General features: G+C 34.3%; 1 protein-coding gene across 1 annotated transcript; it reads right to left on the bottom strand.

Annotated features, from left to right (window-relative positions):
- Positions 1-14611: 14611 nt before the first annotated feature.
- Positions 14612-124385, bottom strand: LOC136037725 (probable muscarinic acetylcholine receptor gar-1). Its single transcript, XM_065720494.1, has 4 exons — positions 124239-124385; positions 97745-97936; positions 34554-35626; positions 14612-16522 (listed from the first exon to the last, which is right to left on the bottom strand). The coding sequence occupies exons 2-4, from the start codon at positions 97837-97839 to the stop codon at positions 14796-14798; spliced, it is 2895 nt and encodes a 964-aa protein (XP_065576566.1). The 5' UTR covers positions 97840-97936; positions 124239-124385; the 3' UTR covers positions 14612-14795.
- Positions 124386-126379: the final 1994 nt, after the last annotated feature.

Raw genomic sequence — 126379 nt, 5'->3', positions numbered from 1 at the left:
AGTATAACACCAGTTGCTAACCTCATTTCCTACCTTAACCGCAGCACTTTTATTCTCGTACATAGTACAAATCACTTCAATGTATTTTTCTGGTATACCATATAAGGATAAGACCTTTGCTAACACTCCTCTATCAACAAAATCGAAAGCTTGTTCATAATCAATGAAACTTAGGACCAAAGGTGTTTGACAACGAAGGGACTTCTCAATTATTAATCTAAGAGTGAAAACTTGGTCGACACATCCTCTACCTTTTCTAAAACCGCACTGTTCTTCCCTTATAACTTTGTCTACAGCATCTCTCAGTCTGAAGATAGATATATATATATATATATATATATATATATATATATATATATATATATATATATATATATATATATATATATATATATATATATATATATATATATATATATATATATATATATATATATATATATATATATATATGTGTGTGTGTGTGTGTATGTGTGTGTGTGTGTGTATGTGAGTATGCGTTACTGCTACTGCTGCTACTACTAATAACAAACTACTACATTACAATGTCTCCTAATGGCAGGTGGCATTGAGGCCACTCCTAACACAGCTGCATACTTTCCTTCTATTCCCCAATTCATTCAAAGTTCCACTCTTAACCATTCCAATAATGTTTCGATTTCTTCTAAGCAACTTGTTCCTGTAACCTACTCTTGTGCGGTGAACTCCCAAAATTTCCAACAATTAATTCATTCTGCTAACATTTTTGTTTAAGACACTCGAATCATCCGCATAATTTACCTCTGGGGGAGTTTTACCTTTCCATTCGATACCGTGATCTCCCATAACCCTTACCGTGTTCTTTAGGACAAAGTTGGTCAATATGACGCATATAAATGGGTATAGGACGTATCCAAGCCTAGCTCCTAATAAAACCTGAGACCAAATGCTAACCTCACTTTCTACCTCAACTACAGCAACATTTTTTTGCTGTAGACACCACTTGTCATCTTAATGTACTTATTTGGTATACAACACAAGGAAAATAGATTCACTCAAGCTTTTTTTTAATCAGCTTAATCAAATGCCCTTTAAAAGCTTATAAAATTGAGAACTAAAAGGGCCTGATGGTTCAGACCCTTCTCAATAATTGATCTAAGAGTGAAGACTTGGTCGACTCAGCTTCTACCCTTCCTACAATCACGCTGTTTTTCTTTCAAAACGTTATATGCAGAACCTCTTAGTAATTTAATTTAGTAATCCAGTAATCTGGTAATTCAGTAATCCTAGTAATCCAGTAAAACATTAGTAATCCAACGCTGTTTATTGTCCTATTCTGTGTCTTGCGATTTCATTTTACAGTATATGTAAAACACTTGATTTACGTGGGGATAAAACATGGTTTCTCTTCCATAAATATTCCACAGTGGTTGTGGTTCAATTTTATTGCATTATTGCTGTAGCACATTAACAAAGGAGGGAGGAAGGAAGAGTAGAGGTCTAAATTCTGACACATAAATTTCAAAGAACAAGCTTTTTAGACATACAGTGGCTAATTTGAGAATGCGTCTCAAGTTGTAGCGCTCTAAAATGGACTCTGGTTACGCTCCTCTATTCCTTCCCTTCCTTAAAGGATGCTATATTCCAAGGCCGTATCCTGAGGGGGGATATTGGGTTTAAACCCCACCAAAATTTTCTTCTGAAATACGAAATTATTATGAAATATTATACGAAATACGAAGAAGAATATTATTCAAATTTGCACTTGTCAACCGGGAATACATAGTCTTGGCTCAAAGAAACGAGGTATTTTCATCAGACCTCTCCAAAATATCTCTGAATACGGCTTAATATACCTCTAATAACAACCCTCCTCACCTACCCCTGGAATTGCTTGCTAAGGGTGTGTTCCCTATAGTTTTTCCACGGTGGCGTGAATTTCCTTTAAATAATTTGTTCTACAGCGTAGAGTTAAGCTGGGAGATGTTAAGAGAATTTTTTTAGACAGAGAGGGACGGAACGCTAACGCTAATTCAAAGAAACGGGCCATTTTCATTAAAAGCTCTCAAAATATCTCTTAATGTGGGCTAAATTTATCTATAACGAGATTTCGTGAAATATGAAAAAGAAAAGAGGCTCAAAGAAAAGAGGTATTTTCATTAAGACCTTTCACGAATATCTCTGAATACGAATTAAATTTACCTCTAATGACAACTCTCTCCCCTTTCCATCCTGGAACTGCTTGCTAGGGGTGTGTCATCCATAGTTTTCCACGGTGGCATTAATTGCATTTGACTAACACGTTGTACAGCTTAAAGTTAAGGTGGGAGGTGTTAAGAGAATATTTTGATGGAGGGGGGAGAAATCTAGCTTTCAGTCAAATAAACGGGGTATTTTCATTAAAAGTTCTCAAAAATACCTCTTAATTTGGGGTAAATTTACCTCTTACTAGATTATGCGAAATACGAAGAAAAATATTATTCAAAAGTTTGCTTGTCAACCGGGAATGCAAAGTCTTGGCTCAAAGAAACGAGGTGTTTTCATTAAAACCTCTCAGAAATATCTCTTAGGCTCAATTTACCCCTAATAGCAACCCTTCCCCTCCCTCTCTGCTTGTTAAAGGTGTGCCACCCATAGTTTGTCACGGTGCCATGAATTTCCTTGGAATCACATGTTCCGCAGCTTAAAATTAAATTGGGAGGTTAAAAGAATTTTTTTTTTATTGAGGGGGGGCTGAAACCTAACATCTGGTCAAAAAACAAAGTTACTTTCATTAAAGGTTCTGGAAAATACATCTTAATGTGGTTTAAATTCCCCTCTAACTAGATTATGTGAAATACGGAGAAGAATATTATTCAAACTTACACTTGTCAACCAGGAATGCAAAGTCTTTGCTAAAAAAAGTAAGGCATTTTCATTTAAACCTCTTAAAATTATCTTTTAATATGGCTTGAATTTACCTCTAGTAACAACTTTTTCATGTTTTTTCCGTTTGTTGTGTTTTGGTGGTTTTTTCTATGATTTCATGATTTATAATTTTTTTTATTAATAAAACTTGAGTGTAAGATAAAATTTTTTGTGCCTTTTAGATTTCTTTTTCCAGGGTGTATTTTTAAAATATTTCATAATTGCAATTTAAGCATCGTGTAGCCTAAGTGCATAGGTATAATCGTTCAAGATTGCCTCTACCATAAGTGCAGAATTATGTGTAGAGAAGAGGAAAAGAAAGTCTTTTGATTTTATATGAAGGTGTGATGAAGTTGATTCCATGTGAAGGATATTATAGCCATAATGATACTCTTGCTCTTACTTTATATATGATACCACATTCAAGTTGCAATAGAGTAAAATACTTTATTGCTAAAAAATGCACAAAGAACAATCTCTTATACTATCTGATAAAACCCTTTAAAGAATTACTTAATAAGCAGGGGGACATCAAATATAACCAATTTCTTGTAATCGATTTTCTCTCCTGCTTGTCCACTATTGCAGACATAGGAAAAACACGCGATCCATTTAATCATTCTAGAAAGGTGGGCAGAGAATTCTCCGTTCGTGGACTTGGTTATCGCGTAGAAATTATTATCCGAACAAAAATATTAGAAAGATTGTCTTGGCCCAGCTGTCTAATGCTATTCCCTTCAGGAGAAATCTCTTTCGAATTCTATTGCGGACACAATTTTGAAAATATAAAGGCTACCTGAAAAAGAAAAGAAAAACGCATTGAAAATAAATTGAAATCTCTTAAAGTCTTATGTAGCATCTCACGTGTGCTTTATCAATGCGTAACACTCATTTGAATCCTGTCATTACGTAACATTCCTAGTTTGCGCCGCCATTACGTAATACCGACGTATACAATGCCATTCCGCAACACCCACGTATACTCCGTCATTAAGTAACACTCCATGTATGGGCTATCCTCAATTACAAGTGGGGATTTCCCACCAGGCCCTAAAGAAACAAGTCATGCGAGATTAAGTCATCTTTAAGACTAGTGAACATTTCATATTACTTAGGCTCTCTCAGCTTGACCCAAGGACTGTAATAAGCCTTATTGCATAACAGCCAAATTAAACCTGAAGTAAACAAACCCTCTTACGTAGTAAGCAAAAGTATGAAACTATTGAACTAAACAAACTATATAAAACACTAAAAGTTAAAATTTATAGTAAAACTATTACGTAGCATACAGATGTACTATACCGTTACATATGCGCTATAGTATTGTGTAAGATCCAAATTCGCGTAATAACGTCTTGAGGGATTAGTAGCTCCAGTAGTATACCCCTATGGGCCTTCTGGAATAGATTGGGCCGTCACTACTGATAGAGTATTTTATACCTCTTTCATTTAAATTTGCCTTCAATAATAGTTTGGTAGGAATCTATTGAAGTTATCTCAACATTATAATGCTTAAGTATTTTTTTTATCTCTACCGGGTTTTGTTTACTGAATAATTCCTATGGCTATGGCACTCATTAGCCTTGTATAAACTTAACTTATCAAACAGCTTGTGGTAACGAAGTGTAAGTAAGGAGCGATGCAGTTCAGTAGCAACCGAAATTCTAGGAAACAGAGTCTTAATAACAATAGATACATCAAAGAATCTAATTTTGATGCCTATCTTTAATATATAAATCTTATCTTGCTATCTTACATATCTTTAATATGTAAAACTCACCAAATTTAATGTTACCCATCAAAAGTTATGAGCTTCAGAAAATTTGCCCGATTTAAAAAAAAAGGGGAATCACACATAAGACATCAATTGTTCTTAATGAAAATCACTCCATCAGATTCAGTATACAAGAGAACACTACTATAGAGATTTCAATACCTATGTACAAAAATGTGAGATTTTGCATTCTTTGCAAGAAGAAAGATCACAGAACCGTGTTTATCTATTTTTTTTGTTCGTTTATTCCTAGGTATAATCATTTCGAAACAGTGATAGTAGAAGACTGGGAGAGGGCTCAATTGGTTGAGAATCAGAAGTTCTAGTACCCTTTTAATGTGACCAATAATATTAGATGGTATCTAGTCTTCAAATATTTTTCCCCTCCCACAATCATATTTTCCCCAAAGTCACCCGATCAAAATTTTGAGATTGCCATTTTGTTCAACATAGTCGAAAAAACTATCAACTATGCCTTTGAGGATTCCTAATGCCCCACATTCCTAGAGGGAAAGGGCTACAAGCTATGAAATTTGCCCATTATTTATACATGTTTTTGGTTATTGGAAAGTATCCAGATTTTTTTAGTGGGCATTTTTCTGGCGAGGGTTGGAGGAGAGGGGTTACGTGGGAGGATCCTTCCATGGAGGAGCTGTTCAAAGGGGAAGTTGAAACAAGTTTTTCAGCTGAAAGTAAGGAGCAAACATCAAACTCAAAACGAACAGAAATTATGATGCATGTGAGGGAGGTCGCTACCTCGTCAATACCTCGATCACTAAGGTTTTAGCTTACGCTAAAAATTTTCTTAGTTCTTTTGAAAGAGCCAATTATTCTAATTATACGGCCTTTGGGATTCAGGGGACATTCTGAAAAAAATTTGGCAAAATTCAACTCTAGCGTAAAGAGCAAGGTATTGACAAGACCCTCTAATATACATAATAATTTCTGTTTGTTTTAAGTTTTTATGTTGCTCCTTACTTTCAGTTGAAAAAGCTTCTTTTTTTATTTAATCAGTAAAGAGTTGAACCTAGAGAAATAGAAAATTTACTTTTTAAAAAAAAATATGATTCTAAAGGTTTTCATTCTTCTTAATGGTTTAATAACTCTCGCAAAAGAAAGAACCAATCAAGTTTTTAAAAGTAGGAGTTATTTGTCTCACCAAAAATGAAATTTCTTGTCAGTTTAATTTATCCCTCGAAATTAGTTAATCGGAAGCTTTAGTTCACTGGTTTATATAACTTGTCTTTATTCTAAATTGAATTACATTGCATGTCAAACATACAAGCGCATATATAACGAGAATGGGTCAAAGGGATATAATCAAACAGTTTGTGGTAACGAACTGTAGTAAGGAGCGACCCGGCTCAATAGTAACCGAAACTCCAGAAAATGGAATTTTGATACCAATAGTTACACCAAAAGAATCACATTTTAATGCTGATTTTAATCAAGTTTAGTCTTATCCTTCAAAAGTTACAAGTCTAAGAAAATTTGCCTTATTTTAGAAAATAGGAGGAAATAGCCCCTAAAAGTCATGAAATCTTAACGGAAATCACACCATCAGATTCAGCGTATCAGAGAACCCTTGTGTAGAAGTTTCAAGCTTCTATCTACAAAAATGGGGAATTTGTTTTGTTTTTTTTTTGCCAGAAGGCAGATCAGGGATGCGTGCTTATTTTTTTTTTTTGTTTTTTTGTTTTTTTTATCCCAGGGGTGATCGTACGGACCCAGTGGTCCTAGAATCCCCCCTCCCACACTCATTTTTCCCAAAGTCACCGGATCAAAATTCTGAGATAGTCATTTTATTTAGTATAATCGAAAAACCCAATAACTATGTCTTTGGGGACGACTTACTCCCCACAGTCTCCGTGTGAGGGGCTGGAAGTGATTTACCAGTGTTTACATATAGTAATGGTTATTGGGAAGTGTACAGACGTTTTCAGGGGGATTTTTTTGGTTGGGAGAAGAGGGGTTGAGGGGAGGGGTTTATATGGGGAGATCTCTCCATGGAGTAGTTTGTCATGGGGGAAGAGAATTTTCTTGAAGAAAGTGCAGGATTTTCTAGCATTTTCAAAAAACAAACAATGAAAAAATAAGTATGAACAAGTTTTTTCAACTGAAAACAAGGAGCAGCATAAAAACTTAAAACGAACAGAAATTATTACGCATCTAGGGTTCCCCTCCTCCTAATACCTCGCTCTTTCCGCTAAAGTATTTCTAGTAATTTCAACTATTTATTCTACGGCCTTTGTGATTCAGGGGTTGAAAGGGGTTGTCCCTTCCTCAAAGCCTCGCTCTTTACGCTAAAGTTTGACTCTTTCTCACACAGACTCTTTCTCTACTTTTTAAAAAATTAAAAAACTTTAGCATAAAGAGCGAGGCGTTGAGGAGGGGACATCCCCTTTCATATACGGAATAATTTCTGTTCGTTTTGAGTTTTAATGTCGCTCCTTACTTGCAGTTTAAAAAACTTGTTTTTTTTAATTTTTCATTAAGGAGCGTTTAGATAAATAATAATGAACTCGAATCTTTAACCATGTCTATTTTAATGGCTCCCTTACATCTTTGATATTTAGTCCCAAATGACTTCGAAAAATAAAGATTTTCAAAGATTCAGGCCTGACCGCGGCACCGTTCCAGAAGCAATAGACCATTCAACTTTCCGCTCTCTTATTTCGAATGATAACACGATATCCCCAAGTATCTTGGTTGGGCAGTTTTCTCACAAATTCTCGATTCATTTGCCCAAACTGTAGTGTACCCTTGCCAAATGATAAACGTGGTTTTTTATAGTAGGGGGATTCAATTCTCCGTTTTTGTGAAAACGGCACTTAATTTTAAGGAGGAAGGGATGATAAATTGAGGAAATGTCTCTATCGCTGATATTGTTTAAAATGGTTGGGTTTGGCGTTGCATTAGAATATATAGAGTAGCCAGAGTATTTTTTATTAAATGATAAATGTATTGTTACACAGCACAAGGACTTCACTCATTTTTTATTTTTTAATGAAAACGGCACCTAATTTTAAGGAGGAGAAGAAGACATAAGGAAGAAATGTTTTGATCAATGACGTTGCATGTAATTGTTTGTTGCTGTATTTTGTTATATATTGTAAGCCCTGTATTTCAGTTCAATGATAAACAGTTACCAAAAGTAAGCATGTTCAGTTCTGAATCCGCTAAGATGGAAGTTTCAGAGAATGATGAGGGGGATGATTAAATGACTGAAAAGGCAATATTTGCCCGCTACTACTACTGCTACTACTACTACTACTAATACTACTATCACTACTACAAAAACTGCTTCTGTAGTGATTATATCTATGACTGAGGATAATGAGGTGAAATTCGAGGAGACATTGAAGGGAAAGTTGAACTAAAGTAAAGATGCTAAATGTATACATATTATCAAAAGGACGTAAATGCATACAGATAAGGCCTCGTTCGATGACACGAGAAACTGTTTTCTCATCGGAACATAACAACCAAACTATAGTGTTTTCTTGATAGGACTGAAGTACACACTTACGCATCTGTCTATTAATTAATCTATGTTAGTGTGTTACTGTAAGCTAAACCTGTGTATCGTATATAGTATGGTACTTTCTTTGTATACACCTATAATAGACTATATAAACTTGATTAAAAAAAATCTCATTGCATGGTAAATGTCGTACTCGCTTGTCACGCAAACTATCGACACATTACATGAATAATCAGCTTCTTGATAACAAATGAAAACAAATTTATATTTCCAGGAAAGGTCCAGGGAAAATAGAACTAAATAAAGCGACAGCACCAAACGGGGAAAAATCCACGCCAGAATAAACAATCGTTCTCAATTGAAGTGTCAAGATAACCTTCTAAAAATCCTTCGATAATTTCTTCATGAGGTCTCTGTCATTTGATGAACTACTGTTGCTCACGCAATAAAACATAATATTGATCCTTTTTACGATATTATTAAAAAATGAACTCATATCCAAAACAAAGTCTTGTAAATGTTCAATGGATTAGTTCAAGTAACAAACCTAAATGACAGGCAGCATCAAAAGTTTTTCATAAAATTATTTCGCTATAATATAATTTAGTTCATTTGTTATTTTAAATTTTTAACCCAGTTACTTTTTGTTTTCACAATGGTAGTTGCCAATTGTATATTTGAGCAGTTGCATATTATATATCTTATTTTAGTCTATTTTAGTTTTATATATATATATATTAAATAAAAAAAATAAGTTTTTTTTAACTGAACGTAAGGAGCGATATTAAAACTTAAAACGAACAGAAATTACTCCGGACTGAAAGGGGATGTTCCCTCCTCAACACCCCGCTATTTGCGCTATAGTTTGACTCTTTCTCTCAAATCTACTTTTAAAACAGTGAAAAACTTTAGCGTTGAGGAGGGAACATCCCCTTTCATGTACGGAGTAATTTCTGTTCGTTTTAAGTTTTAATATCGCTCCTTACTTTCAGTTAAAAAAATTTGTTTTTTTATTTAATTTCTGAACGTTTTTGAATTAATGCATGTTTTGATTTTGGCTCTCCGCATATATATACTTAGAATGAAATTTGCATATTTTTTGGCTAAATGGATTTTTCTTAGTTTTGATCGGACGATTTTGAGAAAAAATGAGTGGGGGAGGAGGCTTGGCTGTCCTCCAATCTTTTGCTTACTTAAAAAGGCAACTAAAACTTTTAATTTCTTACGAACGTTTTTATTAAAAAAAATATACATAACATCCGAATTAAGTTACGTAGCGAACTTTTATATTCGTATATTTTTATTACGCATATGAGCGGCTTTGCCCCCTCTTTAATACCTTGCTATTCACACTAAAGCTAAAATTTTGTCCAAATTCTTTAGGAATGACCCATGAATCACAAAGGCCGTAGAAGAAATAATTGAAATTACTAAAATACTTTAGCGTAAAGAGCAGGTATGAACCCCTCATATGCGTAATAATTTCCGTTTGTTTTGTTTTAATGCTGTTCCTTACCTTCAGTTGAAATTTTTTTTCATATTTATCTTTTGATTATTTTTTGTTTTAAATGATATTAGAAAATCCTGCGCCCCCTTCATGCAAATTCTCTCCTCCCATGACAAATTCCTCCGTGGAAAGATCCTCCCACAAAATTCCCTTCAACTTCTTCCCCTCCCCAAACCAAAAAAATCCTCCTGAAAACGTCTGCACACTCCCCAATAACTATTACTATATGTAAACACTGGTCAAAATTTGTAACGTGTAGCCCCTCCCCCGTGGACTGTGCAGGAGTGTGTCGTCCCCAAAGACATAGTTCTTAGATTTTTCAACTATGCTGAACAAGATGGTTATCTCAGAATTTTCACCCGTTGACTTTGGGAAAAGAATGAGCGTGGGAGGGGGTCTAGGTGCCCTCCAATATTTTTGGTCACTTAAAAAGGGCACCAGAACTTTTAATTTCTGTTAAATTGAGCCCTCTCGCAACATTCTAGGACCACTGGGTCTATACGGTCACCCCTGGGGAAAAGAAAAAAAAAAACAAACAAATAAACACACACCCGGTATCGGTCCTCTGGCAAATTTTTTTTTACAAAATTCCATATTTTCGTAAATAGGAGCTTGAAAATACTACAGTAGGGTTTTCTTATACGTTAAATGCAATTTTATGACTTTTAGGAGGTGTGTCCCCCTATTTTCTAAAATAAGGCAAATTTTCTCAGGCTCGTAACTTTTGATAAGTAACACGAAATTTGATGAAACTTATATATTTTAAATCAGTATAAAAATGCAATTCTTTTGATGTTCTTTTTATCAAAATCCCATTTTTTAAAGTTTCGTTTACTATTGAGCTGGCTCGTTCCTTACTACAGTTCGTTACCAAGAACTGTTTGAAAATACACGTAACTTAAGATTTAACTTACGTAACAAACTTCTATATTCTTATATTTTTGTTATGCATATGAGGGGATTTGTCCCCTTGTTAATACCTTGCTCTTTACACTAAATCTTAAGTTTTGTCCCAGTTCTTTAAGAATGACCCCTGAATCAGAAAGGCCGTAGAATAAATAGTTGAATTTACTAAAAGTACTTTAGCATAAAGAGCGATGTATTTAGGAGGAGAAGAACCCCTCTTCTGCGTAATAATCTCTGTTCGTTTAAATTTTTAATGCTACTCCTTACTTTCAATTGAAAAAACTTTTTCATGTTTTTTTTCATTGTTTTTTTTTTTATAGGAATGCTAGAATCCTGCGCCCTTTTCATTGAATTTCTTTTCCCCCCTCACAAAATCCTCCAAGGAAAGATCCTCCCACATAGCCCCTCCCCTCACCCCCCCTCCAACCAAAAAAATCACCCTGAAAACGTCTGTACGCTTCCCAATAACCATTACTGTATGTAAACACTGGTCATAGTTTGTAACTTGCAGCCCCCCCAGGGACTGTGGGGGAGTAAGTCATCCCCAAAGACATAGTTATCATGGTTTTCGACGATGTGGAAAAAAATGGATATCTCAAAATTTTGATCCGTTGACTTTGGGAAAAAATGAGCGTGGAAGGGGGCCTAGGTGCCCTCCAGTTTTTTGGTCACTTTAAAAGGGCACTAGAACTTTTCATTTCCGTTATAATGGGCCCTCTTGCAGCACTCTAGGACCACTTGGTCAATACGATGACCCCTGGGGATAAAAAACCAGACAAACAAACAAATAAACACGCACCCGTGATTTGTCTTCTGGCAAAAAATATGAAATCCCACATTTTTGTAGATTGGACCTTGAAATTTTTTCTAAAGGGTTGTCTGATACGCTGAATGCGATGGTGTGATTTTCGTTAATATTCTATGACTTTCAGGGGGTGTTTCCTCCTATTTTCAAAACAAGACAAATTTTCTCTGGCTCGTAACTTTTGATGAATGACTAAATTTGATGAAACTTATATATTTAAAATCTGCATAAAAATCTGATTCTTTTGGTGTATCTTTTAGTATCAAAATTTTAGTATCGAAATCGGTTTCTTAGAGTTTCGTTTACTATTGAGCCGGATCGCTCCTTACTACAGTTTGTTACCACGAACTGTTTGAAAATGGATTGGCATTTTTTCCCTAAGTTTTAGAGATTCTTTTTGTGTGTAAATTCTTCTTTTTCCTGGTCCTTACCACTTTTCAACGAAGCAGAAGAAAAAAAAATAAACAAAGTTTTCAGTCTTAGGAACATTATTTTCAACGGGGAGGGAGGAGAGTTAAGGGGATGATTTTCTAGGGGTGATTTTCTGGGAGGATTTTCCACGGAGGGAAATTTACCGTGGGGAAATTTTCCACGGAGGAGTACTTTCCGTTGGGAGGGTATTTTCGGGGGGTTGTGGTATTTCCCGTGGTGGTATTTTCCGGGGGGTAAACGCCTAGAACCGTAAACCCTAATCAGGTTAATTCCTGCTCGTTTTTAGTTTGACTCTGCTATTTATTGTAATTTCTGTTTATTTGGGTTTCATTTATTTATTGATGCTGCTTTGTGGTAGTTTTACGCTTGATATATTATTTTAGTCAAATTTAGCTCTTTTTGGTGTAATGGAATTCTTTATTTTTCCTTGAGAAACTTATTTTGTAGAAGACGTTTTTTTAATTAATTTTAAAAGTAAAGATCACAATCTGCCAGCGTTCAGGGTTAATTTAAAGCTGAAATGTTGGAAGGGTATCTACCTTTCGGGAATTTATGATAAGGCTTGATCAGGATAAAAATTCGGGTAAAGCTTTCCAGGAACAGTTGAATACTAAACTGGAGATTTTAGATTTGAACAATGTAGAAGATAGATGGAATAATTTTATGAAAAGAGTTTGTAAGGTCACTGATGGTGTCTTGGGCAAGAAAGTTAGAAACGTAACTAGGAGTATTAGTGAAAATGCTATATGTTTAATAGAGAAGTGGAGGGGTCTCTACAAGAATTGTTTGAGTGACAGATCATATGAAAATAAGGGGAATGTAAAGAAAGTAAAGACAGTATTAAAATGTGAATCAAGGAGGTGTGAAGTGGAGGCCAAGGAAAAAACTTCCGAAAATCTGGAAGATGCAGCTATACAGCAGTAACAGTAAAGTATTGTCCCTCATGTTGACAAAACGAGAGGAGATACTATCTGTACGTGTCACAGTTAAATATAGGAAAGAGAAAAGATATAGAAAAGAGTGAAAAGGTTTGTGACGCTTTGGAAGTGAAGGAGAATTTATTATGTGAGGAAGAATTTGTGACAGTATTGAAAAGATTAAAAAATAATAAAGCCCCAGGTGTTGATAGTGCGGTAAATAAGTTTTTTTTAAAATATGGTTGTTGTGAGGATAGAGATCAGTTACTGAAGATTATCAATATGATTTCCGAAAAAGTGGAAGTACTTAGCGAATTTTAGAAAAATTCTAATTAAGCCCCTCCACAAGATTGGGGATTAGAGTGAGTGTGTTAATTAACTATAGAGGCATTGGCCTGGTCTCTCTAGGAAATAACTTACTTAGTATGATGATAATTTTAGACTTAGAGATGGGTCGACATAAATTTCACCATTAGATTTATAATTCAGAGTTGCCTGTGTCTCTCAACACCTCTAGTCTTCAGTTTTATAGATCATGAGCAAGCCTTTGATTCAGCTGATAGAGGAACTTTAGACAAGGTCACATCCTTGGTCCTAACCTCTATCCTCCTGTGGTTCTATAAAAAAAACATATTAAAATGATTGCTGCTATGTACGAGAGAAACATTGCTCTGGAAAAGGTAGGAAGTGAGGGTAGTGGCTGGTTTCATATTAAATCAGGAGTTAAGCAGGGTTTTATTATATCCCTATTGACATCGATCATTTTGATCGTCTTCGCTCTAAAGAGCACAATAAAGGCAATAGGAGAACTCTGGATCAAATGGGGAAGTAAACATCTCCTTGACTTAGGCTATGAAGATTATTGAGGCATCCTAGATGAGAATGTTAACAAAAGGAAGGAACTTTTAAAGGTTTTGCAACTTCAGGGTTCTAAGATTGGGTTGAAAATATTGTCAAGAAGGCAAAGTCACTAAAACTAGGAATAAGTGAAGGTGAAGAGGTAATATCATGCAACGAGAAGATCTATAAACTGAGGAGCTTCACTTACCTAGCTAGTCTTATTAGTAAAGACGGTTGGTGTAGTTAAGATGTTAAAAATAGAATAGCCAAGGCCCATGATGCTCTTTTTATACTTGAAAAAAGTTCGGAAGGTAGGAAGATAAGTCTGCGAACCAAGGCTAGAACATTGGGAGCTACAGTTATATCAGTTGTCAAGTATTCTTCTGAAACGCTGGTGTTTCGAAAAACAGAAGAGAAATTTCTAGATATTTTCCACAGACTTTGCTTAAGAACTGTTTTGGGTATCTTACTGACTCACTGTATCTCAAATAGTAAGCTGTAGGAAAAATGTGGTTCATTACCGCTTTCTAGGGCTAAAATAAGAGAAAGAATGAAATGACAAGGACATTTTCTGTGGATGCAACATGACAAATTTCCAAAGACTGTTCTTATCGGCCAACCGTCTTAAGCCAAATGAAAAGTGCCCCCCAACGAAGTTCCAACTCCCGAACGAAGTTGGAAGATGTCGTGGGGAGAAATAAGAGAAGTTGAAACTTCTTGGGAGAGTGTAGAGAGGAAGGCTTTGAATAGATTGAGATGGAGGAGAAATATGTGTGGCTGTGTTGGCCTCAGATGAATTGGTACTGCAATGAGTTATTAGCAGTCTTAGTGTCATCTGAAACTTACAAGTCCTGTTCTTTAAGTTTGTTTTCAAGCCTTTTTCATTTAAATTTAAATTAAGCTATCAATTAAACTTCAGTTTTGCATTACAAATTTCAAATGTACTGGAAAATCGTTTCGGTTTACATTAAGTTTGACTTGAGCAAAGTTTCAGGCAAATTTGGGAACCTATGCAATGTCATCAACTAATCCTGCGTGCATGTAGAAAAATACTAGTTTTAATACATAATTTTTATTTATTAAAATTACGCCTTTTAAAATTGAAACTCATACATAAAACAAAAATAAAAACAATAAGAAATATGATCACAATGATTAGAACGTATATTAAAATACTATTTTTCATATAATATTTTCAGAATATAAAGGGCATAAATGGAGAATTGTCAACGAAAAAATAAATATCAGGTTACATGTAGGTCCCCTTTTAATATTCTAGTAAACGTTTTCTTAAATTGTGGATTAGCTGATGCGTAGCAAAATGGATTCATCGGGCTATTTGCATAACATAAGAAATAACTAAACATATATAAATGCGGATTTATGCAAGAATCTGATGTGCAAAAACCTTCCACTAACGCAAAAATATGATATGGTGTCCAACACGCAACAAAAGCACCTAGGATTAGAGAGATCGTTCGTAATGCTTTTCGTGCACGATTTTCAGATTTCGATTTTTGTCTTTCCTCTCCACTCACTTTTTTCCTGCGAACTTTAATTTTCTTTCCTAATGATTTAACAAGATCCTTTTTGGGCTTCAAACTTTTATTCTTATCATTTGAGGTAGGCTGAAGAGGAGCGGGGGCAATACTTTGTGCCTCAGAGGTGGCAACTACGCTACTGGATGGTGTTGATGGTCCACCTTTAGAAGCTTTTGTAACTTCAGCAGGAGTAGGAGCAAATTTTACAGTTGGCTGCGAAGGCTTTTCAGGTGGAGATGGTTCTTCACTTTTATCTTGCTTTTCTGATAAGTCAAGTAGGTTTGGTTTACCATCTACCTCATACTTATTCTCATCACTAAAATTTTCTTTAGCATCACCATTTGTGTTTTGTTGAACTACGGTACCCTGAGAGGCAAAGCTTCCGTTTGTATTTTCAGTTTGAATTATTTCTGGGACTATGGTAGTATTAGAAATATCAGATTTTTCTGGTATTATGGTAGAACCTGATTCATTTGCCTTAGAAACATGTGCAGGAGTTTTAAAAGGAGACGGATAACTTGGTAATGATGGCGTACTCACTGGAGAAATTGAGGAGGGTATAGTTGGATTCCAAACAGATGACGGAGGTGTTCCCACGACTGGGGTTAACACATTAACAGAGCTTTCGTCCATATATCGAATTTCTGAATTATCAATTCCAACTAGGTCACAACTTCCCTTTGATCGCTTAGAAATGTTTCCAACAGACCCTTGCCGAGAACATCCAAAATCGACCGACACATTGTCACTAACAGGACTAGTTAAACCCATTGGGGTGGAGCAGGCTACAAAGCCATCTGTCGTAAAATTTATAACCCCAGTACTATTAACAGATACCCAGTCTAAATCTGTTGGAGGAGGAGGGAAATCAGGGTGAATTCCTATAATGATTGGGCTTTCATAAATTAAATCCATTCCTCTAATACCTCCATTAGGAACGGAAACATTTTTTGCTGATATATTAGATCCAGTACTTTTTAAACTATCGTGTCTTTCTATTTTGTTAGAAACCTGACTTACTTGGGCACTGTCAGGCTGCAGAAGACTTAAAGCAGTAGGCCTTTCTATGCTAATGACCTTGTTTTCTGGTATTAACATGTTTTCACAAGCAGACTCAGTCTGTTTTTGCATCACAGCTGCCACTGAAGTTGCCGGTTCGGGTTTCAATTCCACTTTTTTTGGCACAGGAACATCTGTGTCTAGTAAACTACACTCTGGTATTCTCGGTAACGTTTCGACTGTTGGAGTTTTCTTTTGTGGAGGAGGTGGGTCTATTTTAGGGACGTGAACCTTTTTAGTTTTTATTTGAGACTCTTCGTCTGATTCAAACGCTGTAGACGATGAATGCTCCAATTCTTTTCTATCCGAAAAACTGGTAGTCTCTGTTGTTGTTTTAGACATTTTTTGACTTCCGGATGATTCTCTTCCACCTAAAAAGAAAAAAAAAATAATGAGGATTTTATTAAATATCATTTTCGTTCGGTGATTTATTCTAAATTTTTATTCGATACAATTTAAATTTTTATCCTTATGATCCTCAAGATGTAGATTTACCTAGTTTGAAAGTGCACATCAGAGATAATGTGTTGCTAAAAGGAGGGAAGAGAACATTCTAAGAATCGTATTGAAAGGAGGGGACGATGGTGAAAACTCAGATATCAAATGGAGGGGTACAATATCAGATTCAATACGTGCAGAAAGATTGGAACAGAGCCAAATACTTATGGAATACTTTTAGGGATAGAAAAGGGAGAAGTGAAAATTTTGGAGAGGGCCTTAGCATTAGCAAATATAGGGTAGATAGGCTAATTATAGCTAATAAGTTGAATATAGTGAAGTTCAAAAATATTGTGTAATACAGGAAAAACGGGACAAGGCTTTGATGGCAGAATCTTCCTTCTGAATATTGCCTGAATAAAGTTTACTACTTTCGATCTGAAAAATTCACATTTTTCCGAGAGCATTGGTCGTGGACTGGTTTGTTTTTGTCCACAGAGCCAACCAAATCTAATCAAAACTCTTGTGAAGGTAAAAATTAACATTTTTCCGAGAGCAATGGTCGTGGACTGGTTTGTTTTTGTCCTCAGAGCCGACCAAATCTAATCAAAACTCTTGTGAAGGTGAGTGGGTACTCAATTGAGCGAACATTCTAAGTTCTAGACCATTTTTAAGCAGCACGCGACATTCCAACCCGTCATAGTGCCATTTCTAATGATCCTGTACCACAAAAGGCTAATTTTGGCCTCAAACAGACACTGTAGGATAATTTAGAAATAACTAATGAGTCCGCTGTAGATGATTTTGAATTAAAATCAAGTTGTTGCGGACATGCATTAAGTCCGTTTATTTTGCAACATTTCAAGAGCTTACATACGTCATTTTTGCGTAAGGATAGTTGTATTGTTTTTAGTGAAACCCATAACGAACAGAAATTAAATAAACAATCATAGCATACAAACATACAACAGCCATTAGTATAAATAAATAAATAAATCTCAAAACGAGCGAAACTTATTTTTAATGTGCAAATCAAGCTTAAAGTATTAAAAAATCACTAAAAACTACTAAAAAATCACTAAAAACCACTAAAAATAACTAAAAAAAGGTTTAGCTAGTGATATTAGCTGCTGAAAGCTCATCAGTTCAAGATTTCATTTCACTGCAATTTTATTTTTATGTTCAAGCACAAAAGAAAATATTTGTGACATCATTCGTCTTCAGTGAAGTGCAAATGACGTAAAGTGCCTTTTCCTCTTCACTTCCTGCTTAAAGTTTTTGCTTTGTTTGGGCAGTATATCTTTTTCTTAATTTCTTTTTAGGTAAGTAACAGCTGGTTACATACTTACTTACTTGTCCCTGTTGCACGTTCAAGCCAAATCCCGGCTCATCGTGTGACCCAGCAGACGACGACAAGTCTCCTTCCGAAGGTTTCGATCGAGAATGGCAGGTTTTACGATCTCCAGCCATTGACGATCCAACAACAGCCGTATTTTCGAAGCCCTGCGATTGGCACCAGATCAAACTGCCATGAGCCACGTTTTCTTTTGGCCTTCTGTTCTCTTCTTTCATACCCGTAGCGGTAGATTTTTGAGGCATCTTTTGATTTAATGGTGATCTGGTCTACACTTTGTGCGGCCAAACCATCTCAGTCTTCTCTGCTTGACAATATCAGAGACGATTCGGCAATCCTCACATCATCTCTTGACTTCGTCGTTTGGGATTCTATCTGTGACGTGGATGCCTTCGGCTGCTTTCAGTGACCACGTCTCACATCCATAGAGGAGAACAGAGAGAATCATAGCTTAATACACTCGGAGCTTCGTCCATGTCAAAATTTTTCTCCGTTTCCAGAGAGCCTTCCGTAGTTGAAGGAATACGTTCCAGGCTGACGATATGTGGCTCCGGTTCTCCTCTGAAGACTCGTCAGCGAGTTTACCATTGAGTCGAGGTATTTGAACGATTGGATGTCTGCAATCTGACTACCACTTAGGGTCCCAAGAGTTTCATCCATCCCAGCCGTTCGAGTGGTTTTTATTTTCGCTAGTCTTATTTGGAGGCCAGTCGAGAGTGCCGTTATCTGCCATGTCATTGGCAGACATTGGCATTATTATCACGTAACTAATCGATTGCCCAATATTCAAATAAATTATGTGTAAAAAAGAATGAGGTTCGACAAAAGAATGGTAGGGAACTACACTTCTTTAGTTATCCTGGAATTTTGGCCGAAACTTATTTGTATGAAAGAGAATTGCACTAGTATATTGTCTTTACAAAAAGAATGGAAAATATCTAAGCTTTTCATTATTTTATAGAGTAATTAAAAAAAAATCCAAAAAATTAGTATTTCAAAGAAAAGCAAAGATCTCTATTAAACTAATACTTTTCACTAAAACTTTTCACTTTTCACTATACTACAAATTATTTTCTGTCCTTGGAAAGGCATAGGGGTTTTGAGCCCTTCTCATGTTAATTTCTGCTCCTTCTGAGTTTGACTCGTTTATTTATTGTAATTTTTGTTTGTTTAGTGTTTCAAATATTTATTGATGGTGATTTGTGGTTGTTTTATGCTTGGCAGATTATTTGATTCTATTTTGCTTATTTTTAGTTTAATGGAGTTCTTTACTTTTCTTTAAAGAATTTTGTTTTGTTGAAAAAGTGTTTTTAATTGATTTTTGCTCTTTTTATATTGACATTAAACAAAAAAACAAGTTTTTTTTTAACGGAAAGTAAGGATCGACATTAAAACTTAAAACGAACAAAAATTAATTCGTATATGAAAGGGACTGCTTCCTCATCAACACCCCGCTCTTTACGCTAAAGTTTGACTCTATCTCTTAACTCTACTTTTTAAAACAGTAAAAAACTTTAGCGTAAAGAGCGGGGTGTTGATGAGGAAGCAGCCCCTTTCATATACGTAGTAATTTTTGTTCGTTTTAAGTTTTTATATCGCTCCTTACTTTCCGTTAAAAAAACTTGTTTTTTTTTATTTAATTTTTGAACGTTTTTGAATCAGTGCATGTTTTGATTTTGGCTCTCCGCATATCAATAATTAAAACGAAATTTGCATATTTATTTTTTTGGCTAATTGGCTTTCTCATAGTTTTGATCGAATGATTTTAAGAAAAAACGAGCGGGGGAGGAGGCCTAGTTGCCCTCCGATTTTTTGGTTACGTAAAAATGCAACTTCTTAAGAATGACCCATGAATCACAAAAGTCGTAGAATAAATAGTTGAAATTACTAAAAATGCTTTAGCGTTAAGAGCGAGGTAATAGGAGGAGGTGAGCCCATCATATGCGTAATAATTTCTCTTTGTTTTAAGTTTTAATGCTTTTCCTTACTTTCAGTTGAAAAAACTTTTTCATATTTGTTTTTCGTTGTTTTTCTTAATAATGCTAGAAAATCCTGCGCTCCCTTCATGAAACTTTTCTTCCCCCATGACAAATTGCTCCAAGGAATGTTCTCCCAACATATCCCCCTCTTCTCACCCCCCCCAAACCTAAAAATCCCCCAGAAAACGTCTGTACACTTCCCAATAACCATTACTATATGTAAGCACTGGTCAAAGTTTGTAACTTGTGAACCCCTCCCACGGGGACTGTGCGGGAGCAAGTCGTCCCCAAAGACATAGTTATAAGGTTTTTAGACTACGTTGAATAAAATAGCCATCTCAGAATTTTGATCGGGTGACTTTGGGAAAATAATTAGCGTGGGAGGGGGCCTAGGTGCCTTCGATTTTTGGTCACTTAAAAAGGGCACTTGAACTTTTCATCTCCGTTATAATGAGCCCTCTCGTAAGATTCTAGGACCACTGGGTCGATACGATCACCCCTGGGAAAAAAACAAAAACAAACAAATAAACACGCATCCGTGATCTGCCTTCTGGCAAAAAATACAAGATTCCAAATTTTTTCAGATAGGAGCTTGAAACTTCTACAATAGGGTCCTCTGATACACTGAATCTGATGGTGTGATTTTCGTTAAGATTCTATGACTTTTAGGGGTTGTATTCCCCTATTTTCTAAAATAAGCCAAATTTTCTCAGGCTCGTAACTTTTGATGGGTAAGAATAAACTTGACGAAACTTATATATTTAAAATCAGCATTAAAATGAAATTCTTTTGATGTAACTATTGGTATAAGAATTCCATTTTTTAAGAGTTTTGGTTACTATTGAGCCGGGTTGCTCCTTACTACAGTTCGTTACCATGAACTGTTTGATAGTCTTTTTCAGGCAAAAAGAAAATTATAATTGAAATCTTTTCTGCTTTTTAGAGAATTCATAGTTTGGCCTGCTATTTGTGTACTGGAGAAACTTTTTCCGCAATTTTTAACAATGTACACCCTTTTTAAAATCTTGACACAAATAGTAATGCTAAATTTAGTTTTAATACCTCCTCTAGTTGACCTGAAAAATAAAATTTACTGCCATTTGCAAAAAATTCTATCCATGCTCTTTAACAGCTTGGATACGCTTACACTCTTTTGATTTAGTTAAATTTTAAGAGGAGAAGTAGTAATAGCAGTAGGCCAGAAAGTTTGAGCTTAATATTCTCAGACTTCTAAGGATATTGCTTACATGTCTCATTTGCAATGAGCATACGCACGGTTCGTTTAAATTCAATCTTAACATCGTAATATCTAGTTTTTAAGCGTAATGGGCAAATTGCATATCTGAGAGGGTTTAACCTACGCAGTAGTCCTAAGGATGTAGTTACAAGAGAAGTCAGCAATGGTTAACATAATGGCTGTCTTAAAATGTTGATTGGATGTGTTTGGAGAGTTATGAGCTAAAGAGGTGGGCTGATAGCCCTCCAATAAGTTCTGAATCTCAAAAAGGGTACTAGAACTTCTGATTTCCCATCAAATTAGATTCTTTAAAATACCAGTGATATTACTAGCTATGATAAAGCAGTGCTACTTATGATTAAATAAAAAAAAACTATTTTTTTTAGCTGAAAGTAAGGAGCGACATTAAAACTTATAACAAACAGAAATTACTCCGAATATGAAATGGGTTGTCCCCTCCGCAATCCCTCACTCTTTACGCTAAAGCTTTTAATTGTTTTAAAAAGTAGAATTGTGGCAAAGAGTCAAACTTTAGCGTAAAGAGCAAGGGATTGCGGAGGGGACAACCCATTTCATATACGGAGTAATTTCTGTTCGTTTTAAGTTTTAATGTCGCTCCTTACTCTCAGCTAAAAAAATTAGTTTTTTTTTAATTTAATTTCTGAACGTTTTTGAATGAATGCATGTTTGGTTTTGGCTCTCCGCGCATAAATTATTAAAATGAAATTCGTATATTAATTCTTTTTTTGGCTAAATGGCTTTCTCTTAGTTTTGATCAGACGATTTTGAGAAATAAGGGATAGAGAAGGAGGCCTAGTTGCCCTCCAATTTTTCGGTTACTTAAAAAGGCAACTAGAACTTTTAATTTTTAACGAACGTTTTTATTAGTAAAAAATATACGCAACTTAAGAATTAACTTACGTAACAAACTTTCATAACCTTATATTTTTATTATGTATACGAGGGGGTTGTACCCTCGTTAATACCTCGCTCTTTACACTAAATCGTAAGTTTTGTCCTAATTCCTTAAAAATGACCCCTGAATCAGAAAGGCCGTAGAATAAATAGTTGAAATTACTAAAAATACTTTAGCATAAAGATCAAGGTGTTTATCTCCTCCTAAATCCTCGCTCTTTATGCTAAAGTATTTTTAGAACCCCTCAAATGCGTAATAATCTCTGTTCGTTTTAAGTTTCAATGCTACTTCTTCCTTTCATTTGAAAAAACGTTTTCATGTTTATTTTTCATTGTTTTCTTATAGTAATGCTAGAGAATCCTGCGCCCTTTTCATTAAATTTGTCTCCCCCCATGACAGATTCCTCCAAGGAAACATCTTCCAACATAGCCCCCTCTCCTCAGCCCCACCCCCTAACAAAATAAAATCCCCCTGAAAACGTCTGTACACTTCCAAATAACCATTACTATATGTAAACACTGGTCAAAGTTTGTAACTTGCAGCCCCTCCCCCAGGGCTTGTGGGGGAATAAGTCATCCCCAAAGACATAATTATTAGGGTTTTCGACTATGCTAAACAAAATGGCTATCTCAAAATTTTGATCCATTGACTTTGGAAAAAAATGAGCGTGGGAGGGGGCCTAGATGCCCTCCAATTTTTTGGTCACTTAAAAAGGGCACTAGAACTTTTCATTTCCGTTAGAATGAGCCCTCTTGCGACATTCTAGGACCACTTGGTCGATACGATGACCCCTGGGGAAAAAAAAACAAACAAATAAACACGCACCCGTGATTTGTCTTCTGGCAAAAAATACAAAATTCCACATTTTTGTAGATAGGAGCTTAAAACTTCTCCAGTAGGGTTTTCTGATACGCTGAATCTGATGGTGTCATTTTCGTTAAGATCTTACGACTTTTAGGGGGTGTTTCCCCCTATTTTCATAAATAAGGCAAATATTCTCAGGCTCGTATCCCAAATATTTGTTTTAATATCCCAAAATATTTGTTTTAATATCGTTAGTTTTAATAGAAGCAGTATTAGTAGTAGCAATAGAAGTAATTGTAGTAGCCTTAGATTTAGTGGCACTAGTAGTGGTAGAAGTAGTAATAATAGTAGCAGTAGTAGTAGAATGAGTAGGAGCAGTAGCACTAGGATGCAAATATTTTCTCCCACAGCCTTTTCCCCCACAAGTCCTGTTTTTTTCAACTTCACACAGCAAACTGTTCCCAAGATATTGCTGTTACATCCTATTCACCGCCTGCATAGAGACGGCATGTTGTGATTCAGTTCATCTTCACCCCTCAAAATTCCTTGGAAATTTCACCTTCATACCCTTAGGCATGGTTTTAATAGTAGTCACATTAGTAGTATTCATGCTGTTAGTAATAGTATTGATAGTAGTAGGGGTAGTAGTAGTACCAGCGGTAGTATTAATATATCACCTTCTGGTCAGTAGAACACCCTTTTCATCAGGTCCTGGAAGTTTCAACTTAATACAATTAACCATTGCTACGAAATTGCTGATATGTCCTTTTGATAACCTGTATGCTCATATACCTCTTGAAGTTTTCATCTCAATGCTTCTAACCTTACAAGTAGCTGCGATAGAAATAGTTGTAGTAGTAAGTGTAGTTGTAGTAGTAGTTGTAGTAGTAAATGTAGCAGTGACAGTAGTATTAGCAGTAGCGTCCGCGTATTGCGTTTTGGTCAGATGATCTACCCCTTTAACCATTCTCTGAAAGTTCCAAGTTAATACCCAAATCGATTCTTGAGGTACGCTCTTTCGACAATCTGCATGAATATAGCGTCTTTTTGATTTAGTTCAAATTTTCCCTCAATATTGTAAATGGAGTAGTGTGGTAATAGTAGTGGCAGCAGTTGTAGTAGTATTAGTAGCATACAAATATTGCCTTTTGGTCAATTGATCATCTCCAAGTTACGTCCTTTTGGCAACTCATATATGCATAGCATGTTTTGATTTAGTTCAATCACTCCCCTCAACATTCCCTGAAAGACTCATCTTAGTGTCCTTCGTATTTTGGGAAAGTAGAAGTCAAACATGTATACCTTTTCTCAATAACATATACTATATGTAAATAATGGACAAGTTGCCTAACTTATAGTCCTTGCCTAGGCCTCGGGGGGGGGGGGGTGACATACAAAAAGATGTAATTACTGTATAAATTTGGTCAGTATTAAAATTTCCAGTATCTCTATTTATTGAAATATTAGCAAGCATATACTTTTATTTCAATAGCCTCCCTCGCCCACTGAGTAAAACCTTTATCATTAGAAATGATCAAGACATCATCGAAATATGCATGATGGTCAGGGTAGTGCCAAAGCTGAAACAAAGGTTTTAGGAGGTTTGCTCAATTGTACAGCTTTTTTGCAATGAGTTACGATGCTCAATATTTTTTTCGACAAATTGTCGGTGAATAAGGCCAATGTAAAACTTCCCATATAAACAAGGAATACTATAAACCCCTCTAACCAAATTACCCTGAGTTAAATCCTTCCCAGGATTTAAGAAACTACTTAATGGTCTTATTGAAGGGAAATATTATATTCAAATTTTATATTTCATATTATCAATATTCTATCAATATTAAGTTATTACTTTATTTAATTATTATTTTATTATATTAATTATTATCATTTATTATTATTTTATTAAATTATTTTATTATTATTTTATTATTTTATTATTAATAAAATTATTATTTTATTTAAATATTAATTCATTATATTAATTATTCTCATTTATAAATATTATCAATTAGTTTATAATATCAATTTTATATTATCAATATTATATTCCAGTAAAATCCGTTTAAGTTTTTCCCCTAGACACGGCACATATGGTAAAGAGATACTCCACTGTTTTTCGTTAAATTCAATTCTAAAGACTATGAAACTGTAATTATTTTAATGTTATGTTTAATACATCTATTTTCTAATATTTCGTTTCTGAATTTAATTGCGTAGCCATTACAAAATAAAATGTCCTTTAAACACAAAAACTCTGAATCCCGGAATTCCTGGGAACGAATTTTGAAAGCCTTATCCACTAATTAAATTATAACATTATAACACCTCTTTTCATCGGAACTATAAATTATAAAAAATTATAAATTATATTATATAATAAATTATAAATTATAATTATTAAACTATAACACCTCTTATATTATAACCGAATTATAAATTATATATTAATTATATATTATTTATTATATTATTTTATTTATTATATATTATTTATTATATTTAATTATATAATTATATATTATATTATATATATATATATATATATATATATATATATATATATATATATATATATATATATATATATATATATATATATATATATATATATATACCGAAATTATAAATTATAACACCTCTTTTCATCGAAACAGGGTGACACGAGTGAAAAATCAGAAACATATCGCTGTGCGAAGGCTTTCTGTAGATTGAGAAAAGCAAATAGAAATCTCTTTTAATTAATAAGATGTCGAGAAAACGTGGCTTTTTGTTTTCTTCAAAAGTCCACTGTAAATTTTATATTTTTTTATCAAAACTCGTTCTTAAATGTTTATGGAAGAGGTCTAGGGATTCAAAACCGTGTTTCCAAATACAATCTACATCAACGAAGAATCTGCTTCAGAAACGAGAGGAAAGTCTAAAACTATGTATAGCGGAGGTTTAAAAAAAAAATTCATGAAAGGTTTGCCAACAGAGGACTAAGTGCAGCTCTCATCGGTAAACCAAACACCCGCTCGTAAAGCTCTCCTCTGAAAACAAAATAAAAAGAATATTCATTTTAGAAGTAACTAATTTCATAATAAGCGCAACATGCAAGCTTGTCAAGGTTATATCAAACAGTTCGTGGTAACGAACTGTAGTAAGGAGCGACCCGGCTCAATAGTAACCAAAACTCTAAAAAATCTAAAACTCTAAAAAAAATTTTGCTACCAATAGCTACATCAAAAGAATTGCATTTTAATGCTGACTTTAAATATATAAGTTTCACCAAGTTTAGTCTTACCCATCATTAGTTACGAGCCTTAGAAAATTTGCTTTATTTAAGAAACACCCCGTAAAAGTCATAGAATCTTAACGAAAATCACACCATCACATTCAACGTATTAGAGAACCCTATTGTAGAAGTTTCAAGCTCCTATCAACAAAAATGTGGAATTTTGTATTTTTTGCCAGAAGGCAGATCACGGATGCGTGTTTATTTGTTTGTTTGTTTGTTTGTTGTTGTTTTTTTCCCCAGGGGTGATCGTATCAACCCAGTGGTCCTAGAATGTTGCGAGAGGGCTCATTCTAACGGAAATGAAAAGTTCTAGTGCCCTTTTTAAGTGACCAAAAAACATTGGAGGGCACCTAGGCCCCCTCCCACGCTAATTATTTTCCCAAAGTCAACGAATCAAAATTCTGAGATAGCCATTTTATTCAGCGTAGTCAACAAACTTTTGGTACCAATAGTAACATCAAAAGAATTGCATTTTAATACTGATTTTAAATATATAAGTTTCATCAAGTTTAGTCTTAACCATCAAAAGTTACGAGCCTGAGAAAATTTGCCTTATTTCAGAAAATAGGGGGGAAACACCCATTAAAAGTCATAAAATCTTAACGAAAATCATGCCGTCAGATTCAGCGTATGACAAAACCCGAATGTAGAAATTTCAAGCTCCTATCTAGAAAAATGTGGAATTTCGCATTTTGTGCCAGAAGACAGATCATGGATGCGTGTTTATTTGTTTTTTGTTTTGTTTTTGTTGTTTTTTCCCTGGGGTGATCGTATCAACTCAGTGGTCCTAGAATGTCGCAAGAGGGCTCATTCTAACGGAAACTAAAAGCTCTAGTGCCATTTTTAAGTGACCAAAAAAATTGGAGGTCACCTAGGCCCCCTCCCACGCTTATTTTTCCCCAAAGTCACCGGATCAAAATTCTGAGATAGCCATTTTATTCACCATAGTCGAAAAACTTAAAACTATGCCTTTGGGGACGATTTAATCCCCCACAGTTCCCGTGGGAGGGGTTGCAAAATACAAACTTTGACCAGTGTTAACATATAGTAATGGTTATTTGGAAGTGTACAGACGTTTTCAGTGGGATATTTTTGGTTTGAAGGAGGGGGGGTTATTTGCGAGGATCTTTCCATGGAGGAATTTGTGACGGGGGAAGAGAATTTCAATGAAGGGGGTGCAGTTTTCTAGCATTATTAAAAAAACAATGAAAAAATAAATTCGAAAAGTTTTTTCAACTGAAAGTAAGGAGCAGCACTAAAACTTAAAACGAACAGAAATTATTACGCATATGAGGGGTTCACCTCCTCGTAATACCTCACTCTTTACGCTAAAGTATTTCTAGTATTTTCAACTATTTACTCTACGGCCTTTGTGATTCAGGGGTCATTCTTAAGAAATTGGGAAAAAATTTAAGCTTTAGTGTAAAGATCGAGGTATTGACGAGAGGGTGAACCCTTACTTATACGTAATAAAAATATACGAATGTAGAAGTTCGTTACGTAAGTTAATTCGTAAGCTACGTATATTTTTTACTAATGCAAACGTTCGTAAAAAATTAAAAGTTCTAGTTGCCTTTTTTAAGTAATCAAAAAATTGGAGGGCAACTAGGCCTCCTCCCCCGCTTCTTTTCTTCTCAAAATCTTCGAATTAAAACTATGAGAAAGCCATTTAGCCAAAAAAATTAATATGCAAATTTCGTTTTAATTATTTGTGTTCGGAGAGCCAAAATCAAAACATGCATTAATTCAAAAACATTCAGAAATTAGATAAAAAAAACAAGTTTTTTTTAACTGAAAATAAGGAGCAACATTAAAACTTAAAACGAACAAAAATTACACTGAATATGAAAGGGACTTTTCCTCTTCAACGCCCTGCTCTTTACGCAAAAGTTTCTTACTGTTTTAAAAAGTAGAATTAAGAGAAAGAGTCAAACTTTAGCGTAAAGAGCGGGGCATTGAGGAGGAAAAGCCCCTTTCGTATACGGAGTAATTTTTGTTTGTTTTAAGTTCTAATGTCGTTCCTAACTTTCAGTTTAAAAAATGTATGTTTTTATTTAATCCTGTAACAAAATGAAATGTTTTTGTAGTTTATTGTTTAATGTATCTTCTCTTTTGTTTGTTGTTTGTTTTTGGCAAATAGTGGGGGTGAGGGGTGGTTGTTCTCAAATAACTTTGACTCTTAGAAAGGGTACTATAGCTTCCATTTTAAAACAAAATGAGACCCATCTGAAGTTTATACGACCACAAATTTCATACAGAACTCGTAGGCCCCCAGAGCTCTGGGGGTTGTGTCAACCTTTGAGGCATAATTATATGCTCTTTAGACTATTTTGAATAAAATGGCCATCTCACAGTTTCAAACAGATGTGTGTGGGGAAAAAGGGGCCATTGGGGGGCTGTTTGACCTCCATCAACTAGAATCTTAAAAAGGATCTAAAACTCCTATTTTCAACCAAATGAGTTACCTCTACAGTTTATACAATCCTCCCTTCCATAACAACCTTAAATACCCCATGGGTATAACTTACAAACCTCGCCCCCCGGCTCTGGGGGTTTGTATCAACCCCAAAAGCCATGTAATATTATCTTTAGACTATCTTGAGTAAAATGACTGCCCATAAACTTTGGATTCATTTAGAGAAAATACAACGTGTGAGGGAGAGGGGTAACTGCCATCTGATCACTTTGACTCTTAAAAAGGGAGCTAGAAATTCTTATTACCAATCCAATGAGTCTCCTCCGAAATATATACGACCATAGTTTCTATAATAGCCTTATATACCCCTAGGGCAGACCTTACAGACCTTGCCCTGGGGATGTTCTCAAAGACATAATTTCCAGACCCTTCAATACGATGAACCAAATTACTATCTCAAAATTTTTATTAAATATATTTCGGGAAATTATGGGCGTGGTGAGATAAGAGGGGCTAGCTGCTATCAAATCCCTCTTGACTCTTAAAAAAGGCACTATAACTTCCAAGTTCAATCAAATGAGCCCCATCTGAAGTTTAGACGACCACCTGTTCCATAAAAACTTATATGCTTCAAGGGCATACATTTCTACGGCACTGGGGGGTCGTGTCAACCCTAGAGGCATTGTCATATATTCTTTGGACTATTTTGAACAAAATTACTATCTCACAATTTTAATCAGATGTGTTTGGTGAAAAGAGAGGTAGTTGGGGGGACTAGTTGCCCCTCATCAATTTGGACTCTTAAAAGGTAACTAGTACTTCCAAATTTATAATCAAATGAACCTCCTCTAAAGTTAACCCTTGCCCCCAGGTTCTGGGTATTTATTTCAACCTAAAAAGCCTTTTTGTATGATATTTGGACTACTTTGAATAAAATGGCTATCTCAAAATTTTTATTAGATGCATTTCGGGAAAATACGACGTGTATGGGGGCATCTGCCCTCCGATCACTTTGACTCTTAAAAAGAGCACTAGAACTTCTGATTACCAATCCAATGAGCCTCCTCCAAAGTTTATGCGAACATGCTTTCTATAAATACCTTACATCCCCATAGAGTATAATTTGAAATGATGGGTGTGGGGGGCCTATTCGCCCTCAAATAATTTTCAACTATTGAAATGGATACTAGTCCTCTCAGTTTCCAATCGAATCAGCTCTTCCTGAAGTTTCTACGACAACTCCTTCTATACGAAGTGCCCTGGTCTACCTTTCCCCCCCCCCCCAGAAAAATGATAATAATATATTGTGCCAAATCGTTCTTTACTTAGTCAGCGCCATTCCGCTGCTTATGATAAGAAAACTACAAGGTGTATTTGCAAGAGAAGGTGTTTTTTGTATAAGTCTTCAGTGAATTAAAAATCTCTAAGTATTTAGATCATGTAAATGAATGTAAGGCTTCGACTTGGTACGTTGCGCAAAAGTTTGGTAGTCTTTCAGTAAAATGCACCGAGAATATTCTTCCTGCTTGTACTCCTTACCCACGAAGCATACACACGTCTCAAAGTGCAATCACTTCAACTACGACAATTCAGAAAATGACGTCTAACATGTGTTGCCAAAACGATATTTGTAATTCACCCTATTAAACTAGAATACATCCAGTCAAAATTTTGAGATAATCATTTTGTTGTGAATAGTAGAAAGATTTCGTCATTATATCTTTGTGGATGACAACCCCCCCCCATTTGCCCTCAGAGAAAGGGCTATAAATTATACTAGTTGCCCATTATTAACATGTAAATTTATTTTGGAAGGGGACGTCGTAGAATTTTCGGAGGGGACTCAATTGATAGGAAACAAGAAGTTTTAGTTCCCTTTTAAGAGTCAAAAGTGATACGAGAGTAACTACTCCCCCCCACCTTGACGTCCTCTTTTCCTCAAATGTATCTGATCGGAATTGTAAGATAGCCATTTTGTCAAAAATTGTTTAAAGAACAAATAAAAATGCAGAAATAAATTTAGCAGAAATAAATTTCTGTAGCAACTAAAAATCAAAACAACCAGAAATCATAGGCAGTGAAATAGCACTGACAAATTAAAAAGCGTTATGGGCAAAATATATACATATTTTTTTTCTTGATTTTTTTTTTCCTGGCCAAGGCTCTTCATGTAGGTGGAGTTGTCATAGAAAATTCGAAAGGAAGTCATTCAATTGGATATTTGAAGTTCTAGAATCCTTTTTAAGTGACCAAAAATATTGGAGGGAAACCAGCCCCCCTCACGCCCATTATTTACCCAAACACATCCTATAAAAAAATTGAGTTAGTCACATTGTTCAGCATAGCTGAAAGGTCCAGTAATTATCAAATGAAAGATCTTAAGCCGAACTGGCCCACCATGACAAAAAACAAAAAAGAGAGAAATCTCAACAAAAAACTAACAAACGGGACTACGGCCAGTAGAAAGAAAACATAAGACCTAAAACGACGCAGATATTTCGCCCGTATGAAAACAAAGGGTCATCGACACTGATGAAACGATTTATTGAGAATCGTAACTCAAGTAAGCCTCCTGAGACCTTTGTTTCGGCTTTGGCTGAACACATTTTTTATCACCCTGATCATTACGTAGAGTTCGACGATGTAGTAGCAATTTCTAATGATAGAGGGCCTTACACAGTGGGTTAGGGAGGCTATTGAAATAGAATAAAAAACATATTCCTGCTAATTTATTAATAAATAGAGATACAGGTAATTTGAATATTGACCCAATTTATACATTCGTCTTATAAATGGACCAGTATTTAATGGGAATAATAAGATATTTCAAAACCAGCAGGAGATGAGATTAAATACAAGTCTTGAGGAATTGCAGCAATTGTAGCAAACAAACTTCTTGTTGATTTTATTTTATTTTATCTCGTTGCTTTGAATAAAAGTGGGGTTCTTTGATACGTTGAATCCGATGGTGTGATTTTCATTAAAATTTTATAGCTCTGAGGGGGTTTTTCCCCCTTTTTCAAGAATCAGACAAATTTTTCTCAGGCTCGTAGCTTTTGATGGGTAAGACTAAACTTACTGAAACTTATATGAATCAGCGTAATAAGCCAATTCTTTTGTAATATCTATTGGCATCAAAATTCCGTTTTTTAAAGTATCAATTACTATTGATCCAGGTCTCTCCTGACAGTTCATTACCACGAACTGTTTAACCACCAAAATCCAAATAGAGATCAGTGAAATATTGATTGTTTTTTCTGCGTTACCAAAAGTGTTGTATTCATAAAACTTTACAGTTTCATGAAATGTAATTAAAAAATAGAAACAGTTTTTCAACTAAGGTAAGGAGTAAGTTTAAAATTTAATACAAATATAAATTACCCTGTAGGGGGACTGTCCCCTTCTCAATACCTTGCTCATTAAACAGAAATTTTTTTGTGCTTCGAAAAATCTTATCTTTCCAATTGCAAATTTTCTTTAAAAATTTGAAAAGAGTCAAACTTCACAGTAAAGAGTAAGGAGCTAAGGAGGAGACAGTCCTCTTCATATAAAGGATAATCTGCTCAAATAGCTTTCAAATCTGTCCTCTTCATATAAAGGATAATCTGCTCAAATAGCTTTCAAATCTGTTCCTTGCTTCTATTTAAAAAACTCTGTTTTTTATTTAATTTCTGATTGTTTTCCAAGTCATACCCGGGCCTAACTAAGATATAATTTGAGGTACCGGTCCCTTAAATTCCTGGTTAATTGCTTTTCAAATGTGTAAATAATAATTGTACGTTGATTAGTACCGTACTACGTTTAAATTTGCAGTATCTAAAATATGTAAAATTGTAAATGCAATACATAAAATTTGCAATTTTGGATAAGATTTGAATATACTTAGAAAATTAGAGGTGAATAGTAACTTTGGCAAAAAGTCTTTGTTAATATTACTACTAAAGAAATTTGGTTGGATGAAAAGGAGTATTACTGTTTATATGGATGGAAATTCTGTGAGACTTTTGATCTTCTATATAACTGAAGCCATCACAACCTCTGCAATAGGATTTTCTTATCGATAAATACATTACATGTATTTCTTTAAATACATTAAAGTACTTATAAATAAATAGAAAAATAATAGAAATTATAGAATATAAATAGAAAAAGAAAATATCTCTACCCTATTATCCTAACAATGACTCGCCCCCCTCTGAGTATAGCTGATACGGAATTACAGATTACCAAAAGTAGCCTAATTTCATTACAAATAAAGCGAATCAACTTGGTTGAAACCAGTACTGTCACCGTGTGGCATTATTTCTTTTGCAACTGGGAGGCCTAAAATATAGTTATTGATACTTTTAAATCAATTACCTCATCAGAATTCTAAATTGATTGCAAATTTGTCCTCTTCGGGGTGGATTCGTAGCTTGGTGCCCTAAAATAGCAAGAAAACCAGACTTGCCCCTGACGCAATCTGTATGGTTACTTAAAAAAGAGCTTTAAATTTACGATTGAATGAGCTCCCTCCCAATTATCCTGGACCTTCGAGAAACAATCACCCCTGGGAAAAACAAAACAAATAAACATGCATCAACGATGTTTCTTCTGAAAAAAAAAACGAAATTCCACAATTTGAAGACCGGAGCTTGAAACCTCTATGGCAGGGTTCTCTGATATGATGAACCTAATAAATGGATTTTTCATAAGATTGTTTTTTTTTTTTTGGGGGGGGGTCCCTTCTTTTTGAAAATCAGGCAAATTTTCTCAGATTTTATGTTATGGGTGGGTAACAAAAAATTGAAAGAGTTTTATATGTTTAGAACCGAAATAAACAACAATTACTTTCAGTATAGCAATTAGTTTTGGTAAATATTGGTCCAAGTCACTTTTTACTTCCAGTTTTTCAATCATAAACCATTTGACAAGATTCTTTTGTGACGAAGAATTTTTGAGCCTGTTCATTTTATTTTGTTGAATAGGACAATAATTATTCATGTCTGAATATATAAGGGATTTCAGTTCGAGGAGGAGAATTGCCCTGTTATGAAAAAGGTACATTTTACATGGCCGTTATAAAGTCAAAACGTAGTATCTATGCAGTCAGGGTGATTTTTGAGCATCTCTATCCTTCTATAAACAATTATAAGCTGTAGAAAATTGCATTAAGACAAGTCTACATGCGTTATAATCCACGGGAGCAATAAATCTTTCGGTAATTTTGGTTCGAATTTTATTGTCTTTTAAAATTAAATGCATAATAATTAAATATAGTATTGATTAAATTATTTGATCCCTTTACTAGAAATCCTTGTTGTTTAAAATTCATTGTATTTTGTTTTATTTTTCACACAATTTAATTGCTCTTTTATTTGAGAGTTTTTCCTAAAAGTATTTAAAATAAACTTTTTCCTAAGAAAAAAAATCCCTGGAATATGTTCCCTGTCACACAATCACCACTGATATTTTGGCGTTTGGCCCCCTGGGAAATTTTCTGTCGGCGCCTTTGGAAACATCCCTTCAACAATAACTATTCGTTAGCAAAAATAAAAAAACCGAATGTATTTTTTAGTCTTTCCATTCATTTCTAAAATTAATATAGTTTAAACAAAAACGCCTTTGAAAATATTATTAAATCTAATTAAAACAAAACGCCTTTGACTTCCATAGCTGATTAGATAAAACGAATACGGAAGTCTTTCTCGCTTCGTAATACATGTTCTATAAAAGTATGATATTTGCCCTTTAGTTTTGAAACTACGGCTCTTGCAACCTAAAGGTGAACATTTCTTTGTTTTATTTTATTCTAAACTTTAAAACTTTGATTAATTAAATTAAAGTTAAACCTTTATCAAAATTAATATCTAGATTATCGATAAAGTAATTGTTTTATAACCGATAATCATTTTGAAAAATATAAAGTTAATACAATTAAAATCTTGATCTAATGATTAAATCTAAAATCTAATTCTAAAATGAAAATTTCTTACCTCCATTTGAATTTCCTCTATTGTCTGTGCCAGGCATAGATGCATTTGCAGGTTTTTCTTGTGTCAGTAAAGTACTTTGAGTTTTAGAGAGCGATATATTCGCCATTTTCCCAGCAACAGACGCCATTCCACCTGCACTAAGTGCCACCATAGACTGCATTTTCTTGTGTTTTGCATCCGACTTCTTCTGCAGTTCATATGCAGTACGGTATATCCCACCATATAATACAAATAGAACAACCAATGTAGTCCAATAATACCCAATTATAAGTGATGTGTTAAATACAGGGTCTTTCAGAAACTGGACAGTGCATTCATGTTCACCCAAATCCCTGTATCCAATAAAGTGTTCCCATCCAAATATTGATATGAAAAATAATAGAAACGGGACTATCCAGGTTATAGCAACCATCCATAACAATTTATTTTTTGTTCTCCAGCCTCTATACTGTGCTGCCATCCTTACTGAACAAAAACGATCAATAGTTATTAGCAGAACTGTATATTGGGACACTAAACACACTGTGTAATCAACTGATAACCATAGGTCACACAATATTGGCCCTAGATCCCAACGGCCTTTCACTACATACACGGTAAAAAAAGGCATCGACACACTACCAATTACCACATCTGTTGCTGCAAGTGAGGCTATGAAGTAATTACTTGGTTGCCTAATTGCTCGTTCCACTATAAAAGCAAGTAACACTAAAATATTCCCTCCCACTGTCAAAAGTATACAAATTCCGAGACAAATTATAATTATAGTACTTAGCCAGATCTCAAAAGGGGCTTTATATTCGTCGTCAAATGCGCAAGTATTATTTGTAGCATTGATTGAAGAGTTTAATGATTGACAGGTGTTAGATGGTAATGTTGTTTCAAATAAAGTTTCATTAATAATTTCAAAAATCGTAGTATTGAAATCAGAAAGTGTTATATTTTCGAACAAGAAGGTTTCGTTACCAAAGGGGTAGTCACTATCGGAAGTGTTTCCGCCAAGGACGTCAGAACAATCAGCAAAGGTTGTTGGGTCTTCCCGGCAAATTCTTTCCTTTTGCTTCTGCCGCTTCCTGGAATCAAAAATTTTGTTTTTCAGTGCAATTAGTTTTGATTCCCACCCATTCGTTCCCCACCCATCAGCAGAATAAGTACTGCCCTCCAGGGGGGTATGGATGAGTAAAAGTGGATGACATTTGATTGCAAGTAATGTATTTCAAATTTAGTAGAAATATTGAGTTATGGTGATTTAAGACTACTGCAGATAAATATAAGGCCAAGGATCACTAAGTGGGTGATTCAAAGATTATTTCAATCGTTTGAACTTTTGTATTACCCTTCTATTTTGAGTTCAATAAAAAGTCTCAGGATTTCTGATGTCAATGTTTTTAATGCAGACCTTTCCTGGTGATAGTCGACGAGAAATTTAGAGATTTTACTGTATTTACCTTTTTGTTTGATTGCTATTAAAACTTGAAAAGAGTTAATTTCCACAAGGCGATGAGTGATTTTTTTTGGAAAAGGACAATAGACTAAATGAGTTCGAGATCCAGGGGTTTGGACCAAAAAGATTTATTAAACGAGCACAAAGGATCCCCCACTCAAAATAAAAAGGTATTAAACACACATATATATACATAATACAATATATACTTATATATATATACATGCAATATATATACTTATACATACATACATATATATATATATATATATATATATATATATATATATATATATATATATATATATATATATATATATATATATATATATATATATATATATATATATATATATATATATATATATATATATATATATATATATATGTATATATATATATATTTATATATATATGTATATATATATATATATATATATATATATATATATATATATATGTATATATATATATATATATATGTATATGTATATATATATATATATATATATATGTATATATATATATATATATATATATATATATATATATTCACCAAGGCACTTAGTATAGAAGAAGGTATCCAAGAGACTTCGAAAGGAGCACACTCAAAATTGAAAGTTCTAGCGGCCTTTTTGAGAGTCAAAAGTGATTGAAGGCCAAACAGACCCTCACATTGGAGATGTCAACTCCCCCACTGCCCTCAGGACAATGCCTGTAAGTTGGGCAATTCGTCCGTTGTTTACACATAGTATATGTTATTGAGAAAGGCGGGTATATTTAACCTTTACTTTCCGAAATGACGCAGGGTATTCAGGTGAATCTTTTAGAGAAAGTTGAGGGAGGGGCTGAACTAAATAAAAACATGTGTGTGTATACGGGCAGTCAAAAGGGTGTAATTCATGAATGACTAAGTATATTAAATTGGAACTTCCAGGAAATGGTAAGGTAACGATCAGTTGCCGAAAAAGGCAGTATTTGCACGCTAATACTACTACTACTACTACTACTACTACTACTACTACAACTGCTACTACTGCTACCACTGCTGATACTTCTACTGCCACTAAAGCTACTACTTCTGTAAGGAGTACTACCAAGGCTGAGCGTTGAAATGAACATTTGAGAAAATGTTTAGGGAAGACCTTAGACCTTAGATCCTCCTGAGCCATCGGTGGCGCATAGGGCGTCGACAAAGTCTCTCCATTCACCACGAAGCTGTAATTTAGATGAACTAAATTAAGACATACACTGTGCATACAGATTTTCTAAAGGCCGTATCAGCAATATTTTTGGAACGGCTCCCCGTATCGGGGTGAAACTTCCAGGGCATCATGAGGGACATGTTCAATTGACCAAAAGGCAACATGTCTAAGCTACCACTGCGATTGATACTGCTGCTACTGCTGTTAGTAGTACTGCGAATAAAACGCTATTACTGCTCCTACTTCCACACCTACAAGTAAGATACTAGTACTATTAAGGCTAAGCGTATGAAGGTGAAAATTCGAGAGAATATTGAGGGGAAATTTGAACTAAATCATAACAGGCTATTACATACAGATTGTCAAGAGGGCATATCTCAAGAATGGAATTGGGTATTAAGTTGAAACTTTCAGAGAATGCTTAACAAATAAACGTTCTAATGGGGATGAATTCATTTATTTAGACAGAGAAATTAGGTACAAAGTATATACTTTTGTACCTTTTTCTCATCTAAATAAATGGATTTATCCCCATTTGAATGTTTATTTGTTCGTCATAGACATGCAGTGTGGTCTGAGCAGAGGATACCTGAGAATGATTAAAGGGGGTAATCAATTGACCAAAAGACAATATGTGCATGCTACTACTAACACTACTACAGCTACTACTTTTGCTGCTATTACTACTGCTACTACTATACTACATTGTAAACTACATTGTTGCAACTACTTGTAAGGCTAAAAGTATTAAGATAAAAAGGGCGCGAAAAAGGGTTTTAAATGGCGTATCAGCGATATTTTTGGAATGGCCAATCGTATCAAGATGAAACTCCCGGGGTATCATGAGGGGGATGTTCAACTGACCAAAAGGCAACCAGTACATGCTACTACTGTTATTAATGCTGCTGCTACTATTGTTTCTACTACTACTAATAATACAACACTACTACAGCTAACACATCTCCTGCTACTACCAATACTACATTGATGCTAGTACTATTAAGGCTAAGTGTATGAAGGTGAAAATTTGTGAGAATGTTGAGGGGAAATTTGAAATAAATCAAAACACACTATGTATATGCAGATTGTCAAAAGGGTATACCTCAAGACTTGATTTGGATATTAAATTGGAACTGTCAAATGCCTAAAAGGGAAGTACAGTTAACCAAAAGGCAATATTTGAACGCTACAAGAAATATCAGTACCACTGCTACTTTTACTACAGCTACAACTACTACTACTACTACAACCACTACTACTACTATTCCTACTAGTTTTGCTACTGCAACTACTTAAGATGAAACCTCAAGAAGTGCTAAGGGGAAGGTTGAATTAAAAGTATATATATTAAAGTGTTTGAAAACTTTGCAAAGGTTGTTTTCTAAACAAACTTAAAAAACCCACTGTTTCTCCATTAGAAAACTTTCCAGAGGTTGCTTTCCAAACAACCTTAAGAACCCACTGTTTCTCCATCCCTAGTAAATAATATCAAATATAAATTATCAATAGAGTTTTATTTTAAGGAATGTGTGTCAAAAACTTCCGGGCATAGAGATTGGGTTTAAACTGCCATGAACAGGTCTCATTTGTTCAAGATTCCAAGTTAAATGTACCACATGTTAACTGCAGTAATTCAAAAGGCACCATACAAGGCCGCATCCAGGGGGGACTAGGTTTGTCCCCTCCCAAATTTTCTTACGACAGGTAAAAACATAACAGAAATGCATATAAAAAGTTTTGGCGGGTTTTTTCATAATCCCTTCCTCGAAAAAAATCCTGGATACACGCTTGGCATCATGTGACATTCCTGTAAAACTTTGATTTACCATAAATCATCTCAAATCAAATAAGCTCTATTGATTGGTTTGATCAATTTATTCCTATATTATTTAATTCTCAAGATATTAATAAATTCTTGTTTTTTAGAATCTACGATATACTTCTTTTTCTAGGCACAGTAATTTTTGGGGGAACGCTTTTGATGCCAAATAAAAAAAAAACAAGTTTTCCTGGTGGAAGAATTGAGCAAAGTTGAAACTTAAAACGAAAACATTAATGTTTCGTACCCTATCTAACAAATTTGTTCGTATAGAAACAATGACAAATTGTGTAATTGTCTATTGGTTACAATCTTACACATAGTATTTGTTATTGGGAAGCATATGGAAATTTTTCAAGAAGAACTTTCCATGAGGGAGAAATTATTCGTATGGTGGATTTTTCCTGGAGGGGAGAGGCGGAATTCCTGGTATTATTTGAAAAACGATCAGAAATTACATAAAAACTGCCTGTTTCAACTGGAATAGGAAGCTTATTTAAAGCACTAGAAAACTTAAGCGTAACCCACAGATTAACGAAGGGTCAATCCTTCAAATACGGGACGATTTGTGTTCGTTTTAATTTTTAATGTTGCTCCTTGCTTTCATATGAAAAACCATTTATTTAATTAGCATTAAGGGTGAATTAACCGGATGAGATATGATTTGTTTGTTTCCTTGTCCTAAAAAATCTAGAAACGACTAAAATAGGTAAAATGAGAACATCTAAAAATATTTTTTAGGTACTTCTATCTTCGTATCTACTAAAAGCAAAAAAAAATATGGTCTATTTACTTATAAGAAAAAAAATGAGCCAAATATTTTAAAAATATTTAAGGACGATTTTCAATGTCAAGAGTACCCCTCCCTTTTATTTTTACTTTTTAAAAAAGAAAATTTATCATGGTAGCAAAAAACAAGATGCTTTTTAATCTTTTAGTCCATATTCAGCGAAACGTGTCCATTTCAAGAGGTATTTTTAATATTTTTATTTCATTTATAAAATCTGGTCCCAAAAACTGCTTTCCACGAACGGAAGTTCCGAGTCAAAATTTGTTTATGAATTGAAAACAAATTACTTGGCTTGAAATTTGCCAAATAAATCCATACACTTTGAATTTTTTACTAGACGTCGAGTGAGCCAAGAAAGGACCGAAAATCCTTAATAACCCAGGACAAAATTAGAACAATGACTTAAAATCATTAAGGAATCACCACCAGTAGTGAGGGGTACTGGAGTTTTAAGTAGATTAAAGCACCATTTAAGTATTATTGATAAAAAACAGACTTGTATCTCCTATAATGGACCAGCTAACTGGAGCATCTCCGCAATGGAAAATTTTCAGAGGTCAACATGTTGCCAAATTCTTGGGTAATTATATATTCAATTTTTTAAATCAATTATGTTCCATACTGTATTTTCTAGCTAAAATGTCAATCAGTGCATTTTATTATTATCGTAAGCTTTTTTTTCTAAAACGTTCTGTTGCCTAAAAAACTGCATTTTTTCTTTTTTGCTTTTTGTTCGCAGTGTAAAATTTTTTCTTGACTTGAGTTTAGAGCATTTACTACCTCTGCTACTACTAAAAACTACCAATAGCCGCAATCCAGATAGCCGCAATACCAAGCCGCCCGAGGCCAGCACAGCTACACTTGCTCCTCCTCCATCCCAATCTATTTAAAGACTCCCTCTTTACACCCTCCCATTAAGTTCCCATTTCCATTAAATCTTTCCTTACGACATCCTCCCACCCCGATTGAGGCTAATATGCTTTTCGTTTGGCCCTAGACAGTTGTCCGGAAAGGGAATTATTTGGCAGTCTGTCATCCTTTATCCAGAGAATGTGCCTTAGCCATCTCAACCTTTTTCTCATTACAACCCTAGAAAGCAGGATTGAAACAAACTTTTTGTATAGCCTGCTATTTGAGATACGATCAGTCATTCGGTGACCCAAAACAATTCGTAGGTGATTTCTCTGGAAAACATCTAGCAAAGCTTCCTCCATTTATTATATTATACTGAAGAACCACACTTGACCACTGTCACTGTAAGTTCTAATATTCTAATCTTGGTTCGCAGACTCAGAGCTTAGAACATTTGGTTTCCAGTTAAATCACAGTATCACAAATCATAGTAACACAGTATCCTGTGTTTTTTCAAGTCACTACGCTTTTTTGTTTTGCCATTTTATTCGTAATACTGTAAATATATTATTATAAATGATATATATAAAATAATAAATAATATGTATAATATTATAAAATATTATTATAAATACTGTAAATACTATATATTTTAACGAAGTAACTAAGCCAAAATAAATATCTAATATTTCACCCAAAAAGGAATTTTGTGTTTAAAATATTTATTATTTTTGGCATTGACGGATTAATTTCCATTTGACAACACTAAGGCTGTTACCAACAGCATTTGTTTTTTATTTCTTGGTTTGCAGAATAAAATTATTTCTTGATGTGACTTTGAAACATGTAGTTTCTGATTCTATCATAGTTCCACTGTCCTTTCTTTTTCAAGTCTTTTTACCAGTTTTTTACTAATGCTGTTCCTGCTTAAATGTAAACGCTATATAATTGAAGAAAATAATTAAACCAAAACAAGTGTTTTCATATTTCAAAAAATTGTTATATTCTGCAAAAAAAAGAATCCAGTAAATCATGTGTATATTTGTTGATAACTTCGAAGACCACACTGCCTTTCCATGACGAAAGTAGAACAGTTCAAAATAGGGATGAAACCTTTTAATTGACAGTGAATATATATAAAACCATTTTTCTGGATATTTCGAACACATATACAGTGTTCATCATCAGCAGTAAAACTCAGGAGTTTTACTGCCGATAATGAACACTGTATATGTGTTCGAAATATCCAGTTAAATAATTTTTATATATATTAAATGGTTTCATCCCTATTTTGAACTGTTTTACGTTCGTGTATATTTGTTCCTAAAATATTTAATGTTTTTTGTATGGACTGCATAATTTGAATTTGACTACACTTTGGCTGCTACCTTCAACATTTCAACCAAGCGCTCTTTTGAAGTTCTAGTATAATTTTTGAAAATCAAAAGTGACACGCCACATCCCTATATTCTATTTTTCTATTTTGGCAACCTAACGCTGCCTTTTTTTTTTTTTTTTTTTCTTTTTTTTTTTTTTTTTTTTTTTTTTTTTTTTTTAGCCAATGTGGCTAATGCATCAAAACGTATCAATCAAAATCTCTGAGATTACTTATTGGCGTTGAATTATTGAAAAATATTTATAAAGCCTCATATACTCATTTGATACACTGGCACGGGGGGGGGGCATTAGTTATGTAAAAATGGCCTTTTATTTTTATCCGTATTAACTGACGGTAGTTTATGGATTTAAAAGCTTTTTGTTTTCTTGTAGAGCGTCTACCTAATAAAACTAACGATTAATTACAAACCAGAGATTAGGCTGGAGCATAGTGGAGCTTTAAGGTAGAGGGGTACTCAAGTCTTCAGAAAGTTTAATTTTAATGCAAATAAAACGCTTGATATTACAAAATTGTTTTACCTGCTAAATTTAAAAAAAAATATGCTAAGCATGGTGGGATTCTAGGATCCCCCTCATTTACAGGACTTTTATGTTTGTTTGGATTCACTCTCAAGTATTATGACACTCTTTATTTTGAAAAAAAGTAGTTCTTTCATTTATGTAAAGAGAGCTTAACCGTACTAATTGTTTAACTCTTTGGAATGTTCCCGAAGAATAAATGAATAAAGCCTAACATGCCAGCCTTATTTGGAAGAAAATAGTATTTGTAGGTCTGACAGATTTATTGTTATTCTTGGACGCTCCAAAGGTGAAGAGGCCTTTAAACCAGAAGCGTGACATGAATAACTTCTAGAATGGACAAACTATAGATGATAGTAGTTATTTAGAGGGTGCAGATTATTTATTTCAAAATCAAGTTATTTATAAGTTTATTCCTAGGGTTTTTGATGTTGTGGTTTTTTCGAGCCGTCCTAGTGGAGTGATCACCGCACTGAAATTAAAATCTGGAGGTCAGGGGTTCGAGCACTGGTGTCGCTGGCTCTTTGGTTTGGAACAGGGGTCAATGGTGCGATTCTGTAAGCTCAGCCAGAGTTGACCCAGCTCTAAATGGACACCTGGAGCAATCAGGGGGGGGGGGGCATGGAAAGAGTCGGATGGTTCGCCCCTAAACCCACATTGCAGTTCCGGCTGAAGGCAGTGAACTAGGAAAGCGGTACCTGCGCAACGCAAAACATTTGGCCAGCATGCAAAATTTTTTTAGTTGAAGTTAAGTTAAGGTTTTTCTGTGCAGAACAGCTCACTTATAACAGATACAGCATATTGAAAAATTTGTGCATTAATTCTGACCGACCCATCCGTTCACAAACAAACGAAGGCAAAATTTTGGATTAAGTAGAATGAAATTAGAAAGATAGAATTTTTGGCTACTGCAGCTAGTAACCCATCGTAAGGAGAGGCTACTCTAGGCCAGCATATAAAAGCTGATGCTCTTCCTCCATTTCAGTCTGCTACTGCAGTGACCCATCGTAACGAGAGGCTACTCGGGGTCAGCATATATAAGCGGATGCTCTACCTCCATTTCAGTCTGGGATGAGTGTTCTTGTTAGCTACCTTTCGTAAAATCGAACTTCCTTTAAATACTTTTAAAGTTCTTCCCAGTTCATGTCCATTAAGTTCATGTCATGTTTTTGGTTGGAACTATCTGGCTCTCAGAAGGACCATGTCTTTGGTAGTTTTAGGAATGCCATTCTTCATCTTGAAAACTTAAGCTAGCCATTTTAATTTCTTTTAGATCTTGGCTTTAGAATCCAAATCCATTTTTCGCACATATTGTTTTGTATTTCAGTGACTCAGTTGGAATATTTCAAAGCATACGGTTAAATTGCCATGACGCATAAGCTTGCGGCAAAATATTGGGAAAACGTAAAACGTAAACTCAAAACGTAAAGACGCATAGTTGTAAAAAAACAACAACACAGAATTATACAAAAATACAATCCAATTTAACAGCAATTTGAGGACTGACGGTCCTGTAGAAAGACGGTCAGTCATAGATAATCATCTATCTTGTAGGCCCATTATGTTTGCAGGTGAAGATATTATTCAGGCTTGTGATAGATTATTAATAGATAATTATCTATTAGTCCGATTATTTTGAATTAGTCTAATAATGCAACGCCTAATTAATGCAATAGGTACACGCATAGCATAAGAGTTAGCCTTGGAAAGTCTTTACTTCATGTTACTGTTTAGTTGAAATTTTTTTGAAGAGGTCCCCTTTTTAGGAACAAAAGAAACAAGTTTATGTAGGAACGGATTCTATCTCCAAAAGCCCCTTCTAGAGAATTCCTCGTTGGTGGTAGGCCTACCGCTTGCCTTTCCTCATTTTTTTAGTTTCTTTTTTAATGAAGTAAAGCCTATTTATTGAATTGACTCTAATTATAGTACCATTTTGCTCTGATATTAAGATAAATTTACTTTCAGTGAGTAATGATTGTTTAATGAATCTCTTATATAAGGCGAAATACCAATTCGTTACTAAGGTCCATAAACAAATCAATCAATATGACTGGAAATATTTCATCAATTATGTTCATATTCGGCTGATTTATGAACATAGCAAACGGAGAAAAAAATGATTCTTTTATATTCAAATTTCCTGCTGCAAAAGGTTTATCCTTATGGATAAGGGAAAGGGCTAAGCAAAAGGGCTAATGCGGACGTAACTTGTAACGTACATAATAGCAGCTTATCATAAGCAGCGCAATAGCGCTGCCTATTTAAAGAACGATGTGGAAGCAATGTATTTGTTTTGGTCTTAGACCAGGGCACTTCGTATCAAAGAAGTTGTCGCAGAGACTTCTAAAAGAATCATTCAATTAGAAATTGAAACAGCTGGTGCCCTTTTTAAGTCAAAAGTGACTGGAGGACAACTAACCCCCTTCACCAACTCATCCCTTCCCCAAAAACATCCAATCAAAATTTTGAGATAGCCACCACTTCGTTCATCGTAGTTGAAAGATCCAGAAAGTATGTCTTTGAGGAGGACAACCCCATCACAACCCTCAGTGTGAAGGTTACAAATTATGCCCTGGGGGCATTTGCAACCTTTTATAGAAAGCATTGTCGTAGACATTCAAAAATGGATCATTTGATTGCAAATCGAGAGGGCTAGTGCCCTGTTTGATAGTCGAAAGTATTCAGAGGGTGAATGCCCCCCCCACGACCATTATTTCTCGAAACACTTCCGATAAAAATTTTGATGTAGCCATTTTGTTCAACGTAGTTGAAAAGTCTGGAAATTATGTACTTAAATATGACAACCCCTCAAAGCCCTCAGGGCATGGGTTGTAATGGGCTATAAGTATATGCCTTGAGGCATATAAGGTTTTTTATAGAAACCGTTGTCATAAAAACTTTAAAAAGGGATCATTCGATTGGAAATTGAAAGGAATAGCCCCCTTTTTTATAGTCAAAAGTGATTGGAGGCTGAAAGCCCTCCCCCCACGCCCATCGTTCCCTAAAACGTTTCCATTCAAAACTTTGAGATAGCCATTTTGTGCAACGTAGTTGAAAGGTTCGGAAATTATGTCTCTGAGGATGACAAATCCCCGCCTAGTCCTCGAGGTAGGGGTTGTAAGTTATTCCCTAGGGGCAGATAAGGTTTTTATAGAAGTGCGATCATATAAACTTCGGAGAGGGAACATGGGATTGGTAATCAGAAGTTCTAGTGCCCTTTTTAAGAGTCAAAGTGATCAGAGGGCTGCTACCCCCCCCCCTCCGCACACACGTCGTATTGTCCCGAATGCAGCCAACAGAAATTTGAGATAGTCATTTTATTCAAAATACTCTAAATATTATATAACAAGGCTTTTGTTATACCTCGGGGGCATTTAAGGTTTTTGTGGAAGAGATGGTTGCATAAACTTTAGAGGAGGCTGATTTGGTTGAAAATTGGAAGTTTTCATTCCCTTTTAAGAGTCAAAAGTGATTGAGGGTGTTTAGCCCCACCCCCGACAATCCTTCTTTTCACAAAACGCATCTGATTTAATTTAATTTAAGTTATACCATGAGGCTTTTAAAGTTTTTATGGAATAGTCGATCGTATAAACTTCAGATGGGGCTCATTTGATTTGAAATTGGAAGTTATAGTTCCCTTTTTAAGAGTCAAAGTAATTTGTGAACATCCCCCTCCAAGCTCATCATTTCCCTTGACACCTTCAATCAAAATTTGAAGGTAACAGTTTTGTTCATCGTAGTTGAAAAGTCCGGAAATTATGTCTGTGAGGAAGAAACCCCCCCCCATACAGCTTTCAGGGCAAGGGTTGTAAGTTATGCCCTGGGGGCATAAGGTTCTTAGAGAAAGAGTGGTCGTATGTGCTTTGGAGGGAACTCATTGGATTGGTAACCAGAAGCTCTGGTGCCCTTTTTTAGTGTCAAAGTGATCAGAGCGAGGCTACTCTCCCCCCGCCCCACACACACACAAACACATCATGTTTTACCGATACATCCAATGGATTTTTTTAGACACGCTTTTTATTTAAAATAGTCCAAAGATCATATAGCAATGCTTCTTTGGTTGATACAAACCACCAGAGCCTAAGGACGAGGGTTGCAAGTTATGCCCCTGGGGCATTTAAAGTTCTTTTGGAAGGGATGGTTTTGTAAACCTTAGAGTTGACTCATTTGGTTGAAATTGGAAGTTCTAGCTCCCTTTTAAGAGTCAATAGTGATGGAGGTCAGCTAGTCCCCGCCCCAACTACCCTCTCTTTTCACCAAATGTATCTGATTGAAATTGTGCGATGGCAATTTTATTTAAAATAGTCCATAGAACATATAACAATGCCTCCAAGGTTGGCAAAACAACCCAGAGCCCCGGGGCAAGGCCTTTAAGTTATGCCCTGAGTGCATATATTGCTCTTATAGAGTGGGTGGTCGTATTAAATTCAGATGGATCTCATTTGATTTTAAAATGGACGTTATAGTAACTTTTTAAGAGTTAACGTGATCTGAGAGGACCCCCCCCCACACACCACACCCATCTTTTTCCATAGCAATCATCCAAACAAAGTTTTGAGACATCATTTTTCAGCATTGTTGAAAAGATCAGTAATTATGTGTTTGGAGATGTCACAACCCCCCCCCCCCCCCCCAAGGCCTCAGGGCAAGGGCTGCAAGTTATGCAATTTGTTCATAGTTTAAATATAGCATATGTTATTGAGAAAAGGTAAGAATGTTTGACTTCTACTTTCCCAAAATATGAAGGGCATTAAGATGATTCTTTCAGGAAATGTTGAGGGGAGTGTTAAACCAAGTCATAACTTGTTATGTGTATATGGGTTGTCAAAAGAGTGTAACTCAGGAACGACTGAGTAAACTAAATTGGAATTTTTAGGAAACTATAAGGGAGATGATCAATTGACCAAAAAGGCAGTATTGACACGCTACTACTACAGCTACTGCTGCTTCTACTGCTACTACAAATACTATTACCACTACTATTACTAAAAGTAATACTTCTGTAGCGAGTACTACTAAGGTTGAAGATATTAAGAAATATATATGAGGAAACGTTGAGGGGAAATTTGAAGTAAATCAAAACATGCTATGCGTATACAGATTGCTGATATAGGTGCATCACGAATGTTTTTGGAACGGCTTATCATACCAAGCGGAAACTTCAGGGGTATCATGGGTGGGATATTCAGTTGACCAAAAGGCAAAATTTACCTGTTACTACAGCCATTAATACCGCTGCTACTACTGTTACTACTAATAATTATACACTATTACTGCAACTTCCGTTCCTACTACTACCACTAGTATGATGCTATGACTACTATGATACTAGTACAGTCAAGACTACACATATAAATGTGAAAATTTGACAGAATATTTAGGGGGAATTCAATTGACAAAAAGATAATACATACTTGTCACTACTAACACTAATACCACTGCTAGTTTTCCTTGTACTACTTATGCTACTACATTGCTCCAGCTACTGCTCCAATTGCAACAACTTGTAAAGCTTAGAGGGCTAGGGTGAAAAGGGCGTCAAAAGGGTGTCTAAAGTGCAAATCAAAAATATTTTTGGAACGGCTTAACGTGTCAAGGTGAAACTTCCCTGGCATCATGAAAGCGACGTTCAACTGACCAAAGACAATATTAACATGCTGTTACCGCTAATAATACTGCTGCTACTAATGCTGCTACTCCAGCTGATACAACATTTATACTGTAACTACTTTTACTCCCACCGAAACTACTGTGATAATAGTACTATTAAGGCTAAGTCTATGAAGGTAAACTTTGAGAGGATGTTGATGGCAAATTTGAGCTAACACAAGAGACTATGTGCATTTAGATTATCAAAATAGCGTATCTTAAGAATTGGTTTGTGTATTAAGTTGGAACTCTCAGAGAATACTTAAAGGGGAAGATAAATTGACCAAAAGGCAATATGTGCACATTGCTACTATTACTACTGGTACTGCAACATAAAGGTATACGATTGTATTATTGTATATAGTTGTATTAAGTTGAGTAGCTATACGATTGCTGTGACTACTATTACAACTATGCCTAAGGGTATAAAGGTGAAATTTTCAGAGAATATTTCTGAAAATTCCTGTTGTACGGATGACAACCTGCCATCCGTATGAAGGTTGTCAAAAGAGCATATCAGCAATATCTTGGGAACACTTATAACGCTTGTTGTCGGAATGTTGAACTAACCAAAAGACAGTATTTGCATCATAATATTACTACTTCTACTCCTACAACTACTACTACTGCTACTCTTATTATTATTGCTACTACTGCTACTGCTACTAAAACTAAGACTACTTCTACTAACTCTACACCTACTGCTACATCTGTAACTACTGGTGCAACTAATAGAGGTAATAAATCTAAAGGCGTTGAGGCAATATTGTAACTGTATTGAAATAAATCGAAACACACTATGCCCACATAGGTTGTCAAGAAGATGTATCAGCAATACTTCAGGACCGACTGATGGTGTTAAGTATAAAATTTCATCGTGTATTGAAGGGGATGTTGAAAAAAAGATGTTCAGTGCATACTGCTACCATTGCTGCTACTGTTACTAGAACTATTGCTACTACACAAGCTAAGGGCATTAAGTTGAAGCTTTCAAGGAATATTGAGGTGGATTCTGAACTAAATCAAAATGAACTATGATCATGCAGATTGTCAATAGTGTGATAAAGCAATATCACAATAACAGCTTACAATATTAAATTAGATCTTTCAGGGTAAGTTGTGTCAGATTTTGAACTAGCCAAAAGACACTTTTGAAGCCAGAAGTACACTTTTGATAATATTTCCACAGTTACTGTGACCGACGAAGCTTAAGGGCATTAAGTTGAAACGTTTAGGGGGAGTTTCAATTAAACGAAAAAACCATATGCATAAAAATATTAAAAAGGCATATAAGCAATATCATAGGCAGCGCTGCTCCATCATAGCAAGTAAAATCATTGATATTTTAGGATTAAATTTGGTTGGAAATTTAAAGCTCTAGTACCCATTTTCAGAGCCAAAAGTGACTTTAGTGCAATCAGCCCTCCTCTTTAACTCATAATTTTCCAAACACTTCCAATCAAACTTTAAGGTAGCTATTTTGTTTAGCATAGCTGAACGGTTTTGTAACTGTATCTTTATGGCTATTGCTTATGTCAACCCCCCACAGTTATGCAATTTGGCCATTATACAAAGAATAAAAACAAAAAATACAAATGAATGTATAATTTATATACAATTTATAATTTATGCAGCCAGAGAATAGATCCTACTGCCCAAAGAAGGACAGAGTAGTCCTTTTGCTGTCAACTTGTTAGGAAAGATACGCTCTATCAAAATCTTACTAAAAACCCGCATCAATTGAGTATAATCAAACCGCAGAGAGGGGTCGACTCCTTTGATCAATTAAGTTTGGACACGAGTGCAAGTCGAAAGACGAGGCGGTGGCCAATTTGCGTGCTATATGGCATGGTGAATGCAAATTTTATTGACTTGTTCATCATTTACGCACACAATGCTCACCACCTGTGACAAAAAACTAACCAGCGACGTTGCTATATTATGACTTTGTTTGAGATGCTGGAATTCAACAATAGTTATGAAACACCAGGTTTGTCACTTAGACTCTGAGAAACCATAAGAGACATCCTAAAACTGAATCTTGTTTGTCAAACAACAGGGTCGGGGGATTTGCAATCGATTAAGCCAAGGTTAAAAACAACTCAAGATTTGCAATCTTATATTTTTTTTAAACGCGTAAGAGGAGAAAAATGCCCATTCTGTCCACTCACTAAGCACTGGAGAAATACTCATCACTGTATTTCGTGCTGGAAACCAAATTTCTAGCAAACACCGATCATTATTCTGCCTAGAGCGCGAACCAGATTAGCTCAAAGGTGTAGGATAGCCAGTGATTCAGAAGAGAATTATCGGCTTTTTTGTCTTTTTTATCCCAATTATTTTGAATGAATATTAGCCGAAATCAATGATGTCAAAGAAAAAGGGGTATAATTTACCCACCTTTAGTAGTAGTGCTCCTCAGTACCCCCTTTAGTATTTTAGAGTTAAGTCACAACCCAGTCTCTAAAAATAAGGCAGAGGCTAGCTTCGAAAAAATTGGCTGGGTAGTGGACCAGTGATTCAGTACCAAGGACACAAAAGATGAAACTAATTCTTTAAATTGGTTAGGTGAAACCTTACACAGCTACATACGTCTAATAAAATTAGGAAATACCTGAAACTTAATTTTTAATGATGAATTTTCTTCAATTTCTATTTTTTATGTTTTTTTTTTGGTAAGCGCCCGCCAGTTTTAAAAATAAAAATGTGTGTTAGCAATCAGCAAGAAATAAGTGAAAAAATGAAAATTTCCCGATTTCTTTAGCCAGTGGCATCGTTGAGGAGGAAAAAGGGGGACATTTGCCCCCCCCCCACAGGTAATTTAGAAAAAATTGTTATTTATTAAGTAGCGTTAAAACTGTTGCTCTTTTTAAGTGTCAGATATGCTCTTTATTTTGAGTTAAATAAAAAAAAGCTTTTTTTAACTGAAAGTAAGGAGCGATATTAAAACGGAAAACGAACAAATTACTAAGTGCATGAAAGGGGATGTTCCCTTCTCAACGCCCCGCTCTTTACGCTAAAGTTTGACTCTTTCCCTCAATTCTGCTTTATTAGACAGTAAAAAACTAGCGTAAAGAGCGGGGCGTTGAGAAGGGAACAGCCCTGATATTTAAGGTGCTTTTACTTCCTAAAATCTATCAGTTCAAGATTGGATTCTCTTGTTTTAAACTTCCAAAAGTGGAAATAAATACACCCTCTACATCTGTAAGTAGGACAGAAGTAGAAACCATTGAAGAATAAGACTCTCTTACCCTGATTTACACAAGAAAATAATTTGTGTAATTTTTAAGAATTCGTTTTTTTTAACAAAGATACAAAGACGAAGGTAAATTTCAAACTCTAGCAGTCAATTGTCCCTTCCAATTAGCATCCTTGACAATTTTTGATTAATTTAAGGTTTCTGCCGCAATGATGCCAATAATTGTTCAGATTGTCTGGATATTCTTTATCAAACAATGCCCAACAGATAAGTTAGTAATTCTAACTTATTTTTCGAATACTTTCAAATCCGAAGCATGGTCACTATTTAATTGTGGGAAATATATCACAATATAATGTTACACAATCTGTGGTAATACTTTGACTTATCTTTACTTAGACAGCGCTTTTGCGCTGCCTATTAATTTTGTTACGGCTTTGGCCCGCTGATATAAATGCTATTTATTAGTGAAACCAGTGAAACCACAAAAAAATCAATTTAATAAACAGTCATAAATAATATTTCAATAAGTCATGTATATTATAAATTTAGTACAACAATTAAATCGTACAGAGTCAAAATCCATTCAAACTTACGAGCAAATTAATAGCGCAATACGCGGCTATTTGAATAGAGCTTGGTTCAATTATAAGACTAAGTATCCCTTGCTGGAGGTAGGGGCCGGGGGAAGTAGAGGGGGGATATATACTGCAACATTAGTGGTGAATCTGGCTGAAAAAAGCAGAGAGTATACGACATTTACCCTCGCCCACCCGAAAGCTTGTTTACGGCTGCAACAGCTCATTGCTGACAATTTTAGTAAAAGCCTTGCACTAGGACTTATATTTATGATTGTTTAATATGTGTTTATTGTTTATAATTATTGCGTAATGTTTTTATTTTCATCAAGTATCATGTTTGCTAGTAGTTAATTTTCTTCATTACCGCTTGAATGGTACCAACTACAATAGCACCCCCCTCTTCCCACCTAATAAAAATACTGGGTAGAATTCTAGTTTAGCTACTTTTGCTATCTTTGAAAGGGGTTAGGTTAGGAAAATGAAACTTTCGTAAAGGAATCCAGGGCCAAAACATACTTTGGGAAGGTATTGCCAAGCTTCCATGTTAACCCTTTTCGGATTTCTAAGTCTCAAAAATTTGCCTACTAGACAGGTCTATACCTATTAAAATTTTGAAAAAAACATTTTGCCTTAATTTTCAGTTATTAGTCTCCCTTTCTCTGGTTTTGGTTCTGAAAAATGCAATTCCTGTTACTTGAGTAGAATTTTAAGCCATATCAATGGTTTTTTTTTTAATTTAGGAAATGTATTTGCAGATCTTTGAAACTTCATAAATTGGGATTGAGCAAATCTCAAAGTGGGGCTGAAAACAACTTTTTTGTATTTCAAAGCAGGAGAGCTGTTTTGAAAGGTTTCACTTTCATAACATAAAGTTTGCAGATCTTTGCAGATCTGATGTATTTGCAGATCTCTGAAACTTCATAAATTGGGATTGAGCGAATCTCAAAGTGGGGCTGAAAACAACTTTTTTGTATTTCAAAGCAGGAGAGCTGTTTTGAAAGGTTCCACTTTCATAACATAAAGATTGCAGATAATTGAAGATCTGTTGCATTTGCAGATCTTTGAAACTTCATAAATTGGGATTGAGCAAATCTCAAAGTGGGGCTGAAAACAACTTTTTTGTATTTCAAAGCAGGAGAGCTGTTTTGAAAGGTTTCACTTTCATAACATAAAGTTTGCAGATCTTTGCAGATCTGATGTATTTGCAGATCTCTGAAACTTCATAAATTGGGATTGAGCAAAGCTGTAAAGCTGAAAACAATTTTCTTGTATTTCATTTAAGCAGAAGAGCTGTTTTGAAAGGTTTCACTTTCATAACATAAAGATTGCAGATAATGGCAGATCTGTTGTATTTGCAGATCTCTGAAACTTCATAAATCGGGATTGAGCAAAGCTGTAAAGCTGAAAACAATTTTCTTGTATTTCATTTAAGCAGAAGAGCTGTTTTGAAAGGTTTCACTTTCATAACATAAAGATTGCAGATCTTTGCAGATCTGATGTATTTGCAGATCTTTGAAATTCATAAATTGGGATTGAGCAAAGCTGTGTAGCTTTCATAACATACAGATTTTTAAAATTCTTCAAGGTTCAGTAAAAAACTTTAGCATAAAGAGCGGGGCCTTGAGGAGGGAACAGCCCCTTTCATATGCGGAGTAATTTCTGTTCGTTTTAAGTTTTAGTATCGCTCTTTACTCTCAGTTTAAAAAACTTTTTTTTAATTTAATTTCTGAACGTTTTTGATAAATACACGTTTTGATTTTGGCTCTCCGCATATGAATAATTAAAACAAAATTTGCATACTAACTTATTTTTTTGGCTAAATGTCTTTCTCATAGTTTTGATCGGACGATTTTGAGAAAAAAGAGCGGGGGAGAAGGCCTAATTACCCTCCAATTATTTGGTTACTTAAAAAGGCAGCTAGATCTATTAATTTTTTATGAATGTTTTTATTAGTAAAAATATACGTAACTTACAAATTAACTTGCGTAACGAACTTATTTATTCGTAGGTTTTTACTACGTATATGAGGGGTTTCTCCCCTCGTCATTATCTCGCTCTTTACAGTAAAGCTTAAATTTTGTCCCAATTCCTTAAGAATAACCCTTTAATCACAAAGGCCGTAGAAGAAGTAGTTGAAATTACTAAAAATACTTAGCGTAAAGAGCGAGGTATTAGAAGGAGGTGAAACCCTCCTATGCGTAATTATTTATGTTCGTTTTAAGTTTTAAGGCTGCTGCTTACTTTCAGTTGAAAAAACCTTTTTCATATTATTTTTTTCATTTTTTTAAATGCAAGAAAATCCTGCACTCCCTTCATGGAAATTCTCTTCCCCCATGACAAATTCCTCTATGAAAAGTTCCCTCCACATAGCCCCCTCCCCTCAATACCTCAACCCCATCCAAAAAACCCCCTGAAAACGCCTGTACACTTCCGAATAGCCATTACTATATGTAAAAATTAGTCAAAGTTTGTAACTTGCAGCCCCTCCCACAGGGACTGTTTGGGATTTCATCGTTCCCAAACACATAGTTATTAGGTTTATCGAGAATGCTGAATAAAATGGCTATCTCAGAATTTGATCCGGTGACTTTGGAAAAAATGAGCGGGGGAGGGGCATGGGTGCCCTCCAGTTTTTTTGGTCACTTAAAAAGAGCAATATAACTTTTAATTTCCGTCAGAATGAGCCCTCTTGCAACATTCTAAGACCAAAGGGTCGATTTGATAGCCCCTGTAAAAAAATGAAGAATAAAAAAATAAATAAACACGCATCCGTGATCTGTCTTGTGGCAAAAAATGCAAAATTCCACATTTTTGTAGATAAGAACTTTAAACTTCTGCTGTAGGGTTTTCTGATACGCAGAATCTGATGTTGTGATTTTCGTTAAGATTTTATCACTTTTAAGGCGTGTTTTCCCCTATTTTCTAAAATAAGGTAAATTTTCTCAGGCTCGTAACTTTTGATGGGTAAAACTACACTTGATGAAACTTATTTATCCTCACTCCATTTTTGGATCATTTGATTCTCTAGTACTATCTTAATCTCATTCTCCCAATTGCATTTATGTCCATTAGTCCTCTATCTTCATTCCAAACAAAAGAAAACCCTGTTTTGTCTAAAATGTCTTTTATTTTTAGGGGTCACGATCTTTTATTATCCCCTGTGAGAGTAAATCTTCATAAGCTACCTTAACCGACCCGTCACTCAGTAATTGGACGACTCTTAACCAAAATTTAACCATTGAGACTAGTCTGTAATTTTTTAGTGGCCATATGCCTAGATCGCCATTTAAAAACTGGGAATGAGTTGTTCTATGCAGCCCAAACAATCTCTTGAAGTACCCTAATTGAATACTTTCTAGCTGAGCCGCTTTCTCATGCCCCCAGGTCTCTGCTCCGTAATGTAGAATGGGCATTATTCTCGATAATAAGACCCTTTTATGTAACGGCAAATATTTTATTACCATTACATTATTCCGGAAAATTGTAAACATTGCTGCTCTTCCCCATATTGTTTTTCACCGCTCGGTTTGGAAATAAACAGCTCTCTGCGATGTTGCACTGCCAAACTATCTGAGGAAAAGAAAAACAAGATGCTGTTTATGCAGAATATCGTGGTAGCTGCCACTTTTCTTGATTTTTAAGCCAATATGTATCCCTTGTTGTTCAAGCCAAGGGACGGTAAGTTTCCTATATAGGGTATTTGACAAGGCGGTTCTAATAGTGCACTTTCTGTTTAGATCTGACTCTATTTTTCGGAGTTATTGGCTATTATATTTCTTAGCATTGGACGTGACCGTCTCTTACTAAGCTGCTAGCTAGAGCAACCAAAAAAAATAAAAAATAGAAAATTATAAAAAATCCTGGTTTTCAGGTATAGATAGACCTAAGATTTAGGCAGGTAATTTTTTTTATTATTTTTCTATCCTCGATAATTTAGGGTAGTAGGCCTACTTACGACTGAAGCAAGATTTCTTTGCCCTCACCTTGATTTTAAATCATCTTAGAGACAAGCATCCTGCAGTCTGGGGTCAAACCAAGCCGCCGAACAGTAGATGGTGTTGGCATTTACTAGCGCCAGTTTCCACTCTTGTGAACTTTCCATACACTTTAGTATTTTTGTGTGATTCATTGCATTTCAGTAAGTAGTGTGATATGCACTTGACTAAGGTAATATAGGGCCAATAAATAACGTCCTGTTATTACAAGGAATTTTCCACGATTGTTGGTCAAAACTTCTTAAAACTAGATATGACAGATATTTCAAAGAAACAAAATTCGGTGCTGATGCTAGAAAAGTCTAAAAATAGTTTTTAATCTTCCAGTAAATTTTATTTTCCTTTTTATCGTTTAGCCTCAGTGACGACATTGAATGGACTTTTCCCGGTTCAAAGAGGACGTTGAATAATTTCCTTTAGCTGTTTCCTTGCCAGAATTCAAGATCAATCTGCAGGAGGTCTTATTTTTGTTACTTCCGATTGTGATGAATTCTAAAGTTACCAACTCCTTATGATCTTGAGAAAAACGGAATCCATCACCACAAGTCTCCAGCGGAAACGCTCCTCATTGTGTCCAAGTTTCCTTGTGTGGAGAGAACTTCTAGGCCATTAAATCTGGATAATCAGTCTTCATCGTTTACACAATCTGCGTCGATAAATGTGGACTCTAATATCATTTCAAATCATTCAAACTGAAATCAATACTCGGACTGAATGGTACTCAATATAGAATTTGTTTTTAAGGGGTAAGAGCCTTGAGTCTTAAGCGGCTTTCATACTACGTGCGTAAATTTCTCTGATAAGTGGTTATGTTACGTAAGTAATTTTCTCTGATGTTATGTTAAGCATAACCTTTGACTTCATTCAAATCATTCAAACTGAAATAAATAGTCGGACTGAATGGTACTCAATATGCAATTTGTTTTTAAGGGGTAAGAGCCTTGAGTCTTAAGCGGCTTTCATACTACATGCGTAAATTTCACTGATAAGCGGTTTTGTTACGTACGTAATTTTCTCTGACGTTCTGTTAAGCATAACCTTTGAAATTAATCTAGGCTAGTGCAGAAATCCATATAAGCATCATAATCATCATCTAAAACATCACATTCATCATTTGACCACAATTCATAAATAAAAAGCGTGAAATGGAGATGGGGATTCAAGCTATGATCAATTATGTGAGTATTTCAAGGGATAGTTTATCTCTAAATTTACTATTGATCATCCAGAAATTGCATTTTGTTGCTGCTGCAGTAACATTCCCATTAGATAACATAACGTTAGGTAATGTAGAGGTAGGAATTGAGTTATGTGGCAGGATTTTTCTGTAAGGTTACATAAAGTAACGTAAAGCCTTAAATTATGCTTATGCTACAGGACCTGCGATGTAGTTTGAAAGAGCCATTACCACTTAGGCTCCTGGATTTTGTTTAAAAAATTTTCAGGTGTAATCAGTGCTTTCATTTCCCTTTTTCGAAAATAGGGTAAAGCTCTTAAAATAGACAACTTGCGGTAGATTCGAATGAAATGTCGCTATATTTTTCTTGGGTATGCTTTGAGCGTAAAATAAAGCAGTTTGAGAGCCAAAATTGGCACGTAATATTCTTAGCGAAGCAAATTAAAAGGTATTAAATCTTTAATATAATCACGGCGCTCCATCATCCGTAACTCATGCATGTAGATGCAGCATGGATTAGATCAGAAATTTTTGTTCTGCCTGTATTGCTTGTGTCCCATAGAGTACACCTGACCCCCTATTGGAATCAACATAAGCTGAAATGAGATGTAATCAACCATTGCTGACATGCGAAGGTAAGACTAAAGTAAAACTCTAATATTGATACTTAAGGTCATTTGATAAACCTATTCTTTTATTTAACTAAAAAAATCTTGTTGCAAAAAAAGAAGTTTTTCAAAGAAAAGTAAAGAGCTACATTAAACCAAAGATGAGCAGAAATAGAGCCTAATTTTTCCAGAGTAAAACTACTATAAACCATTTATTATTCAATAAATGTAATCTAAAACGAAAAAAAAATACAAAAAAAAACTGAGTAAAACGAACGAAATTACCACAAAGAGGAGTAGAGGGTGATGCCCCCTCTGTACCTACGAAAGACCGTAAAATTATTCGCACCTGATCAAAATTAATCTTCGTTTCGGAGCCACGTGTTTTTATTTCTCAGAAGACGAAAAAGAAAAAAAAATCATCATCATAACCAAGATTGCTGAAAACAAGAAAATGAATGTAGATTGACAGTTTAATGTACATTCTGATATTCATTCCTGAAGGTCTTAATAACTTAGGATTTACTTAAGTTAAAAAGAGAGGAAACGTTTCAAACGTATTTTGTTTTCAGTAAAGTCTGAATTATTTTCTGGTATTTAGAAGGCACAATTTGACTTCGGCTTTTTATTGCAACTCCTGTTTGTTTCAGGTTTCATTTTTATATATGTTGAAAAAATGAATGAAAAATGAACACTATTCAATTCGTTTTTCTTCTTTTTTTATTATTTTAATTAATGCTAATAGTCGATCTTCAAGTTTTATTTGGAGTCGTGTTCATTGATTTTAATTTATGCTAAGATAGTTGTAATTCGTTTAAAAGATTTTCTGGCTTATAAATTCCTTCGTAGTTCACCTGACTGAATCGGAACTGAGGGGTAAGAAGCTGGAAAATATTCGTAAAAGACTAATTTGAATGATGCTCATTGTTTTCCTTCCTTTTTCATTCAGTGCGCTGAATTTAATTTCATCATTTTCATTCTTAAATTATTCGTCACATTCATTAGGAGAGTTTCTCCTCACCTAGCATTTAAAATTTTTAATTATCTAAAGACTTTTATTTTATTCATCAAACAGGAAAATTTTAATAAAGTCGAATTAGAAAATATAAAAACAGGAATTACAACCATAATTAATTATATACAGATGAACTTGAAGATGAATAATCGGTTGTGTTGCCAAGGGCAAATATCCTTCTTAAAAAAAATGTAACAAAATCGAAGTTAGTGTAAGAAGCGAGGTATTGAGGAGGGGTAGCCCCTTTATGTAGAGATTAATTTCGATTTGTTTTAAGTTTTCATGTTACTCTTTACCTTCAGTTGAAAAAACTCTTTTTTAATATTCAATTTTTGATCTGTTTTGAATCGTGCCGGAAAATCTCCTATCGTCTCAGTGAAAAATTATTTTTGGAAACTTTACTCCCCACAGAAAATTTCCACGTGGAAAATTATCCCAACAAAATCCCCCCCCCCCAGAAAAAAGACAAAAATGTTTCTATATATTTTCAATAGCAAATACTCTATATAAACACTGGTGACCCAAGGGGCACTGAGGAGTCATTTTATCCTCACAAGCACAGCAATTGAATCTTTCAAATATGCTTTAAAAAATGGATATCTCCAAATTTTGAAGGTATGTCTCTGCGGAAAAAAAGGTGTTGGGGCTAGTTGACCTCCAATATTCTTGATCATTCAAAAAGGACTCTAGAAATTTTCATTTCCGATTGGATGAGCTCTCTTTTGATATTCTAGGGCCACTGGTTTGGCATTATCACCCCCCAAGAAAAAAACAAATAAACAACCATCTGTGATCTTGCTTCTGGCAAAAAATACAAAATTCTTTATTTTAAAGTTAGTAACTTGAAACCTCTATAGTCGGGTTATCTGATAAACTGAGCTTAATATTAATTTCATTGAGATTGATGAGTCACCCCTCCCTTTTTCACAAGCAGTTATGCATAAGTATGGCACATAACACTTTCGAGTGGTTAAAATAAAATTTTGTAGAACATTAATGGTCACAACACCGTTCCATTACATAAATAGCCTTATTTCCAAATAAACAAACTTGTAGAAAGTGCAAAAAAAATATTTCTTCATAATATTGTTACGAAATAGTTAGTTTTAATTGTGATTATTGATTCCACTAAATTTTGGGATACATCTAGTTCCAAATTAATCTGCAACTTTATTTCTATTTGACTCATGTATTTGTTTATTTCCATGGAGATTAATTTAACAATAAAATTGCTCGAGTCGTTCCATCTTCAAGATATATCTTTCCTCATATTTTGTATATTTGTATGCAGAACATTATTCCCACAAAGAATTGCTCGCATCATTTGCCTGATAGCTACAACCACATTCCCTTCAATAATAACTATCTTAGCCAACAGAGCATGGAAAACATATGACAACGATTAGAGAAATGAGGGTGGGGATTATTTATTCCCGAGGAATAAGATGGCCACTCTATTATTTCCAGATGTAAAAACTGACAAATGGTAAGCTAAAAAGTAGCAGAGCTGATATTGGGCAAACTGACCACCAAATTCTTGGTTAAAGAGACCACCAAACCCATTATTTTGGAAAAACGGGAAACTGTGTCTTGGGGATGAGGGTAGCTAGGAAATGGGTTTTTACTCATATGGACGAACCATTTATAACAAAAACTAAGTCTATTTTGATAATTGTGAAGGTTCTGTCCCTGTTGACAATCTTAGCCAACATATTACGGGAAATACATGACAACGACTGGGGAAATGCGGGTGTGGGTTACTTATTCCCAAGGAACAAGATGACGCTTTAATTTTTGAAAGTGTAAAATAAAGGTCAGGCTAAAAATCAGCAGATAAGATAGTGGGCATAGCCACCATCAAACTTTAGATTAAAAAGGGGCCAGATAGAAAGATTATTTCAGACAGGGGGGCAGCGGCTAGGAAAACAAGTTGTCTTACTATATGGAGGAATCATTTTTAACACAAACAAAGCCTATCTGGTAATTGTGAAAGTTCTAGTGCTCAAGCGTAGTCGTCTTTTCTTAGCATTTTATGATCTAAAACTGTGAGCTTTTAGCAGTTGGTCTATTACTGAAATACAATCTTATTCCCTTTCCAAAGTAAAAAAAAACGAACGAAATTCACTTGCCTTTGCTTTGATTTACTTCTGTCAAATATTGCCATTAATTTATTACCAGGGGCATAATTTACTATAGGTTAGGGGTGCAACTGTCCCCTAGACCCCAATCTGTCCCCCTAAGCTGAAATATAGCGTCTCCGAAAATCTTGTCAAAACTAGAATAGGCGTAAATAATTCAAGTATCCACAATAACGGATCAGTTGTCTTTAGTATACCTTTTGCTTTATGGTACTATATGACTAAATTTTTATTTTTCAGTTGTTTTTTTCAGTTGACTTTGGAATTTTCGCTTCAACTCCCCCTACCCTTCCTTACAATTTTGACAAATTTACGCCCCTATTTATTACGTCTCTTATGCTAAATTGGTCTCAAAGTTATTTTTGATAAAATTGTTAATCAGAGGTACCCAATCCAATATTATTAATTTAGCCTCACTGTTAATATTTATATATACATTCTATAAATTGTCACTTATTTGAAAATAAATGTTTACCTTAGACTTTAGATTCACGTGTGCCTCCAGAGGCAACCAGGGCATCAAAAAGGAGCTCCCAATCTTTCTGATAGTTTGCTGCCGCCCATATGTCCTCCCATAGAGATTGGATTGACGTGTGCAGATTTTTACCAAATTTATCAAATTTTTCCAAATTTATAAAATTAACCCCGAAAAATTCCCATCCTGACCAATGGTCTGCGTTGCACAAGTACTGCTCTCCTGATTCGATGCCTTCGGCCGTAAGTGCAATGCGTGGTTGGGGGTAATTCATTCGACGCTTCCCATGTTTTTCCCCAAGATTTTTCCAGGTACCCATTTGGAGTTGGTCAACTCTGGCTGAGCTCACAGAGTGACATCGTTCACCCCCCCCCCCATCCCAAACCAGAGAACTAGTGACACTAGGGCTTGAACCCTTGGCCTCAGGATTTCAAGTCAGGATATCTGACCCCTTGACAGAAGAAATTGACAAAAGCTGAAAATTATAAATTATGGCAAAACTCGCACAGACGAACACGCCTAATTGAATTTAAAAGATTGCTAGTAATCACTAGTTTTCCTTGATCTTAGCCTAAAAAGAAGCTTCTGAACAAAACTTTCGAACAAAATCGTCTAAAAATCGAAACGCCATAATAAAGCATCGTTTTTTTTACCATTTTGTGCTACAGAACAAAACTATTGCCTGGAGAGCACCAAAACACGTGAATTTAGCTTGAAAACTCGAAAACTCTTAACAGAAGGTTTACAGTTCACCATCTCGAAAATCAAGTAAAAATGCTTTTTATAACTATCGAGCCACCATTTTTATCCTCCAGAGGTGATCACACTGAACCAAGTACCGTAAATAATCACGAGGGGGATCATTTGAATATACATTAGAAAGCCCTTTCACCTTTATTAATTCATAAAACAGTCATCTCAGAAACAGTAATTTTGGTCAAATGCCAGTGAGAGGAAACTATGAGACAGTCGGCTGACCGAACATTATCCAAGAGCCTTACTCCCTCTATAAAATCCAACCGTCCCCTAACTCCTTCCTCCCCCGGAATCCCAAGTCTCTTTTTGGCCATCCCTGCTCATGCATTCAAACTTATCAAACAGTTCGTGGTAATGAACTGTAGTAAGGAGCGACCTGGCTTAATAGTAACAGAAACTCTAAAAAACGGAATTTTGATACTAATAGTCACATCAAAAGAATCGTATTTTAATATTGATTTTAGATATATAAGTTTCATCAAGTTTTAGTCTTACCCACTTATTGTTATTTTTTATTGTTATTAACTTATTTTTATTGTTTTAAAAAGTAGAGGTGTGACAAAGAGTCAAACTTTAGCGTAAAGAGCGAGGCGTTGAGGAGGGGACAACCCCTTTCATATACGGAACAATTTCTGTTCGTTTTAAATTTTAATGTCGCTCCTTATTTGCAGTATAAAAAACTTGTATTTTTTTATTTAGTTATATCACAGCCTAACGCAGGTCTGGGGAAAATAAAAAGAAAAGTTATGGTTTAGCTCCAGTTTAGCTGTAGTGTGTTGCCACTCATTCAGGGTGGCGACGTTCGTTTCCTATGCAGAAAAGTACTTAATGTTTAGGCCTGTTTTGCTTGTTGGTAAGCTGGAATAACAATATGAAGATCAGGAATACTTTAATTTATCGAATTAAGGCTGAAAAGACATGACGAAAAATCTTGATAATTCTAAATAACATGAGAAAATGAAACACATTTTCTTTTCCCATAAGAAATCTGAATAAAACATGGGATTCCATGGGAAAACATGAAAACTGGAAACCATGCATCAGAGATTCACATAAAAAAATGTGCTTTTCCTTGCTGTCAAAGGTGGGAATTGTAGACGTCCATGAATGGTAACTGATATTTTTTTTAATGATATATCAATTCTGAAGGATTTCAGATTCTTTTTCGAAATCCTTAAAAATTTCTCCTCGTATTAAAAATTGATCAGTTCAATCTCAATGGAACTCATTATTTCAGCTATTATGGCCAAGGCCCAATCCAAGAATGTTAGGGGTTTTGACCCCCCCCCAAAAAAAAAAATGTTTGTCTGAATCGTAAAACGTAAAAAATGCATATAAATACATTTTTGATGCGTTTTTTGAAAGATTTTTAACCCCCCCCCCCCGAGAAAAAACAACGTTTATTTAAAGAAAAATACACATTCCACCGCTGCCCATGCAAAAATGTGATTTCCTTTGTTGTTTCAGCTGGGGAATTGTAAACCTCCATTTAAGGGTCTTCAACAATGACAATTAAAATAGTTGACTCAATATTTAAATTTAAATTTCTTTTTTAGGGGTTTTAGGTCTTTTTTATAACCAAAAAATTATTTCTCCTAATTATAAATCACTGTCCAGCTGGGTAATATTTAAAGGTTACTATTTTCAAAACAGTACTACATGGGAAACATTTATTATTGGGTAGTTTCTATAAATTCAATTTTCAAGTTGTGGCTACAGTGGGGTGTGGTTTGTTACTACATAACAGGTACTGCTGCAACCATAATTAGGATATAACTTACAAATAAATGCCTCTAGTAACTATTAAAACCACAGGGCCTTTCAACCCTGTGTGGCCGGAATGCTGGTCAGCCTATCGGCTGGCGGGCTTTTCGACCCGCCAGTTTTCTGGAGGAACACAGATTTGTCTCTGGTACTTACGTGTTATGGCGACCACACCCAAGAAGAGAAGTTGGATTAACCCTAATGAAATATACCAAAATATAATAAAAATATAATACTTTATTAACAAAATTATGGAAACTACAACAGAGAAATATGCAAAGCAAGCCGCCCAGAAAGCATTATATTAAATACCTAACCAACTCTGTATATTAAATATTAAATTGAAATATACCTGCATAGTAGTTTAGCTTACTGAGATTAAGCTAATCATCTCAGACAGAGAAACCGGTTTTACTCAAGTCAAGAACAACAGTGTGGTCGCTATAACACGTAAGTACCATGTTCCTTTTTGCTCAGACAAAAAAAAGTCACATGGAGCGAGGAATTTTTCTAAGGACGAGTCCTTATTTTCGTAAGGACAAATTTTTCTAAGGACAATAAAAACGAAACGAATTTTTATTCGTTTATTTTTAGTCTAAGGACAATAAAAACGAATTTTTCTATGGACAATAAAAACAAGCAAATTGTTTGGATAAATGACAAAAGCGATTTTATTTAAGTGGAATAGAGGAATAATAATCGAATAATACCAATAAAAAAAACTACAGTCAAAACGCCGCTCAACAAAAATTAAAAATAAACTTAAAATCAAGATAAAAAGAGTATTAGCTTCATCATTTCACAAAATATATGCTAAGTCACATTCCACACAACTTCGGGGTTTAACTTATTTCGGAAAATATCGTTAGTTCAGGCATTTTTTTCACGCTTAGTAAGGGAAATTCATTTCCAAATTTTTTCTTACATCCACTCCAATCTTCCGATTCAATTACTTTCCATTCGGCTTTTAGAAAGCATGCATTTGAGAGCGTTACCCCTCGAAACTTTCTTTTCCTGTTCACCTTAACTTTGGTCAAACACACAGTGTTCTATCCCTACGGGCGTGGTAAATCCTAATCTATCACAAGATATCCCCAGAGCCTATTGACATATCCCTTCTGTTGTAGGCAGTACCTTGGATACCCTCCAAGACTGAGGTTAATATGAATTTATTGCAATTGATCGAAACTAAAAGGTAAAGCCAGCTTTTCTGAAGGGTTATCTACTAAAAGGCTATCGTAAATACTGACTTAATAGAGAAGGTCTTTGTACTGAACAGACAAGAAAAGAAAATGATTTAAATAGAATATCATTTGATTTAAGTTTGTAAGGAAAATGATCTGTTATTCGTAGTGGGTGGAATGCAATATGAAAGGTTCGGTCGAAAATAAACACAGAGTTTACGAATAAGAATAATAGGATTTAAAATCTTTCCGTTGCGTTTATTGCCTTAGCGTTTTTCGTAAAAGAACCAATCTGGTTAAAGAAAATGTGGATTATTTATCTCTCCAAAAATTTCATATCCCTGTCAATTTAGGTTTGTCTCTCAGTATTAGTTAATCCAAAGCCCTAGCTAACTTGGGTTTAAAAAGGCGGTGCTATTTTTCTTGACACACCAGAAATAATATGATTGGCTTGCAAAAAAAAAATTAAGTCACAAGAATATATCAACGAAATTAATGTATACTCTTAACACGGAAGTAAGAGGCATTAATCTCTCTTTTTCTTTTTGGATCATCAGAGGGGTGCCAAATTGGGACTATATAGGGGGCCACAGCTTGCCCACAGACTTTCATAAAAAAAATTTAAACAAAACCAATATGCCCCCTCCCCCAATATTTTGAAGTATACCTTATCTATATTTTTATTATGAATTTGAGATACCCTTGCCTTCTCCCTCAAACCTATATATGGCTACTTAAAAGCAGAATCAAAAGAAACATTTAAGTTTCTTAAAGAAACATGATTCTGCTTTAAGTAGCCATGTTTTCGAAAATCCTAGCCACAAAATACTTTTTGAAGAATCCGCCATTATTAGCAATGATCTAGGCATAAAGCAAGTAGTTCGAGAAGCAATTGAAATCAGACTTAAGATTAATAATAATATTTCCTGAAATAGGGATTTAGGAGAATATTCACTGAATGCTTTATACACAAATTTAATTAAAAATGACCTTACCAAATATTTTAAAAAACCAATAGATATTAACACAGAACCTGTCACAAATAGACCTATAAGATCAGCAGCGAAAAAAAAGCAAAGCTGGCATTAAAAACCTGTTTTTAAATCATTTTCTTTCATTTCATTGAATTGCCTCGTTTCATAACAATTTATTTTTCAGTCCTGGTTGAACTTCGCTGAGGTAAGGATGCTGGGACTGTTTTGAAGAATTATTCAATTTAGTTTTATTGATTTTATCCTCTCGTAAGTTGTTTTTTCTTATTTGTATTGCTGAGGACGGCCCTTGGACATAGGGCCGAAATATTCATTCGAATTTCTTTCCCACTGTCTTAAAAAATTCCCTATTGTTCTTCTTGTTTTTGTGATGGAAAGGCAGTGTGATCTTCGTCGTTATTTACTGATAAGCTTTATATTAGTATTCACAAGTCACCGGTAACCCAAGATAGCTAAACTCGATGCAGTCGAGTCCGTTGATTGGCACACTTCCAACTTGTGTCCGAATTGAAAAGTAATTGCTAGAACGTTAGCGAGACACCTTTCATCCGTATTGTAATATGATTGGCTCTTTAAAAAATGGGTCTCAAAAATACACTAACGGAATTAATATAACGCTATTAATCCTAACGCGGAAGTAAGAGGCATCCATATCTCTTTTCCTTTTTGGGTCATCAGATGGATATTTCAAGCTTCTATTTAATAATGTGGAAATGTATTTTTAATTGACTCTACACACATACGATTGTTTGTTCACGAATTCTGTCCACTTCTTCACTGCATTCCTTATTTTACAACTAAAGGTACTTCACCAGAAAGAAGCATATAAAGAAATAATTCTTCCAGAGGGAGTTCAACAGTATGATTATTTCTAGAGATTATTCTATTCTTAGAAAGATCTTCAAAGAATGGAGTTCATTAAAAGACCAGTGACATGTCAGGTATTTTTGGTGCAACTGGTGTCTGAAAAACAAATTGAAAACAAATTTTGAAGAGGAATATGCACATGCTAAGGTTTCACGTAGTGGATGGAGTGGAAGATCGGGCAAAAAAGACAAAAATTTGAAATTTTTACTAAACTAGAGATAGTCTGCATGCTATCAATTACTATTATGATAAGATGTATTATGTAGTTTCTAAACATATTTTCAGTTTTTGAAAGAAAACATGAAAATCTGAAATAGTGCATAAATGATAAGGTAAGTAAAACTAAAACAACAAAAAATAGAAAAGAGAAATACTTGTGAAAAATATAAGAAAATTGTGTACTTATTTTAAAGTATCAACACGAGTTCCATTGCTGCAAGTCAGATGTATTTTTTGAACTGTGTAAGATCTACTTATATTGTATAAAACTGAGATTTATGCGTTAATCTTGTACATAAGAAAGGTAGGCAAAATGGGAAAAGGCTCAAAAAGCAAAAAAAGCGGCATATATTTTCATTATTTAAGTGATATATATTGCTAATTTTAAAAACTATATCTAATTGTTGCCACTATTTTGTTTAATATTTAGATACTATAGATATTAAACTACGTATTTAATATAAGGCACGGTGAACCGAATAGTTTTGAATCAAGAGGAACAGTATTGTTTTCTTCAATTTTATCCCCAATACAGCACTATAAATTATCCCTGAAAATGGGCATTCCACCATTTTCAGGTATGGAAAAACGATCTGGATAGCCCACGAATTCGGAAAAATTCGTTTTCCCTCTCAAACAATTGATCAATTTCGCTTACATTTTCATCTAAGATTCTTAAATCCTCAGCATAATTTAAGTCTTGGAGAGTTTTACTTCCCCCAGTGATTCCATGTTCTCCCATTGCCTTTGCTCTGCTCCTTAGGACAAATAAATAAATAATAATGTTTTCGCATATTAACCAATAGTCTGCATAGCGCAGGTGGTTATCTCCTAAGCTTCTGCCTTCTGTTGGGAGTGTTATGTGTGGTGGGTGACAATCGTCCGATGCTTTCCGTGCTTTTCCCTCAGATTTCTTACATACTTAAAATATGAAAAAGCTACAAGGATGGAAATTCCTCAAAACTACCAACAGGAATTCCTCAAAACTAAAAACGTCAGAACTTAGTAAAAAAAGATGAGTAAGAAAATTACTCAAAACTATGACTATGAAATAATACTACGACTGTGAAAAATGCTGTGAAAGCATTTTCCGTAAAAATAATTTACTAGAGCTTTCAATTTCCAAACAAATGAACCCCCATCGAAGTTTCTGCAATCAATATTCCGTTTGAAGAAACTGGTGTAGAAAAAAACATTCACTAAAATATGTTGCTCTTTATAATTACACAAAACATAGTTCAAAATTTTTTAATTTACTTAGTTTAATTTTTAATTTTCATAAGATCCTTCTCCCTGACCTAACACTGTTCACCTTCCTGACTGTCATTTTTATTTTAAAAAATTTCATCCTCAAAAGTTTTATCTTAAAAAAATTTTATAAAAAGTTTTTCAAAAATTCTTTTTTTTTATTTTTTAATTTTTAATTTCCAGAAGATCCTTCTCCGTGACCTAACCCTGTTCACCTTCATGACTGTTATTTTTTTATTAAAAAGAATTTAATCCCCAAAAAATTTATTTTAGAGTCCTATGTTAAAACAACAAAAACCGAGTCATCAAAAAGATAAATATGGGAGCAGCGAAGTTGTTCTCCGAGTGAGCCAAAATCTTCAGATACACATATAGAGTAACTAAGATAAAATAAATGCGAGGAGCAAGTTCCAATTTTCTTCTTCTATTTTTTGGTTAACAGGATCCACTAACTGGCAGATCCAGGGAGCGGGGGGGGTCCCCTCCCCATCCTAAGATTCTTCTGGGGTCCTTATTCCGTATTTTTTTTTTTGGTTTTTCATTCTGTTTTTAATAAACTTGTCAGTTTGGTAAAGAATGGGCACCCTTGTCACATTGCCCCCTCCCAAGATTTTGTTCTAGATCTGGTTTTGGATCAACTTATCTTAAGGAATCCTATCACGTTAACACTTTATCCAAGGGAAGGTTGCTGTTTATGGTAACTTTTTCCATATAATCCCAAAAACGGGAATGGAACGCCAGACTGAACATAGGTACCCTTGTTGTCAAGTGTTACTGCTGGACATGTCAAAATTGTGGCTAAAGATGGAATTTTTGTGTCCAGCCCAACAAGCTCTGATAAAGTTTCATGAAAGTCTTTGACATTTAACTTTTCATTTTCGGGAAAGACAGCTTTCTTTTGGGAAATTATAGAGTTTCGGGCAAAAACCCCTAAATGGCTTTCCCAAATGAAGCCATTCTTCTAATGATTTACTTCAATATGGGTTTTCACTGAAGTCACTCGTAATTGGTTATCGAAATATTCTGTGGTGTTCAGTCACAGTAATATTAACTTAATATATATGTATATATATATATATATATATATATATATATATATATATATATATATATATATATATATATATATATATATATATATATATATATATATATATATATATATATATATATATATATATCTATATATATAAAAATAAGTTGTCTGTCTGTGGATGTGTGGATGGATGTGTGGATGGATGTGTCAGGTGACGTCACCTGAAAAAACTGGATCAGGTGACGTCAAAACTGAAAAAACTAAAAAAAGGCAAAAACTACAAAAAAAACTAAAAACTAATAAAAAAAATAAAAAAGCTAAAAAACTAAAAAAACTATAAAGGTAAAAACCAATAAAAAACTAAAAAAAAACTGAAAAAACTAAAAAAAGGCAAAAACTACAAAAAAAAACTAAAAACTAATAAAAAAAGTAAAAAAGCTAAAAAACTAAAAAAACTAAAAAAACTAAAAAAGGTAAAAAACTAAAAAAAATAAAAAATAAAAAAAAAACTAAAAAAAAGGAAAAAACTGAAAAATAAGCTAAAATAAAGGTAAAAACCAATAAAAAACTAAAAAGAAAAAAAGGAAAAAACTAATAAATGACGACACTCAAAGAGAAAGCGACCAGGACAAAAGGAATGTTCGATTAGCAATCAACAAAGCACCGGGACACAGGGAGTATAAATGACGACCAGGACATAAGTAAAAAAAAAACTATCTATATATATAAAAATAAGTTGTCAAACTAAAAAAAGGCAAAAACTACAAAAAAAACTAAAAACTAATAAAAAAGCTAAAAAACTAAAAAAACTAAAAAAAGGCAAAAACTACAAAAAAAACTAAAAACTAATAAAAAAAATAAAAAAGCTAAAAAACTAAAAAAACTAAAAAAACTAAAAAAAGGTAAAAAACTAAAAAAACTAAAAACTAAAAAAAAACTAAAAAAAAGGAAAAAACTGAAAAATAAGCTAAAATAAAGGTAAAAACCAATAAAAAACTAAAAAAAAAAAACTGAAAAAACTAAAAAAAGGCAAAAACTACAAAAAAACTAAAAACTAATAAAAAAAGTAAAAAAGCTAAAAAACTAAAAAAACTAAAAAAACTAAAAAAACTAAAAAAGGTAAAAAACTAAAAAAAATAAAAAATAAAAAAAACTAAAAAAAAGGAAAAAACTGAAAAATAAGCTAACATAAAGGTAAAAACCAATAAAAACTAAAAAGAAAAAAAGGGAAAAACTAAAAAAAAATTTCATCTAAAAAACTAAAAAAAACTAAAAAAGGTAAAAACTAAAAGAACTAAAAAAGAAAAAAATAAATGACGACACTCAAAGAGAAAGCGACCAGGACAAAAGGAATGTTCGATTAGCAATCAACAAAGCACCGGGACATAGGGAGTATAAATGACGACCAGGACATAAGTAAAAAAAAAATTAACAAAACTAAAAAGAAGGTAAAAACTACAAAAAAACTAAAAAGAAAAAAAAACTAAAAACTAATAAAAAAACTAAAAAATCTAAAAATCTAAATAAACTAAAAAAGAAAAAAAAGGAAAAAAATAAAGGAGAAAAACAAAACTAAAAAACGAATGTATATACAGACCGGTACACCGGGATACAAATGACGACCGGGACACAGGGAATATAAATGACGACCGGGACACAGGGACACAACTACAACGGGGACACCGGGGGAAACAGGGGGATATAAATGACGACCGGGACAAAAAAACTAAAAAGAAAAAAAAACTAAAAACTAATAAAAAAACTAAAAAATCTAAAAATCTAAATAAGCTAAAAAAGAAAAAAAAAGGAAAAAAATAAAGGAGAAAAACAAAACTAAAAAACGAATGTATATACAGACCGGGACACCGGGATACAAATGACGACCGGGACACAGGGAATATAAATGACGACCGGGACACAGGGACACAACTACAACGGGGACACCGGAGGAAACAGGGGGATGTAAATGACGACCGGGACACCGGGACAGGGAATGGTCGATTAGCAATCACCATCAACAAAGCTCAAGGGCAATCATTAGAATCATAAGGTATAGATCTGAATACAGATTGTTTTCCCGTGGACCATTATATGTTGCATGTTCAAGAGTCGGTAAACCTGACAATCTATTTATATGCAAAGACAATGGGACAGCAAAGAATGTTGTATATTCGCAAGTTTTACGTAGTTAAAACCATATATATATATATCTATCTATATTCACAGGTGGGACATAGGGACACAACTACAATGGCGCGTAACTATTATGGCGCGTAACGACTTACGCGCGCGGGGGGGCTTGGGGGGGGGCGCGAAGCGCCCCCACCAACTAGGTGTTGGGGTGGCGCGAAGCGCCACCCCAACAGCTAGTATATATATATATCTATATATATAAAAATAAGTTGTCTGTCCGTTACGCCAGATTATATCTTCTATATATATAAAAGAAAACAAACTAGAATGTAAAAACTGGAAATTGCATAAATATTTCGAAATATTTTGACAATAGATTAAAGTAATTCGAAAAAAGAAAAATGGTAAAAAACTAAAAAAAAACTGAAAATAAAAAACTAAAAAAAAATTAAAAATTAAAAAAATTAAAAAAAGAAAAAAACCTAAAAAGAAAAAACGTAAAAAAATAAAAAAGATAAAAAACTAAAAAAAAAACTAAAAAAAGCTAAAGAACTAAAAAAAAAAAAAATAAACTGGGAATTGCACAAATATTTCAATATATTTTGACAATAGATTAAAGTAATTCGAAAACCTTAAAACAGATACCCAAAATTATTATAAATTGTTGGAGCTTTAGCATGCTTGGCACGTAAAGATTTTTCCAAGTGTCAATGTTAGAATGAACATTGACAAACTGAAGAAAACAAATCAATAAACAGAAGAAACTAAAAAAAAGAAAACTAAAAAAGAAAAAAACTAAGAAAAGAAAAAGCTAAAAAACCAAAAAAAAACAAAAAGGAAACTGTATCTATATATATAAAAATAAGTTGTATATATGCATGTTTGTTTGTTTGTGGGTTTGCATTTGACGTCATTATAAGTATATAAGGCTTTGTATATGACGTCATTATAAGATGACACTACAGACCGTGACACCGGGACACAAACGACGACCGGGACACCGGGACAGAGAGAATATAATGACGACCGGGACGCTCAAAGAGAAATTACAGACTGGGATACCTGGACACAGGGACACAACTACAACGGGGACGCCGGGGGCACAGGGGGATATATAAATGACGACGGGGACACAGGGAATGTTCGATTAGCAATCACCATCAACAAAGCTCAAGGGCAATCGTTAGAAAAATGCGGTATAGATATGAATACGGATTGTTTTCCCATGGCCAATTATTATGTTGCATGTTCAAGAGTTGGTAAACCTGACAATCTATTTATATGGACAGACAATAGGACAGCAAAGAATGTTGTATATTCGCAAGTCTTACGTAGTTAAATCTATATATATATATATATATATATATATATATATATATATATATATATATATATCTATATATATAAAAATAAGTTGTCTGTGTGTGGATCTGTGGATCAGGTGACGTCACCTGAAAAAACTGGATCAGGTGACGTCAAAACTGAAAAAACTAAAAAAAGGCAAAAACTACAAAAAAAAACTAAAAACTAATAAAAAAAATAAAAAAGCTAAAAAACTAAAAAAACTGTAAATTTTACACGAGGGTTATTTGCTAGAATTTCTCTATAGAATTATTTTGCTTCGTCTTACTTTCTCATCGGTAGCTCAATGTTACTTGTGCAGATGTTCCGGGGACTTGCCCGAGGAAAATTTCCGACAGGTTTAGAATGTTCTGGGGGATTTTTCCCCCAGATTTTTCATGGGAGAGATTTTCAATGGGAGAATCTTCTGCAGGAGAAGTTTACCTTGGGGAAAAACTTTCCTTTACGGGGGGTTGGAATTTTCAAGGAAAGTTTTCCATGGAGGTGACGAATTTCAGGATGATTTGGAATACAATCAGAAATTAGATAAGAAAACAGTATTTTCTTCCAATGAAAGTAGGCTAACAAGACTTTTCCAGGTGGATTTGTCCACAGGAAGCTTCTTATTTACTAAAATGAGCAGCTTTTTTAGAGTGCTTTAAAATTTTATCGTGAAGAACGAAGTTATTAAGGAGGAGGTAGTTCCCCTCAAATGCGGAATCATTTCTGTTGGTTTTAAGTTTTAATGTTGCTCCCTACTTTCAAACAGTTCGTGGTAACGAACTGTAGTAAGGAGCGACCAAAAGAATACATCAAAAGCTACATCAAAAGAATCGCATTTTAATGCTGATTTTAGATATATAAGTTTCATCGAGTTTAGTCTTACACATCAGAAGTTACGAGCTTGAGAAAATTTGCCTTATTTTAGAAAATAGGGGAAAACAACCCCTAAAAAACATATAATCTTAACGAAAATCACACCGCCGATGTGTGTTTATTTGTTTGTTGTTGTTTTTTCCCTAGGGGTGATCGTATCGACCAAGCGGTCCTAGAATGTTGCGAAAGGTCTCATTCTAACGGAAATCAAAATTTCTATCGCCCTTTTTAAGTGACCAAAAAAATCGGAGGGCACCTAGGCCCCCTCCCACGCTAATTATTTTCCCAAAAACAACGGATCAAAATTCTGAGATAGCCATTTTATTCAGCGTAGTCGAAAAACCTTATAACTATGTCTTTGGGGACGACTTACTCCCCCACAGTCCCCGTGGGAGGGGCTACAAGTTATAAACTTTGACCAGTGCTTACATATAGTAATGGTTATTGGGAAGTGTACAGACGTTTTCAGGGGGATTTTTCGGTTGGGGGAAGGGGTTGAGAAGAGTGGAATATGTTGGGGGAACTTACCATCGAGGAATTTGTCATGGGGGAAGAAAAGTTTCATGAAGGGAGCGCAGGATTCTCCACAATTATTTAAAAAAAAAACAATGAAAAATTAAGTATGAAAAAGTTTTTTTAACTGAAAGTAAGGAGAAGCATTAAAACTTAAAACGAACAGAAATTATTACGCATATGATGGGCTCACCTCCTCGTAATACCTCGCTCTTTGCTCTAAAGTATTTTTAGTAATTTCATACTATTTATTCTACGGCTTTCGTTATTCAGGGGTTATTCTTAAGAAATTGGGACAAAATTTAAGCTTTCGTGTAAAGAGCGAGGTACTGACGAGGAGGTAAGTCCCTTCATATACGTAATAAAAAGATGACATGAAACAGCTCGTTACGTAAGCTAATTTGTAAGTTACGTATATCTTTTACTAATAAGAACATTCGTAAAAAATTAAAAGTTCTAGTCGCCTTTTTAAGTAACCAAAAAATCGAAGGGCAACTAGGCCTCCTCCCCCGCTCCTTTTTTCTCAAAATCATTCGATCAAAACTATGAGAAAGCCAATTAGCCAAAAAATAAATATACAAATTAATGATACAGTGTTTCAAGCAATTTGATGTTGCGCTAGCTAAATTCAAGAACTACCCCCTATGGCCCGTTAAAATTATGCAAATAGAAAAGGATTCGCACGGAAAGCCCACTTATCTGGTCTTTTGTTACGGTAGTCACGATGAATTTAGGTTAATAGATGCGAATCTTCAAGAATACAACCTAAAACGAAAGATTCATCCACGCCTGCTGTCAAAAAAGCAATTGTGGAACTTGATAATACCCCTGAAATTTATGAAACTCTTTCTAAGACTTGAGAAGACAAGAAGTGATCTGCTGGAAAATATTACAAAGAAAGTGACTAAAAAGTTCAATGACCCAAGGTCACTGAAAGAGGCTACTGAAGTGATAGTCAGCCACGTTTATGATTCAGTCACGCTCGAATTTAATCCAAAGTTTGCAAAAATTGAGCAGACTCGTAATTAGTCTGAGAACTCAAATTGAAAATTTGGAGGAGAGGATTAGTATAAAAATTTGGAGGAGAGGAATAGAAAAAAGCTTGATGATTATGATCAAGAGTCCTTGCTTGATAGTCTTGTATTTCATAGGGTAAAGCAGTTGCCTGGTGTAGACACTCGTACGACAATATCTCGCATTATAAAAAGAAAAGTGTCTGTGACAGACCTCGCATCTTCTAATTTGATTAATGTATGCGGACAGTTTGTTTGATTCCTAGGTCATTGCTAATAACTTAGCAATTCCGCGAGGAAATCGATTCCACGAGGCAATCGAAATCAAACGAAACTTCAATAATAATACATCCCTAAATAGAGACTTGGGTGAATACACACTAAACCCTATGTTCACAAAATTAATTATAGAAAATAATATAATTCAAAATAAAACAAAAATAGGAACGAATAAAAACAAGCCAAATCCCAAAAGAACTACAAGATTAGCTGCAGAGAAGGCAAATATCAAACAGTTCGTGGTAACGAACTGTAGTAAGGAGCGACCCGGCTCAATAGTAAACAAAACTCTAAAAAACAGAATTTTGATGCTAAAAGATACATCAAAAGAATCGAATTTCCATGCTGGTTTTAAATATATAATTTCATCAAATTTAGTCTTTGTCATCAAAAGTTACGAGCCTGAGAAAATTTGCCTTATTTTGAAAAATGGGAGGAAACATCCCTAAAGGTTATAGAATCTTAACGAAAATCACACCATCGCATTCAGTGTATCAGAGAACCCTATAGCAAAAATTTACAGTTCCTATCTAAAAAAATGTGGAATTTCGTATTTTTTGCCAGAAGACAGATCACGGGTGCGTGTTTATTTGTTTTTTTGTTGTTGTTTTTTTCCCAGGGGTCATCGTATCGACCAAGTGGTCCTAGAATGTCGCAAGAGGGCTCATTCTAACGGAAATGATAAGTTCTAGTGCCATTTTTAAGTGACCAAAAAAATGGGGGCACCTAGGCCCCCTCCCACGCTCATTTTTTCCCAAAGTCAACGGATCAAAATTTTGAGATAGCCATTTTGTTCCGCATAGTTGAAAACCATAATAACTATATCTTTGGGGATCAATTACTCCCCCACAGTCCCTGGGGGGGCTGCAAGTTACAAACTATGACCAGTGTTTACATATAATAATCGTTATTGGGAAGTGTAGAGACGTTTTCAGGGGAATTTTTGGGTTTGGGGGTTGGGTTGAGGGGAGGGGGATATGTGGGAGGATCTTTCCTTGGAGGAATATGTCATGGGGGAAGAGAAATTTAATGAACAGGGCGCGGGATTTTCTAGCATTACTATAAAAAAAAACAATGAAAAAATAAACATGAAAAAGTTTTTTCAATTGAAAGTAAGGAGTAGCATTAAAACCTAAAACGAACAGAGATTATTACGCATATGAGGAGTTCTAAAAATACTTTAGTATAAAGAGCGATGTATTTAGGAGGAGATAAATACCTCGCTCTTTATGCTAAAGTATTTCTAGTAAATTCAACTATTTATTCTACGGCCTTTCTGATTCAGGGATCATTCTTAAAGAATTGAGACAAAACTTAAGATTTAGTGTAACGATAGAGGTATTAAAGAGGGGACAAACCCCCTCATATTCATAATAAAAATATAAGAATATAAAAGTTTGTTACGTAGGTTAATTCTAAAGTTACATATATTTTTACTAATAAAAACGTTCGTTAACAATTAAAAGTTCTTTTTGCCTTTTTAAGTAACCAAAAAATTGGAGGGCAACTAGGCCTCCTTCCCCACCCCTCATTTCTCAAAATCGTCTGATCAAAACTAAGAGAAAGCCATTTAGCCAAAAAAAGAATTAATATGCAAATTTCATTTTAATAATTTATGTGCGGAGAGCCAAAATCAGTGTCTAAAACGGAAGCTCAAATCATGTTTAGATAGAAAAAACGATAATTTATAAGGACAAATAGTAAAATTAAATTTTAAACATCATTTTTTTCAAACAAAATTAAGAAGCAGCATTACAACTTAAAACAAGCTCCTATATAATATGGGATTTGATACCGCTCCCCAGGTATCCACCATATGGATAATATGGGGGTAAAGTTCATTTGTGACGCAAACAAATGTTATATTGAGATTCAGAATGCAATTCTGGGTGTATATTTGTACATTACGGGGGTGGGGTTGTATACTCTATATACATATAGGTTCTAAGAAATTCATGAATTTCTTATTTTTAGAAGTCGATTTTTCAGTATCTCATTTTTAGAAGTCGATAAACAGAGCAAAAAGACTTATCTTTAAGTGAGAGCCGAGCCTCCCTATTGCATCCAAGTGTAATCCAATCCAACGTGTGCGAAGTCGGCCTAAAAGACTTTCCTGCGTATCACTGAGCAGTGCACTTTCCCAAAGAGGGCCTACAATTTGCCAATTCCATAATAAATAATCCTCCAAAAAATTTCAGTCCCAATTTGCAAAACTTATTTCAGTAATTGTAAGTTACTTCGTAACAGCACATTTAATTCAAAGCAGTAGCTAGCTCAGATCATGAACAATGTAAAAAGATAATCCGGTTAGTTTATATGTTGTAATCTTGAAAACTAATTCAGTACTAGTCCAGCATTCCAATTTTTAATAGATACAGTTAGTTCCATGAATGAACCTTTTTAGCTTGTAAAATGTTAGCTTTTATCACACAGTCTTGGCTGAACTTTTCTTTAAGAAGTAATGATGCCAATTCTATTTTAAAAAAAGTGGATTTTTAGCCGAGAGCTTTTATTGTAAGTGTTTTATTGTTTATTATTTTATTTGCTGAAGACGGCCCTCAGAATTAGGGCCGAAATATTCAAATAGGTTTTGTTGGTTCACTGTCTTGGGAAAGAAGTCCTCATTATTCTCTCTTCTGTGGTTGTAACAAAAAGAAATATGCTAAGAAAACAATTCTTAATCAGTAATAGGCAGAATAATTATAGTTAACACATTTTCAGGGGGAAAACCTTTATCTCCACCTCTTTCCTTGTTTTTCCAATTTTTCTAAGAAATTCATGAATTTCTTAGAACCTATATGTTTATAGAGTATATAACCCCACCCCCGTAATGTGCAAATATACAGCCAGAATCGCATTCTGAACCTCAATATAACATTTGTTTGCGTCACAAATGAACTTTACCCCCATATTATCCATATGGTGGATACCCGGGGAGCGGTAGCAAATCCCAAATTATATAGGAGCTTGTTTTAAGTTGTAATGCTGCTTCTTAATTTTGTTTGAAAAAATGATATTTAAAATTTAATTTTACTATTTGCCCTTATAAATTATCGTTTTTTCTATCTAAACATGATAAGAGCTTCCGTTTTAGACACTCCTGTTTATTTGCTAAAGTATAAAGTTTAGTAAGTTTTATAAATTAAGAACTGAAAAGTATGCCCGAAGAAGGTGATTCCTTTAGGTCTGCCTGAAATGCCGAAATATTTTTTTTTTCAATTTGTTATGCATAAATTTTCTTAGGGGCTTTTTTGCTGGTGTTTATGCTTTATTTGAAAATTCGAAAAAGTATCGTTTACAATGTTTACTGTTTACAATGTAATTGTTTACAGTGTAGTTTGAAATTTGAAAAATTATTTTGAAAAAAAACAACAAAGTTCCTCCTAAATTTCAAGAAATACATATTCCATGGGCTACATTTTTGCTAATTCGCATTAATAAGGATTCATTTGAAAAATGTTGCTTTTGTAACCAAAAAGTCATAAAAATGGCAAAAAATGAGTATCTTGCCATCACAAATTCTTATGATTGTTTTCGGCTTACTTCATACTAACCCCAAAAATGGGATCTCAATAAATTTTCAAGATTCTGAGGTTTCAAGTCTTATTCAAATTCAACTCGTAATTTCCTATATTTCTTATATACCTTCCTTTTTTGTGCTTGCTACACTTGGCTAAAGTTTCAAGTATCAGATGGCTACGTATATTGAACTCTGAAATGCTTTCAGTAAAGCGCTACGTGATCTGAAAGACAAAATCATACTATTCCTTAAGAAGAAACATTTAAGCTACATTTTGCCATTTAGCATAATTTTTTATGTTCCTTCGAATGGTCTTCATGGGGACCCTTTGTTGCTTAACAACAAAAATCAATTTTATCCTAATCAACACGTTAGCACTTTTCCTGAGAGCGACTTTTAACAAAATTAAATAAAAAAAACAAGTTTTTTTAACGGAAAGTAAGGAGCGACATTAAAACTTAAAACTTATTAAAACTTAAAACCTATTAAAACTTAAACAGAAATTACTTCGTATATGAAAGGGGCTGCTTCCTCATCAACACCCCGCTCTTACCGCTAAAGTTTGACTCTTTCTCTTAACTCTACTTTTTTAAAACAGTAAAAAACTTTAGAGTAAAGAGCGGGGCGTTGATGATGAAGCAGCCCCTTTCATATACGAAGTAATTTCTGTTTGAGTTTTAATAAGTTTTAATGTCGCTCCTTACTTTCCGTTAAAATTTTTTTTTTTTATTTAATCAGTTGAAAAAACTCGTTTGCTTTATTATTTAATGACGGTACGAAACCAGGCACGGCAAATTTGTTTATAATTTTACCAATACTGGATATTTTACATTTAGTTGTGGAGCATTATAACCAATATATATAAAAATATGTAATAAATTTTTTTTAATTTTCTCAAAAATGCACTTTTTGTTTCTGTAGAATTGAAAAGATATTTATGTTACGCAAGTCTAAAAAAAGCCCGACAACTTTTTGTATCATATACATGCTGTATATACACAGGCTTTAATTTTGCTAAATTGTCAAATTTTGCCAAAATTGCCAAATTTTGCCAAAACTATCACCATTTTGCTAAATTTTTCAAACCTTTGTTTTCTTTTTTGCTATTTTTTTTTTAGTTTAATATCGTGCTTAAACTAAAGATTTTTCATTTAAAAACAAAAATATAATCTGGATCATATCAAAATAGATTCACAAAAATTTGCTTCACTCAAAAATAATATGAAACTTTTATACAAACAAAGTCACCCTAGAAAAAAAAGTATTTATAAGGACTATCTTAGGAATGAAAACCGTAAACTGTCTTTAAAGATTAAATAAGACAAACAGGGGAAGTTTTATTTTAATGATACTGTCTTGACGCTAAGTTCTTTCAAGTTCAAATCCTTCCTAGAAAACACAGTTTGACGTCAAATAGAAGAGATCTAAGGTTACTGGGGAGAAACTATTTTTCTTTCCATTTTGATCCTCATTTTTACAAGATAAATAAAGTCATCAAGCTTCTAAAATGTATTTTTGGAACAAGTTTCTAAAGTTAAGCCCTTGTGATTCTAAGGGTCTATAAGCTTAACTGGATAACTGCCAAAATAAGTGAGAATCAGAGTAAATATTCTAGCGTTCTACTTTTCATGATCCTTACCCATCCTTACCCTTACAGTATACCCTCGTATGATCCTTACCCTTACAGTATCTTGTTGCTTCGAAGCGTTCAATACCTTAATTCAATGATTCAAAAAATGGGACAACAAGTTGATTATAAATCAAAAAGATAGGTATAGAGAGATAGGCTAAGGTTGATAGGTATAGAGTGAGGATAATTAAAATAGTCTATCAGTTCAGTGAGCCATTTCAGTTATAGTCAGAACCCATGTTACAAATGGCTTACAATGTCTTGGCTTTGCTCTAATTAGCCATGGCTCTCAAATTTTCATTACTTCGACCATTTCTTTTAATTCAAAAATCAACCGTGAACAAGTAAAATGAAACAAGTCAAATGAATCATTTTTGTACAATTTTGAAAAACTAAGGTAGATGGGAATAGAGTAAGGGTAATTCAAACAGTCTCTGAGTTCAGTGAGCCATTTGAAGACATTATAGACCCTCAAAAATTGAGTCCAAGACTTGTGACTGACCGTATCCACAGGACTTGCCACAGGACTTGCCACAGGACTGATAGACACAGTCTATCAGTTCAGTGAGCCATTTGAAGACATTAGAGACCTACAAAAAACAAGTCAAAGACTTATGACTGACCATATCCACAGGACTTGCAGGCAATTGGGCAACTGAGATTGTTCATATTATATGAGCTTTGCCTACCCCACTGGAACCTCATTTTGAAACCGGAAGCCCCACTGGAATTTTATTGAGGATAACCAAGATTTTTGGCTTGGACCGAGTTTTCATCAACCTATCTGGTTGTCCATCACCAAGTTGTCTTCATCAAACCGTCCAGGAAGTAGTCATTTGGTGTTCATGCACCAGACTTGGTTTTGCGCAGGGTTGCCACCTCCTACTGATTTATTACTATTTCTAGCGATTTTTATGTCGCCTCGTGATTTTCTTCTAGCTAGTAATTTTTAGTGATTTTTATTTTAAAACTAGTGATTTTTTCTTAAATCTAGTGATTTTTCGCAATGTAGTGCGTACATTCATGGTTCATCCGAATAAATCATACAAGAAGCCAATTAATAAAAAAAAACGCAAAATAGTGATTCGCTACAGTTCCTATTATGTTCCAGATTAGCATTTATGCAAATATGCTGTCTTTGAAACTTCCGAATTCCCGCCATCATCAAGATAATAGGTGAACCAAGTCAATCGCAAAATTTCAAAAATATTCTATACTTCCTATTTCAAAATATTTGCTCTGGTTGAATTTTCGTCTTAATATTTATGTTTCTTTTTTCTCTATCATCTACCAGTTCTAAATTAGATTTTATTCTGTTATTAAATAAAAAAAACGAGTTTTTTTAACTGAAAGTAAGGAGCGACATTAAAACTTAAAACGCACAGAAATTACTTCGTATATGAAAGAGGCTGCTTCCTCATCAACGCCCCGCTCTTTACGCTAAAGTTTGACTCTTCCTCTCAATTCTTCTTTTTAAAACAGTAAAAAACTTTAGCGTAAAGAGCGGGGCGTTGATGAGGAAGCAGCCTCTTTCATATACGAAGTAATTTCTGTGCGTTTTAAGTTTTAATGTCGCTCCTTACTTTCAGTTAAAAAAACTCGTTTTTTTTATTTAATTTCTGAACGTTTTTGAATCAATGTATGTTTTGATTTTGGCTCTCCGCAGAGGAATAATCAAAACGAAATTTGCATATTTTTTTCGGGGGGGCTAAATGGCTTTCTAATAATTTTGATCGAATGATTTTGAGAAAAAAAGAGCGGGGGCGAAGCCTAGTTGCCCTCCGATTTTTTGGTTAATTAAAAAGGCAACTAGAACTTTTAATTTTTTACGAATCTTTTTATTGGTAAAAGATTTACGTAACTTATTAATTAGCTTACGTAAAGAACTTTTGTATTCTCATGTTTTTATTACATATATGAGGGGATTCGCCCCATCGTCAGTACCTCGCTCTTTACACTAAAGCTTAAATTTTATCCCAATTCATTAAGAATGACCCCTGAATCACAAAAGCCGTAGAATATATAGTTGAAATTACTAAAAATACTTTAGCGTAAAGAGCTAGGTATCATAAGGAGGTGAGCCCCTTATATGGGTAATAATTTCTGTTTGTTTTAAGTTTTATTGCTGTTCCTTACTTCCAGCTGAAAAAGCTTTTTCACATTTATTTTTTAATTTTTTTTAAATAATGCTAGTAAATCCTGCTCTCCCTTCATGGAAGTTTTCTTTTCCCATGACAATTCTCGATGGAAAGTTCCCCCAGCATATCCCCCTCTTCTCAACCCCTCCCCCCAACCAAAAAAATCCTCCTGAAAACGCCTGTATACTTCCCAATAACCATTACTATATGTAAGCACAGGTCAAAGTTTGTAACTTCTTGCCCTCCCACGGGGACTGTGGGGGAGTAAGTCGTCCCCAAAGACATAGTTATAAGGTTTTTTGACTACGCTGAATAAAATCTCTATCTCAGCATTTTGATCCGTTGACTTTGGGAAAATAATTAGCGTGGGAGGGGGCCTAGGTGCCCTCCAATTTTTTTGGTCACTTAAAAAGGGCACTAGAACTTTTCATTTCCGTTGGAATGAGCCCTCTTGCAACATCCTAGGACAACTGTGTCGATACGATCACCCCTGGGAAAAAAAAACAAAAAAAAACAAAAAAACAAATAAACACGCATCCGTGATCTGCCTTCTGGCAAAAAATGCAAAATTCCACATGTTTGTAGATAGGAGCTCGAAACTTCTACAATAGAGTTCTCTGATACGCTGAATCTGATGGTGTGATTTTCGTTAAGATTCTATGACTTTTAGGGGGTGTTTCCCCCTATTTTCTAAAATAACGCAAATTTTCTCAGGCTCGTAACTTTTGATGGGTAAGACTAAACTTGATGAAACTTATATATTTAAAACCAACATTAAAATGCGATTCTTTTGATATAGCTATTGGTATCAAAATTCCATTTTTTAGAGTTTTGGTTACTATTGAGCCGGGTCGCTCCTTTTCATTGTTTTTTTTATAGTAATGCTAGAAAATCCTGCGCCCTTTTCATTGAGTTTTTCTTCCCCCATGACATATTCCTCAAAGGAAAGATCCTCCCACAAAGCCCTCTCCCATCAACCCCACCCCCAAACCAAAAAATCCCCATGAAAACGTCTGTACACTTCCCAATAACCATTACTATATGTAAACACTGGTCAAAGTTTGTAACTTGCAGCCCCTCCCTCAGGGATTGTGGGGGAGTAAGTCATTCCCAAAGACATAGTTATTATGGTTTTCGACTATGCTGAACAAAATGGCTATCTTAAAATTTTAATCTGTTGACTTTTGGAAAAAAATGAGCATGGGAGGGGGCCTATTTGCCCTCCAATTTTTTGGTCACTTAGAAAGGGCACTAGAACTTTTCATTTCCGTTAGAGTGAGCCCTCTCGCGACATTCTAGGACCACTTGGTCGATAAGATGACCCCTGGGAAAAAAAGAACAAAAAAAAAAAACAAACAAACAAATAAACACGCACCCGTGATTTGTCTTCTGGCAAAAAATACAAAATCCCACATTTTTTTAGATAGGAGCTTGAAATTTTTGCTATAGAGTTTTCTGATATACCGAATGCGATAGTGTGATTTTCGTTAAGATTCTATGACTTTTAGGGGATGTTTCCCCCTTTTTTCCAAAATAGGGCAAATTTTCTCAGGCTCGTAACTTTTGATGACAAAGACTAAATTAATTGAAACTTATATATTTAGAATCAGCGTAAAAATTCGATTCTTTTGATGTATCTTCTAGCATCCGTTTTTTAGAGTTTCGTTTACTATTGAGCCGGGTCGCCCCTTACTACAGTTCCTTACCACGAACTGTTTGAAAAGAAAATAATTCGGTATTTCGGGGCTTCTGACATTATTACTCCTTTGCGGAAGTTAGGCTCAAAATTGAAAAAGGATTATATTTTTTCTCTGGGCCCCTTCCACCTCTTAGTTCGTTTATTTTCCCGTTAGTTTTCACCTGTTTTCGCTTTATAGTTGTGTTATCTCTTAGCAGTTCTTTCGTTAGTTGAGTTATGGCTGTGGTATATATGTTTTATCGCTCGTATAGTTGTGTTATTTTCAAATTATACTCCATAATAGAGAGGCTCCGAACACCCAGCATTGTATATTAAGCTCTTAATTTGACGTTTTTTTCTAACGTGACCAGATTCGTCCTGCGACCTTTTCATTGAATTTTTTTCTCCCATGGCATATTTCTCCAAGGAAAGATCCTCCCACATAGCCCCCTCCATCAACCCTACCCCCAAAACCAAAAAAATCCCCCTGAAAACGTCTGTACACTTCCCAATAACCATTATTATATGTAAACACTGTTTGAAGTTTGTAACTTGCAACCCCTCCCCCAGGGACTGTGGGGGAGTAAGTCATCCCCAAAAACATAGTTATTATGATTTTCGACTATGCTAAACAAAATGTCTATCTCAAAATTTTGATCCGTTGACTTTGGGAAAAAAATGAGCGTGGGAGGGGGCCTAGATGCCCTCCAATTTTTTTGGTCACTTAAAAAGGGCACTAGAACTTTTCATTTCCGTTAGAATGAGCCCTCTTGCGACATTCTAGGACCACTTGGTCGATACGATGACCCCTGGGAAAAAAAAAACAAAAAAAAAACAAACAAATAAACACGCACCCGTGATTTGTCTTCTGGCAAAAAATGCAAAATTCCACATTTTTGTAGATAGGAGCTTCTAACAGTAGGGTTCTCTGATACGCTGAATCTGATGGTGTCATTTTCGTTAAGATCCTACGACTTTTAGGGGGTGTTTCCCCCTATTTTCCTAAATAAGGCAAATTTTCTCAGGCTCGTAACTTTTGATGGCTAAGATTAAACTTGATGAAACTTATATATTTAAAATCAGCATTAAAATGCGATTCTTTTGATGTAGCTATTGATATCAAAATTCAATTTTTTAGAGTTTTGGTTACTATTGAGCCGGATCGCTCCTTACTACAGTTCGTTACCACGAACTGTTTGAAAACCTTTAAAAGTGGAGTGAATAGTGGATATGAATTAACCCTCTAAACCTGCAAATACAGCAGAAATTGAGTCATTGAAGAATAAAAAGGTATATATACATCAAATATATTTTTCGAAATAAAAAATCATTGAAAAAGAAAAGAGGACTTAGTGTTTTTTATAATAGGATTTGTAATATATCTAAATAGATTGAATCGATTATAGTTTGATGATTGAAGTCAGTAGGGAGGTAAGAGGGGGGGATCTACTTTAGGAATTGTATAACGGTTTTAATCTTACTTCTAATTTCTAATCGAAACTACAATAATTCTGCAAATTCTCGTATTTGTAATTGTAACAAGCAATAAGCACAGTGAACGTCCTATTCTTTAAGTTTTTGGATTTATTTGCCAACACATCAGACAGTTTGTGGTAACGAACTGTAAAAATGGAGTGACAATAGTAACCAAAACTCTAAAACCAGAATTTTGATATCAATCGATGTATCATCTGCTTATTATGTTGATTCTAAATTTTTAAGATTCATTAAGCATAGTTTATCAATAAAAGGCTAAGAACTGCGAAACTTTGCCTGATTTCCGAAAACGGGGGGAAACACCCACTAAAAGTGAAATAACTTTAATTAAAATCGAGTCATTAGGTTCAGCGTATCAGAGAACCCTAGTGTAGAGGTTTCAAGCTCCTATGTCCAAGAGTATTGAATTTTGTATTATTTGCCAGAAGAAAAATCACGGATCCGTGTTAATTTGTTTTTTCCCCAGGGGCGATCGTATCGAACCAACGGTCCTAGAACGTTAGGAGACGGCTCATTTGAACAGAATTTAAAAAAAATTGGTTTCTCTTTTATTTCAACAAAAAGATCGGATAGCTATTAGCCCCCTTCCTCCTCCCTATTTACCTAAAAAATTACTCGATCAAAAGTTTGCGATAGCCATTTTGTTTAGCATAGTTGAAAAGTTCCAAAACTACACATTTATATTTAACATGGCCCACGCAGCCCCTGAGGATAGGTCTTGGGATGAAAGAATGCTAAATATAATTTGCTAAGCATTGTGTACGGTCTTCGAAAACCAGTTTCATAGCCACAAAGATAAATAACAGGTAACAGAATGCATTGGACTTGTATAACTTGGGCTATATATTTTCACGTTAGGGGGCTGGGGGTAAGGTTAGGTTGAGTTAAGTTAGGTTACTTTACCCCCACAACCCCCTAATGTGCAAATATACAGCCCAAACTTGGTCATTATATTAACTGAAGTATTAAATTTTCATCATATTTTGGTATATTTCATTAGGATTAACATAACTTTACTTCTTGGGTGTGTTCCGTATAATTAACAAGTACCTCTTTTTTTTATAAAAGAAGCAATCAGAAAGAAGCTTATCGAAATTTATAAAGGGTGGGACAAATTTTTGCCATGAAAATGTAAAAAGTCCACTTTCAAGTTTGTTGCTGATGTCCCAGTAATTATGCTCGTTCAAACTAAAGTAAAAAGAAAATAGTTTCTGTGTTTTTTGGGAAAATACTGCGGTTTTGAATCTATAAGGGAAAAATTAAAAAGAAAAAGCAAATATTTCGATTAGATTACCAATAAACAATAAAAGAAATAAAAAAAAGAATGAATAATAAAAGAAGCAAAAGAAAGAAGCAAAGATTCTGTACTGTTCAGTGCATAAAGATACAAAAAGGCATTTTCTAAGTTTCAAGGGTAATTTTCGTTTTAAAATAAAACAAATGGTCAATCCAAAGACATTTTTCCACATCTAGGGGGGGGGGGGGTAATTTTAACCTTTGGCGTAGTTGCGCCTGTACTGAACATTGTAAAGAAACAAACAATTATTAATTACAATGATAAAGAGTATTATAATTCTTGTGATTTCTATTCAATAATCTAGTGATTTATATGCTGATTTAGCGATTTTTTCGAGAATATAGCGATTATTTTTTTTGCTGGGTGGCGACCCTGGTTTTGGATTGAGTACTGAACTGGAAGTGTTCAACTTGTCGAGCTCAGTTTAAGTCGGAATCTGACTTAAAAAGCCCTTATAAACAATAACCACCGTTAGTATAGAACTGTTAAAGTGTGAAATTTATCAGGATAACCTATTGCGCAACTAAACTTCATAGAGTTTGGCAAACGTATTTGGATTATTGAGCTAGTTGTTGCAATGTTTGTTCTGGGGCCCCCGCTTATTTGGATTTATGAAGAAAAGGGCCCCTGCCCGTAAGTCCCTTTGAAATGACATTGTGATGTGTTAATAAAGAAACGAGATAGTTTTATACTTAGATATGTCTATCACCAAGAAGCATTTTGACGAAAGAATGGATGATTTCAAACAATTAATTGAAGATCTTCGAAAGGGAAATTCAACTTTAAAGGTAGAAAATGCTGGTTTTGAAAACCGCCCTTAGGCTCGTTAAAAATCAATGCTTGAGTACAGAGCTATATACTAAATGAAGATATCTTTTGGTACGCGGAATTCCTAACAAGGATGAAGAAAAATCAAAGAGTAAGTAAAGATTTTCTCTCAGGAGTGGGAGTGCCGAATTACAAAAATGTCCAGTTTACATCTATTTATCGTATTAGAAATAAGACTAAGCGCCCAACTTCCTTGAATTCGCCCCAGCTACTCACCCTATTATTCTTTCTTTCTTGAACCTAAAACACAAGGAAAGTCTCCTACAATATGTTGGTAACCTACGAGGCTCTAGAAGAAGTATCAGCGCTGACCTGCTTTCGGAGCTAGCGAAATGTCGGATAGAACTTTTGGGTTTGGCTTATAAGCTATCTAATTCAAAAGTAACCGCTGAGAGAGTATCACAAACCAAAGTGATGCAGCGGGGTTCGATGGTTGTTACGATTCCCTGGCCCTGATTTTCTCAAAAGACAATGGTGGCTATGATTCCAACGCGTGATAGAGTTTATATTTAAATTGTTGTCACTTTTCATCAGTCAAATGAATTGTCAGAAATTGTCCTGTTTTTATTTGGTATGTCAATTTCTATGCCTTTATTTTTACCTCGAGTTTTTCTTTCCTTCCTTTCATCTCTATCCCATGTTACTTACCCTTTTCTTTACCTTTTTACTTCCATTTATTTTTATGTTTCAGATTTTAAGAAATCAAGTTGGTGCCATTGTCTATTTATGGTACTTTGATGAGCGTCACGCTCATCGAGAGCCAACGCTAATAATTAAATTTGAAAATTTTGATGAGTTTAAAATTAGAAGAGTTGATTTTAATAAAATTATGAATAACCTGGCAGGCACAATCCTAATAAAAATTACGGAGATAATTTTGAAAAAAGAATTATAGCATGTTTGCGGAGGATCTGGGATTTATGGGTTCTGGAGCCTGGTGGAGGGAGGCATTTCTGATTATGCATCTTAACGTACAGGGACGTTTGATGATATTAAGTTGCTATGTATGATTTGAATCGGCTGCTTATGGATATTCCTGGATATACATCTATGTTTTTGAGCCGAAAAACAGCAAAAAAAGTGGGGACTTGGATTTTATATTTTGAATAATCTACCAGCTATCCGAAGAGAAGATTTATGCATAAATATCGAACAGGTTTTTGAATCATAATTTTTAGAAAAAAGGTAATGTTCGGTGAAATATATAAATAAATACTTTTCTATGAAAATTTATTATAGAAATATATAAGGTAAATATTTTTTAAATATTTTTATGGAAATATATAAAATAATTACAGTAATGAAGCTTTTTACTTCAAGAGGTCCTATATACCACCCACCAGACCGATATGTGCGATTCCTTGGACTTCTTCTGGACGAAAATCTAACATCCAAGTAGCATATTCAGATTATAAGAGTCAAGTTTCGAGGGGACTGGGGATCATAAGAAAACACAAACAAATTATTTCCTTTTTCTATTCTCTGTCTGTTATACTCCTCCCTTATTTGTCCTTATCTACATTATTGATCATCTGCTTGGATGTCTACTTTTCCATCTCTACTTTCCCCATCCGTAATCTCCAGCTGAACGCAGCACAAGTCCCCCAGTCCACCACTTATACTCCTTATACTCCTATCCAGCTCTTAAAACTTAAGGATATCTATACACTTTCGTTGTGTTCAATGGCATTTCTTTATTTTCATGGAGATCTCCAAGACTGTTTTTCTGGCATGTTTCAACGAGTGAGTGAAGTCAACCCATACACAGTTCAAAATCGGGACGATATACTGGTTCCTTCCACCCTCTCAGTGTGTTTAAACTTTGTTCTTTCCGCTGCTGTGAGACATGCCTGGAGCTCTGTTCCTGTTGGGGTTCGGAATTTCCATGTCCCTGGTTCTTTTAAAAAACAACTAGAAAGATTTCTGTTGGAGAAGAATAGATTATTGAAATATTTTCCTTATATTGTAGTTTTAAGTTAGAACTTTATTGGTTTGTTTTAACCTTGGTTCTTTATGTCGATGATAAAGTAAGATTTATTGTTGGTGTTAGGCGATGTGAAGATGTGGCAGTGTCGGTTGTCTTCGTCTGAGCATTCATATGAGCAGTAATTCTTATTTGTTTTTGTGTAGGCCTAGTTCAGTAGCCTGCAAATGATAAATCTGCAGTTTTGATTTCTTTTTCCCAGTTAGTAAGCCTCTTTCTGGATTGTAGTTTTTTGTGTTTATTGAATAAAAGAACTTCAACTTGAAGGATCTCGGGCAAAAATGAAAGTTCTTCAAAGTTGAAATCAGTTTTAAAACACTGTCAAAAAACCTTCGAGAAAGCTTCGGACCAAAGCTAAGATGAAGTCTAATGTTCGAACATGCTTAGGGCAACCAGCACGCTGCCCTCCCTGGTTAACTTCTGCCCGAGTTCGTTTTAGATTGACTACACAACAGAAAGTGTAAGGATATTGAACTCATTGTATTGATTTCAATTGCTTCGCGAACTACCTGAGAAGCAATCGAAATCAAACTTAAGATTAATAATAATATTTCCTTAAATAGGGACTTAAGGGAATATTCACTAAATGTTCTATCCACAAATTTACTTAAAAACAATTTTACAAAATATTTAAAAAACCAGTAGACATTAACACACAATCAGTTAAAAAAAAGACCCTTGAGGCTAGCTGCCAAAAAGGCAGGATTAGCACTGAAAACATTTTTTTATTTATTCTTTTTTCATTTCAACGGATTGCCTTGTTTCACCTTGCTTTATTTATCAGTCCTGGTTAAACTTTGCTGAAGTAAGGATGCTGGGATGGTTTTAAAAATTTTCATTTTAGTTTTAATAGTCGTTTGTTGTTGTAATCTCTTATCTTTTATATATTTATGTTTCGCTGAGGATGGTCCTTGAACATAGGGCCGAAATATTCATTCAAATTAGAATTCCACTGTCTTACAAAAGGAATTCCCTATTGTTCTTGTTCTTCCTGTTTTGATGTTTATGATGGAAAGGCAGTGTGTTCTTTTTCGACGCTTGAACTCAGTTTGAGTCGGGGTCCGAAAGTTGTCAGCTCTTATAAACAATAACCACCTTCAATATTATGAGTAAAGGAAAGCTCAGCAATGTAGAAATCAGTTTTAAGAGTCTGTCCAAAAACCTTTGAAGAAGTTTAAGGTCTTAAGTTTAAGGAAGTTAAGTTAAGAAGTTTAAGGAAGGAGTTTAAAGTTTAAGGTCAAAATTAAGATAGGGTCCAGGGTTCAAACACGCTTAGGACAAACGCTTAAGGCAAATGCATAGGGCAACGTATTTCTCGTAGATTATCCTTTTTATATAGCTTGGTTTAAGTCAGTTGACTTTTTCACCGATTCTCGATTTGGGCTTATTTTTCAAAAGGATCATAAAGCGTATGTTTGTAGCATTATAAACTGCTTTCAGTAAAGCAGTAGTCAAGCTTTATGATAAAGAATGGAAAGTCCGGGGGTTTGGCACCCCCTTCCAAATACGAATTATATAACAACTTGTGTCTGTTTCAGGTTTTAGCGGAGGTTTTACTTTTATTTAATAAATAGAAATGAGTTTTAGTTTGTTCGTTTAATTGTTCACTTAGAATTTGTCTGAATTAGGTCCTAGAGGTTAAGATGTAGGGACTCAATTAGACTTAATGTGACCTGGTCCAGATGGTAGAGCAATGTTTAAAGATTGCATAATAACCAAGTTTGAACGGCTGTAATTTTGATGATATGATGAATTTAACTTATTTCTGGATCCAAACATAGATAAGGCTGAGATACTACTGATTGAACTTTAATTATTTCACAACTGATTATAATGAGGAATTAAGTTTAATAAAAACTTTCAATAAAAATTCATTGCAGTGAATAGTCCAACAGTCAACCAGCGTGTGTTCCCCGGGGAAACCCTCGAACAAAGGTTGACTCTAGTTCGGCATTGTGTAGTGACATGCATGAGAGGTGTAGCAGAAGTGGGAGACAGTAACAACGGCAATCAAAGGGGTAAAATTCACCCTGACTTGATGCCCATTTAATTGAACAATCTGTCTGGGTTTTTTCTACAATTGGCCATGACTTGGCTTTTCCCACAACTATTCCCTTTTCAATTCAAAGAACTTATTTCTGGATCCAAGGATAGCTAAGGCTGAGATACTATTGATTGAATTTTCAACATTTCACAACTCGTTATAATGAGGAATTAAGTTTAATAAAAACATTGGACTATTGCAGTGAAGAGTCCAACAGTTCATGGTAATATAAGCAAGGAGGGGCACGGCTAACTGATAACAGAAACTCTAAAAAACAGGATTTTGATATCATTAGATATATAAAAAAATTTACTTATCATACTGATTTCAAAAATATAAGACTCATTAAGTTTAGTGTTACCCATCAAAGGTTACGAGCCTAAGTAAATTTGCCTTATTTTCAAAAAAGGTGATAAACACCCTCTAAAAGTCAACGAATCCTAATGAAAGTCACACCAGCAGATCCAACGCACCTTTAAAGCCTACTGTGGATGTTTCAGGCTCCTATCGGCAAAAATGTAGAATTTCGTTGTTTTTTGCCAGAACAAAGATCATGGATGTATGTTTATTTTTTTAATCTTTTTTTTCATTAGTGATCATACTGAGCCAATGGCCCAGGAGAGGAGAAGGCTCATTAGGAAGGAAATTAAAAGTTCTAGTACCCTTTTTAATTGAGTAAAATTATTGGAGGGTGACAAACCCCTCTTTCACGCCCCTTTTTCTAAAAATCATCTGATGAAAATTTTGAGATAGACATTTTGTTCAACATAGATGAAAGGTCCAAAAACTATGCCTTTGGAGATAACATGACCCCCCATAGCCCCTGGGGATAGCTCTTTAAGTTATAACATTTGCCCATTGTTTACGTATAGCATTTGTTAGTGGGAAGTATACAGAAATTTTCGGGGGGAAGGGAATTTTTGATAGGGAGAGGTTTCTATGGGGATAATTTACCATGAAGAGGGAAATTTCAGGGGATGAATTTTCCATGGGAAATTTTTACTGGCGAGATTTGGCAGAATTCCTATACGAAGTTCTTTTTATTGGTCTTTCTTTCTCTTTGCCAACTCAATTGGACATATTCCGAGGAAACTGCTCGGGGGAAATTTTCAGCAGGTTAGGATTTCCAGGACAAAATTCCAGCGGAAGGGGAAATTTCTTCGAGTGATCGGAAATACGATTAGAAATTAAAGTCTTTATCAAACGAAAGTATGCTAAGGAGAATTTTTCAGGCTGAATTATCCGCCAGAAATTTTACGGGGGGGTTCATTTCACGAGAGAAGAGCTTTAACCGGAGGAGTTTCCCCTAAGAGGAATGAATTTTTACGGAGAGTGAGCTAAATTTACCAGCATTACTTGAAAAACGATCGGAAATTAAATTGATAAAAACAAGTTTTTAAATTGAAATTAAAGAGCAATATTAAAACTCAAAACCAACAGATATTATAACAAATATGAAGGGGTTGCCCCCTTCCTCAATATCTTGCTGTTCACGGTAAATTTGTCACAATTCTTTAATAACAACACCTGAAACACAAGGGTATTTAATTAGAATAAGAAGTTTTTGTAAAAGCGCTAAAAACTTTAAAACTTTATTCTGAGTTTTAATATTGCTCCTTGGTTTCAGCTGAAAAAACTTTTTTTGTTTTTTTCTTATAGAGTTTTGTCAAATAAAAATAAGCTTAGATCCGAATATGATGGTCGGTTTTAAGACGGTTTATTTCAAATCATTCATGGGCGAGGAGAGGGGTTTTTGGGGGCTTTTGTAAGGTAAATTATATTTAGGCTTTATAACTCGATTAAGAAAACGACACCCCTTACTTATCATCATGCCCAGAACCATAGGAACCGTAACTGATTGATAGTTGCATAGAAAAAGAGTTAGACAGTGATAAAAGAACCACCTAATAGGTCTTTACCCACTTCATAAATGCAATGGTGGTATATAGCAGGACTCCTCCCCCTCTTCTTACTGGTCAGGAAGCCTCTTCTAGGAAAATTTGTGGGTTCTTCTGTAGTATACATTAATTATTAGCTAGCCGAAGAGAATGTCGGAGGAAAAAACTCCTAGTATACATTTTTTTGTGAGGACTAGAGAAAGAATACTCTATTTCTTTCCCCCAAAGACAAGATTCTCGAACACAAGTCAGTTTGTACCCCCCCCCCCTTCCCCCAAGAAATAATTTTCTGAAAGTTTAGACTCCATCCTCCAGAAGTGAGACAGAACAGTGTTCACTTGCCAAATTGCACATAAAACTTATCACCTTTTAGTGAAACGTACTGACTGTATGCAATTCTTATATTGAAAATACTAGCTTGCAATTAACCTTCTGGGATTGAAAAGAAATGAAAGTGGATGCCCTCTTCCAATCATCCAGAAACCAAATGGTTGAAAAAGTATTCCCTTGAAAATGTTATCGGGTTGTATGCCATCATGCCATGTTTTTCAGATTAATAATGAGTTTGGCACTGTGGCTACATAGTAATTATGCAAAGTCAGATGGATTTGATTCAAGGCACAAATGAAAGTACCGAAGCACGTATGTGCCAACTACATGCTTACCTTATACCTTGGGTCTTTCTGTGCCTCTAGAGGCACTTACGGCATCCATAAAAACTACCAGTATCTCTTTAGGTGTGCCACAGTCCATGTTTCCTCCCAATAGGGTTGTATATATCTTTCTAATGATTTTAAATCGTTTTGTTAGAACCTTCCAAAGCACTCGACATGTATTCAAACTGTCTACGATTAGATTTTCTGAAACGTTGTTATAAATAGGATATGATTTCATTTGCGTTAAATAGTCGTATTGCAGTTTGGTCTTAGCTGCGTCTTGTGTTTCAAAAGGGATCGATGTTTCGTTGATGGCGTATGCTGACGACCTACTTAATTTGAACAGGTCTGCCGATCGAATATCGAAGAATTTTGATGCTTTGAGTAGGGAATATAATAAAATAGGTTTATCATTTAATGTGTCTAAGTCGGCCGTACTGTTCTTCAACGCGGGGTATTATGAGAAAGAAATTCCTTTAGGTGATTCAGCTGTTAAGCCATGTGAGAGCATTACCTACCTAGGTTTACCAATCGGTCGAAGCCTCTACTCGACAGGAACGTTGCTTTTAGAGGCGAAAATCGGGATTGCTTACGGATCAATCATTGTTAACAGACATCGATTCTGCCGTAGATTTCTTGCGTCGCTGTATAATGCCATTGCCCTCCCACATGTACTGTATATAGCACCTTTTTGGAATTATTTGTCGTCCGCCCAATGTACAAAAGTAAGAGTTCTGTTTTTTCGATTCGCGAAGTTCCTTCTGAGACTTCCTCCGTGGACGAAGAACTCGTATATCACGCGTAATTACGGAGTGTCCGATCCAACAGTTTGCATTAACCGGGTCGTAGATAATTTCCTGGAAAAGGCTAAGGGAGGTTGCGTAGTTAGCTATCATGTGTCAGTAGTTTTGTTAGTGTACATAGTGTGTTTTTACTTAGGGTTATGTTCGTAGTGTGATTTTCTTTTCTTTTTCCATTCGTACTCCGATGTAATTCTAGTGAATTTTCGGGTAATAAAAGTACTTACTTACTTAGCATTGGCCTCGTATTGAACGCTTACAGTAATTTTTGCCAAAAAACCTAACTGACCCTTAAAATTATTGTCTGTTTCAGGTTTCGTTTTGAAAGTAGCTATTGAGATTTAAAATTCAATATCAAAGACTTATAACTATGCACAGAATTTCAGATAGTGAAAAATAGTTTATAATTTAAATAAAACAGCTCCCCTCCCACTCTTTTATTACAAATACACATTCTTCGATTTCTTAAATTCTGTAAATGGAAAAGCAGTGTGGTATAAGAAACTAATAACAATGTAAATTTTTTTCGTCACAGCTAAAAGTTTGATTTTTAAATACATGTTATCTATTTTTGCAAAAATAAAATTGAAGTGGAATTTTTTTGTGGAACACAAATAAATGTGTTAGGCAACAGAGTGGCACGGTTAACTATGTATCTTCCCTTACTGACATGAAAAAGGGAAGGTGTCAAGTTGAATGGGGTCTGGCAACTCCAAAAACATGGAAGGGGAGAGAGAAAAATTCATTTTAATAAAAAAAAACGAAAAAAAACAGTTTCAAGGTCACACCGAGGATTAAAAATTTAACAGAGAGGTAAGAGGTCGTAAAAATTATTTTAAGAAAAATGGCACTCCAAGGCATAGAGTAAAATTGAGGCATTAAACTGATTTGGGTGGAGGACGGGCGTTTGAACTTGTTTTGGGCTCAGGTGGGTTAGATTGCAATCAAGTGTCCTGTCGAAATTATCGTTAGAAGAAAAATCAGTCACCTGACATCCATAGCTTAGGTAAGCTTATTACCTTCTATCATCATTATGTATGAAAGTCAGGTTGGCCTCAGAGAATATATTCTAGCTATGTTATGGAAAAACAAAGAATTTTTCACATGATTTTAAATCATTTTCTTTTATTAGAGCTTGTCAAAGCAACCCTGAAAACAACTGATTAAAAAAATGAGTTTTTTGGTAAAACTCTCATAAATAGGATTAGCCATTTATGTAACTGGATATAATTTAAACAGTGTTAGGTGTCGCTAAGTCATTTTGTGGAGAATTTCAGATATATTTCCTTTTATTTTATCAAAAATTTTGAGAGCTCCGCTAATATTAAATTTACAGTAAAAAAAAAATTACTTTTGTTTCCCTAAAGCCATCACATTTTATCAAGCCTTTCAACTTAAGTCCAACTTTGTTGCAAATCGCTACACAAAAAGATGTCAAAGAGACGATTTGGCATTTTTTTTTATTTCAGTTGTTATTATTATTATTTTAATTATTAATTATTCTAATGCTCTTTTACGAAAGTAAAACAGTTCAAAATAGGGATGATACCTTTTTATTGACAATGAATAGATATAAATTTATTTAACTGGATATTTCGAACACATATACAGTGTTCATCATCAGCAGTAAAACTAAAAGACATGAATAAAAATAAACAAAATATATACCTAATAAACTAATTACATATAGTTTATTGCTCTTATTTTTTTCAATGCAACAGCGGAGGCTAATCTCTTTGACCTTTTCGGTTCCAGTTCATTAGAGTTATCTGACATATTAGTGGACAGAGGTCATCTGTTTTACTTTCGTCATGGAAAGGCAGTGTGGTCTTCGAAGTTATCTAATGCTCTTTTATTCTGTTTCTCTTTTTTTTAGATTTATGAAAGCCTAAAAGTACAGCTAGACGTTCCTCTTCATGCGAATAATGGAAGATGAAAAATCTTCCGTCTGTTCTCATTTTCATCTGTTATTTCCAAGTCAGCTGCCTATATTAACATTTCATAGTGAACAACCTTTTGTCTTTGAGTTCAAACAAACAAAGAAAGGCCCTTTTAAAGATCAAATATTCTTCTAAGATTAAACAAGTATTACTTGACAATAAGTCTTGGTCACTATGGAAGAGTTAGAAAACTTACCACTGCGAAAGGAAATCTTCACCGATTGAAAATATTGAAAAGCTGCTGTTGCCACGATCGGTTTCATTGAAAATTTCATATTGCTCTTCAATCATTTTTCAGATGAGCTGCTTTCTATCACTGCCGTATCCTAGGTAACTATCTCAGCTATTTGATCATTTTCCAAAATTATAATCAGTATTCCCGAGTAAGCTGTAAAGACAATAACTATTAAAGAAGAAAGTTTACCCCAACCTAACATCAACAAATGATTTCTTTCAGTGCTAATGAAAAAGCTATTCCCTCATTGAGGTCAGTATTCAACCCCGTGATAGCTTATAACATACTCAGTAACGGGATTCCAGAGTGTGCACGAAGCTGCTACTTGTTTGGTGGCTTCAAAATATTTTTTTTAGATATTTTTAGGTAAATATCTAAGATATTTTCAGCTTATAATTGATTCTTTTTTTGTGTTTTTTTTTCAATTTCCCATTGAATTGATTCCCCTGGATTGGGTGTTTGTTTGAGTTGGTACTCTGCCTAGCTTGTGATTTTGAGGGTTTTTGAGTTGGGTGATGGGATTTAAATTTACTTTGTTCATATATTTGTTGATTTTTTTCTCCCATGTTATATCCTGACCATGCATCGTTACGAGGAAGACTATGCTGAAGTTGTTTTCTGGTGATGTAAATGTATCGTTAAATAAAAGAACTTAGAAACTCATTACCCCCTTAGCCTACTGAATAAGCGAAACCTATTTTCTTATGACTCTTTCAGTCATCAATAAGGTTTAGAGTAGAAAGTATGAGTAACTTATAAAAGTGGAAAATGGTACTAGTATCGACAAAAAAAATCACTAGTCCCATCTAGCTTTTGACGTCTCTCGGCATTTTTATAGCGTAATAATAAACCAAAATAGTTTAATTAGTGTAGTAGGTAGAATTAATGCTCCAAAAATATTTGAATACAGTTTCTGAAAAAAAAAACCAACACAATTATGAATCTTGAAAAAAATGCCAAGAAACACTAAACGCTAGATTGCATGGGTGATCATTTTTTTTTTGTCAATGCTAGCGCCAGTTTTCCTTGAACAATTTGCCAATACTCTTTGGTTCAGAGCCCAGAGGCGCCATTTGGGGGGGTGGTGGTGGACAAATGCCCACCCCCAATTTACCAGGGGGCCCAAGCTTCCACTGCAAAGGGCCCTTTGCCGGCCATAATAATCCATTATGTCAAACATAATCCATTCTGCCCAATTGATTTGAAATTACTGCACGCCTATTAACCAAAGAGCGTAATTACTTGACGACCCTTGGGGTAATTACGCTATTTGCTATTAATCATTGTAAACTTCGAAAGTAGGTAAGATACATAATAAAATTCTAGAGTTCTGTCAAATACCCATTTCCTAGATGATTACGCGACACGAAGTGAGTCGGGGGGCCAAGATGGAGTTCATGCCCACCCCAAAATTTGGTCTGAATGGTGCCTCTTTCAGAGCCATGGATTAATCTAGTTTAAAGGTGTCAAAGTAATGACCATTAAAATTAAAATGTTCTGATAAACCTCTATTCCTGAAAATTGACAATAGGGCATATATTTTAATAATTTAGAATATAAGCACCTAAATTTATTTTTAATATATAACAAAGTTTTGAAAACTGTCCACAATCTTGAATCAAATAGGGTTTGAATTCATCATTACAGTATTTTGGATTTGAAAATAATAATTATCAATAATTCTTAATCCATATCATACAAACGATATGATGCACGTGAACTAATTGAGATAGAAAGAGATATAAAAAACGATTCTAAAATTCACTTCACAACAAAATACATTTCGATTAAAGAAAAATTAGCAGAATGGTGAAGCTGACAATCGTATGTGCATCATTGTCAACCTCGACATTGTTAACATCATTGTCATGATGTTACATTTGATACATCAAATGCATGAACTGTTCTAATATTATTAATAAGAGTAAACTATCTAAAGTTAGATCAAATCATTTTGTTTGTTTTATCAGTTTATTAGCCTTTAGAATTGACCAAAATTTCACAAAAGGATTGTCACATCATTGTCACGACATTGTCAACATCATTGTCATGATGCAACATTTGATACATCAAATGCATGAACTGTTCTAATATCATTAATAAGAGTAAACTATCTAAAGTTAGATCAAATCATTTTGTTTGTTTTATCAGTTTATTAGCCTTTAGAATTGACTAAAATTTCACAAAAGGATGTACATAATCTTTGTTATCAAAAATACAAATGCACACAGATACAACAATTTCCTTAAAAATGGGCTCTTAAAAAGCTCTCTATGATGTTCCAGTGCCCTGCTAGCAGTGGAGGGAAAATAAAAGAGGACACATAAGTACTTTATATGTAAAAAAATTATTTTCCTAGTCATTCAACCCAGGGGCCTGCAAGTTTCCTGTATAGGTTTTTCGATCATGTTCAATGGTGTAGGATGTTCTTGACATGACGTCATTTTTTTATGGGTTTCAGGCGTTTTCCAAAATTTTCACAAACTTTTCTCCGGAATAATATTTTTTAACAGTAACATTGCATTAAGACCATTTGTGATAATAGTTGCTGTTGGTGAATCGGGTACAAATGGCAGTTTCTTTTACTATCCAGTTTTTTAAGCCTGTTTTAGATTTTTGTTTACTATGGGCTGTGGTAAATTCTTTACTTGTTTGAAACAATTATAGTATGTATTCTTTCTCAACATTTCGTACCTCTTCCAAAAAACTAATTCAATTAAGGTGCATTTAAGCTTATATAAAACAAAATATGAAAATTCTGAATCGAAAGATTCAAGGCAAAAGAGTAAAGAGCGTGTATCTGTTAATAGTAACCGAAACTCTGACTAACACAATGTTAATAATAATAAATAAGAATCATCTTTTTTATGAGAATACTGAATGCATGAAACTTATTAAATATAAAACATCTACAGAAATTTACCAGCCAGAGCAAATCCACATGCTTTAAGTAAGAGTATGAATACTTCATAAAAAAGACTAATCTATATGAAAATTAAATAAAAAACAAGGTTTTTCGACTGAAATTAAGGAGCAACATTAGAACTTGAAACGAACAGAAATTATTACATATATAGGGGGTTGCCCCGTCATCAATACCTCGCTCTTTATGCTTAAGTTCTAATTTTTTCCCAAGTAATTTCTTACACCCCACCACTTTTCGATTTACGCAAAATTAAGAAAAAAAGGTTTTAATTTCAACAAGAAATGAACAAAAATAAAAACAAAACAATACTCTTATTAAAAAAGAATATTCCGAATATTTTGGCCGCGCATCCAGGAGCCTTTCTCAACGAAAAAAAAACACGAAAAGAACGAAAAAACAAAAAAAGTTGTTTTAAAAATAACACACAAAAAAACGACAGCTAAACAAACGGAAAGAAGAAACTAAATAAGAACACTTCACATTATAAAAGAAATAATTTTTATCATTTAAAAACAAATAATGAAACTAAAATATTATAAAACAAATAATGAAAGTGTTCTTATTTTTTTTTTGTCAGATCAAACTTTTGATGTCCGATTAAATAAGTCCTCTCCTGATCTTCTACGATAACTGGTTTGATATTATCACCCCTGAAAAAAAAATTATAAACGCGCATCCGTAATCTTTTTTCTGGCAAAAAATGCAAAAATCCACCTTTTTGTACATGGGAGTTTAAAACCTCTTTAAAACGGTTATCTGGTATCCTGAATATGATGGTGTGATTTTCATTTGACATTTTCGGGGTATTTCTCCCCTTTTTCCAAAAATTTGTAGATTTTCTTAGGCTCGTAACTTTTAATGGGTACCATTAAATTTTATTAAGTATACGTATTTTGAATAAGTATCAAAGTATTGGGTGGATAATACTACGGAAGTTACGCCTGCGGCTCTAAAGAAAGTATTACCTTATAACATAACGACCGCAATGAAAGGTGGAATACTGTATTTTTATTTGTTTGGATTTTTCGTGTAAAAGCGGATTGAAAATTGGACATTTTTGTCACTATTGAAACAAATTTCGATAATGAAAAGACGAACTGAAGATGACTTTTTATGTAAGTAATTTTGAATTAATAATGGACTAGAAATATATAATGCATTACCTTATAACATATCCTTTAAGGAAATCCAAATTTTTTCATTGTATAGAATTTATAAATCTACTTTCATAGTTGGATGTTGAAACAACAATATTGAACTGTTTGCGTTAAGCTGTACCTATTATCAGAACAACCCATCAGTGAGATTAAAATCTCGTGATTTAATTTAGATAACTTCGAAGACCACACTGCCTTTCCATGACGAAAGTAAAACAATTCAAAATAGGGATGAAACCTTTTTATTCACAGTGAATAGATATAAAATTATTTAACTGGATATTTCGAGAACATATACAGTGTTCATCATCAGCAGTAAAACTCACTGATGCAGCAGCGAGTTTTACTGATGATGATGAACACTGTATATGTGTTCGAAATATTCAGTTAAATAATTTTATATCTATTCACTATCAATAAAAAGGCTTCATCCCTATTTTGAACTGCTTTACTTTCGTGATTTAATTTGATGACTAACACAAAGGTGCACACTCTTCGCTGAATGGATGCTTTGATTTCACCAAGACTTATTAAAATATTCATTTTTAAATATGAATTTGAGATATGTTTCTTTGTATCCTAGGCTATTGAGCTAACGGTTACCCCAGATTAAAAGGAGCTATAGATTCTAGAGGAGTCATTCTTTAGCATCAGGGGAATGGCTAGGGCTTTCAAGGTGAAATTTTCAAAGGATTAAGGAAAGGGAAAGGATAACTGGAGAATATGAGTTGGGGGATGTGGAGGGTGTCTAAGTAGGGCTGAATATATTATTTTTGGTCTCCGATGCTTATTGATCTATTTTCGGTATTTATAGCTATGTAAAATTGAAGTTACTGGACTTTAAAAATTTCCGATTAGCCCAAATTCTATCCTTCCCGTGAACTCGGATTAAATCCCGTTTATACACTTCACTGGGCTTAGGCCTAATGGATTTTTTTTATTTCCTAAAAGGCACATTTTTCATCTTAATTTATAAGTCTCTTCGTTTTTATATAGCCAAACTGAATTCCTATGAAGCAGACGCATATTCATGTGCAAAACAGCCTTGGAAAGCTGAAAATCAAACAAAACTGATGCAAATGCTGTTATATACGCTCCTCCATCCCACCCCGTTCAAAGCTTCACAATTAGCTCCTAGTGTCTTCAAATATTATCTTATCACATCTTCCTGACCCATTTGAAGACGGCCTTCTTTTTTAGCCTTGGAAAGACTGTCGAAATAAATGAATTCGGAAACCTCTCTGTTTTACATAGTGTATATCGTAGATAATTTTTAGACTAGCCTAGAAAATTTGGCTATTAGCCTTTTTTACTTCCCAGAAAAGACTGCTGGACACTTTACTTGAAGAGAAACACACTTTACTTTAGTGAAACATGTGGTCTGTCTTAGCCTACCGCATCATATAATTTAATTATGCGTTAGAGGGGGCTAACTTAAAAGAAGTAAGTTTGTTGAAATTCTCATCGATATGCTTTCCGTATTTGGAAATTCTTCATATTCATTTAATTTTTTTGTTTTTAATTAATTGTTACGACTGTTTTTATAGGTTTTCAATTAAAAAAACTTTGAAGATCGAATGTTCAAAAATTTGGTCTTCTTTCGCTCTCATAGATAAACCAATAAAATTTACATTCCATTTCAAATAGAGCGGCCTACCAAAAATTCTTAGTTCGCTAAATATTACTAGGTGGATATATTGTTTTGAAATTGAATGATTTGGGGAAGAAAGACCTTTACAATATGGTCCCTCCATTGATACATGCGGTCACCTTCATATCTATGTTGATAAGTGCAACCACATTCATACATACATTGATACAAATGATCATTCCCATACCTAGACTAGTATAAGGGTGTCACATCATACCTATGGTGGTAGAAGGTTGTCATAAAATAGTTACGTCACCCCCAATGAGTCTTAGTACATCTAACTGTCCAAAACAATAAGACGTTAAATATATGTGTATATGTTAATAAGATTACTCCCATACCTACGTTTGTAGAAGAGTATCACAGCACACCTATGTCGCCCCCAGGGGTACTTGAACTTTGCATGTATGTGTGTATGCGTTAATAAGGTCACTTCCATACCTACGTTGATAGAAGGGTGTCACAGCATACCTACGTTACCCCCTAGCGGGCTTTAATACACATGAACGTCCAGAAAGAAAAGGAACGTTGCATGTGTTAAGACACATTATAGCTCATTAATATCCCTTTTTCTTCGTTATATAACCATACCAATTTCAAAAATAAATTTTATTATTATTATTTTAAGTTAGCCTAGTTGAATTGTCACCAAAAACTCAGGGAACGTGCAACCCCTTCTTGAGGGTATGGAAATATCTATATTGTCAGCGCTAGTACAATATCAAGACAACCACCTTATTGAATTGCCCCCCGATAACAATAAACTAGAATGGTATGACAAACTACAGAAAGATTGCAGGACGACTAAAGTTTTTAAATATGATTCAGATTTAGAGGCATGTAAAGGTGTAAAATAAATTTATTTCGGTACGGGGCTTTAATGTTTCAAATATGCATTCCTCATAGCAGCCCACAAACCCCTGCGAGAATATGCCAAAATTGGACAAATTGGCAGCTAATGGGGCTGGGGAGGAGGCAGAGTTTGCTAAATTGGATTTCAATTATTTAAATGGTCAATATCAAGTAACACTTAAGGGATAGATATTTTTGAGTGAGCTAATGGACATTTAAAGATTGGAGTTACTGTCTTACAATATGATACGGAATGGGATGAGGGTGAGCGCTGAGATAGAAAGGGGATAATATATCTAGTAATGGCTCCGTCCATTGAATCAGAGAAGTACTGGGTATGGCTTCTATACACATCTGCTACAGAACCTGATTCAATTGGACATTTTAATCTAATTACAGGTTTTAGTCGGCTTTTATGTGGGGGTAAAAAAAATTTGGGGTGTATGCTTTTACTGTTCAGTGTGTTTTTCTAGATTTAATGCTGAATTAAAGTTAAAGCATCATTTAAGAATCTGTTAGTGCTATGGGTATTAATATGTGGAAACGGTTGGCAGTAACAAGGCCATCTTGCGTTTCAAGATATTCAAAATTTACTCATACAGAGTGACAACGACTAAACTCACAGATGTGGAAGATTTATCAAATTTATATTGTGCCAAGAACATGAAGCTATTACAGTCTCTTATGCCCATGCCCAAAGAGACTCAATTAATACAATGTAATTGGTAGAGGCATTGGAGACATTAGGTGGGGAAGATTGTATGGATGCAACCATATTATCACTTATTAAAAAAGCAAATAAATCAATTTCACGGTTGTGCAACATGAATTACCCCATAACTCGTAAGGACAAGTTGACCATTAAAAATCAGAAAATGTGTTGGTTTTGAAAGGGTAAATCTGTTACGCATGGGTAGATGGTTCTGTTTCTGATAATATCATACCCAAATCATCTGAGAAGCTGCCAGTCTTAGATCTCATTTGCAAAATCATAAATAACGGTAATACATGCTTGAATAAAATCCGTCTTTTTAGATTTCGATAGTTTTTTCCCCAAATCCCCAAGTCAATTGATTCAAATATAGAGAATCGACGATTTTAATAGCTTCCCTCTCCTCAAACAGCACTTTACAGATAATAAATGTATGATTTGTGAACGTGTAAGGGCATATACCTGTATGAATACTACCACTCCACCTCAAGGCGATGCAAGAAGAAGGTACCGTCCTTCAAATTGTCTTATGATTCACTTCACCATCGTCAATGCACCACTGCCGACTATGAGTTTGTTAAGAAAGTTTTGAAAAAAGAATGGTGTAAAAATGGGGAGGATTATTCCAAAATGTTCTTGGCAAGTGATGTATTTACGGTTTTGGATATTGTTTGTACGAACACTTATAAAACTTATCAGGAATTAGGGTTGGATTTGGGTTATTATTTTTCAACTCCTCATATGGTGATGGATTTAATTCTAAGAATCAGTAAAGAAGAAATAGGTCTGATCACCAACGTGGATCAGAATCTATCTGTGGAGAGATCAATTAGGGGAGGGTATATTTTCCACGGGGATTGTACTTTGGAAACTATCCTGATTGGATACCGCACCGGTGCAAAGTCGGACACAGCTTTTTTGGATATTAATTCCCTTCATCTGTTGGTAATATCTCACTACTCTTTACCGTGTGGTAATTATAAATGGCTTGATAATGCTTGTGCTCACATTCAGTCTTCGGTAAAATGTGCAAAAATATACGAAATAGAAGCTGGTGTGACGTTGTAACCGACCAAAAGAATTTTCTTTAATCATTGCGGATCCCAACTTCACATCATTCACCATCATAAATTCTAATATAGTTCTTCTGTATAGGACAGAAAGAAAAGTCATTTTGAATAAAAATGTTGTCATTCTTTTACAAAATCTGTAAGCTCCGATATTCGAGGGAGGGGGAAGTTCAATTGTATTATGGAGCTATTGATTCACTCCTGTTAACAGTTAAAACTGATAATTTATGTTCGAAGGTGTACTTGGTACAAACTCAACATGAAGATATCAAACAATTCTGCAAGGGGGTGCCTAAACGTGTTAAAGATACTTCGATAAAACGTGTTAAAGATAATTTCGATATGAGTGCTTACAGAAACTGTTTGGAAATTAGTTTGGTTCCAAGAGCAAAAGTCATGGCAATTTGTTCTTTAAAATTTAAAAATTACACAGTTAGAGTTAAAAAATGGAATGACAGCCATATCGGACAAAGTATATGTAAGTGAGGATGGTGTAAGGGTGCTACCCCAGGGATACTATTGCAATTAGGATCGAAGTGGTTTTTACAAAATATTTAAAACATTTCGGTCTGGAGACACTCCTTTAAATTCAATAGTAACAGTAGGGAGTTTTTGCATTATTTACCGTGTGTACACAAGGTATAGTTATTGCTATTATAATTTTAATGTATTTTTTAAATTGTTTTCACCACCGCATGTGCGACTGGCCCGAGAGGGGGATCCAGCCTTCGACCGGCCACCGCCAGTGGCCAGTTGCGAACTTCAGGGGGGGGGCTTTTGTAAGTGTATTTTAATCTGTGATCTTTTTTGTATCGATTAAAACGTTGTATAATTATTTTTAAGTAAAAAGTGATTTTTAAACTGTGATATTTTTTGTATTGATTAAAAATATTGTATGTTTGTTGTAAAAATAAAAGAAAACATGTACTATTCTAATTTTTTGTTGTTCTCGAACATCGTAGTAGTGGGACTAATAGGGATTATTATTATTATTTAATCATTAAACAGCTACAATTTCCAGTTAGTTGTAGTCCAGCTGTTGAAGACAACAACAATATGTATCAATACAGAACACCATTCAGATCCTTTCTTTGTGGTCCATCAAAACAATATTTGAAACAAAAATAAATCAAATTGTAATCAAATGTTTTTGAATATCCCAAAAAATCTACTATAGCTAAAGTGTTTGGCAAGAGTCCTATGATAAAATAAAGGCTATTCCACTAGACAAGGCTATTGCACTAGACACAATTCATACTGGGACTTGATGTGTTCAGCATTATTGAACCGAACTTTTGGTTGATTATTGATGATTTAGCTGAATACACTGAACAGTGGTCTCAGGAAAATATGCTACAATTGTTTACTGTAAGCTCATATCATAAAAAAAAAATTCACTTGCTTTGAATTGAAGCTACTATATCATTTACAGCGTTTTTCTTATTCAATTTCTCCAATAACTCCCAATAAACAAATATATCCTGGTGCTCGAAAATTTCTACTTTCAGTATACAGTCAGGCAACAAATAAACCCTCTCGGTTACATTCCATAGGATCTCAATCAGAATAGACCCAAAGATTCGTTTGCAGTCATATATATTTTTTAAAGTGAAATTACCGCATATCTTTCAGTGAAAAGTAAAAAAATTCATTAGCTGCCATCATGATACTGAAGAAAAGATGTTTATTTTCCATTCTAAGTAGTTCAAAACTGGCACTTAGGAAAGCCATGCTCAAACATGGTTGTGACAAAGAATTCATTAATCTCATATCGGAACTTAGTTTAGATTTAACCGAGGGGAATGCTCAATCGCCAGAAGTAGTTAAGGAACAGGCAATGGAACATTGTTCCATTGTACATGCCCTGGCAAGAAGCAATAACAAAGGAAAAGACTAAAGATTTAAAATAAAAGGTCTTTTCTAAGTGGGTGGTAGTTTTTTTACACTTTTATTACGAATAATCGCAGGATTTGTAAACAATTTTTCCTAGAAAAATGGCTAAATCCAAAAAATTGGCACCAATAGAACTCGACCTTTCACCAATGGAACACTGCGGACAATCTTAGTAAATTCGCTAACGACGAGAACATTGCCGATGATAAAATAAATTTTGCTTCAAGATGCACTTTGACGATTGGAAAACATAAGCCCCTCTCGTGGGAGACCGGTAAATGTAAGTGTCAAAGTTTTATTTACAAAAAGGAAATGCCTGTTCAAGATTTTAGAACAACAACAAGATCATAACCAAAGGAAAACGTTTCAGTATTTTCCACTGTTTTGTCAAGTTTTGGAGAACTACTGCCAGACTCATATCGTGAACGAAATATAAGATTCTTGACATATCTCATGGAAAGTGAACACATTCAAGTGGATTGTAAAAGGAAGTGAATTACAATTCATTGGAAAAGTTATAATATACTTCATTTAATATATGATATGGTTACAAATCGCTAGGGACTTTTTTCATTTGTCAATCATCTATACAGCTTTTTAATTACATTAAACTTCCCGAAAAGGGTTATTGCCAATAAGCAAATTCTAAAGAAATTAATGGAACATAATAGTCTAACTTTAAACGAAGAAGAAGAAGATTTTAAATCAGTCTACCGCTAATGCTAGTAGTAGTAGAAACAAGTTAAACTCTAAAACCAAGTACTTACAGTTGCTAAAGCTATAGAATGTATTATTGACCAAGTTTGTTATAGTTTGTAAATCAGTCTACCGCTAATGCTAGTAGTAGTAGAAACAAGTTAAACTCTAAAACCAAGTACTTACAGTTGCTAAAGCTATAGAATGTATTATTGACCAAGTTTGTTATAAAATAAAATCAAACGGATCGTGGTAGTGAATTTGTTAATTTACATGTAGAGAAGGTATTATTGAAATACAATACAATGCTATATCATAGTTATAGTCCTATACGTGCTACATTAGTCAAAAGATTGATAAGAACTATTTGAGTTTTAATTTCAAGATTTTGCATATTGAAAAATATTGCTGCTTTTATTCAAGATTTAGTTCAAAACACGAAGTCAGACTCACTAATATACAAACATATAAACATGGTAAAAGTGAGACATAAACACAGAAAAACACAAATTCAGACACATATACATGCAGAGTTAGACAAACAAAAATCTAAAGACGGACAAAGGGACCAGAAAACAGATGCTCAGTCACAGAGGCATGGAGAGAGAGATAGATAGAGAGAGAGAGAGAGAGGACACACACAAAGTCACACACACACAAACATGCAAACGCACAGCCATGGTGAGAGACAGGAAAAACCCACACAAAATTATAATTTCAGATACAAAAGCACAAAGAGTCAGACACACAAAACAGCAAAGACAGACATAGAGAAAAGCAAACAGATGCTAAGTCACTCAGGCATGGTGAGAAAGAGACAAAAACATACACAAAATTACAAAGTTAGACCCATAAACACACGGAATCAGACACACAAAACCCAAAGACAGACACAGAGACATGAAAAAAGATGCTATGTCACCCAGGCATGGTGAGAGAGAGAGAGAGAGAGAGAGAGAGAGAGAGAGAGAGAGAGAGAGGAGAGAGAGAGAGAAAGAGAGAGAGCGAGAGAGAGAAACAAAACACACACACAAAGACACAAAGTTAGACAAACAAACATGCAAACACACAACCACAGTGAGAAGGAGAAAATACTCACACAAAAACACAAGGTCAGATGCACAAACACACAGAGTCAAACGCACAAAACGACAAAGACAGACACAGACCCATGCAAACAAATGCTCAGTCACACAAGCACGGTGAGAGAGAGAAGAAAAACACAGTCAGACTTACAGAATCAAGCACACAAAAACACGAAGACAGACAGAGACATGAAAACAGACACTCAGTCACACAGGTAAGGTGGGGGACAGGCCAAAAAAACACATAAAAGCATTGAGCAAGATACAAAACCCACAGAGTTAAACACACAAAAACACAAAGACAGACGCAAAGACATGCAAACAGACACCCAGTTACGCAAGCATGGTGAGAGAGAGAGAGACAGAAAACACACAAAAAAACAAAAAGTTAGACCCACAAACATAAGGAGTCAGACACACAAAAACCCACAGACAGAAACAGAGATATACAAACAGACACTCAGTCACACAAGCACGCCGGGAGAGGAAGAGAAAAAAACACACAAATTATGTCTTTCTCCCACCTTGTTTGTGTGACTGAGCGTCTGTTTGTGTGTTTCTGTGTCTGTCTTTGTGTTTTTGTTTGTCTGGCTCTTTGTGTTTGTGTGTTTGCATGTCTGACTGTGTTTTGTGTGTGTATTTTTTGTCTCTCTCTCTCTCTCTCTCACCATGTCAGCGTTACTGAGCATCTTTTTGCATCTGTCTTTGTCTGTCCTTATGTTTTTGTGTTTCGTACTCAGTGTATTTATGTGTCTGACTTGTTGTTACTGTGTTGTTAATGTGTGTTTTTTTGCCCCTGTCCTACCGTGTTTGTGGGATTGGGCGTCTCTTTGCATGTCTCTGTCTGTATTTGTGGTTTCATTTGTCTGACTCTGTGTCTTTGTGTGTCTGACTTTGTGTTTTTGTCTCTATCCCTCCTTGCCTCTGGGACTTAGTGGCTTTTTCCATGTCTGAGCGTCTGCCTTTGTGCTTTTGTTAGTCTTTCTCTGTTAGTTTTGTATTTTTCTCTCTCTCACCATGCTTTTGTGAGTGGGCGTCTATTTGCCAATCTGTGTTTGCGGTTGTATTTTAATGTGGCAGTGTTTTTGTTTGTCTTACTTTGCGTTCCATGGGTGTTTTTCGTCTGTCCCCAGCGTTTCTCTACGACCGAGCGTCTGTTTGCATGTCTCTATGTCTGTCTTTGTGTTTTTGTGTCTCCAACTCTGTGTTTTTTGTGTCCGACTTTGTGTTTGTTTGTGGTTTCTGTATTTCTATCACCATGCCTGTGTGACTGAGTGTCTGTTTGCATTTTTCCGTATCTCTCTTTGTATTTTTGTGTGTGTTTTTGTCTCTCTCCGACCGTGCTAGTGTGACTGAGCGTACGTTTGCATGTCTCTGTGTCTGTGTTTGTGTTTTCAGATGTCTGACTCTGTGTGTTTCTGTGTCTGAACGCGTTTTGTATGTTTTTGTCTCCATCCCAGTGTGCCTGTTTAACTGAGTGCCTGTTTGCATTTCTCTTTGCCTGTCTTTGTGTTTTGTGCGTGTTTGACTTTGTGATTTTTGTGTGTTTTTTTGTCTCTTTCTCACTGTGCTTGTGTGACTGAGCGTTTATTGGCATATCTATGTGTCTTTCATTATGTTTTTGTGTCTTTTTTGTCTCAGGTCGGGTCTGGATTTTACGAATTTGTCTGGATGTCTAGGGCCTGTATAAGATTTATATGTATTGGTCTTGATTTTAGAGGTTCCCAATGATTTCCACAGTTTGGTCATGATTTCCATGAGCTGTCTGGATTTCTACACGTTGGTATTGATGTCTATGGTTTGGTCTGGGTTTCTACATTTTTTAAGAACAAGCAAAAGGCTTATTCAAGAAAATATTTTAAATTCTATGTACTTTTTAACAATTAAAGGGGATTTTTTACAAAATCACTTGAAATTAAGCAGAAGGTTGCGGGGTATGTAAAATGTCACCAAACATTGCAATCTATAAATGAAATGTCAAGTTTACGCTATTCAAACAAATACAATAGTCTTGTTTAGTTTATAAAGTTATTTGTAGGAAAAAGGATGGAAAATCCTTATCTACTTTTAACATCTTCACTCTTCCCACCACCTTTACTAATAATACTACCAAGGCAAGAAAAACTTTAAAGCTAAGCCATAAAAACTAAAAAAAAGTAATTAATTGAAAAATTTACCAACCCAAATTTATTAACACGAGAACGCTCGCAAAATAAAAAAAAAAGAAAAAAAAAGGCAAACATCCTCAAATGCGAGTGTGACTTTGATGGACATTACGCAATAAAATTCGACATATCTAAAATTTTATAATCACGGAAATGATTATGTTTAACCAAAGCACTGTTAAATACCTGAGTAGACCAGAAAAAAGACCTTGTATGACCTTGTATGACCAGAAAAAAAGGGTTCTATGGCCCTTTTTAAATAGCTAATGTTTTCCTTCAAACGATGTGCCTTATGCTATTTTGAACTTTTCCGTCCCGAATAAGGCTAAATTACTGCAGTAGATATTCTAAGATAGCCAACCTTTTTCAAAGTATCAAAAAGCTATTTATTAGGCCTCGCTGTTTTAACAGCCACACTGCTACGTGATGGTATATTCGTCCTAAAAAAAATATAGGCAGTGTTTATAAGCCGAACGGTTATTAAAGACTACCTATCTAGTAGATAATAATGAAACATGCTTTTCAAACAAAGTAAAGAGTAAACGCTAAAATAAACGTAAGGTTGCTCGACTTAAGGAGGGGGGCTGCCGCTCCCTAAACACTCAGATTTTTTTGGAGGATTACAGTATGCTTTATTAAGACAATGATCAATATTTACTATGAGTGAGACCGTAAAAACCATTTTAATCTTCTAATACTTTTTTTCTTATTGAACCAAAATAAATTGGAAAATTACCCATAAATCATAAGTTTTTTTCTGTTTTTTTTATTCAAACGTTCTTAACTAAATATTATTATCTGCAGCTATGATCTGCGTCTTTCATCGGCTTTTGCCGTGTCTTTTTTATGCTTCTCTTTTTTGCTTTTTGCTTAATTCCTTTAATTTCCTATTTTGTGTTTGTTTTTAAAGTCTTACTTCTGTTATGTGTTTTATTCCTAACGCTCTTTTTTACGTATTAAATAAAAAACAAGTTTTTTTAAATGAAAGTAAGGAGCAACATTAAAACTTAAAACGAACAGAAATTACTCCCTATATGAAAGGGGCTTTTCCTCCTCAACGCCTCGCTCTTTACGCTAAAGTTTGACTCTTTCTCTTAACTCTATTTTTAAAACAGTAAAAAACTTTAGCGTAAAGAGCGGGGCATTGAGGAGGAAAAGCCCCTTTCATATACGGAGTAATTTCTGTTCGTTTTAAGTTTTAATGTTGCTCCTTACTTTTATTTAAAAAAACTTGTTTTTTTTATTTAATTTCTGGACGTTTTTGAATTAATATATGTTTTGATCTTGGCTCTCCGCACATAAATAATTAAAACGAAATTTGCATATTAATTAATTGCAATTAATCGGAATATTTTGAGAGTAAGGAGCGAGGGAGGAGGCCTAGTTGCCCTCCAATTTTTGGATTACCTATAAAAGCAACTAGAACCTTTAATTTTTTACAAACGTTTTCATTGGTACAAAATATACGTAACTTACGAATTAACTTACGTAACGAACTTCTATATTCGTATGTTTTTATTGCGTTTATGAGGGGGTTCAACCGTCGTCGATACCTCGCTCTTTACGCTAAAGCTGAAATCATGTCCCGATTCCTTAAGAATGACCTCTGAATCACAAAGGCCGTAGAATAAATAGTTGAAATTACTAAAGATACTTTAGCGTAAAGAGTGAGGCATAACGAGGAGGTAACCCCCTCATATGCGTAATAATTTTTGTTCGTTTTAAGTTTTAATGCAGCTCCTTACTTTCAGTAGAAAAAACTTTCATATTTTTTTTCCTTGTTTTTTAAAATAATGCTAGAAAATCCTGCGCCCCCTTCATTGAAATTCTCTTCCCCCATGAGAAGTTTCTCCATGGAAATATCCTCTCACGTAAACCCCCCCTCAACTCTCCCCCTAAACAAAAAAAATCCCCTGAAAACGTCTGTACACTTCCCAGTAATCATTAGTATATGTAAACGCAGGTTAGAGTTTGTAACTTGCAGCCCCTCCCACGGGGACTGCAGGGGAGTAAGTCGTCCCTAAAGACATAGTTATTAGGTTTTTCGACTATGGTGAATAAAATGGCTATCTCAGAATTTCGATCCGGTGAATTTTGGGGAAAAATTAGCGTGGGAGGAGGCCTAGGTGCCCTCCAATTTTTTTGGTCACTTAAAAAGGGCACTAGAACTTTTAATTTCCGTTAGAATGAGCCCTTTTGCGACATTCTAGGATCACTCAGTCGATACAATCACCCCTAGGGAAAAAAACAACAAAAAACAAACAAAAAAACAAATAAACACGCATCCGTGATCTGTCTTCTGGCAAAAAATGTGAAATTCCACATTTTTATAGATAGGAGCTTGAAACTTCTACAATATTTAAAATCAGCATTGAAATGCGATTCTTTTGATGCAATTATTGGTATTGCATCATCTTTGATTCTTTAACCTCTTTGTTCATCTTTTGTTTCTAATCTACAAGGTATATTTTGTTTCCTGCCATTCGCCTTTTCTCATCTTTGTCTTCCTTTTTATATCACCTAGCTGAACACACTAAGGCGATCAGACAGTTCGTGGTAACGAACTGTAAGTAAGGAGCAAACCGGCTCAATAGTAACCGAAACTGTAAGAAATTTATTTTTTAATACCAATAAATATATAAAAAAAACTTGCTTATTATGCTGATCACAAATATATCAGTTTCAATAAGTTTATTTTTTCCTATCAAAGGCTACGGGACTGGGAAAATTTGCCTGATTTTCGAAAAAAAGAAGGAAACACCCCCTATAAGTCATAGAGTGTAAATGAAAATCAAAACTGCCAGATGAAAGGTCACGGATACATGTTTTTTATATGGGTTCTTGTCTCACCCCAGTGGTTCTAGAATGTCGAGAGAGCATGGACTTAGGCAGGGGATGGCAGGGAGGTCATATTCCCTGAAAATTTGGGACTATAAAGTAATTATAAGGAAACCAAATGAAAGAGAGTAGAATAGCGAAAAACAATGGATAAAATTTGTATTGCCCCATTATTGGCTACCTGCAAATAGATTTTGACCCTTAATAAGGAAAATATTAGTTGTAATTTATAACTGAGTAACCCTTAACCAGTTTTACACAAACATTTATTCTATATGATTTGGTTGGAGCAACAAAAAAAAGTTAAATTCTTTGTAGGAATGAATGGTAAGTAAATAACAATCCTTGTCAATAACGAAAGTATAAGAGCCCAACTATAAATAACATTCAATCGATGAACCAGCTTTTTATCATGATCCTAATGTATTTTTTTATTAGTAATTAGTGCAGTAACTAGACCACAAGAAAGTTCGTGTAACTATAGGAAAAACAAAAGGAAAACAATTTAATAAGGGGCAATTTCGGTAAGAACATACCGTCAACTTTTGATTGCATTACAAGAGTACCCATGGGCTGATATATGAAGCCACAATACTCAGAAATGTTTCCGCTGAACAGAATTCTGGGAATTTTGTATTTTCCCCCTGAACGGATACGTTTTCTTGTGTTTAATATCATTTTTTTTCCAGGAGAGATCGTATTAATTTAGTTGTCAATTTGAAAAAGATTTAATTTTTTACAGTTCTGAAGCATAAAGGTGCCAATATTATCTTAGTATTAAAAATTAAATTAAAAATATTGAATTAAAAGTTGTATTTAATTATCTTAATCTTAGTTTTGTGTTTTACTTTGAACAAATTACTTTGATAATGCGTTACTTCTTATAAGCACTGAGTCTAAAGGTATTAAACATTTTGGCGTTTGATAACCAAGTTCAAAACTGTCGGAATTGTTAAAAATATCCGTCCAACGCTTCGTCATTGCTCAACAGAACTGAATGCTGGGAGTTCATATCTTAGTTTTTGCAAGCAGGTTATTGTTTGGTGTGTATTGCGTAATTACTTACTATTTTCATTTTTATATACTTTTACGTTAATTAACATACCTTTTCCATTGCCTTTAGAAAAGTTTTGGTCTCTAAGCTTAATTAAACATAGAAAAAAACAAGTTTTTTCAACTAAAAGTAAGGGGCAACATTAAATCCTAAAATGAACAGATATTATTGTGTATATGAGGGCGGTTGCCCCCTCCTCAACACCTTGCTCTTCACGCTACAGTTTCTTGGCACTTTAAAAAAGTTACTTATTGTTCTAATCAAACGACCCTTGTGCTTAAGGAGTCAATTTTAAAGAATTGAGACAAAATTTAAACATTAGCGTAAAGAGCGAGGTATTGAGGTATATGAGGTATTGAAGAGGGGGAAATCCCCCTCAAATGCTTAATAATGTCTGTTCGTTTTAAGTTTTAATGTTGCTCCTTACTTTCAGTTGAAAAGACTTGTTTTTTTCTGATTGTTTTTTAAATAACGCCGGGATACCTAGCCCCACCTCCATGGAAAAAATCCCCCTTCCCATAGAAATATACTCTGGACAACTAAATCCTGGGTGAAAATTTATCCTGGACAATTACCCTTAACATCTCCACGCGTAAAATTGAATCAGTAATGAGAAAGTGAGACATATAAAGAAATACCGTATATGAAATTCACCCAGTGCAAAATTTTCCAATGAAAAGTTCACCCTGTATACTATTTTCTCCATGGAAAATTCTCCCAGCAAAAAATTCATCCTCCCCTCCCCTTCTGAAAAATGTATGCATACTTCCTAATAACAAATAAAACATTGGGCAAATTTTATAACTTAAAAAAAAATTCTCCAGGGGTTGTAGGGGATAACTCTATCTCCAAAGACAAAGTTATTGGGCATTGCAACTATGCTGAATAAAAAAGGCTATATCTAAATTCCAATTGGACAACTTTGGGAAAAAGTGGCGTGGCCCCTCCATATTTTTTGGTAACTTAAAAAAGGCACTACAATTTTTCATTTCCGTTAGAAGGAGCCCACACCCGATGTTCTAGGTCCACTGAGTCAAAACGATTACCCCTGGGAAAAAAAAATAAATCAATAAATAAATATGCATCCGTAATTTTACTTCTGGCAAAAATTACAAAATTCTATATTTCTGCATATATGAGCTTGAAACCTCTACAGTAGGGTTCTTTGATACAGAGAATCTGATGGTTTGATTTTAATTAAAATTCTATGATTTCAAGGGTTTCTTCTCCCTTTTTTTGAAAATCAGACAAATTTTCTGAGGCTCGTTGCTTAACTTAACTTGACTAAAACAAGACTAAACTTGATGAAACTTATATATTTATAATCAGCAAAATAAGCCGATTTTTTATATATCTATTAGCGTCAAATTTCTGTTTGTTAGAGTTTTGTTTACTATTAAGCCGGGTCGCTTCTTACTTACTGTCAGTTACTACGAACTGTTTGACTATCCATTAAAATCCAAACAGAGAATATTGAAATATTGATCGTTTTTTGCGTTACCAAAAGCATTGTATTCATAAAACCTTACAGTTTCATGAAATTAAAGAAATAGAAAAGGTTTTTCAAATAAAGTAAGGAGCAAGTTTAAAACTTAAAAGAATTACAAATTATTCTGTATTTAAGGGGGACTGCCCCCTTCTCAACACCTTTCTCATTAAAGAAAGTTTTTTAGTGCTTTGAAAAATATTTTTCCAATTGCAAATTTTCTTAAAAAATTTGGAAAAAAGTCAAACTTCACAGTAAAGAATAAGTAGCTAAGGAGGAGCAGCCCCCTTTATATAAAGAATAACCTGTTCAAATAGGTTTCAAATCTGTTCCTTGATTTCAGTTGAAAAGCTCTTTTTTGTTTAATTTCTGATCGTTTTCCAAATCATACCCAGCCCTAGCCAAGATATAATTTGAGGTACAGCTCCCTTAAATCCATTGTTAACTGCTTTTGAAATGCGTAAATCAATAATTGTGCGTTGATTAGTACCGTCCTATGTTTAAATCTGCAATTTCAATTACTACTAAAGAATTTTGGTTGGATGAACAGGAGTATTATTGTTTGTATGGATGGTGATTCTGTGAGACTTTTGATCTCCTACATAACCGAAGCCACCACAACCTCTACAATAGGATCTTCTTGTCGATAAACACATTACATACATTTTTTTAAATACCATATAAAATTGCTGAAAACTAAGTTTCTAACAGTATTTGTCACCCATAAAAAAAAAACTATAGCAGGGCTGATGATGACCTGCCTTGCGTTTCCCACCTCTTTGCTGGTAGATATGGGAATGTAACGTATTAGCTGTATAGAGAAATATTTTAATTAATTCCGACTCCTCCCCCACCTCTTTCCACAGTTATCTGAAGCCTCATGAAGAGTAAGCAGTTTGTCCATTAAAATCTACGTTTCTAGGAATCTACCCTACTCCCACCTAAACAATGACTCGACCCCCCCGCCCTAATTATAGCTGAAACGCAATTACAGATATAAAAAAAAACATAGCCAAATTTCATTAGAAATGAAGCGAATAAACTTGATTGAGTCTAGTAATACCATCGTTTGGCATTAGTTCTTTTGCAACTGGGAACCCTAAAATATAGTTACTGATACTTTTAAGTCAATTAGCATCTCAATATTTTAACTGATTGCAAATTTGTTCTCTTCGGGGTAAAGTCGCTGTTTGGTGCCCTAAACCACCTAAATTGTCACCCAACCACCACTGCAATTTCGACGTCTTGACGACCCGGGATTTTCCTGCCGGCACACTTGCGAGAGAGGGCTCATTTTAACGGAAATTGAACGTTCTAGTGCCGTTTTAAGTGACCAAAAAGACTGGAAGGCAACTTGAATCCCTCCCACTCCCCTTTTTCTCAAATTCACCCGATCAAAATTTTGAGATGGCCATTTTGTTCAGCATAGTTGAAAGGCCGAATAACCATGCCTCTGGAGATAACCCGACCCTCTAGAGCCCCTGGAGAAAGATTTTTAAGTTGTAAAATTTGCCCATTGTTTCCGTATAGTATTTTGTTATTGGGAAGTATGCCTAAATTTTTCGGACAGGGGGTAAATTTTCTCCTGGGAGAATTTTCCACGGGGAGAATTTTCTATTGGAGGGAATTTTCCAAGAAGTGAATTTTTCATGGAAGTTTTACCCTAGAGAAGTCTGCCAGAATTCCTATACAAAATTCTCCTCATGTGTTACTTTCTCTTTGCCGACTCAATTTTATGCGAGGAGATGTTAAGGGTAATTGTTCGTTTTAAATATTCACAAGAACTGAATTGTCTAGAGAATATTTCCTTGCATCACTTAAAAACGATCAGCAATTAAATTTAAAAAACCACAAGTTTTTCAACTCAAAGCCAGGAGCAGCATTGAAACTTAAAACGAACAGAAATTATTACTTATACGATGTGGCTGCCCCCTCTTCAACACCTCACTCGTTACGCTAAAGCTTAATTTTTGTCCCAATTCTTTAAGAATGATTCCTGAAACACAAGCTTCGTTTAATTAGAACAATAAGAAGCTCTCTTAAAGTACTAAAAAGCCTAGCGTATAGTCCTAGGTGCTGAGGAGGAGACAATCCCCATTATATAGGGAATAATTTATGTTCGTTTTAAGTTTTAACACTGCTCTTTACTTTCAGTTGAAAAAAATGTTTTTTTGTTTAATTATAAAAGAAATTCATAGTTTTAAACGTAGGTCTTATTTCTTCTGTGACATTCCATTAAATAAATAACACAAAATTTTTATCAAATTAACTTAAAGGCATATACCCTATAGTTTATTTATTAAATACAATATTAGAAAAAATATCTATTAAAAGAATTCAGCCTTAAAGGTCCGGGTCTATAGATAAAAAGACGATTGTTACATTATTTTGAACCGTGCTGAACTAGTCAGACTTTATTCAACTTTACATTTAAACGTTAGGATTGAATGGAAGACATTTATATTTCGTACTTTTATTATTCTGATGTTGCTTTCAAAATTTGCTACACACTTTAAAAGCTTAAGACGTTCTTGGTGCTTGAAAAGGATGAAAATACCAAGGAGTGGAATCTCCCCAAGGGGAAAATTCTTGAAAAACACCTTCGTTTCAATAATTCTTCAAGAATATATTAAAAATAAAATATAAATATAAAATAAAAATGTCCTATTAAAAATATAACAACAAAATGAAAGATTTTAAGTAAGTTTAAAGAAAATATTCATGCATATAATATACATGAATAAAAAATATTTAACTTTATATGATATATAAAGCTAAATATTTAATTTAAATATTTAAGTTTATATAATATATAAACTTAAATATTAAATATTTTATTAAATAAATATAAGTAAAATATTAAATATTTATTTTTATGTACATGAAAATATTTAACTTTATTCATGTTTATGACCCTCTGCAGCCTTTTTTTCCTATTGATACTGGTTAATTAGTTCATGTTGTCTTTGTTAGTTTGAAGTTTTGTTGTTGTTTATCGTTTTTGTTTTTGTTTATTTATAATAATACTTTGTACTTTGTGTTTTTTACATTTTTACGGGTAATAAAGTTCATTCATTCGTTCATATAGAAAGGTCAAACCATCCACGCCGATTTCTGATTTTTTTTTTCGGGGGAGGGGCTAGTAATACTGGTGATTATCCCTCTGAACTTGATGAAATTTCAATCGGATAGAATTATATATTGAATCTCTAGGAAGTTTTCAAGTTGCTTTTTTGTGTGCGTTTTAAGAAACATTCTTCCAGCCTGAATGATACTTTGATGGTTTTGAATCCCTATCCTACCCCCCTTTTTTATCTATGGAAAACCCAGACTGTTTCTTATCACCTTATCACCTTAATTTTGTTAGTATCGCTGTTATATAAATTGTCCGAGCTGGAAGAAATCTATTGTAATATATGAATTCTGGCTATGCAATGTCTAAAAAAGACCTCCGTAGTATGGCCTCCTCCCCTCCCCAAGCTTGGATGGACCACATAGGAACACAATCTTGGCTGCAGTCATTTTTACAAAATTGACCAATTAACGAAAAATGATGAACTATTTAGTGTGCCAACCCTACTAGATGCCTCTAAAACCTTACCCAAATGCGGCAATATTCTGGGGAGAGTATTTTTGGGGTGAGGGTCCTAAAATTATACTAGAAAAACGAGCAAGAAATACGTTTTTACTCTAAGCTAATGAATTTGTTGAGTCTCTTCTGTAAAATCAGTCTTTGGTTTGATCCCACTTTTTGGGCTAAAATGAAACAAAAACATATACAACTTGACCCCATCTTGAAAATAAGGGATGATAGACTCCCACAAATCTTGCTTTCTGGTCATACAATTTGGGTCCTACAATAGGGAAACAGTCCCAGAATGGGGCAGGTAAGGGGCATACAATTATTCAAAGGAGACTAGAATATCATTGCAGGGAGAATAAAGTAAAGCTCTTAACGGATTGGGTTGGAGAAACCGCGTGCGGATCTATGTTAAGTCCCACGTAGTTTGGCGCTCCAGTGAGCTTTTAGTAGTAAGAGTAGTGGTATATTGTCTGACGTCTTTATTTCAGATTGAAAGACGTAAAAATAAGCTTTCAATGTCAATTAATTATTTATTCATTTTTCTTCTTTTGTGTCACTTCAAATGCATTTATTTCAATTGTCTCACTGGAATAAATCCTAAGAATGGGTTTAGTTGAAATGCAAGCGGTCATTTATTGCAGAGTTTAGAATCCGACTAAAATGGGCTTCTATTGTTATTAGTTAATAACTTAAAATGAAATTACTTATTTTTTAATTTGTTATCTATTGGTAACTTAAAACTATTTGAAGTAAGTAAAGGCAATTTATATTAAGGAATTAGTTTGGTTAACTTTGTCCTTAAAAATATTGAAAAGTAACAATGAAAAGAACAAGGTTGAGAAATCAAAAAGTTAGAATCATTTTTCGTTTTTTAAAGGAATGTAGAACATTGATTTTCCTCAGTTAGTTTGTTTTTGACAATTTTGTTTATTTATTTATTTGATTATTTGATTTGTTCCTTGTTTATCTTTTTATTTGCATTTTTTTATTAGTTTAATTTTTATTTAATTTGTTTTATTTATTTGATTCTTTTTGTTTTGTTTCAGCGCTTTGATTGTTTGGTTGTTTTCATTGCAGTTTGTAGTCTTGTGAATCTATTCAGTTCAGGAAAACAGCTTTTTAATGATCCAAAAAAGTTCTATTTTTGAATTTCGTATGTTAAAGTAAAATGCATCTCTTTTGAACTTAAGGTTAAGACCTTAAATTTTAGTGTACATAAATCCCCTTCTTTTAATGGAGCCTGGATCAATACTGTTCCGAAGTTAGTTTCATTTAAATTGTTTTTCTTTTTTTAATAATTACATTTTATTTTAAACGAGAGTTTTGCTTCAATTTGTTGCTCTTTTCCTTCCTAATTACTTCTGAAAACGATAAATAATGGTAAGGTCAAAATGTCCTATTCAACTTAGTGGTTTCTTTTATACCATGAAAAACGTTAAAATTGGGAATATTTCACATTTATTTTTTTTAACGGAATCAAGAACATTGCTTTTCCTCAGTTAGTTTGTTTTTGACAATTTTTGCTTATTTGATTATTTGATTTGTTCCTTGTTTATCTTTTTATCTGTATTTGTTTATTAGTCTATTTTTTATTTAATTTGTTTTATCTATTTGATTGGTTTTTTGTTTTAGTGCTATGATTCTTTGGTTGTTTTGATTGCGGTTTGTAGTCTTGTGATTCTATTCAGTTCGGGCTAACGGCTTTTTCATGCTCCAAAAAATGTTCTAATTTGAATTTTTTATGTTAAACTAAAATACATTTCATTTGAATTTAAGGTCAAGACCTTAAATTTAAGTGTACATAAATCCCCTTCTTTTAATGGTGCCTGGATCAATACTATTCCTAAGTTAGTTTTGTTTGATTTTTTTTTCTTAACAATTACGTTTTATATTAAACGAGAATTTTAGCTTCAGTTTGTTGCGATTTTCCTTTCTAATTACTTCTGAAAATGATAATTAACAGCAAGGTCAAAATGTCCTATTCAACTTAGGGGTTTCTTTTATACCCTAAAAAATGTTAAAATTGGGAATATTTTTTTCTTTATACGGAATTTTTTTTCTTTATGCTCAAATATATACAGTTTAATCTCTAGTTATGACAGAAAATCAAAACTAAAAAAACAAATTATTTTTATTTTCTCAAGCTAGCTTCTTTTTAATTGTAGTTTTAGTCGTTATATTTTTGTTATATTAGTAGGCTATATTAATATGAACAGTTATATTAATTTAGTTATATTGGATATATTAATTATATTAACGGTTATATTAATTAACAATTTTTTAAAAAATCAAATATTAGTTTGTATTTTTCTCCCTTTCTAATTTTATTCCTGAGGGTAACTATCGGCGGTAGGGTAAACATGCATAATTTATTTTAGTGATATCTTTCATGCCCTTGAAAAGATTTTCATTATTAACTGTTTATCGATGGATTAGATCAGTGCGCAAGTAATGGGGGGCACTGTCGGCAGACAATATTCCCTGTTTATTCGTTGTATCGACCAAATATTGAACTAAAAAATTAGTTTAAAATAGTTACAGTCTCTGTGCTGTTATATTCCTTAGCTATATCTCAGTCCTGAAACAATTCTTATCAGGATATTTGACAGGAATATTGAATTCCAACTGGACTCGCTCAAAAGTAACAGCAAGTGTCCAAGCTCTGGCTTGGAGTTGTTTTACCCATCTAGGTACTTGTGTATTATTCAGAACAAACTCAATAAGTGAAGTTAGGTTCTTTCGTGAAACAAACTACAATACAGGTACATTTTATAAGAAAATCCGATTTCATAGCCACAAAGATAAAACTCAATTTAGTTTGCTACGCATTGTGATAGACGATAGTGTCTGAACATGGATTTTGAAATTAAGATTTGGGATTTGCTAAAGACTGAAAAAGAGGCAATTATATTTTCAAGGATAAGGGGTTGTTGCCCACAACAAAACAATGCATCAATGGACACAACTTGACTTTATACTCTTACGGGAAGGAAGATTATCCAATTAGCTTTATCATGGACTATATATTTGCACATTAGGAGGGGGGTGGTGTGCATTATATCAAATACCTAACTTAATCTAACCACATCTATATATAAAATATTTAATTAAAATATACCTGCATCGTAGTTTGTTTCAAGAAAGAATCTAACTTAAATTATTGAGTGTGTTCTGAATAATACACAAGTACCCTCATATAATATAAACCATACTTTCCAATTCTGTTTATAATTTTTTTATACCAAAAATAATCCGATTCAACGTAAAGCTAAAACACAAAAATATACCTTATAAGGGATATAAAAAATTCAGAGTTGTATCTGTTTCAAAACTTTTACTGCTATAACAAGTAACACATATCTATCCTTCCAGTTTTTAGACTAAGCCACTGAAAATCAGCGGGGTAAAGAAGCATTTGTGTTGGCTTCCCGGGGACAGCCGCATTTAAGACTGATGGACATGTTCCCGCCCTTCAGGCAAGTACGTTTTCCCTGATTGCAAAAACGCTAGTACCAAAAGAGAAAATCACTGAATAACAGTGTTTTTTTTTTGTTTCGCTTTCGCGGAACACTTTTATGAGTCAGTATGTTTGCTTATGTGTTTATGAATTCTACAATTATCCTTGACATGCCATAAGTCAGTTTATTTGAGCTAGTTTTATGGATGTATGTTTCACAGCTTGTACAAAAATAATTATTGTTTGTTTTCAGTTCAATTTCCTTCTTTACTTCCATCAGAAAAACCTATTTTTTATATAAGATTTTGCTGTTTTTTCGTTTTGTTTTTAATCCACAATAAACCCGAATAGAAAAAAATTGTTTTAACTTAAGCGATGATGTAAAAACAGTTTTTCAAGCTGGTCTTTTCCTTATCTAGGGTATAAATAATTGCTCAATTTATACCTCCCTCATACTTTCCGACGAAATACGTCTAGATAGGTTATAAATTTAAGAACCTTGAAGTGTATATTATCAGTGTTTGAGAAGGTGGCGCAAACAGAAAATGTAATTAATTATAAAATAGATATATTTTTTAAATTAATTTCTTATTTAACATAAGGGTCTCTAATTAAGCATATAGTGTCACGAAGACTTGCGGAAAAAGCGCTGTTTACATTTATATATGCTTTACTGACCTCCCTTCAGAAACCACCCTCGGACTCACATACTCTGATTTTTCTGAAAAAGGATCTAATTTCCCTTTTTAGTGCTGTAACCTAAATCCTTTATCGGGCAAATACAGTGGTGTAATGTTTGTTCTTAATCCGAGGGGGGGGGGAGTTGAAGCAGATTTTCCCAAATCAAGTAAAAAGGGCAGTGAAAAACGAAAAATAAGCCATATAATACCATAAAGGCAAAGGTATACTAAATAAAACTGACCTCTTTCTTTGGATGCTTCAATTATGTAACCCTATCTTAGTGTTCACACAAAAATTTAAGACTCCAAATTTCAGCCGAGGGGGTAGGGTAGCAAACTACGCCCCTGGTCACATAAACACAAGGGTAGAGAGTGGAACAAATTTTTCAAACTGGCAAAAAAGGTATAGTTAATTAATAGAGCAAAAGATAAAAATTGTCAATGTCCCTCCCACCTATACACAGTATCCGTTCCTTATTTAAACAATGTCGTTTCAGACATATTAAAATATTAGGAAATTGACACGGGTTCTGTAAGATATTAAAATATATAATGATTTTGATTAGACAAAATTTATAGATACAATCTTGCTTAAGAAAAGGAGTGTCCTTGACCTCTCAAAACGATTCACCGGCCAAGCAAACCAAAGGTATGACTACTGAAAAAAAAGACACAGGTTGATCAGTTTAGCCTGCAGTAGTAAAGTATTTAGGCTGTAAGTCTTCTTTTGGGCTGCGCTTTAATACTTATTAAATTTTTCTTTTTATACATACCACTTTGAGGGAGGAGGGCTAATCCCCTCTAAGGAAAGGGCTAGAATCCTCCATTCCCCACAATAAGAAGGACATAGATTATAGATTATATACTACTGCTACTGCTACTAACAACTCATCGCAGCACCAGGCCACCTGAGGCCAACACAGCTACGCACGTTCTTCCTCCATCCCAATCAACTCAAAGCTTCTCTATTTAGACCTTCCCAGGAAGTTCCCATTTCCTTTAAATGCTTCTTTATGACATCCTTTCACCCCAACCATGGACAACCTGCTTTTCGTTTAGCCCTATATGGTTGGCAAAAATGGACAATCTTCGGTAATCTGTCATCCTTCATCCACATAACGTGCCCTAGTCATCTCAACCTCTCTCTAATTATAGCCTAAGAAAGCAGGATTGAACCGTACTTGTCGTACAGTGTACTGTTTGAAATACGGACAGTGAGCCGGGTACCCAGAACAATCCGTAGGGAATTTCTCTGGAAAACATCTAGCAAATCTTCCTCCGCTTTTCGGAG

This window comes from Artemia franciscana, chromosome 17 (assembly GCF_032884065.1).
Source record: "Artemia franciscana chromosome 17, ASM3288406v1, whole genome shotgun sequence".
In the NCBI taxonomy this organism is placed as follows: Eukaryota; Metazoa; Arthropoda; class Branchiopoda; order Anostraca; family Artemiidae; genus Artemia; species Artemia franciscana.
The sequence above is the reverse complement of the archived record's forward strand: the minus strand, read 5'-3'. Positions and strand labels throughout refer to the sequence as shown.

Coding starts and splice junctions, on each gene's coding strand:
- LOC136037725 (XM_065720494.1), bottom strand. CDS start 97,839: ATGATTGAAGAGCAATATGAAATTTTCAATGAAACCGATCGTGGCAAC. Junction 35,627..97,744: donor GAAGATTTCCTTTCGCAGTG/GTAAGTTTTCTA, acceptor TTTTGATTCCAG/GAAGCGGCAGAAGCAAAAGG. Junction 16,523..34,553: donor TAGAGGAAATTCAAATGGAG/GTAAGAAATTTT, acceptor TTTTCTTTTTAG/GTGGAAGAGAATCATCCGGA.